The sequence below is a fragment of the Cavia porcellus genome, unplaced genomic scaffold (assembly GCF_034190915.1).
Source record: "Cavia porcellus strain 051 isolate PalLab524CR breed Dunkin Hartley unplaced genomic scaffold, mCavPor4.1 scaffold_38, whole genome shotgun sequence".
In the NCBI taxonomy this organism is placed as follows: domain Eukaryota; kingdom Metazoa; phylum Chordata; class Mammalia; order Rodentia; family Caviidae; genus Cavia; species Cavia porcellus.
This window is the reverse complement of record NW_026947521.1, coordinates 10840994-10960236: the sequence shown is the minus strand read 5'-3', so window position 1 is coordinate 10960236 and position 119243 is coordinate 10840994. Positions and strand designations below refer to the sequence as shown.

Genomic DNA, 119243 nt, shown 5'->3' with positions numbered 1-119243 from the left:
CCAATGTTCCCAGTTTGCATCCTTTTTTATTGACAATTTTAAGTTTTATTTTAAAGAGATAAGACAAAAGAAGACAGAACAAAGCAGGTCAGAGCAGAACAATGTAAGCAATACAGCACTTCACTACAAGACAACTGGATATTAACAGTAGCAACCAAAATTTGAAATAGTTGAGTATACCTTCACATATAATAGTATCAAACATAACAAAATAGTGTAAAACTATTCAGGAGAATAAAAGTATTATAGGGCATTCAGAACCAAAGAACAGAAAATTAATAATGGCTATCATATTAACTCTTTTTCTATAGCAAATTTGTTTATACTATCACATATATTAAAATCCAATAAGACGCAACATGATAGAACCAATGGAAACATAAGAACAAAAGCATAGTAGGGCTTCAAAACAAGATGATATTACATCAGTGCAATGGCTGCCATAATGTCTTGTTTTCTTCAAAATAGCTGTTCATACCATCACACACAATCAAATCAAACAAAACAGAATAAAACCATTCCAACTAATTAATGAAAACATTATAAGGCTTCAAAGCAATGTAATGGGGAATCAAGACTACCATAAATCCTTTTGTACTCTTACCATGTCTTACATTAGGGAGACTATATGGTATTTAAATATGAGTTTTTATTTTGCTTATGAGTATGGTCTCAAGTTGCATCCATTTATTTATAGATATCTCAATGTGATCCTTCTTTATAGCTGAGTAGTACTCCATTGTATAGAAATACCACATCTTTTTTATCCATTCCTCAGTTGATGGACACTTAGACTGTTTCCAAGATATGGCTATTACAAATTGTGCTATTATGAACATGGGTGCACATATATCACTGTGGAATGGTATTTTCGGTTCTTCTGGGAATATGCCCAGAAGTGAAATAGCTGGGTCAAATGGGACTTCCAATCTCAGCTGACCTCCCCAGTGGTGGCATCAGTGTACACTCCCACCAGCAGTGCAGGAGAGTTCCTTTTTCCCCACACTCTCTTCAGCATTTGTTGTTGGTGGTTTTCTTGATCCTGGTCATTCTTTCTGGAGTAAGATGGAATCTCAGTGTTGTTTTAATTTGAATTTCTCTAAAGACTGATGATGATGAATATTTTTTCATGTATTTATTTGCCATTTGCATTTCTTCTTCTGAGAATGTGTATTCATCTCAGATGCCCATTTTTTGATTGGGTCTTTGAATTTCAGGGGTCTCATTTTTAAAAAAAAAAATTCTTTATATGTTTTTGAAGTCCTTTGTCTGAGGGACAGTTTAGTGAGAATTTTTTTCCCAGTTTGTGGGTTTTATTTTCACTCTGCTGGAGACTTCTTTTGACATGCAGAAACTTTTTAATAGGACATCATCCCAGTTATTGATTCTGGGAAGTATTTCTTGTGTGGTTTGATTCCTGTTCATGAATTACCTACCTACCTTTATGTTTTCAAGATTTTTATCTAAGATTTTTATCTAAGATTCAAGATTTTTGTCTTCCAGCAGATTTAGTGTTTCTGTTTTAATATTCAGATCTTTGATCCATTTAGATTTTAGTTTAGTACATGGTGATAGGCATGAGTCTAGGTGTAGTTTTCGGCATATGAGGAGCCATTTTTCCAGCACCATTTATTAAAGAGACTGTCATTCTTCCAGTGAACATGTCTTTATCAAAGATAAGGTGGTTGAGTGTGTTTGCACTTATGGTTGTGTCTTCTAATAATCTATTCCATTGATCTTCAGATCCATATTTATTCCAGTACCATGCTGATTTTATTACAGAAACTCTGTAGTATAACTTCAAGTCAGGGATAGTGATGCCTCCTGTCTTGCCTTTGCTACTTCGAACTGCTTTGGTTACTCTAGGTCTCTTTTGGTTCCAGGTGAATTTTAGGCGTTATTTCTCTAGATCTGTAAGGTTTGTTAATGGTATTTTCATTGGGATTGCATTGCATCTGTATATAACACTTTTGGGCGAATGATCATTTTCACAATATTTATTCTTATCCATGAACAATGGATGTCTTCCCATTTTCTGATGTCTTCAATTTCTTCTTTCAGGGTATTATAATTTTCCCTGTAATTCTTTTACTTGTATTGTGAGATTAATTCCTAAATATTTCATATTTTTGGATGCCAGTGTGAAGGGTGTGGCTTCTCTTATTTCTCTGTCTGTGATTTTGTTGTTAGTGTATAGGAATGCAATTGATTTTTGAGTATTGACTTTGTATCCAGCTGCACTGCTGAACTTATTTATTATATCTAGAAGTCTTTCAATGGAGTTTTGGGGGTCTTCTGTGTAGAGTATCATGTCATCTGCAAATAATGATAATTTAACTTCCTCTTTTCCTATGTTTACTCCTTTTATTTCTCTCTCTTGTCTAATTGCTCTGGCTAGTATTTCCAGTACTATGTTAAATAGGAGCGGTGATGAGGGACATCCTTGTCTTGTACCTGATTTTAAGGTAAAGGCCTTCAGTTCTTTGCCATTTAATATGATTCTGGCTCTTGGTATGTCATTGATGTCTTTTATCATACTGATGTAAAGACCATCTTATTCCAATTTTCTGTAAGATTCTTATCATGGATAAGTGTTGGATCTTATCAAAAGCTTTTCTGCATCTATAGAAATGATCATGTGATTGTTACTTTTGGCTCTATTGATATGGAGGATTACATTTATTGATTTATGTTTGTTGAACCATCCCTGCATGGATGGGATGCATCCCACTTGGTCATGGTGTGTAATCTTCTTGATGATTTGCTGTATCCTGTTTGCCAATATCTTAATGAGGATTTTTGCATCTATGTTCTTTAGGAAGATCTTTTTTAGTTGGGTCCTTCTCAGATTTTGGTAGTAGGGTAACAGTTGCTTCCAGGAATGACTTGGGAAGAATTGCTTTCCTTTTGATTTCATTGAGGAGTTTGAGGAGTGTTGGCATTAAGTCTTCATTGTATTTCTTGTAGGATTCCACAGTGAATCCACGTGGGCCTGGGCTCTTCTTTGTAGGTAAGGACTTAATTATGTTTTCAATTTCATTAATTGAATTTGGGTTATTCAGCAGTTTGACATCTTCTTGACCCAGCTTTGGTAGTTTATATGTTTCTAGGAATCTGTCTATATCTTCTGTGTCATCGAACCTATGAAAGTAGAGGTTTTTGAAATAGGTGTTAATAATCTTTTGTGTTTCTGCAGTCTACAGTGACTTCACCTTTTTCATTCCTTATTGCATGAATTTGAGTTTTTTCTTTCCTTTTTTAAAAAAAGTTTGGTTAGTGGATTATCAATTTTATTTATTCTTTCAAAGAACCAACTCTTTGATTCATTGATTCTTTATATTGTTTTCTTAGTCTCTATTGCATTAATTTCTGCTCTGATTTTTATGATTTACTCCATTCTTATGGCTTTGAGCTTGACTTGCTCTTCTTTTTCTAGATGTTTGAGGTGTAGCATCAAGTTGCTTGTTTTTGTTCTATAGTCCCGATGTGGGAGCTCAGTGTAATTTTTCTCTGAGGGCTGCTTTCATTGCATCACACAGATTCTGGTAAGTTGTATTTATATTTTCATTTGCTTGTAGGTATTGTTTAATTTCTCTTTTAATTTCCTTTGTGACTCACTGAATGCTCAAGAGTGTATTATTCAATTTCCATGTGTTTGGGGGATTTTTGCCATTTCTTTTATCATTAATTTCTAGTTTCATTGTCCTATGATTTGATAAAATGCATGGGATAATTTCAACTCCTTTGCATTTACTTAGATATGTTCCATGGGCTAGTATATGGTCTCTTTTAAAGAATGCCCCATGTACGGCTGATAAGAATATGTGTTCTGATGTTGTTGAATGGAACACTGTATACGTTTATCAAATCCATTTGTTCACAGCTATGATTCAGTTCTGTTATTTGTTTGCTGATTTTCTGTCTGGTTGATCTCTCCCTTAGTGCCAAGGGTGTGTTAAGGTCTCCTGTCATAATTGTGTTATTACTTATTTGATTTTTCATTTCTGTTAATATTTGCTTTGTATAGCTAGGTGTTCTGGAATTTGGTGCATGTATATTTAAGATTGTTATCTCTTCCTCTTGAAGTTTTCCCCAAACTACTATGTAGTGACCTTCTTTATCTCTTTGGATTATTCTTGGTTTCAAGTTCACATTGTCTGCAAATAGAATAGTTACACCCAATTTTTTAAATTCCTGTTGCATGAAGTATTGTTTTCCATCCTTTGACTTTCAGTCTATGAGTTTCCTTTTGGGTTAGATGGGTTTCTTGTGGACAGAGTTTGGTTTGATGTTGTTTCTTAATCCATTCTGCCAGTCTGTTTCTTTCAATGGATGAATTGATTCCATTTACATTAATGGTTATAGCTGTTCTATACTGCTTTATTGTTGACATGTTTTCTTTCTGCTGTTGTATCTTTACCTTTCTATTCTGTTTAATTGGTATGTCATAGGTGTTCTTTATCATATCGAGGTAAATATTGCTTAGTAGTCTTTTCCTATGTGTATCTAGAATGTGTTTCAGTATTCTTTTCCAGGTTAGTTTGGTATTTATGAAGTTCTTCAGCTGTTCTTTGTCATGGAAGTATCTTATTTCTCCATCCATTTTGAAGGACAGCTTTTCAGGGTATATCAGTCTGGGTTAGAAGTCATTTTCTTTTAGGATCTGAAATACTTCGCTCCATGCTCTTCTTGACTTCACTGTTTGTGTTGAGAAGCCTTCTGTGATTCTTATATGTTTTCCTTTATAGGTGGTCTGTCTTTTCTCTTTAACAGCTTTTAATATTCTATTCTTATGTTTGATTTCTGGGTGGTGATTATTATATGTCTGGGTGGTTATGGCTATTTGGAGTTCTATATGTTTCACTAATCCATATGTCAGTTTCCATTTTCATGTTTGGGAAATTTTCAGCTACTACTTGTGTAAATAGCCTCTTCATATCATTTGTGTTGTCCCCTTCTTTTTCATTTATCCCTATCAATCTCTTATTTTTATTTGCATCATGTTGCATTGCTTGAATTGTTATCTCCTGATTCCTTGTTATTTTTAAAATATCTTTCCTGTTCACTAGCTGAAATCTTGTCTTTGAGGTCTGAAGTTCTATCTTCACTCCTTGTGACAGTTTTGACAACTTTCAATGAAATTTTTGTTTTCCTGTATATCTCTTTGAATCTGCTTCATGCATTCTGTTTGTTTCTTAAATTGTTCATCCATGAATTCTATGTTTTTACATTATTCCTCTAATTATTTAACTGTGTCTTCTTTAGATATGTTCAGCATTTCTTTTATTACCTTTATCATTTCTTCTTTTACTTGAGAGATTATTTCTAATTTGAATTCCTTTAAAACTTCTCAGAGTTGCTTCTTTAATTCATTTCATATTATTTCAGATATTTCAGGTATATGGCATATATTTTCTTCTATGTATATGGTTTCCAGGCTATCTTGGGATGGGCTGGAGGTTTGATATTGCATTTTGGTCTTCTGTCTTGTCATTTTCCTAGAATTCTGTGTTTCAAAAGATGTTCCAAAGCTTCCCCTGGGTGTGTTGGTAATTGTCTCCTGTGCCCTTGGCTCCTGGGACTGAATGGAGGTTGGAGATCATGGTCCAGTCATACCCACAGGAACTTTCATGCCATCTCCAGTGTTTCAGAAAGCTGGGTGAGCTCCTAACCAGGGTTAGGGATGGTCCAAAGGTCTCCCTAGGCTAGCACCAATGTGCTAGAACTAATCTCCAATGCATTCATCTCCACTGATTGAAGGAAGGTCACAGCGTATAGTCCATTTGAGTCTATGAAAGCTGCAGAGATCAGTATAGTGTGGCTGGAAGCTGGGCGGGCACTTAACCACTGGGAGCAATGATCTTAAACTCTCCCAATTTGGATTCTTATATTTCACAGGGATCCACAGATCTAACTATAATATTTGAAGATGGTTTGAAAGTTTGTGGATTCTTGGTGGAGTGCTGGGTCCTCTGGCACATCCCTGAGTCCCTATTAATTCAGGAAGTTGTGGTAAGAGGTTCACTGGTACCCAGGACCTTATCTCTCAGTTCAACATCACCAGCAAAAATGCCTCCAGTAATTCTGATTTGTACCTTGACTAAAGCTTTCCTTAATAACAAGCCAAATGCATTTCCATTCTATTTCATCTAATTATTAGAATATTCATGTTTGTAAGCAGACAGATGTTCACAAAAGCAGACTGTATGAATGTGTATATATGGTGTGTTACAGTTTGATTAGTAAGAATGGGGTCTCTAATCATTCCTTGGTGCCTGCTAGATAGAATTTTACAGACCAGTGATTGTGAAACTTAGGTCTGAATTCCTTGTATAGTAGTTAAGGTTCTTACAGATTCTACAGGACCTTTTATTTTTAAGCATGTTGAAATCTATTGACACTGTAGAAGAAACTGAATCTGAAAGAGGTAAAATATAGGGACCTGGGATTAAATTCAGCAGCATGAGTGTCTGCTTGCCAAATACAAGATGATGAGTTTGATCCAAGGTACAAAAAGAAAGAAAGAAACAAGCAAGAAAGCATTAAAATAGTGGCATGCATACATATGTTGACATTCATGAGAGCTGTGATTCAGAATCTTTTGAACTGTGACACATGACATATTACATCTCTGAAAACCCGCTGTGCTATGCCTGAACAAGAAATAGAATCAGCATGAAATGGAACATAACTTTTCATATGATTGGTCTTCTTAGAACCTAAGCCTCCAACAATTCTAATGCACTGTTAAACTACCATTCCAAAAACATGGGAAATCCACGAAAGCCATATGATAAAAAACTTCTTCACTGGGAAATGCCTTTTAAACTCTTATGTCTCCTGTTTGTTTTGACTTGTGTTAAAATTTGCAAATCTTCCAATGTGATTTATAAAGAAAAAAAGATATATTTTCATTATGCTTTCCTTTACTGTCTCCTGGTGCTCTGCATTCACTAATGTGAACCTAGGTCAGAGACAGCAAACTTCTAGGCCCTTTCAATGATGGCAAAGAGCCCACTGTGCAACATGTGCCAAAGGTTCACCACGATTCACCTGGAATAAACCAGTTTGTACATGGGCACATTTAGGTCACTGAAAGCTAACACTTTTCTTAGGAATTTATGATGTTATCAAAACCCGGAGAAGGGAATTCTCACAACACTGATGTATTGAAGAATGTATCTCATTGTAGTTCCCCATTTGAAAGTAGAATATTCATTCACATCCATGCCTTTGACTGGGGAAAAAATAGTGTGTTTATATTCAAGTGGATAATTTTCATATATTTTTTCAAATTGCTTTCATTGGTGCATTTTAGATATCCATAAGGATCACATTCATTAAAGGAAGTTTCTCCCTGTACCTGATAGTCTTATTTATTTTTCCCCTAGTCACTTCTTCTCCCTTCAACTCCTTATCTTACTGTCCTTATTTAAAAATTTTGTTTCCATTTTCTTCTGTTTGCTCCTTTTTTTCCCTTTACATCCTTTACTTCCTTACCCTCCCACCACTTTACCATTTCTATTTGAATATTTTCTATCTTTTGCACAGTTGGGCCATTACACTTTTCAGTTTCTCCCACTAGCAAACAATATGATATTGAAATTTGTGCTTGTGACTCATTTCACTTAACCAGTGGAGTCTTTGTCCCCATTCTTTCCATCCACCCTGCCTCTTCTTTGCTTCCCCTTTCTCTAGAAGAATTGCTCCCTATTTCACAATGCCTTTTACACACTTTGCTCATTCTTTACACACTTAACATCTCAAAGCAGTGAAATATAATTCATATCCCTAAAGTTTTAACAATCAAGAGTACTAAAAACTAAAGAGTGGAGCAGGGCATTTAGTTCAGTGGTATAAGTGCCTGCATGGGAAACACAAGGTCATGAGTTCGATCCATGGTATACCCCACCCAAAAAAAGAAAACCAAAAAAAAAAAAAATTAAAGAGATTGTTGGAAAATCACAATACTACTAAGTTAAAACAGAAGAAAGAGAGATGATGGTAACAATCAGACTTGGCTTAGTGAGTGTCAAGCACAGAAGCAGTGGAACAATTATTGGACTGTGGGGCAGAGAAATACATGAGAGTACTTCTGAGGAAAGGGTTGATATATTAATTATGTTTGTATTGTCATTACATCCTAATAAGTAAAACTTTTTGTTCTGATTCAGATTGGAGTTTCACTGAGTCTAATGAGACTCTGAAGAGATCTGAGAAATTGATGCTTGGCCATCAACATCCACTTCTGGCAGAATCCGTGATGAAGAGTCCACCAGCATTCCCAGAATCTGGTGAGTCAACCTTACTGGGTAAAAACTGATGAATATCAGACCTGTGTTTGTGTCAGGCAGTTTTCCTCACTGTGTTGCATGATTTGGGTTTCCAAAGCAAAGCATGAAGATTCAGCCAAAGCCTCACAGTACAAGAATGTGTCTTTGGATTTCCCATATTTCTTTATAAAGTTTATTTTTCCTTTTTCCTTTACAGAATCAGGTGACACACATCTTCATGGGAAGGTAATGACTGTATATTTGTGTTCTGAATTAACTGCATAGTTTGGAGCCGTGGAGTGTTTACTAACCATTTTACTTTAAAACCCATTCAGGCTGCCATGGAAGAAAAAGATTCTGTTGTGAAGAAAGCAGTAAGAATGAAAGTTATACAGCCATTCCAACTAGGTAAATGAAGCAATACAGATGACTCTGGAAAAATCACAGTACCTTAAAGTGTTTGATGTGCCCAGAATCATGTCAGTTTTTTTCTCCAAATCTTTGGAAGGCTTTGACATTAACAGTGCAGATGTAATTATTGCTGTCCATACTTGCAAATAGAGTGCTGATATGCATAAGAGAAAACAACTTTTAATGTGTTGTTTACTTATGTCTCAATACCCTATGTTACCAGCTTGGACCCGGGGTACTTCACAGGTATCCACAAAACTTACTATAAAATTCCGAGTTGTTTTCAAGTTTGTGGGTGCTTGCTGGAGAGTTGATCCTTCTGGCACCTTCCTGAGTCCCAGTTAACTCAGGAGGCTGTGGCAAGAGGTTCACTGGTCCCCACCATCACATCTCTCAGTTCACCACAGTGAGGAAAAGTGCTTCCAGTAAGTCTAATGTTTACCTAGACTAAGCTTTCCTTACGAACAAGCCCACTGTGTTTCCACTTTATTTCATCTCAGTATTGATATGTTCTTGATTGCAAGCAGATAGATTTTCTCAAAAGCAGACTCTTACAAGTATGTATGTATGGTGTCTCATATTTTGATTATTAAGAAGGTAGTCTACAATCATTCCTTAATGACTGGTAGATACAGTTATTCAAAACAGTGATTATGAATCTTAGGCCTGAATTCCTTGAGTAGTAGGAAGTTTTCTTACAGATTATACAGAAGCTTTTTTTATAAGTATGTTGACTCTATTGACACTAGTAGAAACTGGATCTTAGTGAGGCAAAATACAGTGAGCAGGGATTTAGCTCAGCAAGATACATATCTGCCTGGCAAGTGCAAGTTTAGGAGTTCAACCTTAGGTATCACAACAAAGAAACAAACAAGTGGCAAAATAGCAACATGCAGCACATATGCCAGCATCCATTAGAGCTGTGATTCATGAATCATTTGAACTGAGACATGTGATACATTATATACCTGAAAACCTCACTGTGCTATGCCCCAACAAGAAAGAAAAAGCGTGAAATGACAGATAACCTTTGGTATGATTGGTCCTCTTACAACGTTATACTCCATAGATTTTAATTCACTGTTAAACCACCATTCCTACAGTATGGGAAGTCCATGAAAGCCATATGACAAAGAGATTTTTCACAGTGAATTGTCTTTTAAACTCTTATGTCTCCTGTTTTCTTCCACTTATCTTCAAATTTTTAAATCCGATAATGTGGTTTCTAAAGAAAAAGGGTATATTTTCATTATGCTTTCTTTTCCTGTCTCCTAGCACTCTGCACTTGTTGGTACTTGTTTGTGTCTAGGTCTAGGTCAGAAATGGAGAAACTTCTAGGGCTTTCAGGGATAGCAAAGAGCTTGCTGTGGCACATAAAAATAATACTGACCCAACGTTTATGAGCTCTACCTCTGTGGAAATTTTGAGAGCACCTTACCTCCTGTTGATGAGGCCCTCAGTTTCCCATGCTGTCCCTTCACAGCTATCTGTGTCTCATAACCATTTTCAACAGTGAAAATACTAATTCACTGGCTGCATAGCTGAACAGCTTCAAGAACAATGGAAAATACCATACCAAAATGAAATGGCAATGAATATTAGTTCATGTGGATCTGAGGAAGCCTCAGAAGTAAGAACAGATACTCAAAAGAGAAATATAGACTAGGGGGGAAGATGGCAGATCAATAAGTAGCAAGATAGCGAGGCTCTCTGAGAGAAACAGCTAAGATGCTAGAATTTAATGCCATGGAGAAGACCAGAAAAAAGGAGAGGGATTCTCATGACTCAGGAAAAAGCCAAGGAAAAATGAAAGAAAAACATGGGTGGAACCCTGAATCCAGATGCACTTTCATTCAACAGAAGTGCTCCCACATTGCCCTAGGCACCCTGGAGTCCAACAACTCACAGTCCTGCTGAAGTTGGGGGTTTTTGAGCCTGAGTACCTTAGCAGGAGGGTGTGTAACAACAGAGAATGGAGCTGGCATGGAGATCTACACTAGCCTGTGGTGAGTGCTTGGAATTTGGTCCTCCTGCAGGAGGTGGTGATCAGCTGGGTGACATGCTGGAATCAGGCAGGATGGGCCTGAATCCGGAACTGTAGTTGCTTCATTTGGCCTCTCCTGATGCAGAGCAGATTGGTGGGAACTGCTTCAACTGGGTCATGCCCCTGGAACAGGACCCAATAGCCAGGGATGAAGTTGCCCCTGAAACAGTCCTGAGCCAGTTCCATCTGTGCAGTACAAACTAAGATGGTGAAGACTCACATGGTTGACTGGCTCAGAGGGGAGGGGCCAGCCTGCACTACCCCTGCTTGTACCTCACTGATCAACAGCAAATGGGAGAGGGCAGAAATCCCTCGCCATTGACTTCAAAGAAATCATAACCAATACAGAAAGGGCCTGGGACCCACACTATGCACTTGTCGGGAAGAAACCAGAAACATAACAAGAGAAAGAAAGAAAAATGTGTCTTCAGCTACCAATTCAAACAGTATGGGTCTAGGAGAAGTAATTACAGAAGAGATCAAGGATAGCAGACATGAAGTATTGGAAACAGCATCAGCTGACATAAAGAAATATCTTTGTGACATTATAGAAGACCTCAAAAGAGAAATAATAATACAAGTACAGCAAGATATAAGAAGACTAATAAAATAAATGCTAAGCATGTCTCAAGAAGACACAGATGGAAGAATAGAGGGTCACAGAAAAAGGAGATAAACCTTTGATGAAGAATATAAAAAAGTGTAGAATACATGAAACATATTGAAAGATACTACCAGGAAATTAAAAACTACATTGAAAGATTGCAAAACTGCCTGAAAGAAACTAAAGATAGACTATGAAAACTTGAAGACAGGCTTGCAATATGTGATCATGAAAGGAAAGGTCTCTTAAAAGTAACAAGGAAACAGGAAATAGCAATACAAAGGCTAGAAAATGACAACAGGATCTATAACTTAAGAATAAAAAATGTGGGGCTTCTGGGAGAACATGGCGGACAGATAGCAGCAGCTACAGAGGCTCTCTGAAAGACCCAGCTAAAAATTCATGAATGGTGCGGAGTAAGGACTCATAAACAAGTGGAGATATGCCCTGCTGACCCAAGAACGGGCTGAGAGAAACCAACTTGGAATGCAATCCTGGTGCTATAACAGGAACAGAAAAGCCTCAGTGTGGAAGCTGAAGCCTGCGCCATTGGAAGCTGCGATTTGGATTTCCCACCGCATGGCGGCTGTGTCTACATTGGCTCAGCAGGGAGAGAGACGCACGGAAGCTCTGAGAACAGGAATCAGCGAAGGGAGTTAAAAACAGCACGGGCGGGGAGCCATGCATCCAACTCTGGTGAGTGAGGGAAAACTGGGACTCTCCCACGGTCCAGGAGACTCCAACAGAGGACATTCTGGGACTGGGCAGACTTGCGGGAGCGGGGCGCTGCAGCGACTTCAGCCACCTATCCCCCTCTCAAGCGAGATTGGTGAGAAGTGCCTAGCCTACGTGACGCTGCTGGCCGAGACCCAGTAGGCTAGCACAACCCAGATCCCAGAGCCTGAGGGTGGCCTGGAGGGGTGGGCCCCGTGTAGGCTGCCTGGTCTGCAACTTCCTGGTGTGCTGCGGTGGGCGGGAACACCTAGCCGGCGCAATTCGATCAGGCTGTAGCTGACAGGGAGGGAAGATGGGCCTCCTATATACGCTTGCATATATAAGGAACAAAGAATATGAGAAGAGGGAGCAATAAGAAAGGCCCTTCGGCCTCCAATCCTGAGAAACAGGCAAGAGCGGACACTGCACCAATAGACATAAAGCGCCATCTAGAGAGCTTCATAGATGAATTCAGGAATGAAATTATTAATGGCCTGAAGCTAGACATAAGCAGAATAGTTAGAGAAATGCTAAGCACCACCCAAGAAAAAACGGATGGTGGAATGGAAGAACAGAAAAAGAGGGGAGAATTGTTTGATGGAGAAAAAAGAGAAAGCATAGAATACGTGAAGCAGGTTCAAAGAGACTACCAGGAAACTAAAAAGTCTATCGAAAACTGGCATAACAGCTTGAAAGAAACTAAGGACAGACTATCTGAACTGGAGGGCAGATTTGTAATATGGGAGAATGAAACGAAAAACTTCTTAAAAGTAACAAAGAAACAAACAGCAATAATACAAAGACTAGAAGATGATAAGATGATCCATAACTTAAGAATTAAGAACATAAAAGAAGAAGTAGGGACACAAACAAATGAACTACAAAAGCTACTCACAGAAATAATCCAGGAGAATTTTCCTAATTTACCAAAAGATACTCAGTTGTATGAAGCATACAGAACCCCAGCCACCTACAACCCAAACAGAGCAACACCCAGGCATATAATAATAACAATTCCAGAAATTCAATACAAGAACAGAATATTAAAAGCTGTCAGAGACAAGAAACAGACCACTTACAAGGGAACACCCATCAGAATTACAGCAGATTTCTCTGTACAAACCATCAAATCACGAAGAGTGTGGGGGGAAATAATTCAAGCTTTGAAAGATAATAATCTCCAGCCAAGATTGAGATATCCTGCACAACTGTCCCTGGAAATTGATGGAAAAACAAGGTGCTTCCAGGATAAAGAGGAACTAGGGGAATATGCAACCACCAATTCAACTCTACAGAGAACACTGCAAGATATTCTGAAAAGGAAAAATACAAAAAATCCAGAAGTAGCGGCAGAGAGGCCACAATGAATGGAGCAGAAAACAAAATGAAGAAGACAAACTGACAACTAATAACAGAAAAAGAGCTCAACAGAAATGAGGCAGAGAAGATTGGATGATAGGAACAGCTATTTTGGAGAAAATGATGTCTTAATAGGTAATACTGATTTAGTATCATCTTGTTTTGAAGTCTCATCAAGCTTTTGGTTCTTCTGTCTCCATTGGTCTAAACAGGTTGTATCTTATTGGATTTTATTATGTATGATAGTATAAGCAAAGACTTTTAAAGACAAGGAGATTATACAGAAACCATTGTTCATTTTCTGTTAGTTGATTCTAAATACCCTGCAATGCTGTCATTCTCTTAAATGGTTTTACATTGTTTTGATATATTTGATGCTACAGTATACAAAGTTATACTCAAAGATGTCAAGGAAAGAGACAATATGGTAACTACTTTTATGTCAGGATTATCTTGTGGTGAAACACTATTCTGCTTAAATGGTTATGTTTTGATCTGCGCTGTTTGGCTGTTATGCCCTCTTTTATCTCAATCTCCACTTCATTATTTACTTTTTTATTTTTATCCTTTTAATTAAGGGAAAATAAATAGAAAATAGCAGGATATATTATAGTAACCCACTTTGACTTTTCATTATCTTGATTTAAAGCCCTGTATTACTCTCACCATCTGGTTTTTGACTGATGTCCCCTATTCTGTTTTGCTTGATAGTACCAGGTTTGAAAGTTTAGGCAACAGCTTTGAAGATAGTGAGATTCATTATGACACCCATTTTCATTGACTATTATCTACTTTTGAACACCTGTAATGTCTCCAATGTTTTGGTTCTGTTGGTTTTATTCTTTACTGTTTTGTTCAATTTTATTATAACTGATGATATAGGCAATTCTACTAGAGATAGTGGGAGACATTATGGTAACCATAGTTGATCACCTTGTATTATGCTTTTACATTATCTATTATGTCCACCCTTTTGATTGACCGACTCTGCTGTTATGTCACATTTGGTTCTACTCCCTTCCAAAAAAAAGTAATAAGAACTGTGGGAGCAACAAAACCCAAAATGTGTAATTGTCATTGTACCAAAGAGAGGAAAAGAAAGTGCTCTAAATGATATAACTGCATGTATATTTAAAGGTATAAGATAGATAATGATATCACTAAGTTTTGTTGGATCATTGAACAGAACTGTTTGCAGTCTCAGTGTTGGAATGTCCACTTTACAAGCTTTAATTTTGTGACTTGAACAATTATTTCTAAGATGACAATATGTAATCTATTAACTAGTGATTTCCTACTGTTTATTTTTTTCTGTAAATCTGTATAACTTGTACCCTTTCTCTGCTTTTTTTCTCCCCAAATAAAATTTTAAAAAAATTTTAAAAAAAGAATAAAAAATGTGAATGAAGAAGCAGGGGTAAACACAAAGCAAATACAGACTATTCAAATAAATAATTAAGAAAAACTTCCCAAGCATAGGAAAAGGAAATGATATTCAGATGTATGAGGCATGCAGAACTCCAGCAATCTTTATGACTCAGAAGACTTTATGACTCAGAAGAAAGCTGTGTGGGCCGTGACCAACTACATGAACGATGGGGCAGTTGGCCAGGTTTATACTTTGTGCAGTCTAGTAAAATAGAACCATTGATAACTGTGAAAGATAGGAAAATTATTTTTGTCCTTCTGGATGCCATTTCAAATATTTTTCAGGCTTCTAGAATCTAGGCAAAACTGAGCAGCTTAGTGTAATGATCAAAGAATGTGGGCGTTTGGCAAGCTTGAAGGTCTACGAGACCGTGAGAATGAGTCTGTGAATAAGGTCTCATTAAACTTGATTGAGAAGTATGTAGAGCAAGATCAAAATGTTGTGCCAGAAACTACCTCTGAAGGCTGCACTTTCCGGATTTAGGATTTGGCTCCTGGTACCTTTATCTTCTATGCATGCAGCTGAGGGACGCATCAATTTTTCTTGTGTCCTATGTTTGGCACAAGTTTGTCTGCTTCTCTACTGAGAACTCTTTTTTAAAATGTGATTTGTGTTTGTAGCACTTTTTACAATGAAACTATACTTGAACAGTTGCAAACTGTAAATATTATATGAAGGTTATCCTCTGAAGGGTTTCTTAGCACTATGTGGAATCTCATATCTTGCATTTTCCTGTGAATAAAGATTAACTTCCATTCTTTGCTTTACCATTCTAAAAAATTAAATCACTAAATTCAATTAGTAGGACAATCTATTCATTGGTGTCACCTGATATGTATTCTACTTTATGTAGCAGCTAAATTAGTGCCCTTAATCATGTGATTACATTGATAAGAAATCTTGAAACATAATGTATATGTCCTTACCATATCTTATAGACTACTAGTTATCTCCTAAATTAATGGGTATAGGCTATAAACCCAAAATTATTTCCCCACAGATGTGACTTCTTTGCATCTCCTGCTCTCCTTGCCTTCTTCTCCCCAACCTTTTCGCTGGAGACTAATCTCAAATAAATTCAGATCCCTGCACATGCTAAGCACATACTCTACCTCTGAAATTCACCTTCAGCCCTTCTCTTATGTGTTGATGTACGTGGTAACCTCAAGAAGCAGGGCATTTTACACAAAACACTAAATGTGTTCCCTCCACATTGCAACAGGTGAAGTAAGAATTACAGAGTAGACTCAAGCAAGTTAAACAAATCTAAGTAGTTCATTTCACAACTCTTTTGTGAAATGATATCTTTTGAAAAATAATTAGTAGAGTGTTGTTCTCCAAGGACGCAGTTGTATACATTTATTTATTTAATAAAAATTCATTCTATAATGGGTACTCATGATTGCATATCTGAATATTTCTGGAAATAGAATTTATGAACTGTTTAAGAGGTTTAGGCCTGTATCAGCTTTACTTGACACTGGTTCCTTCTATGAATTCATCTCCCTCCCTTTATTCATTTGGCCATCATATTCATCCTCCTGACTATTGAGAGTGATTGATCTCTGGAACAGATGTGAACATGAGCCACTGTTCAAAGCACTGATGTGCAAACATCTCAAAGTTACCTTTAGGCTTGCATGATCTGACTTCTACTTCTGTATGTTCAGCCTTCTCATCTGTCTGCCCTCATTGATCTCAGGCATTCCTAAACAGCTAGTGATATTTTCCATTGTGATTCCTCTATTTTTAGATCAGTATCATTCCCATTTAATATTTTTTTCTCTTGCTGCTACCTTTCATACTCCCACAATTCCCTGCCTTGTGTCTGGCTAACCTCACTCTAATTCTAAGCTCATCATTACCTCTAGAAAAGCCATTCCCGATACCTTTTATTTATGCTCTCTAAACCCCAGTGCTTAGCACTTAGCAAGAATTCCATAAATAGTTTTTGAGTAAGATGAAGGAAGACTTGTATACAAAGAAGATTTAAAAGATTGTCCCATGCAATACAGGATCAAAAAGTTTAATAAGGAAGTAAGTTTGTTGTTTGTGTGGTAAAGATACAGTGGAAACATTGATGAAAGGGAGCCCCAAAGAAAGAAGCAGTTGTTTTATGTGGAGAAGGTAAACATAATCAAGAAATAATTCACATTATAAACTGAGTCTTAAAAGAGTTTTTAAAATGTTGCCAGAAGAGTGGATGACATAAAGAAAAGGGTGTTCACTGATAAACATGTAAAGGTAATAGTAATTTAGAGACCTTTAATAATAACATGCTGAGCTGTTTAAAAGTAGCCAAGATGTGTGGGAGAATAATGCATAGAGTGGATTTATATGTTTCTGTTGTATTTGAAATATTTCTGACATTCCATCTATGCTTAGGGAGTAAATTCATGATGAAGCTCTAAGAGGTCCCTATATCTTCAATATAGTGATATCTAATATCTTTCCAAATAATTTGTTAATTTGTGGATAATTACAAGTATTTCTATGTAAATATCCAAAAATTAGGATTAATTCAATTATTTAATTCTTAACTGGAAAATAAAAATAAATTTGTATTAGTTTTTCTATTTCATAAAAACTCACTTTTTATCTGTTCTAAGTAGTTTATTTTACATAAATATATAAATTTTTCAGAAGAACTGAACATAGAAGTGACATCAAAGGAAGATATGAAAAGACGTGATGACAGTGAAAACAGCCAGGACCAGGTAAGTAAAAATGTAAATTTATATGCCTACTTTAACATTGTTTTGTTTTCTTTAATAATATAGTATAAGCCAAATGAAATGACTTTTCTGACTCACATGTTAGAATCAGTAGTTTATGATTTAATATTTACTTTTGAAAATATTTCAGTCATGCCAAGGACGTGGCTCAGTGACACAAATGCTGGCCTGCATATACCCCTGAGTTTGATTCCTGAGACCCCCTCCAAAAGAAAAAACTTTTAACCAGTTATAAACAAGTTATTCTTAGAATCTATAGTAACTTATGGCTAAGTTTTAGATTTAAGGCAAAAGTGCTTCCATGTGTGCAATGTTCTTAAATGACGAAGAAAGGGAGTCTAGGTTCAAGCCCTTTTGTTAAGCAGCTCATGTTGGGGCCAGTGGAACAGTGATGACCACTGTTGGATGCACAACAAATGGTGATCATTCCCAGAGCCTCAGCAATGTAGTCCTAAGTCCTGTTAGAAAGGAAAGAGACAATATGGTAACTACTTTTAGGTCAGGATTATCTGGTGGTGAAACACTATTCTGCTTAAATGGTTATGTTTTGATCTGCGCTGTTTCATTGTTATGCCCTCTTTTATCTCAATCTCCACTCCATTATTTACTTTTTTATTTTTATCCTTTTAATTAAAGGAAAAAAATAGCAGGATATATTATAGTAACCCACTTTGACTTTCCATTACCTCAATTTAAAGCCCTGTATTACTCTCACCATCTGGTTTTTAACTGATGCTCCCCTATTCTGTTTTGCTGGATAGTGTCAGGTTCAAAAGTTTAGGCATCAGCTGTGAAGATAATGAGATTCATTATAACGCCTATTCTCTTTTATCTACTTTTGAAGACCTCCAATGTCTCCAATGTTTTGGTTTTGTCGGTTTTATTCTTTACTGTTTTGTTCAATTGTATTATAACTAACGATATAGGCAATTCTATTAGAGATAGCGGGAGGCATTATGGTAACCATTGTTGATCACCTTGTATTATGTTTTCACATTATCTATTATGTTCACCCTTTTGACTTGACCGATTCTGTTCTGCTATGTCACATTTGGTTTTACTCTCTTCCAAAAAAGTAATAAGAACCGTGGGAGCAATGAAACCCAAAATGTGTAATAGTCATTGTACAAAAGAGAGGAAAAGAAAGTGCTCTAAACTATATAACTGCATGTATATTTAAGTGTATAAGATAGAAAATGATATCACAGAGTTTTATTGGATCATTGAACAGATCTGTTTGCAGTATCATTGATGGAATGTCCACTTTACAAGCTTTAATTTTGTGACTTGAACAATTATTTCTAAGATGACAATATGTAATCCATTAACTAGTGATTTCCTACTGTTCATTTTTTTTCTGTAAATCTGTATAACTTGTGCCCTTTCTCTGCTTTTTTTTTCTCCTTAAATAAAATTTAAAAAAAAAGAATTGAATTGTACTTTCTAGTCTCTAGCTAATTCCATTGCCTACATTGAACGGTCATAAAGTCAACCCAGCTGCAAAGACTCATACCTTCCCAACTGAGACTTTGGTGTTAGGGTACAAACAATAATTTCTTACTTCAATGTAAGAAATCAGTAAGTACTTCATCCACTCTGTGTAGTAAACATTAGAATATATTAGAAGTGGATTTAACAAACGTAGTTCACATGGATGCGCAACACTTTTGTGGTATAAATTTGAATCACTCTGACTGGTGACCTTGTCTCTCAGTAATTTAAAGTCTACCTATACTCCAGTTAGTAAGCTTTAGAACAAAGGACTTTTTAATGAAGGATTCGCTGTTTAAAGGGTGACATTTTAGTTAAGTTTCTCATTGATAAGGCAAAATACCCAGCACCCAAAGTAAAATGAAGAAAGGTTTATTTAGCTCATGATTTGTAGAGATTTCAGTCAGTAATCTGTTGGGCCCAAGGTAGGGCTGCATGGCAGAGGGGCAAACATGCATGTTGCCAGAAGACATCAAATGCAGCAGAAGACCTGAATAGGGTCTTCACTTTTTATCTTATCCAGACTACTAGGATTAGGGTGATGCCAAACCAATCAGTGAATTGATGTAGCAGGCACACCCTTAATTCCAGTACCACAAACTACATTCAGTGACCTTGAAAAAGCTCTATGACTGCATGGGTCTTTGAGGGGACAGGTAGGCCCAAGCCATAACAAATGGTAAGATAAAATATCTTTATGTGGGAACAGATTTATAATATTAAAGATCACTTAGTACATATTTTTAAATTTAGAACATAAGTTTAGTCTACACACAGATAAAGTGAAGGTGTTGGTTCATGTTTTTCTCTTTGTTTTAAGGTAAGGTAGATTATTTTTCAACCTCTTTGTTGCAGTCCACTGAGGAAGAAGTAGCTATGTAAATTAAGTCATCAATGAGACAGGCTAAATTTTAATTTTCTACTTTCCCTTTTTCCAAACTTTGTGGTTTCTTAAGAAGAATATTATGTTAAAAATATGCTCCCCTGAAGAAAAGGCATCAGAGAATCAGACCAAGGAAACTAATCTTCCACTTCTACATTTGGAAAAAGTCTCTTAAGAATCAGAAACCATTATAGATTTTGATAGATTGGATATATCTTTACACTTGGGAACTCATTATGTGAAAAAGTATAAGAAAAATTGATCAAAAACCATATAACCATGTATCACTGTAATATATTTTCTTTAACTGTTTTGGGATGATGCCTGGAAAGAAAATAATTAGAACAAGTGGAATTTCTAACTTTAGTTTTTGAGGGATCCCCATACTGATTCCCATGGTGGTTATTCTAGTTTACATTCCACCAACCATGTAAAATGGTCTCTTTTTCCCACAACCTCTCCAGCATTTGCTGTTTTTGATTTCTTGATAACCATCCTTCCTGGAATAATCTGGAGTCTTACTGTTAATTTTTAATTTGGATTGCTTTAATGATCAGTGATTTTCAACAATTTTTCATGTACTTATTGACTACTTGTATTTCTTCTGAAAAGTAGACTCATTTCAGTTGCCCTTTTTAAAACTGAGTCTTTTATTGTGGGGGGCCTATTTTGCTGATTTTTTTAAAAGAGGGTAAAATTAAACATAACAAAACATCATAAGACAACAATATAAAAGACACAGATTGCAAAGCAAGACAACTGGATATCTTCACTGTCTATCATTTTTTCTCTTGTTTTCTTCCAAATAGTTGTCCATATTGCCACATACAATGAATGCATACAAAACATAATCGTATAGAACTGATCAGAACAGGATGATGAAGGCATTTTAGGTCTTTAAGACCAGACAATAGGGAAGTCAACAATGGCTGCCATAACGTCTCTTACTCTCTTCAAAATAGCTGTCCATACTTTCATGTATGTTGAAATTAAACAAAACAAAACAGGCTAAAATCACTCTGACCAAAGAATAATAGTATTGCTGAATTTCACATCATGATGCTATGGAATCAGCACTAGTAACCTTAGTGTCTATTTCTTCAGAGTAGCTGTTCATCTCGTCATGCATTATATTATCAACTCTCATGAACTTTTTAGAAGTTCTACACATGCATGAGTTTCTGCATGTATACCTGTCCTTTCTGTATTAGAGGGAAAAGCAAAACAAGACAAAACAAAACAAATTACTAGAAAAACCTGAAACAAAAAAGACATATAGACAACAATAGAAAGAGCCTAGAACACTGAAAATATAGGCCTTCAAAACAAGGTGGTAGGAGCATAACTAGGGTTGTTATTTTATGTAACGATCTTCAAGAGTTCCTCAGATAACTATACAATAATATTCACAATTGTTCCAATCCTATGTGAGTTTGATTTATTTCACTTGTGAGTATGGTCTCAAGTTGCATCCATTTACTTATAAATATCTCAATGTGATCATTTTTTATAGCATAGTAGTACTCCTTTGTAAAAAATATCACACCTTTTTTATCGATTCCTCAGTTGATGGGCATTTAAGTTTTTCCAAGATCTGACTATTTCAAATTGTGCCTATAAACATGGCTGCACATGTATCACTGTGGCATGATGATTTCAGTTCTTCTGGGAATATGCCCACAAGTGGGATAGCTGGGTCAAATGGGATGTCCAATCCCAGCTTTTTGAGGAATCTCCAGATTGACCTCCATAGTGGTTGCACATCCCCACCAACAGTGCAGAAGTGTTCCTTTTTCCCTTCAGCCTCTCCAGCTTTTGTTGTTGGTAGTTTTGTTTATCCTGGCCATTCTTTCTGGAGTGAGATGAAACCTCAGTGTTGTTTTAATGTGCATTTCTCTAATGATCAATGATGCTGAATTCTTTCATGTATTTATTTGCCACTTGTATTTCTTCATCTGAGAAGTTTGTGTTCATCTCAGATGCCCATTTTTGGAATGGGTCTTTGAATTTGGGCATCTGATTTTTTAAATTCTTTATATATTCTAGACAGAAGTTCTTTGTCTGAGGGACTGTTCACTAAGATTTTTTTTCCAATTTGTGGGTTTTCTTTTGGCTATGCTGGATATTTTTTTGACATGTAAAAATTCTTTAATAGGACGTGATCCCAGTTATTGATTCTGTGAAGCATTTCACATGCAGTTTGAGTCTTATTCATGAATTCTGTACCTACCCCTATGTATTCAAGATTTCTACCTACTTTGTTTTCTAACAAACTTACTGTTTCTGTCTTAAGATTTTTTAGATCTTTCATGCATTTAGTTAGTTTAGTACACTGTGACAGGCATGGTTCTAGTTTTAGTTTTTGGCCTATGGAGAGCCAATTTTTCCAGCGCTATTCATTAAAGAAACTATCTTTCTTCCAGTGGACATGTTTGGCCCCCTTATCAAAGAAAAAGTGGCTGAGTGTGTTTGTTATTGTATTTTCTAATGTATTCCATTGATCTTTACATCTGTTTTTATTCCATACCATGCTGATTTTATTACAGTAGCTTTGTACTGTAACTTCAAGTCAGGGATTGTGGTTCCTCCTGCCTTGCCTTTGTTGCTTAGAACTGCCTTTGCTATTCTGGGTCTCTTCTGGTTTCAGATGAATTTTAGGGGTGATTTCTCTAGATCTGTGAGATATGCTAATGGTATTTTGATTGGGATTACATTAAAGTTATATAACACTTTTGGGAGAATGGCCATTTTCACAATGCTCGTTCTTCCTATCCATGAACAAGGGATGTCTTTCAATTTTCTGAGATTCCCTTCAATTTTTTTTTAAGGGTATCATAGTTTTCCCTGGACAGATCTTTTGTCTCTTTTTTCAGATTAGATCGTAAGTATTTCATTTTGTTGTTGATATATATTGTAAAGGGTATGGCTTCTCTTATTTCTCTCAGTGGTTTTGTTGTTAGTGTATAGGAATGCTATTGATTTTTGAGTGTTGAATTTGTATCCATCTACTTTACTGAATTTATTTATTATACCTAGGAGTGTTTCAATGGAGTTTTGGGGTCGTCTGTGTAGAGTATCATGTCACCTGCAAATAATGATAATTTAACTTCCTCTTATCCTGTCTTTACTCCTTTTATTTCTCTCTCTTGTCCAATTGCTCTGGCTAGTATTTCCAGTACTGTGTTGAATAGGAGTGGTGGTAAGGGACATCCTTGTCTTGTGCCTAATTTTAAGGTAGAGGCTTTCATTTTCTGGCCATTTAATATGATGCTGGCTGTTGGTTTGTCATAGATAGCCTTTATCATATTGAGGTAAAAACCATCTATTCCCATTTTCTGTAAGGTTTTTTTTTTATGATGAGTAAGTGTTGGACCTTATCAAAGTTTTTTCTGTATGTGTAGGAATGATCACGTGGTTCTTATTTTTGGCTCTATTGATATGGTGGATTAAATTTATTGATTTGTGTATGTTGAACATACGCATTGTTCCTTGCATTCCTGGAATGCATTCCTGGGATGAACCCCACTTGGTCATGGTGTATAATAATCTTGATGATTTGGTGCATTCCGTTTGCCTAAATTTTATTGAGAATTTTTGCATCTATGTTCATTGGGGAGATTGGCCTATAATTCTCTTTTTTGGTTGGGTGTTTGGTATAAGGTTTTGGTATTAGAGTAATGTTTGCTTCCAGGAATGAGTTAGGGAGAATTATTCCCCTTTCAATTTCATCAAAGAGTTTGAGGAATGTCAGCATTAAATCTTCTTTGAATTTCTTGTAGAATTACACAGTGAATCTGTCTAGACCTGGGGTCTTCTTTGTTGGTAGGGATTTAATTACATTTTCAATTTCATTAATTGAAATTGTGTTATTCAGAAGTTTTACATCTTATTGACCCAGTTTTGGTAATTCATGTATTTCTAGGAATCTCTCCATTTCTTCTGTGTAATCAAGCCTATGAGAGTAGAAGTTTTAAAAAGAGATTTTCTGTATTTTCACAGGGTCTGTTGTGATTTCATCTTTTTCATTCCTTATTACATGAATTTGAGTTTTTTCCTTACTTTTAATAAGGTTGGCTAGAGGCCTGTCAATTTTATTTATTCTTTCAAAGAACCAACTTTGTTATTCATTTATTCTTCATATTGTTTACTTAGTCTCTATTGCATTGTTTTCTGCTCTGACCTTTATAATTTCCTCCCTTCTTTGGGCTTTAGAAGTGATTTCTGAATTACTTGGTTGTTTACATTTACTGCCACCATTTCATTGCTTTTTACTGGGCTATCTTCTTAGCTCCATTTTGGTCATTCATATGTGCCTAGAAATCTATTTCTTCTATAGTCTGACAATTTATTAAATAGAGGTTTTCAAAGTTGTTACTTTGAATCTATGTTTTTTTCTTGCCAGTGTCCATGGTGATTTTGCAGGATAGAAAAGATTTAAGCATGAAATAGGCATGTTACAAGTAGATTTCTTGGCTTTGTAGAAAGGCACATTTAAGTAAACCTTGCTTGGTGGCACAAACCTGTTACCCAGCACTCTGGGAAGCCAAGGCAGGAAGATAGCAAGTTTGGGCCCAAAGGGAGCATCTTAACAGCTTAGAAAAACCCTGTCTCAGCATTGAAAATGTATATAACAGATACATCCCAGGGTTATACCCTCCTCACCCCTGCAAAATTTTGTGGTAACCATGGATGGTTATGGAATACACACTTGTATTCACAGCTCCTTAGGCTGAAGCAAGAGGACTCCCATTACAATCCCATCCTGGGCACCTTAGTAAGACCCTATCTCCTCTAGAAATAAAAAGGCCATCCTGGCTTATAGCTCAGTGGCAGAGCACTTGCAGAACATAGAAGAGTAGTTTACACAGTGCTAGTCGGTTTTGCTCTTTACTAGTTACATTCTGGTTTCCACTTGTGAAGAGTTCACATATAAAATGAGGTTATCTAAATATGAAAATATGTCCAGAAAGAGTTCATTTCTACTATCTAAATAGTGGGAATTTGGGAAACCATTCTTGTGATCCTTGTTCCTTCATCAGCGTTTTTCTGAGTCTCCCAAGTTGCATGTAACCTGGGACAGTATTAGTGCCCTTACCTTGTGACCTGAACCAAGATAAACACAGAGCAAGTTGCTTGCAAAAACTAACATCTGAAGTTTTATTTGTCTATTACTTTAGTGATAAATTGCATTTGCTATGTTTATACCATAAAAGAAGTTGAAATGCAACAGAAGCAATGAGTGAGAAGAGATTTAAAAGTTTATCTATGTTTGAGATTTGCTGTGAATCTTCCTAGTCAAATGAGTCCATTTTTCTACTGTCATGTGTGCAAATTTACCTTTTTACTCAAATCACTCATGGACTGTGTAATTCCAAGATGACCACCTATTTCCACATATTTATTATTACTGCTCTTAAATTTTATTTCTGAATAATCACACTTGTAATTTATTGGCTTGATTTTTTTGAGTTCACCTGGTAATCTGTCCGTTCCTGCATTATACAATTGTATTCTTTATTGGTGTCATGAGGTGCAGGAAATGCCACTGAGAAGCTTTGCAGGAATCATTTAATCTGAATTACTTCTGATTCCCTGTGTTTGTTGTGTTGGCTTAAGTATATATTTCAGTGAGTACCCACAACTGTCTTGAAATCCCAGTTAGAGTATCCAAATGGAAAAAGAATTGTGAAAAGCAAGGGAAAGAATACCTTGATCCTGAAATTGTAAGATTCTTTTGTTCCAGAAAGCCCTACAGTAACACATTCTCTAAACAAAAGACCCACTATGCCTTTGACTTTTTATTTCTACCAATAATACAGGGGATGAAAATGTTGGATAGCAAGGTGAATGAAAATAAAACCTAGTGCTTTTCAAAATTTGGAAAGTTCTGTTTCTTTCACTCAAACAAAAATGGAGCAGAATGTGCAAAAATTTCATTGACCTGTAATGATAAAGTAGACACAAAAATATTGTTTATGCCTCAGTGTGGTGGCACATTCCTGTACTCCCAATACCCTGGAAGGCTGAGGCAGGAAGATCACATGTTTGATTCCAGCCTTGGTGACATGATCCCAGTGATGTCCTGTCAGAAAATTTAATATAAAGGGTGGAGGATATAATTCAGGGTGAAGGTCCTGGCTTCAATCACCAGTGCTGCAGAAAAAAATACATGTCTTTCTGGACTGAAATTATGACAGCTGAACTGAGTCAAGTGATACAAAGAACAAAATATTTAATAAAGTCAGTGAGTGAAAAGTAAGTTTTCCTTTACATCAAACTTTCTTTAAAGGTTGAAGGAAAAAGAAAGAGTGGAAAAACTGACACCCAGCAGTTGCCTACTGAGAAGAAAGAAGAACATGATAGGTAAGACTATGGAAATATTTGACCATAAATAGTTACTGTTCTGTACAACAAAATCTAACGTGAGCCTGTATTTGTGATTAAGAAGTTATTTGCTTTTACTAGAGATACTCAGCTTTGAATGACTGTCAGAAAAATACAGACAATTTAGATATCATTTTTCCAATTGTCTTGAGAAATGTTTTTTAAACATTTGGATGAATTAGCCAGTCTGAGGAAACAGACATCATTATGTACTGTTAGTAAGTGAAATTATTAAGTGCATTTGAACAATTTAATAGCATTAATTAAATCTCAATGATTTCATTGTTTTAATCTAATGCCTTCTCTTATGAAACTGAATCCTCCTTGGAAAGGAATACAAGATCCATGATCACACACATGTACATAGCTATTAAAGACATTTAATGTACATATCCTCTAGGCTAAAATTGGTGAGTGTATATACTTCATATACATAATATGAGCATTAAACTGGTATAACAGGTTGATAATAATTATGTAAATGTGTTACCTATATACATTCATATGTTGAAGAATTAACTATTAACATTCTCATAAAGTGTGAGATAGTCTAGATGCTTAGCAGTAAGGAAATAATTGAATTGCTATATCCATAAAATAATATAGCATGGAGCCTTTAGATAATATTCATTGTGATTATTTCACAAAATATTTTTAAAGCATTGTTTAATAATACGTCTTCAGCAAATTTGCTGTAATACTTGTTATATGTGCTAAGTTGCCAAAGAAAGTTGCAGGCTGCACTGAAGATCTTATTACCAAGAAATTTGGTAGCTGTTAGACTTTTGCTTTTTCTCAGGATATAAGTACTATAATCTGGACCTTCATGTTCATCTGAATATTGCCAAAGGATTGCATGAGGATCCATGATTGATTAGTTTTCAGTATATTAGGTAAAAATCCTTTAAAATGTCACCAAAGGGTCTTTTAGTAGTAAATCAGGAATTAACTTTTTTCTGCAAAGATCAAGTAGTAGATATTTTAGGCTTCATGGCATGAAATCTCTTTTGTGGTCATCTAGAATCTGAGGTAGACAACAAATGAATGTCTGTGGCTACATTTCAGCAAAATTGATCTACAGAGCTGAGGGATAGTTCTGTATTAGAGCGCTTGCCTAACTCACAAGAGGCCTTGGGATTCGTCTCCAGCACTGCCAATAAAGAATTTATTTTAAAGTTAGATGATAGACTGGAATTGCTCCACTGACAATGATTCACTAAACCTTAATGCTAAACCCTAGTTTGCTGCTAATGTACTAAGCCAGTCTTTTAAAGTTTCCCACGTGTACATCATTGTCTCATTTTTACAGATAATGCACTCCACTGTATTTTTCAGCAGTGAATATAGAAAACTTACAAAATTCAATTTATAAATTAAAGTTACTTTATTTCCCTTCCTCAAACATATTTTATGTTTTTCCTGTCTTATTTGTTGTTGTGGAGTGTATACTTTACTGTCGTCCATAGAATTTGTGTGTATTTACTACAATATCACCAGTGCATACAAAAAGGTGTAGCACACAGTGAGTAGCTAGTCAGTATTTACTCAGTGTGAGTAGAGTTTACTCCTTGTGTATTATTTTAAACAGTAGGCTAATTTGTCACTTACAAAGGTTTGACTTAGGAAGCTGAGGCAGAAGGATTGCAAAAGCAAATCCTGCTTAAGAAGCTGAGCAGGTCCTTGCCTCAAAATAGAAAGGGACTGGGGGTAGCGCTCAGTGTTAGGACACTCTTGATTCAACCTCCTGTACTAGAAAAAAAAGGGTTCAGGAAGAAAATTCATTCTGAAAGTTTTAGTTTTTACTCTACATTAATATTTTTTTCATTTAGGAAGAAATTTTGAATATTGTGATTCTTCATTCTTTTAGGGTAGTTTCACTTACAGTACAGTGGATTAAAAGAATTGCAGGCTTCATTTGTAGTTTATTAAGAAAAATAAAACACAAAGATAGTAAATTTAATAGGCTTCAAAAAATATGATGTCCAAAGGACTAAAACTTTCTAAACTGAAATTAAAAGACAAAATTGGAATGTACTGTGTTGCTTCCTCTGGAAAGAGAGAGCTATGCTGGTTGGGCATGGTGTTGTTATAACACAGGTGCCTGAGTGCTACCTCAGTTCTTGATCTTGATTTTTTTCTGTGATTCTGGTTGCAAACTGAGTTGAGTCAGAACCAAATAAAAGTTAGTGGTTGAGCTGAGCAAGGTGGCACACACCTGCAATCCAGCAAGTTTGACTTGGGATGCTGAGACACGAGGGTTGCTGTGAGTTTGAGGCTTGTCTTGGCTACATAAATGAGTTCTAGGCCAGCCTGTACCTCATGGTAAGATGCTGTCTCTAAAATTTTTTTGTTCTGTGGGTAGGTTCAGTGTTGATCTTAATTGGTTTAGATTTGATTTAGTTCTTGTCCAGTTTGTTTTGCCATCAGGATTGTGGAGACAATTGAGTTTGTGAACCCAGGTACCATTGTATATGATTTTGCAAAGAGTAGAATTTAAAAACTGGCCAAACTTCAGAAGGAAAGTGATTTTCCATCTGTAGCTATATTAGTGTGCCTTGCAGGAAGCAAAGTATTAGCATTAAGTGGTTGTTTGGTTGGAGGCTTGGTTGTTTGGTGGGTGAAGCCAGTGACAGTTGACTGAATCAACACAGGGTTGCCACAACTCCAGTCAGTCCTTTCATAGGCTTGGACTAATTTCAACCCAATGCTTTGTTTAAAAATTATTTTTCATCTACTGCTTAAAATGAACAATTTCATACTCTAGAGTTGTAACCTTGTTTTTGAATTGAGTTGCTTAAATGACTTTTTATTTTTAAAGCAGTGGACCCAACGTGCCTTTGAGGAAAGTAAAGAATAAACATCAACAGCAGCACTCCACGGAATCTGTGACTTCCTTAGTGTCTAAAAAGGCCCTTTTCCTGTTTGCTAGTCTCCAACAAGTGATGTGTATTTAAAGATTACAAGACACTGTCAAAGATGGAGGAAGTTAAAACCTCTGTAAATGTTTTATTTTCCTTTAATGGAATGTTAGCAGGAATTGCTTTTCTAGAAATAAAACAGAACAGTGTAGTCTACAGGGAAAGCAAGAGGATACCCAGCCTCATCATTGCTGCAGAAAGATTGGCTAAGAGAAGCACGAATGAATTTGACAAAGAGCAGTTTCAACACTGGTCACACAGGAAGCTGACTACTGGGGATGATCGGACAACACTTCAGACACCTTTCACTGGCAAAGTTAGGGAAGCAGGTGTTCTGAGCAAGAATGCAGCATTTAAGAGTTATTTTCTTAAGATTTTAGAGTGTATTCATACACCACTAGAAACCATCAGTAGAGAAAGATATGTTTATTCATTTTAATTTTTAAGAATATTTGTAAAACTCAGAAATTATGTGATTATAACTGACAATGGATGCTGATATGGATTAACACAATCACAGTGGAGCCACACTTGCATGCCTTTCAGTGCTGCCCAGCAGGATAGTCATGCCTGTGCCATCAGTGTTTGAAGCTGTGGGAAATGTCAATGTGGTCTTAACATCACTTAACAACACTAAATGCTTAAAGGTAGTTATTTCATAACATAAGGCATACTCCCACGATGTCACAGTTCAGAGTTCTCAGCCTCACTCTTTCACTGATTTTTAGTTGGATCCTAACATTTTTTCACAGAGCCCCCCACAGTTTCATGGCAACCACAGGGATCCTCCACAAGGAGTTTCTGGCAGGAGGTTTGCGAGTAGTGCATTCACACGTTACTCAGTTCTTCTGGCTTTGGAGTGCTTGCTGCCTTGTAACCCATCTCTGCATTGTAACAGGTTGATGCACTGCATGTGTCTGTCTCCATTGTTGTCAGTTGTGTTCTTAAAAACCCTAAGATCCCAATGATGCTGCCAAAATGCCCCACACTAAAGTTTCATCAATACAATATTTTATTAAATTACGTAATTCCAGAAGTCATAGCATATTTATAGAGTTTAAACTATAAAAAAGGCATTGATAAGCATTTTTATGATCATATCTGAAATTTGCAGCCTTTTGCAATTGCAAGTGCTCTAGGACCAGTACTGTGCATTTAGGGGATCCACTGTACTGTGGAACATTCCTGGGTTTAAATTCTTACTGTCTGTACTTGCACCTGTGCAAGTTACTTGGCATATCTTCACCTACCTTAGTGATGTATAAAATAAGATGTTACCACTCAGAATTGTGTTTCACACACACACACACACACACACTCTTCAAGTAGGTGTGCCCTTTGGAAGAGATTAAATTGAAAGATATAAAATATGACAGATAGGAAGGAAAAATATTTGAAAGTATTTCATTAGGATACTAAATCAACATATACAGCCAGATCATAGCAAGAACTTTATATTTTCTAAAAAATGCATGTTATATTTTCTTCTATTTTGACATGAATAAAACAATAAATAAAACCAATCAAAACAAAACAGTGAAAGTGATACACAACTTTAAAACCAGACCATAAGAAATCAACAATGGCTACCATAACGCCTCTTGTTGTCTTCAAAATAGCCGGCCATACCATCAGACATTATAAAATGAAACAAAACAGAACAGAAACCAATAAAACAAAATAATGAAAGCAATGGAAGACTTCAAAAACAAGATAATAAGAAATCACCATCAGCTTCAATAGTATGTCTTGTTATCTTTGAAATAGCTGTCAATAAACAGAATAAAATGAAACAAAGTAAAACAGAATAAAACTAAAACAAGCCAAACAAAACCCTGAAAGTGATACAGAACTTTAAAACAAGATAATAGGGAATTAACAGTGGCTTTCACCTGTAGAAGGAACTCTCCCATAGCTGCTATACTGCATATTATTTTCCACCAAGTAAATGCTCAGAGCACTGGGCTAGGCCTGCAAAGTGAAATGCTAAACACTACAGGCTTAAGTTGTTTTTCTTCCTGCCTCAGTAGCTATTATCCCAGCCTGTATGTCTGTGATCAGCTGGTTGCTTGCAGGGGTTGGGAGGGCCTCAGCTCTTATCTCCCAGCCCAACTGCTGGCTCACAGGAAGCCATTGGCTTCATATTTCTACTTCCCTTGGCCTGTGACTGTCACTGACTCAGAGGAAGGGGTTGGCTTCTTTTTTTTTTTTTTTTTTGTCTTTTTCATTTTTATCAGTACCAGGGATCGAACTCACAACTGCCTACTTGCAAGGCAGGCGCTTAAGCGGCTGAGCTAAATCTCCAGCCCCAGGGGTTGGCTTCTTGATCTACTTAAAAAATACATTTTAAATAAGCAGGTTTCACTTCAGACTTGTCTTAAAAGAAGAAGACAAGAAAAAAAGTCTCAAGGAAAAATGTTCTCAAGAAGTTAAAGCAAAACAACAGCTTGAAATTTCTTATGCAACACTTGAAATGGAAGTGAAGGCTTGAAAAGTGAATCAGGTAAATTAATCTTTGATGAAAATTTTATATTGCTGTTGTATCGGCATTGTAGTATTTCTTTGATTGCATATTTACTCATGCATTGCTTACATTGAGAACATGATCCAAAGCATGTGTGGTTTGTTATTTTCATTATTATCCAAATGTAAGCAGGTGGCCACACACACTTACATCTCCCACATCACTGGGCAATATCGTTTCAAGGACCATAGTTGAGCATGCAGTCCAGTGTTGAACAAAACATTCTTATACATCACACGTCCCTATTATGTGGGTTGAAAACAAAATGTTAAATCACCCTCAGAAAACCTCACATATACAGCTAACTGTATTTATTATAAATGTTGACATCTAATAGCTCAGTTTGTTTACTGAATAAAGAAATGAAAGGAGTTTAATCATGAACACAAGTGTCAATTTGAGTATTCTTATGATTTAGCTAATTTTGAAGCTAGTGAAGTGTTTAATGAAATTTTATTTTATACCATTTGTGCCTATATTTAATAAATGCTTTCACTCTTTAACAAATTTTAGATTTCATTTATGCAATTTAATATTCACAGCCTTGCATGTTGGCACTCACCTGTAATCGCAGTCCTGGGAGGCTGAGACAGGGTGAGTGCTATGAGTGCTAGGCCAGGTGGCATGAAATAGCAAGACTGTGGCTCAAAAAACTATTAAGGACTTAATTATACTATAACCGATAATTTCTTTGAAACATTGACATAATAGCATTGACAATACTTTAAGAAATACAAAATTGAAAGTACGCAATCTAATGGAGAATTTCATGTCAATTGATCATATTTTCCTTACCATGAAAAAGTGGAGTTTTGCCTTCATCACATAGCTATGCGCAGGATTCACAGACCAGGCATTTGACCAACCTAAAAGCTCTTGTGAAGTACCATACCACACCGTTCATTTGAACATCAGACTGCTTTCTGAAGAGGCCTAGCAGTTGCTACAAATGAATTGATTTGAGGACCTTTATTTAGCAGCAGGGCCCAATAGTATCAGCTCAGTGGGTTAGCCTCCACTCATGGGCATGTTATGTACATACCGCTTAACCCAGGAAGCACTGTTTGCGTGATCATTGCCCACTGGGCACTGCTATGTGAGAATAAGCTGTGAGTTGTTACAAATGAAGTGCCACTGACTACTTGAGCTAACTGATGAGTCTCACTGGACTGCAGGGATGTCTTTTGGGCTGCATACTCTGCATTTATTGCCACCTTCATCATGAGTGACCAGTTCAGCTTGCACAAAAAGCCTGTCCCATTGTCCACCACCTGCCAAAAACATAACATTTTGCTTTCTCTCCCCTGAGGTCAGCTGAGGAGGTCCCTTGGAGCAGGAAAGTATCTCCCTTTTTCCTTCCTCCCATCCACCTGTGCCTTTCTCATTACAGCCCAGTACAGAGCCCTGGGCCATTCTGAAAACTCCATTATCTCCTCTTCACCTTCCAGACAGTTCTGGCACTGGTGACTGAACCCAGGGTCCTCCACAGAGCTTTATCCATGGGCAATTTTTGTTTCTTTCTGAACAGGGCCTCTCTAAGTTGCCCTGGGCTCAAATGAGCCAGCCTCATGCATGAGCCAACCCTATTGCTAGGACAATAGACATGTGCAACTATACCTGGATTAATTAATTTCTTTCTGGTTATTGGAGACAGGGTTTCGCTGCGTAACCCAGGCTGGCCTTGAATTTACTGTGCCTCTCCAAGGTGGTCTCATGGTTATAGTAACCCTGTTGACTCAGCCTCCTGAGTGACAGAATCACAGCTGTGTGACACGAAGCCCAGCTTCTGATTTAAATTTTGACAGCTCTTCTGAATAAATTATCAAGACTGCACTTGACCTCAGGAAACTTTTGCCTCAGCTTTCCTACAATATCAAACTTTATCAAAACAGAAAACACAATAATACCTAATAGGAAAGATTTTATAGAGCTCCCACTGCCATTGACTGGTGGAGTTGGAACTCTGGCCCAGGCATGCTGGTGTCTGTCTAGATACTGTTTGTCCAACAGTTCCTGGAGACATCTAGATGTTACTGCAGTGTCATTTCTGTATTATTATCATTGGCATTGCTCTTAGTCATATAAGCATTATTCATATCATAGTTGATAAATAGTACTTGGAATCCATAAAGTAGGATGTAATGCGTGGAATGTAAAAATACAACTAAAAGGACAGCACAAGTAAAGGGACTTCCTCTTTCTCTCCATTTTATCAAAATATTCACCTTTATTGTTTCCTGCACAATAGTAGTCTCCCCCTATTGCCCAGGCTGGTCTCAAGCATCAGCTTTCCAAGCATCCAGAAATGCAGGTCCATAGCACTGTGCTAACCTTCTAGTTTTGTCAGTTTGAGGACCTGCTAACAGTCTAAAATCAGGAACATAATATATTTCAGACCTAGAGCTGGGGTCAGTAACTTAAGTAGTGGGGAGAGGGTGTTATTTTGTAAGGTGTGGGCCATTGGATCCCTGCGTCAGCAGTTCAGCTAACGGTGTAGACACAGCACAGAGGTAACTATAAACCATATGGAAGTGGAGCATTATAGCTGTGTTCACTACAGTTATGAAACAAACACCAGGGATGGGCAGGTTGTTAATCAACTTTTTGTTAATTTTCAGTTGACAGAAGCCCAAGATCAAGGTAGAAGATCTGTGCAACATGATGAAAAAATGGAAGAACCCTTAGACAGGTATGGCTTAATGATATACAGATAACTTGAGCATCTATCAAGGAAATCAGCAGCACAATATGAGACATATTGCAGTTATATAAGTAGTAAATCTTCATTAGGCCAAGGGAAAAGTCTAGCTTTGATAAATGTACCTGAAAGGAGTAATTTAGGGGAGCAGATATAGTACAGTGAGGAGAGAGCATGTGCTTTCCATGTGGAGCCCTGTGTTCACCCCTAATAATGCAAAAGAAAAAGTGTCAACAAGCACAATGAGAAAAATCTTACTTGCCAAGTCATCTACTTTTTCTAACTTTTAAAATTATGAGTACTCTTTCAAAGATTATGTGACTTTTTAAACAGATCTGTGCAAACACTCAAATTGGAGAATTTGAGCCTGAAAAAGAAAATTCAAAAGCAAGGGGGTAAACTTGAACGAGCTCGGAAACACTTGTTGAGCAAGAGATTGGTAAGTGCATTTCTTTTTAATTTCTATTGTTCTAGAAAGCAGTTCCTCCTCTACTAGTATGTAGGAATATTTTAGGCACTATGAAAATCTTACTGATAAAAACACTTGTTGCAATCGTATTGATACCTCCTTACTAGCAGTAGTGACGTGCTCTTAACTTTAAGGAAGATAAATGGTTTCATGCAATTCATGACTTTGGCAGTGATATTTTAATACAAAAGATTTTTGTAGCCTAAAATCCCTATTTTACACATACCACATTTGTTTATCCATTATCCATTGAAGGATTTGAGAGTTATTCCCACACTTCTTTGGCAATAATGCTGATCTGGACATTGATATATTACTGTGTGTCATGAGTCTCAGCTAATATGATACAATAACTTTTAAAATTCCAGGAAATTGAATTGCTGAATCTAAGACTTTGAATATCTGTTGCAATGAAAGCTTTTCCATGATATTTTGAAATTTATATGGTCACCAAGAATGGATACTAGGGCGCTACACAAGCATTTTCCCCAGAGACACTATATTTCTCTTTGACTGTAAGCAAGGAAAAAGATGCCAGTAACAAAGTAGAAATGGATATTTCTCTTACTGAGGAACTAGTGGTCCTAGCTTGCAGTTTCATGATTTTTCCCCATTGATTAGTGTTTATCAGCCATTTAAACTTGTCCAGTCTAAGAGTAATGCATAAGACTGGGTGACAGTTTGTTGATGTGTAATGAAAACCATGTACCTCTTGACCAGGCAGAGCAGATTCTCCTGTGGCCCGTGTTCTCCTGTCTGGGAATTAGGACCACAGGGACACATTGTGTGCATGGAAGTGGAGATGTGAGGTGGCTCCTTCCACTGACTGATTTCTTAAAGTCACAGCAATTTAATCCATCGAGCTCCATTACACAGATGCTTGCTGCTATGTCTCCTGCCTACCTGTCCCCCAAACCCTCATGGAGTATAGATGAGGTTTTTTCATAGGTAGCTAGATCTCTAGAATATGATGTTGGGATTCAGGGTATGTGATTACCATGTTGGTCCACCGGTTGGTTTGGCATAGTTCTGGGATCAAGGATGTGATGTTAAGATTAAGGGTGTGAGTGCTACCTGCCCTAAAGGTGAGTACCTGGATAAGATGTAGGGCCAGAAAGAAGCTTGATGATGCTGCTGCTGCTGCTTCTGCTGCTGCTGCTGCTGCTGCGGCTCCTGCTTGTCTTCTGGTCCGTAATGCCCCTCTGCAATGCCTCCCTGTTCTGGAGCCACCCTACTATGAACTGAAACCTCTATAAACTGTGATTTATGAACCTTTCCTCTCTTAACTTGTGAGTCTGGTTATTTTGTCTCAACAACAAGAAAAGACTTGTTATAAGGGAGCTACAGAATTCTGCCTAGTGTTTTCTCTGATAAAATGTGGAGAAATAATTTTTTCTAGAATTCAAATAAATTAGTCCTGTTGTTGTACTATACTTTTCATACACATAACATGCTGACATGTTGATAAGGTGTCATTTGTGAATTAAAATGCCAGGGGCTATCATCTTACTTTAAGTGTCATATACAAAGGTATTGAGAGGTTGAAAAATTGGTAGTAGTACCATATATAACTGGAAAATATTTTTTTTTATTTAAGGAGAAAAGAAGAAAAAAAAAACCATGAAAGGGTACAAGTTATACAGATTTACAGAAGAAAAAAATGAACATTCAGAAATCACTAGTTAATGGATTACATATTGCCATCTTAGAAATAATTGTTCAAGTCACAAAATTAAAGCTTGTAGAGTGGACATTCCAACAATGATACTGCAAACAGTTCTGTTCCATGATCCAATAAAACTCTGTGATTTCACTTTCTATCTTATACACTTAAATATACATGCAATAACTGGAAAATATTTAAAAAAGCGATGTGAACCCATAGGAAAGCAACATTATAAAAGAAATACAAGGTGACTTATACTGGGTGGCATTCTAACAGTGAGGCCACCAGCCCCATGTTAGAGGATCACAAAATTCAGATTGAAACCCATGTGACTCACTATGCAAAGTGTAGGACTCAGTGCAGAAGGAATCCATACTAAACAATGGCTAATGAAGTTTTGTCCTGGGAGAAGTAAACTAAAAGGAAGAAGGGAAAGTGTAAATGACCCCTGTGCCGAGACATTTTGTGTACCCCAGCCTGGCCTTGAATTTACTGTGCCTCTCCAAGGTGGTCTCATGGTTACAGTAACCCTGTTGACTCAGCCTCCTGAGTGACAGAATCACAGCTGTGTGACATGAAGCCCAGCTTCTGATTTAAATTTTGAGAGCTCTTCTGACTAAATTATCAAGACTGCACTTGACCTCAGGAAACTTTTGCCTCAGCTTTCCTACAATACCAAACTTTATCAAAACAGAAAACACAATAATACCTAATAGGAAAGATTTTATAGAGCTCCCACTGCCATTGACTGATGGAGTTGGAACTCTGGCCCAGGCATGCTGGTGTCTGTCTAGATACTGTTTGTCCAACAGTTCCTGGAGACATCTAGATGTTACTGCAGTGTCATTTCTGTATTATTATCATTGGCATTGCTCTTAGTCATATAAGCATTATTCATATAGTTGATAAATATACTTGGAATCCATAAAGTAGGATGTGATGCGTGGAATGTAAAAATACAACTAAAAGGACAGCACAAGTAAAGGGACTTCCTCTTTCTCTCCATTTTACCAAAATTTTCACCTTTATTGTTTCCTGCACAATAGTAGTCTCCCCCTATTGCCCAGGCTGGTCTCAAGCATCAGCTTTCCAAGCATCCAGAAATGCAGGTCCATAGCACTGTGCTAACCTTCTAGTTTTGTCAGTTTGAGGACCTGCTAACAGTCTAAAATCAGGAACATAATATGTTTCAGACCTAGAGCTGGGGTCGGTAACTTAAGTAGTGGGGAGAGGGTGTTATTTTGTAAGGTGTGGGCCATTGGATCCCTGCGTCAGCAGTTCAGCTAATGGTGTAGACACAGCACAGAGGTAACTATAAACCATACGGAGGTGGAGCATTATAGCTGTGTCCACTACAGTTATGAAACAAACACCAGGGATGGGCAGGTTATTAATAAACACTTTTGCTAATTTTCAGTTGACAGAAGCACAAGATCAAGGTACAAGCTCTGTGCAACATGAAGAAAAAATGGAAGAACCCTTAGACAGGTATGGCTTAACCAAATGACTTGAGCATCTATCAAGGAAATCAGCAGCATGAGAAATATTGCAGTTATATAAGTACTAAATCTTCATTAGGCCAGGGGAAAATTCTAGCTTTGATAAATGTACCTGAAAGGAGTAATTTAGGGGAGCAGAAATAGTACAGTGAGGAGAGAGCATGTGCTTTCCACGTGGAGCCCTGTGTTCACTCCCAATAATGCCAAAGAAAAAGTGTCAACAAGCACAATGAGAAAAATCTTACCTACCAAATCATCTACTTTTTCTAACTTTTAAAATTGTGAGTACTCTTTCAAAGGTTATGTGACTTTTTTAACAGATCTGTGCAAATAATTATTTTGAAATCAATATTTTAGGATTGAATTGGAGTATTTACGCCTAAAAGAAAATGTGAAAAGCCTCGAAATGGAGATTTTGAGCCAGAAAAAGAAAATGAAGAAACGAGCAGGAAAACTTAAACATGCTCGGAAACACTTGTCAAATGACAGTTTGGTGAGTCCATTTGTTTTTAATTTCTATCGTACTTGAAAGGAGTTCTTATTTATCTGCTAGTACATAGGAATATTTTAGGCAGTATGAAAAGTTTCACTGATAAAAACACTTGTTGTAATCATATTGATACCTCCTTACTAGCAATAGTGACGTCCTCTTAACTTTATGGAAGATAAATGGTTTCATGCAATTCATGACTTTGGCAGTGATATTTTATTACAAAAGATTTTTGTAGCCTAAAATCCCTATTTTACACATACCACATTTGTTTATCCATTATCCATTGAAGGATTTGAGAGTTATCCCCACACTTCTTTGGGAATAATGCTGATCTGGACATAGATATATTACTGTGTGTCATGAGTCTCAGCTAATATGATACAATAACTTTTAAAATTCCAGGAAATTGAATTGCTGAATCTAAGGCTTTGAATATCTGTTGCAATGAAAGCTTTTCCATGATATTTTGAAATTTATATGGTCACCAAGAATGGATACTAGGGCGCTACACAAGCATTTTCCCCAGAGATACTGTATTTCTCTTTGACTGTAAGCAAGGAAAAAGATGCCAGTAACAAAGTAGAAATGGATATTTCTCTTACAGAGGAACTAGTGGTCCTAGCTTGCAGTTTCATGATTTTTCCCCATTGATTAGTGTTTATCAGCCATTTAAACTTGTCCAGTCTAAGAGTAACGCATAAGACTGGGTGACAGTTTGTTGATGTGTAATGAAAACCATGTACCTCTTGACCAGGCAGAGCAGATTCTCCTGTGGCCCGTGTTCTCCTGTCTGGGAAATAGGACCACAGGGACACATTGTGTGCATGGAAGTGGAGATGTGAGGTGGCTCCTTCCACTGACTGATTTCTTAAAGTCACAGCAATTTGATCCATCGAGCTACATTACACAGATGCTTGCTGCTATGTCTCCTGCCTACCTGTCCCCCAAACTCTCATGGAGCTATAGATGGGTTTTTTTCATAGGTGACTAGATCTGTAAAATATGATGTTGGGATTCAGGATATGTGATTACCAAGTTGGTCCACCGGTTGGTTTGGCATAGTTCTGGGATCAAGGATGTGATGTTAAGATTAAGGGTATGAGTGCTACCTGCCCTAAAGGTGAGTACCTGGATAAGATGTAGGGACAGAAAAAAGCTTGATTCTGCTGCTGCTGCTGCTGCTGCTGCTGCTGCTGCTGCTGCTGCTGCTCCTGCTTGTCTTCTGGTCCGTAATGCCCCTCTGCAATGCCTCCCTGTTCTGGAGCCAGCCTACTATGAACTGAAACCTCTATAAACTGTGAGTTCTGAACCTTTCCTCTCTTAACTTGTGAGTCTGGTTATTTTGTCTCAACAACAAGAAAAGACTTGTTATAAGGGAGCTACAGAATTCTGCCTAGTGTTTTCTATGATGAAATGTGGAGAAACAATTTTTTCTAGAATTCAAATAAATTAGTCCTGTTGTTGTACTATACTTTTCATACACATAACATGCTGACATGTTGATAAGGTATCATTTGTGAATTAAAATGCCAGGGGCCATCATCTTACTTTAAGTGTCATATACAAAGGTATTGAGATGTTGAAAAATTGGTAGTGGTACCATGTACAACTGGAAAATATTCAAAAAAGACAATGTGGTCCATTGGAAAGCAACATTAAAAAAGAAAAAAAAGGTGAATTATAACAGGTGGCATTCTAACAGTAAGGCCTCCAAACCTAGATTAGAAGATTGCAAAATTCAGATTGAAACCCATGTGAGTCACTATGCCATGTGAAGGACTCACTGCAGAAGGAATCCATACCAAATAATGGCTGATGAGGTTTTGTCCTGGGAGAAGTAAACTAAACAGAAGAAGGGAAAGTGTAAATGACCCCTGTGCCGAGACATTTTGTGTACCCCAGCCTGGCCTTGAATTTACTGTGCCTCTCCAAGGTGGTCTCATGGTTACAGTAACCCTGTTGACTCAGCCTCCTGAGTGACAGAATCACAGCTGTGTGACACGAAGCCCAGCTTCTGATTTAAATTTTGACAGCTCTTCTGACTAAATTATCAAGACTGCACTTGACTCAGGAAACTTTTGCCTCAGCCTTCCTACAATATCAAACTTTATCAAAACAGAAAACACAATAATACCTAATAGGAAAGATTTTATAGAGCTCCCACTGCCATTGACTGGTGGAGTTGGAACTCTGGCCCAGGCATGCTGGTGTCTGTCTAGATACTGTTTGTCCAACAGTTCCTGGAGACATCTAGATGTTACTGCAGTGTCATTTCTGTATTATTATCATTGGCATTGCTCTTAGTCATATAACCATTATTCATATCATACTTGATAAATAGTACTTGGAATCCAAAAAGTAGGATGTGATGCGTGGAATGTAAAAATACAACTAAAAGGACAGCACAAGTAAAGGGACTTCCTCTTTCTCTCCATTTTACCAAAACTTTCACTTTTATACTTTCCTGCAAGAGAGTTGTCTCCCCCAGTTGCCCAGGCTGGTCTCAAGCATCAGCTTACCAAGCAGCCAGGAATGCAGGTCCATAGCACTGTGCTAACCTTCTAGTTTTGTCAGTTTGAGGACCTGCTAACAGGTCTAAAATCAGGAATATAATATGTTTCAGACCTAGAGCTGGGGTCGGTAACTTAAGTAGTGGGGAGAGGGTGTTATTTTGTAAGGTGTGGGCCATTGGATCCCTGCGTCAGCAGTTCAGCTAATGGTGTAGACACAGCACAGAGGTAACTATAAACCATACGGAGGTGGAGCATTATAGCTGTGTCCACTACAGTTATGAAACAAACACCAGGGATGGGCAGGTTATTAATAAACACTTTTGTTAATTTTCAGTTGACAGAAGCACAAGATCAAGGTACAAGCTCTGTGCAACATGATGAAAAAATGGAAGAACCCTTAGACAGGTATGGCTTAACCAAATGACTTGAGCATCTATCAAGGAAATCAGCAGCATAATATGAGACATATTGCAGTTATATAAGTACTAAATCTTCATTAGGCCAGGGGAAAATTCTAGCTTTGATAAATGTACCTGAAAGGAGTAATTTAGGGGAGCAGAAATAGTACAGTGAGGAGAGAGCATGTGCTTTCCACGTGGAGCCCTGTGTTCACTCCCAATAATGCCAAAGAAAAAGTGTCAACAAGCACAATGAGAAAAATCTTACCTACCAAATCATCTACTTTTTCTAACTTTTAAAATTGTGAGTACTCTTTCAAAGGTTATGTGACTTTTTTAACAGATCTGTGCAAATAATTATTTTGAAATCAATATTTTAGGATTGAATTGGAGTATTTACGCCTAAAACAAAATGTGAAAAGCCTCGAAATGGAGATTTTGAGCCTGAAAAAGAAAATGAAGAAACCAGCAGGAAAACCTGAACGAGCTTGGAAACAGTTGTCAAATGACAGGGAAAGTGTAAATGACCCCTGTGCCGAGACATTTTGTGTACCCCAGCCTGGCCTTGAATTTACTGTGCCTCTCCAAGGTGGTCTCATGGTTACAGTAAGCCTGTTGACTCAGCCTCCTGAGTGACAGAATCACAGCTGTGTGACACGAAGCCCAGCTTCTGATTTAAATTTTGAGAGCTCTTCTGACTAAATTATCAAGACTGCACTTGACCTCAGGAAACTTTTGCCTCAGCTTTCCTACAATATCAAACTTTATCAAAACAGAAAACACAATAATACCTAATAGGAAAGATTTTATAGAGCTCCCACTGCCATTGACTGGTGGAGTTGGAACTCGGGCCCAGGCATGCTGGTGTCTGTCTAGATACTGTTTGTCCAACAGTTCCTGGAGACATCTAGATGTTACTGCAGTGTCATTTCTGTATTATTATCATTGGCATTGCTCTTAGTCATATAAGCATTATTCATATCATAGTTGATAAATAGTACTTGGAATCCATAAAGTAGGATGTGATGCGTGGAATGTAAAAATACAACTAAAAGGACAGCACAAGTAAAGGGACTTCCTCTTTCTCTCCATTTTACCAAAACTTTCAGTTTTATACTTTCCTGCAAAAGAGTTGTCTCCCCCAGTTGCCCAGGCTGGTCTCAAGCATCAGCTTACCAAGCAGCCAGGAATGCAGGTCCATAGCACTGTGCTAACCTTCTAGTTTTGTCAGTTTGAGGACCTGCTAACAGGTCTAAAATCAGGAATATAATATGTTTCAGACCTAGAGCTGGGGTCGGTAACTTAAGTAGTGGGGAGAGGGTGTTATTTTGTAAGGTGTGGGCCATTGGATCCCTGCGTCAGCAGTTCAGCTAACGGTGTAGACACAGCACAGAGGTAACTATAAACCATACGGAGGTGGAGCATTATAGCTGTGTCCACTACAGTTATGAAACAAACACCAGGGATGGGCAGGTTATTAATAAACACTTTTGTTAATTTTCAGTTGACAGAAGCACAAGATCAAGGTACAAGCTCTGTGCAACATGATGAAAAAATGGAAGAACCCTTAGACAGGTATGGCTTAACCAAATGACTTGAGCATCTATCAAGGAAATCAGCAGCATAATATGAGACATATTGCAGTTATATAAGTACTAAATCTTCATTAGGCCAGGGGAAAATTCTAGCTTTGATAAATGTACCTGAAAGGAGTAATTTAGGGGAGCAGAAATAGTACAGTGAGGAGAGAGCATGTGCTTTCCACGTGGAGCCCTGTGTTCACTCCCAATAATGCCAAAGAAAAAGTGTCAACAAGCACAATGAGAAAAATCTTACCTACCAAATCATCTACTTTTTCTAACTTTTAAAATTGTGAGTACTCTTTCAAAGGTTATGTGACTTTTTTAACAGATCTGTGCAAATAATTATTTTGAAATCAATATTTTAGGATTGAATTGGAGTATTTACGCCTAAAAGAAAATGTGAAAAGCCTCGAAATGGAGATTTTGAGCCTGAAAAAGAAAATGAAGAAACCAGCAGGAAAACCTGAACGAGCTTGGAAACACTTGTCAAATGACAGGGAAAGTGTAAATGACCCCTGTGCCGAGACATTTTGTGTACCCCAGCCTGGCTCTTGAATTTACTGTGCCTCTCCAAGGTGGTCTCATGGTTACAGTAACCCTGTTGACTCAGCCTCCTGAGTGACAGAATCACAGCTGTGTGACACGAAGCCCAGCTTCGGATTTAAATTTTGAGAGCTCTTCTGACTAAATTGTCAAGACTGCACTTGACCTCAGGAAACTTTTGCCTCAGCTTTCCTACAATATCAAACTTTATCAAAACAGAAAACACAATAATACCTAATAGGAAAGATTTTATAGAGCTCCCACTGCCATTGACTGGTGGAGTTGGAACTCTGGCCCAGGCATGCTGGTGTCTGTCTAGATACTGTTTGTCCAACAGTTCCTGGAGACATCTAGATGTTACTGCAGTGTCATTTCTGTATTATTATCATTGGCATTGCTCTTAGTCATATAAGCATTATTCATATCATAGTTGATAAATAGTACTTGGAATCCATAACGTAGGATGTGATGCGTGGAATGTAAAAATACAACTAAAAGGACAGCACAAGTAAAGGGACTTCCTCTTTCTCTCCATTTTACCAAAACTTTCACTTTTATACTTTCCTGCAAAAGAGTTGTCTCCCCCAGTTGCCCAGGCTGGTCTCAAGCATCAGCTTACCAAGCAGCCAGGAATGCAGGTCCATAGCACTGTGCTAACCTTCTAGTTTTGTCAGTTTGAGGACCTGCTAACAGGTCTAAAATCAGGAATATAATATGTTTCAGACCTAGAGCTGGGGTCGGTAACTTAAGTAGTGGGGAGAGGGTGTTATTTTGTAAGGTGTGGGCCATTGGATCCCTGCGTCAGCAGTTCAGCTAACGGTGTAGACACAGCACAGAGGTAACTATAAACCATACGGAGGTGGAGCATTATAGCTGTGTCCACTACAGTTATGAAACAAACACCAGGGATGGGCAGGTTATTAATAAGCACTTTTGTTAATTTTCAGTTGACAGAAGCACAAGATCAAGGTACAAGCTCTGTGCAACATGATGAAAAAATGGAAGAACCCTTAGACAGGTATGGCTTAACCAAATGACTTGAGCATTATCAAGGAAATCAGCAGCATAATATGAGACATATTGCAGTTATATAAGTACTAAATCTTCATTAGGCCAGGGGAAAATTCTAGCTTTGATAAATGTACCTGAAAGGAGTAATTTAGGGGAGCAGAAATAGTACAGTGAGGAGAGAGCATGTGCTTTCCACGTGGAGCCCTGTGTTCACTCCCAATAATGCCAAAGAAAAAGTGTCAACAAGCACAATGAGAAAAATCTTACCTACCAAATCATCTACTTTTTCTAACTTTTAAAATTGTGAGTACTCTTTCAAAGGTTATGTGACTTTTTTAACAGATCTGTGCAAATAATTATTTTGAAATCAATATTTTAAGATTGAATTGGAGTATTTACGCCTAAAAGAAAATGTGAAAAGCCTCGAAATGGATATTTTGAGCCTGAAAAAGAAAATAAAGAAACCAGCAGGAAAACTTGAACGAGCTTGGAAACACTTGTCAAATGACAGGGAAAGTGTAAATGACCCCTGTGCCGAGACATTTTGTGTACCCCAGCCTGGCCTTGAATTTACTGTGCCTCTCCAAGGTGGTCTCATGGTTACAGTAACCCTGTTGACTCAGCCTCCTGAGTGACAGAATCACAGCTGTGTGACACGAAGCCCAGCTTCGGATTTAAATTTTGAGAGCTCTTCTGACTAAATTGTCAAGACTGCACTTGACCTCAGGAAACTTTTGCCTCAGCTTTCCTACAATATCAAACTTTATCAAAACAGAAAACACAATAATACCTAATAGGGAAGATTTTATAGAGCTCCCACTGCCATTGACTGGTGGAGTTGGAACTCGGGCCCAGGCATGCTGGTGTCTGTCTAGATACTGTTTGTCCAACAGTTCCTGGAGACATCTAGATGTTACTGCAGTGTCATTTCTGTATTATTATCATTGGCATTGCTCTTAGTCATATAAGCATTATTCATATCATAGTTGATAAATAGTACTTGGAATCCATAAAGTAGGATGTGATGCGTGGAATGTAAAAATACAACTAAAAGGACAGCACAAGTAAAGGGACTTCCTCTTTCTCTCCATTTTACCAAAACTTTCACTTTTATACTTTCCTGCAAAAGAGTTGTCTCCCCCAGTTGCCCAGGCTGGTCTCAAGCATCAGCTTACCAAGCAGCCAGGAATGCAGGTCCATAGCACTGTGCTAACCTTCTAGTTTTGTCAGTTTGAGGACCTGCTAACAGGTCTAAAATCAGGAATATAATATGTTTCAGACCTAGAGCTGGGGTCGGTAACTTAAGTAGTGGGGAGAGGGTGTTATTTTGTAAGGTGTGGGCCATTGGATCCCTGCGTCAGCAGTTCAGCTAACGGTGTAGACACAGCACAGAGGTAACTATAAACCATACGGAGGTGGAGCATTATAGCTGTGTCCACTACAGTTATGAAACAAACACCAGGGATGGGCAGGTTATTAATAAACACTTTTGTTAATTTTCAGTTGACAGAAGCACAAGATCAAGGTACAAGCTCTGTGCAACATGATGAAAAAATGGAAGAACCCTTAGACAGGTATGGCTTAACCAAATGACTTGAGCATTATCAAGGAAATCAGCAGCATAATATGAGACATATTGCAGTTATATAAGTACTAAATCTTCATTAGGCCAGGGGAAAATTCTAGCTTTGATAAATGTACCTGAAAGGAGTAATTTAGGGGAGCAGAAATAGTACAGTGAGGAGAGAGCATGTGCTTTCCACGTGGAGCCCTGTGTTCACTCCCAATAATGCCAAAGAAAAAGTGTCAACAAGCACAATGAGAAAAATCTTACCTACCAAATCATCTACTTTTTCTAACTTTTAAAATTGTGAGTACTCTTTCAAAGGTTATGTGACTTTTTTAACAGATCTGTGCAAATAATTATTTTGAAATCAATATTTTAGGATTGAATTGGAGTATTTACGCCTAAAAGAAAATGTGAAAAGCCTCGAAATGGAGATTTTGAGCCTGAAAAAGAAAATGAAGAAACCAGCAGGAAAACTTGAACGAGCTTGGAAACACTTGTCAAATGACAGGGAAAGTGTAAATGACCCCTGTGCCGAGACATTTTGTGTACCCCAGCCTGGCCTTGAATTTACTGTGCCTCTCCAAGGTGGTCTCATGGTTACACTAACCCTGTTGACTCAGCCTCCTGAGTGACAGAATCACAGCTGTGTGACACGAAGCCCAGCTTCGGATTTAAATTTTGAGAGCTCTTCTGACTAAATTGTCAAGACTGCACTTGACCTCAGGAAACTTTTGCCTCAGCTTTCCTACAATATCAAACTTTATCAAAACAGAAAACACAATAATACCTAATAGGAAAGATTTTATAGAGCTCCCACTGCCATTGACTGGTGGAGTTGGAACTCGGGCCCAGGCATGCTGGTGTCTGTCTAGATACTGTTTGTCCAACAGTTCCTGGAGACATCTAGATGTTACTGCAGTGTCATTTCTGTATTATTATCATTGGCATTGCTCTTAGTCATATAAGCATTATTCATATCATAGTTGATAAATAGTACTTGGAATCCATAAAGTAGGATGTGATGCGTGGAATGTAAAAATACAACTAAAAGGACAGCACAAGTAAAGGGACTTCCTCTTTCTCTCCATTTTACCAAAACTTTCACTTTTATACTTTCCTGCAAAAGAGTTGTCTCCCCCAGTTGCCCAGGCTGGTCTCAAGCATCAGCTTACCAAGCAGCCAGGAATGCAGGTCCATAGCACTGTGCTAACCTTCTAGTTTTGTCAGTTTGAGGACCTGCTAACAGGTCTAAAATCAGGAATATAATATGTTTCAGACCTAGAGCTGGGGTCGGTAACTTAAGTAGTGGGGAGAGGGTGTTATTTTGTAAGGTGTGGGCCATTGGATCCCTGCGTCAGCAGTTCAGCTAACGGTGTAGACACAGCACAGAGGTAACTATAAACCATACGGAGGTGGAGCATTATAGCTGTGTCCACTACAGTTATGAAACAAACACCAGGGATGGGCAGGTTATTAATAAGCACTTTTGTTAATTTTCAGTTGACAGAAGCACAAGATCAAGGTACAAGCTCTGTGCAACATGATGAAAAAATGGAAGAACCCTTAGACAGGTATGGCTTAACCAAATGACTTGAGCATCTATCAAGGAAATCAGCAGCATAATATGAGACATATTGCAGTTATATAAGTACTAAATCTTCATTAGGCCAGGGGAAAATTCTAGCTTTGATAAATGTACCTGAAAGGAGTAATTTAGGGGAGCAGAAATAGTACAGTGAGGAGAGAGCATGTGCTTTCCACGTGGAGCCCTGTGTTCACTCCCAATAATGCCAAAGAAAAAGTGTCAACAAGCACAATGAGAAAAATCTTACCTACCAAATCATCTACTTTTTCTAACTTTTAAAATTGTGAGTACTCTTTCAAAGGTTATGTGACTTTTTTAACAGATCTGTGCAAATAATTATTTTGAAATCAATATTTTAGGATTGAATTGGAGTATTTACGCCTAAAAGAAAATGTGAAAAGCCTCGAAATGGAGATTTTGAGCCTGAAAAAGAAAATGAAGAAACCAGCAGGAAAACTTGAACGAGCTTGGAAACACTTGTCAAATGACAGGGAAAGTGTAAATGACCCCTGTGCCGAGACATTTTGTGTACCCCAGCCTGGCCTTGAATTTACTGTGCCTCTCCAAGGTGGTCTCATGGTTACACTAACCCTGTTGACTCAGCCTCCTGAGTGACAGAATCACAGCTGTGTGACACGAAGCCCAGCTTCGGATTTAAATTTTGAGAGCTCTTCTGACTAAATTGTCAAGACTGCACTTGACCTCAGGAAACTTTTGCCTCAGCTTTCCTACAATATCAAACTTTATCAAAACAGAAAACACAATAATACCTAATAGGAAAGATTTTATAGAGCTCCCACTGCCATTGACTGGTGGAGTTGGAACTCGGGCCCAGGCATGCTGGTGTCTGTCTAGATACTGTTTGTCCAACAGTTCCTGGAGACATCTAGATGTTACTGCAGTGTCATTTCTGTATTATTATCATTGGCATTGCTCTTAGTCATATAAGCATTATTCATATCATAGTTGATAAATAGTACTTGGAATCCATAAAGTAGGATGTGATGCGTGGAATGTAAAAATACAACTAAAAGGACAGCACAAGTAAAGGGACTTCCTCTTTCTCTCCATTTTACCAAAACTTTCACTTTTATACTTTCCTGCAAAAGAGTTGTCTCCCCCAGTTGCCCAGGCTGGTCTCAAGCATCAGCTTACCAAGCAGCCAGGAATGCAGGTCCATAGCACTGTGCTAACCTTCTAGTTTTGTCAGTTTGAGGACCTGCTAACAGGTCTAAAATCAGGAATATAATATGTTTCAGACCTAGAGCTGGGGTCGGTAACTTAAGTAGTGGGGAGAGGGTGTTATTTTGTAAGGTGTGGGCCATTGGATCCCTGCGTCAGCAGTTCAGCTAACGGTGTAGACACAGCACAGAGGTAACTATAAACCATACGGAGGTGGAGCATTATAGCTGTGTCCACTACAGTTATGAAACAAACACCAGGGATGGGCAGGTTATTAATAAGCACTTTTGTTAATTTTCAGTTGACAGAAGCACAAGATCAAGGTACAAGCTCTGTGCAACATGATGAAAAAATGGAAGAACCCTTAGACAGGTATGGCTTAACCAAATGACTTGAGCATCTATCAAGGAAATCAGCAGCATAATATGAGACATATTGCAGTTATATAAGTACTAAATCTTCATTAGGCCAGGGGAAAATTCTAGCTTTGATAAATGTACCTGAAAGGAGTAATTTAGGGGAGCAGAAATAGTACAGTGAGGAGAGAGCATGTGCTTTCCACGTGGAGCCCTGTGTTCACTCCCAATAATGCCAAAGAAAAAGTGTCAACAAGCACAATGAGAAAAATCTTACCTACCAAATCATCTACTTTTTCTAACTTTTAAAATTGTGAGTACTCTTTCAAAGGTTATGTGACTTTTTTAACAGATCTGTGCAAATAATTATTTTGAAATCAATATTTTAGGATTGAATTGGAGTATTTACGCCTAAAAGAAAATGTGAAAAGCCTCGAAATGGAGTTTTTGAGCCTGAAAAAGAAAATGAAGAAACCAGCAGGAAAACTTGAACGAGCTTGGAAACACTTGTCAAATGACAGGGAAAGTGTAAATGACCCCTGTGCCGAGACATTTTGTGTACCCCAGCCTGGCCTTGAATTTACTGTGTCTCTCCAAGGTGGTCTCATGGTTACAGTAACCCTGTTGACTCAGCCTCCTGAGTGACAGAATCACAGCTGTGTGACACGAAGCCCAGCTTCGGATTTAAATTTTGAGAGCTCTTCTGACTAAATTGTCAAGACTGCACTTGACCTCAGGAAACTTTTGCCTCAGCTTTCCTACAATATCAAACTTTATCAAAACAGAAAACACAATAATACCTAATAGGAAAGATTTTATAGAGCTCCCACTGCCATTGACTGGTGGAGTTGGAACTCGGGCCCAGGCATGCTGGTGTCTGTCTAGATACTGTTTGTCCAACAGTTCCTGGAGACATCTAGATGTTACTGCAGTGTCATTTCTGTATTATTATCATTGGCATTGCTCTTAGTCATATAAGCATTATTCATATCATAGTTGATAAATAGTACTTGGAATCCATAAAGTAGGATGTGATGCGTGGAATGTAAAAATACAACTAAAAGGACAGCACAAGTAAAGGGACTTCCTCTTTCTCTCCATTTTACCAAAACTTTCACTTTTATACTTTCCTGCAAAAGAGTTGTCTCCCCCAGTTGCCCAGGCTGGTCTCAAGCATCAGCTTACCAAGCAGCCAGGAATGCAGGTCCATAGCACTGTGGTAACCTTCTAGTTTTGTCAGTTTGAGGACCTGCTAACAGGTCTAAAATCAGGAATATAATATGTTTCAGACCTAGAGCTGGGGTCGGTAACTTAAGTAGTGGGGAGAGGGTGTTATTTTGTAAGGTGTGGGCCATTGGATCCCTGCGTCAGCAGTTCAGCTAACGGTGTAGACACAGCACAGAGGTAACTATAAACCATACGGAGGTGGAGCATTATAGCTGTGTCCACTGCAGTTATGAAACAAACACCAGGGATGGGCAGGTTATTAATAAACACTTTTGTTAATTTTCAGTTGACAGAAGCACAAGATCAAGGTACAAGCTCTGTGCAACATGATGAAAAAATGGAAGAACCCTTAGACAGGTATGGCTTAACCAAATGACTTGAGCATCTATCAAGGAAATCAGCAGCATAATATGAGACATATTGCAGTTATATAAGTACTAAATCTTCATTAGGCCAGGGGAAAATTCTAGCTTTGATAAATGTACCTGAAAGGAGTAATTTAGGGGAGCAGAAATAGTACAGTGAGGAGAGAGCATGTGCTTTCCACGTGGAGCCCTGTGTTCACTCCCAATAATGCCAAAGAAAAAGTGTCAACAAGCACAATGAGAAAAATCTTACCTACCAAATCATCTACTTTTTCTAACTTTTAAAATTGTGAGTACTCTTTCAAAGGTTATGTGACTTTTTTTAACAGATCTGTGCAAATAATTATTTTGAAATCAATATTTTAGGATTGAATTGGAGTATTTACGCCTAAAAGAAAATGTGAAAAGCCTCGAAATGGAGATTTTGAGCCTGAAAAAGAAAATGAAGAAACCAGCAGGAAAACTTGAACGAGCTTGGAAACACTTGTCAAATGACAGGGAAAGTGTAAATGACCCCTGTGCCGAGACATTTTGTGTACCCCAGCCTGGCCTTGAATTTACTGTGCCTCTCCAAGGTGGTCTCATGGTTACAGTAACCCTGTTGACTCAGCCTCCTGAGTGACAGAATCACAGCTGTGTGACACGAAGCCCAGCTTCGGATTTAAATTTTGAGAGCTCTTCTGACTAAATTGTCAAGACTGCACTTGACCTCAGGAAACTTTTGCCTCAGCTTTCCTACAATATCAAACTTTATCAAAACAGAAAACACAATAATACCTAATAGGAAAGATTTTATAGAGCTCCCACTGCCATTGACTGGTGGAGTTGGAACTCGGGCCCAGGCATGCTGGTGTCTGTCTAGATACTGTTTGTCCAACAGTTCCTGGAGACATCTAGATGTTACTGCAGTGTCATTTCTGTATTATTATCATTGGCATTGCTCTTAGTCATATAAGCATTATTCATATCATAGTTGATAAATAGTACTTGGAATCCATAAAGTAGGATGTGATGCGTGGAATGTAAAAATACAACTAAAAGGACAGCACAAGTAAAGGGACTTCCTCTTTCTCTCCATTTTACCAAAACTTTCACTTTTATACTTTCCTGCAAAAGAGTTGTCTCCCCCAGTTGCCCAGGCTGGTCTCAAGCATCAGCTTACCAAGCAGCCAGGAATGCAGGTCCATAGCACTGTGCTAACCTTCTAGTTTTGTCAGTTTGAGGACCTGCTAACAGGTCTAAAATCAGGAATATAATATGTTTCAGACCTAGAGCTGGGGTCGGTAACTTAAGTAGTGGGGAGAGGGTGTTATTTTGTAAGGTGTGGGCCATTGGATCCCTGCGTCAGCAGTTCAGCTAACGGTGTAGACACAGCACAGAGGTAACTATAAACCATACGGAGGTGGAGCATTATAGCTGTGTCCACTGCAGTTATGAAACAAACACCAGGGATGGGCAGGTTATTAATAAACACTTTTGTTAATTTTCAGTTGACAGAAGCACAAGATCAAGGTACAAGCTCTGTGCAACATGATGAAAAAATGGAAGAACCCTTAGACAGGTATGGCTTAACCAAATGACTTGAGCATCTATCAAGGAAATCAGCAGCATAATATGAGACATATTGCAGTTATATAAGTACTAAATCTTCATTAGGCCAGGGGAAAATTCTAGCTTTGATAAATGTACCTGAAAGGAGTAATTTAGGGGAGCAGAAATAGTACAGTGAGGAGAGAGCATGTGCTTTCCACGTGGAGCCCTGTGTTCACTCCCAATAATGCCAAAGAAAAAGTGTCAACAAGCACAATGAGAAAAATCTTACCTACCAAATCATCTACTTTTTCTACCTTTTAAAATTGTGAGTACTCTTTCAAAGGTTATGTGACTTTTTTTAACAGATCTGTGCAAATAATTATTTTGAAATCAATATTTTAGGATTGAATTGGAGTATTTACGCCTAAAAGAAAATGTGAAAAGCCTCGAAATGGAGATTTTGAGCCTGAAAAAGAAAATGAAGAAACCAGCAGGAAAACTTGAACGAGCTTGGAAACAGTTGTCAAATGACAGGGAAAGTGTAAATGACCCCTGTGCCGAGACATTTTGTGTACCCCAGCCTGGCCTTGAATTTACTGTGCCTCTCCAAGGTGGTCTCATGGTTACACTAACCCTGTTGACTCAGCCTCCTGAGTGACAGAATCACAGCTGTGTGACACGAAGCCCAGCTTCGGATTTAAATTTTGAGAGCTCTTCTGACTAAATTGTCAAGACTGCACTTGACCTCAGGAAACTTTTGCCTCAGCTTTCCTACAATATCAAACTTTATCAAAACAGAAAACACAATAATACCTAATAGGAAAGATTTTATAGAGCTCCCACTGCCATTGACTGGTGGAGTTGGAACTCGGGCCCAGGCATGCTGGTGTCTGTCTAGATACTGTTTGTCCAACAGTTCCTGGAGACATCTAGATGTTACTGCAGTGTCATTTCTGTATTATTATCATTGGCATTGCTCTTAGTCATATAAGCATTATTCATATCATAGTTGATAAATAGTACTTGGAATCCATAAAGTAGGATGTGATGCGTGGAATGTAAAAATACAACTAAAAGGACAGCACAAGTAAAGGGACTTCCTCTTTCTCTCCATTTTACCAAAACTTTCACTTTTATACTTTCCTGCAAAAGAGTTGTCTCCCCCAGTTGCCCAGGCTGGTCTCAAGCATCAGCTTACCAAGCAGCCAGGAATGCAGGTCCATAGCACTGTGCTAACCTTCTAGTTTTGTCAGTTTGAGGACCTGCTAACAGGTCTAAAATCAGGAATATAATATGTTTCAGACCTAGAGCTGGGGTCGGTAACTTAAGTAGTGGGGAGAGGGTGTTATTTTGTAAGGTGTGGGCCATTGGATCCCTGCGTCAGCAGTTCAGCTAACGGTGTAGACACAGCACAGAGGTAACTATAAACCATACGGAGGTGGAGCATTATAGCTGTGTCCACTACAGTTATGAAACAAACACCAGGGATGGGCAGGTTATTAATAAACACTTTTGTTAATTTTCAGTTGACAGAAGCACAAGATCAAGGTACAAGCTCTGTGCAACATGATGAAAAAATGGAAGAACCCTTAGACAGGTATGGCTTAACCAAATGACTTGAGCATCTATCAAGGAAATCAGCAGCATAATATGAGACATATTGCAGTTATATAAGTACTAAATCTTCATTAGGCCAGGGGAAAATTCTAGCTTTGATAAATGTACCTGAAAGGAGTAATTTAGGGGAGCAGAAATAGTACAGTGAGGAGAGAGCATGTGCTTTCCACGTGGAGCCCTGTGTTCACTCCCAATAATGCCAAAGAAAAAGTGTCAACAAGCACAATGAGAAAAATCTTACCTACCAAATCATCTACTTTTTCTACCTTTTAAAATTGTGAGTACTCTTTCAAAGGTTATGTGACTTTTTTAACAGATCTGTGCAAATAATTATTTTGAAATCAATATTTTAGGATTGAATTGGAGTATTTACGCCTAAAAGAAAATGTGAAAAGCCTCGAAATGGAGATTTTGAGCCTGAAAAAGAAAATGAAGAAACCAGCAGGAAAACTTGAACGAGCTTGGAAACACTTGTCAAATGACAGGGAAAGTGTAAATGACCCCTGTGCCGAGACATTTTGTGTACCCCAGCCTGGCCTTGAATTTACTGTGCCTCTCCAAGGTGGTCTCATGGTTACACTAACCCTGTTGACTCAGCCTCCTGAGTGACAGAATCACAGCTGTGTGACACGAAGCCCAGCTTCGGATTTAAATTTTGAGAGCTCTTCTGACTAAATTGTCAAGACTGCACTTGACCTCAGGAAACTTTTGCCTCAGCTTTCCTACAATATCAAACTTTATCAAAACAGAAAACACAATAATACCTAATAGGAAAGATTTTATAGAGCTCCCACTGCCATTGACTGGTGGAGTTGGAACTCGGGCCCAGGCATGCTGGTGTCTGTCTAGATACTGTTTGTCCAACAGTTCCTGGAGACATCTAGATGTTACTGCAGTGTCATTTCTGTATTATTATCATTGGCATTGCTCTTAGTCATATAAGCATTATTCATATCATAGTTGATAAATAGTACTTGGAATCCATAAAGTAGGATGTGATGCGTGGAATGTAAAAATACAACTAAAAGGACAGCACAAGTAAAGGGACTTCCTCTTTCTCTCCATTTTACCAAAACTTTCAGTTTTATACTTTCCTGCAAAAGAGTTGTCTCCCCCAGTTGCCCAGGCTGGTCTCAAGCATCAGCTTACCAAGCAGCCAGGAATGCAGGTCCATAGCACTGTGCTAACCTTCTAGTTTTGTCAGTTTGAGGACCTGCTAACAGGTCTAAAATCAGGAATATAATATGTTTCAGACCTAGAGCTGGCGTCGGTAACTTAAGTAGTGGGGAGAGGGTGTTATTTTGTAAGGTGTGGGCCATTGGATCCCTGCGTCAGCAGTTCAGCTAACGGTGTAGACACAGCACAGAGGTAACTATAAACCATACGGAGGTGGAGCATTATAGCTGTGTCCACTACAGTTATGAAACAAACACCAGGTATGGGCAGGTTATTAATAAACACTTTTGTTAATTTTCAGTTGACAGAAGCACAAGATCAAGGTACAAGCTCTGTGCAACATGATGAAAAAATGGAAGAACCCTTAGACAGGTATGGCTTAACCAAATGACTTGAGCATCTATCAAGGAAATCAGCAGCATAATATGAGACATATTGCAGTTATATAAGTACTAAATCTTCATTAGGCCACGGGAAAATTCTAGCTTTGATAAATGTACCTGAAAGGAGTAATTTAGGGGAGCAGAAATAGTACAGTGAGGAGAGAGCATGTGCTTTCCACGTGGAGCCCTGTGTTCACTCCCAATAATGCCAAAGAAAAAGTGTCAACAAGCACAATGAGAAAAATCTTACCTACCAAATCATCTACTTTTTCTAACTTTTAAAATTGTGAGTACTCTTTCAAAGGTTATGTGACTTTTTTAACAGATCTGTGCAAATAATTATTTTGAAATCAATATTTTAGGATTGAATTGGAGTATTTACGCCTAAAAGAAAATGTGAAAAGCCTCGAAATGGAGATTTTGAGCCTGAAAAAGAAAATGAAGAAACCAGCAGGAAAACTTGAACGAGCTTGGAAACACTTGTCAAATGACAGGGAAAGTGTAAATGACCCCTGTGCCGAGACATTTTGTGTACCCCAGCCTGGCCTTGAATTTACTGTGCCTCTCCAAGGTGGTCTCATGGTTACACTAACCCTGTTGACTCAGCCTCCTGAGTGACAGAATCACAGCTGTGTGACACGAAGCCCAGCTTCGGATTTAAATTTTGAGAGCTCTTCTGACTAAATTGTCAAGACTGCACTTGACCTCAGGAAACTTTTGCCTCAGCTTTCCTACAATATCAAACTTTATCAAAACAGAAAACACAATAATACCTAATAGGAAAGATTTTATAGAGCTCCCACTGCCATTGACTGGTGGAGTTGGAACTCGGGCCCAGGCATGCTGGTGTCTGTCTAGATACTGTTTGTCCAACAGTTCCTGGAGACATCTAGATGTTACTGCAGTGTCATTTCTGTATTATTATCATTGGCATTGCTCTTAGTCATATAAGCATTATTCATATCATAGTTGATAAATAGTACTTGGAATCCATAAAGTAGGATGTGATGCGTGGAATGTAAAAATACAACTAAAAGGACAGCACAAGTAAAGGGACTTCCTCTTTCTCTCCATTTTACCAAAACTTTCACTTTTATACTTTCCTGCAAGAGAGTTGTCTCCCCCAGTTGCCCAGGCTGGTCTCAAGCATCAGCTTACCAAGCAGCCAGGAATGCAGGTCCATAGCACTGTGCTAACCTTCTAGTTTTGTCAGTTTGAGGACCTGCTAACAGGTCTAAAATCAGGAATATAATATGTTTCAGACCTAGAGCTGGGGTCGGTAACTTAAGTAGTGGGGAGAGGGTGTTATTTTGTAAGGTGTGGGCCATTGGATCCCTGCGTCAGCAGTTCAGCTAATGGTGTAGACACAGCACAGAGGTAACTATAAACCATACGGAGGTGGAGCATTATAGCTGTGTCCACTACAGTTATGAAACAAACACCAGGGATGGGCAGGTTATTAATAAACACTTTTGTTAATTTTCAGTTGACAGAAGCACAAGATCAAGGTACAAGCTCTGTGCAACATGATGAAAAAATGGAAGAACCCTTAGACAGGTATGGCTTAACCAAATGACTTGAGCATCTATCAAGGAAATCAGCAGCATAATATGAGACATATTGCAGTTATATAAGTACTAAATCTTCATTAGGCCAGGGGAAAATTCTAGCTTTGATAAATGTACCTGAAAGGAGTAATTTAGGGGAGCAGAAATAGTACAGTGAGGAGAGAGCATGTGCTTTCCACGTGGAGCCCTGTGTTCACTCCCAATAATGCCAAAGAAAAAGTGTCAACAAGCACAATGAGAAAAATCTTACCTACCAAATCATCTACTTTTTCTAACTTTTAAAATTGTGAGTACTCTTTCAAAGGTTATGTGACTTTTTTAACAGATCTGTGCAAATAATTATTTTGAAATCAATATTTTAGGATTGAATTGGAGTATTTACGCCTAAAAGAAAATGTGAAAAGCCTCGAAATGGAGATTTTGAGCCTGAAAAAGAAAATGAAGAAACCAGCAGGAAAACTTGAACGAGCTTGGAAACACTTGTCAAATGACAGGGAAAGTGTAAATGACCCCTGTGCCGAGACATTTTGTGTACCCCAGCCTGGCCTTGAATTTACTGTGTCTCTCCAAGGTGGTCTCATGGTTACACTAACCCTGTTGACTCAGCCTCCTGAGTGACAGAATCACAGCTGTGTGACACGAAGCCCAGCTTCTGATTTAAATTTTGAGAGCTCTTCTGACTAAAATGTCAAGACTGCACTTGACCTCAGGAAACTTTTGCCTCAGCTTTCCTACAATATCAAACTTTATCAAAACAGAAAACACAATAATACCTAATAGGAAAGATTTTATAGAGCTCCCACTGCCATTGACTGGTGGAGTTGGCACTCTGGCCCAGGCATGCTGGTGTCTGTCTAGATACTGTTTGTCCAACAGTTCCTAGAGACATCTAGATGTTACTGCAGTGTCATTTCTGTATTATTATCATTGGCATTGCTCTTAGTCATATAAGCATTATTCATATCATAGTTGATAAATAGTACTTGGAATCCATAAAGTAGGATGTGATGCGTGGAATGTAAAAATACAACTAAAAGGACAGCACAAGTAAAGGGACTTCCTCTTTCCCTCCATTTTACCAAAACTTTCACTTTTATACTTTCCTGCAAAAGAGTTGTCTCCCCCAGTTGCCCTGGCTGGTCTCAAGCATCAGCTTACCAAGCAGCCAGGAATGCAGGTCCATAGCACTGTGCTAACCTTCTAGTTTTATCAGTTTGAGGACCTGCTAACAGGTCTAAAATCAGGAATATAATATGTTTCAGACCTAGAGCTGGGGTCGGTAACTTAAGTAGTGGGGAGAGGGTGTTATTTTGTAAGGTGTGGGCCATTGGATCCCTGCGTCAGCAGTTCAGCTAACGGTGTAGACACAGCACAGAGGTAACTATAAACCATACGGAGGTGGAGCATTATAGCTGTGTCCACTACAGTTATGAAACAAACACCAGGGATGGGCAGGTTATTAATAAACACTTTTGTTAATTTTCAGTTGACAGAAGCACAAGATCAAGGTACAAGCTCTGTGCAACATGATGAAAAAATGGAAGAACCCTTAGACAGGTATGGCTTAACCAAATGACTTGAGCATCTATCAAGGAAATCAGCAGCATAATATGAGACATATTGCAGTTATATAAGTACTAAATCTTCATTAGGCCAGGGGAAAATTCTAGCTTTGATAAATGTACCTGAAAGGAGTAATTTAGGGGAGCAGAAATAGTACAGTGAGGAGAGAGCATGTGCTTTCCACGTGGAGCCCTGTGTTCACTCCCAATAATGCCAAAGAAAAAGTGTCAACAAGCACAATGAGAAAAATCTTACCTACCAAATCATCTACTTTTTCTAACTTTTAAAATTGTGAGTACTCTTTCAAAGGTTATGTGACTTTTTTAACAGATCTGTGCAAATAATTATTTTGAAATCAATATTTTAGGATTGAATTGGAGTATTTACGCCTAAAAGAAAATGTGAAAAGCCTCGAAATGGAGATTTTGAGCCTGAAAAAGAAAATGAAGAAACCAGCAGGAAAACTTGAACGAGCTTGGAAACACTTGTCAAATGACAGGGAAAGTGTAAATGACCCCTGTGCCGAGACATTTTGTGTACCCCAGCCTGGCCTTGAATTTACTGTGTCTCTCCAAGGTGGTCTCATGGTTACACTAACCCTGTTGACTCAGCCTCCTGAGTGACAGAATCACAGCTGTGTGACACGAAGCCCAGCTTCTGATTTAAATTTTGAGAGCTCTTCTGACTAAAATGTCAAGACTGCACTTGACCTCAGGAAACTTTTGCCTCAGCTTTCCTACAATATCAAACTTTATCAAAACAGAAAACACAATAATACCTAATAGGAAAGATTTTATAGAGCTCCCACTGCCATTGACTGGTGGAGTTGGAACTCGGGCCCAGGCATGCTGGTGTCTGTCTAGATACTGTTTGTCCAACAGTTCCTGGAGACATCTAGATGTTACTGCAGTGTCATTTCTGTATTATTACCATTGGCATTGCTCTTAGTCATATAAGCATTATTCATATCATAGTTGATAAATAGTACTTGGAATCCATAAAGTAGGATGTGATGCGTGGAATGTAAAAATACAACTAAAAGGACAGCACAAGTAAAGGGACTTCCTCTTTCTCTCCATTTTACCAAAACTTTCACTTTTATACTTTCCTGCAAAAGAGTTGTCTCCCCCAGTTGCCCAGGCTGGTCTCAAGCATCAGCTTACCAAGCAGCCAGGAATGCAGGTCCATAGCACTGTGCTAACCTTCTAGTTTTGTCAGTTTGAGGACCTGCTAACAGGTCTAAAATCAGGAATATAATATGTTTCAGACCTAGAGCTGGGGTCGGTAACTTAAGTAGTGGGGAGAGGGTGTTATTTTGTAAGGTGTGGGCCATTGGATCCCTGCGTCAGCAGTTCAGCTAACGGTGTAGACACAGCACAGAGGTAACTATAAACCATACGGAGGTGGAGCATTATAGCTGTGTCCACTACAGTTATGAAACAAACACCAGGGATGGGCAGGTTATTAATAAACACTTTTGTTAATTTTCAGTTGACAGAAGCACAAGATCAAGGTACAAGCTCTGTGCAACATGATGAAAAAATGGAAGAACCCTTAGACTGGTATGGCTTAACCAAATGACTTGAGCATCTATCAAGGAAATCAGCAGCATAATATGAGACATATTGCAGTTATATAAGTACTAAATCTTCATTAGGCCAGGGGAAAATTCTAGCTTTGATAAATGTACCTGAAAGGAGTAATTTAGGAGAGCAGAAATAGTACAGTGAGGAGAGAGCATGTGCTTTCCACGTGGAGCCCTGTGTTCACTCCCAATAATGCCAAAGAAAAAGTGTCAACAAGCACAATGAGAAAAATCTTACCTACCAAATCATCTACTTTTTCTAACTTTTAAAATTGTGAGTACTCTTTCAAAGGTTATGTGACTTTTTTAACAGATCTGTGCAAATAATTATTTTGAAATCAATATTTTAGGATTCAATTGGAGTATTTACGCCTAAAAGAAAATGTGAAAAGCCTCGAAATGGAGATTTTGAGCCTGAAAAAGAAAATGAAGAAACCAGCAGGAAATCTTGAATGAGCTAAGTATATATTTTTCTTCATTTTGGTTTCTGATCTCTGGGCTTTAGCTAAGATGAATAAGTTAGTGTATTATGTTAACATACCAAAGAGGATAGTAACCTTGCTTTATCCTTCAATAAACATGGTGTTTACTTTTCTCTTATTTCTGAGACAAAATACTCAACCCTAATAATTCAGGGAGGAAAGATTCATTTATCTCAGAGTTTGTGGAGGGTTCAGTCCATAATCATCTGGCTCAAGGGCAGAGTGACATGGCAAAGGGGCAAGAGTTCCACTTGACAGGAGACAGCAAGAGCTTCATTGAGCCAAAGAATAAAGAGTAAGCCTGTTTCCCTCCCTTGTATTGTAATCAGACTACCACTCCCGAGAGTGGGTATAGCATTCACACCATCTCCGTGCCCTCTTGTACAGGATGAGCATGTTTACACAGTGAGGACATGGAGCTTCTGTTGAGTCACTTCCTTAAATGTCTGAATTTCTCAAGTTAAAACAGAGTATCAGCCACTGCAACCATTATCAGTCATTACAGGGCTCATGGATTAAACAGTTCAGCCCAAGAATAATTTTTCAAGAGTATAGTTCATAAAAATCAAGCAGTGTTCAGGCAGTTTGACAAAGACAGATAGTACTCAAAGTAGTGATATGAATTTAAAATTCCAAAGCCTATTTGTATCCCGTGGGGAAATGTTGTTATATGGTCTTCTGCATGTGAACACACTTGAACAGGTTAAAGAAAAGCTGTATTTCTTTTCTTCCCTTTCTAAGGACACTACATTTGTTGTACTTCTGAGATTAAAAATTAAAAATTGCTTCACAGTGTTCCTTTTTCCTCATTAAAGAAAGGAAAATAAAGTTTTAATACCAAATTACTAAGCATACAGAAGTACCTGTTTTAGAACCCAGTAGTTGAAATCTTTATATCTGATTTTGAGTATTAAACCAAATAATTTTGTTGCTTTTCAACTATTATTTTTCATGTGCTTTCCATTCTTTCATGTCTCCTAACTGATCAGAAAGTCCAAAGAAACCAGTTTTCCTCCTAGTAATAACCTACAACTGAAAGGAACTTTAGAAAGCCTTCTTCCTCAGTCGTCTCAACATTTATCTTCTATTCAAGCTGATCATCTTAGCACTGTTATTGATAAATGAGCCTCATTATTTGTGAGAACCTACTAGGGGGCTAATTTCTGATTAATTTTTTTTCTTCTTGTCTGTTTTTTTTTTTTTTTTTCTTTTTCTTTTCCTTTTTATCGGTACCGGGAATTGAACTCATGACTGCCTGCTTGCAAGGCAGGCACTTATGCCGCTGAGCTAAATCCCCAGCCCTCTTCTTGTCTGTTTTTAAAAACTTCTTTTTTTCCCTCCTTGTACATGAAACTTATGCTGGATTGTAGTAAATTACCCCCAATTTAGTAGTTTAAGACAGTACTTATCTTCTGCCCAACGCTAGGGCTTGAGAGCAGCTTGGTGAGGACAACATGTCTCTGCTCCCCTAAGCTCATTGGTGCAAGCTGGAGGCTGCAGATCTGGAATATCGAGGGCTGGTTCACTGATGGGTGTGAGTGTGGTGGCCATGGGCTGGAACCATATCCGAGACAGGCAGGTGCTCTAAGTGTCTTCCTCCGCATCTGGTCAACAGTGTGAGACAGCATTCTTCGCCTAGTTTGGGAAGCCACAAGACATCACTTTTAGCACACACTAGTCAGTAGAAACAAGACAAAGGTTGACTTACATGTTATCTAATAGAATATTGTAAAAAACATGTCCTAAAACCAGTACACTTTACAAACCAGCTATAATGTTTTTTTTTATTTAAAGAGAAAAAAGAAAGGAAACAAACAAACAAACAAACAAAAAAACAAAGCAGTAACAGGGTACAAATAATACAGAATTTCTAGAAAAAAATATACAGTAAGAAATCACTAGTTAATAGGTTATACATTGTCATCTTAGAAACAGTTGTCCAAATTATAAAATTAAAGCACATAAGTGGACATTCATACAGTGAGATTGCAGACAGTTCCATTCAATGATCCAACAAAAGCTTAGTAATATGGTTTTCCATTCTACACCTCAAACATACATGCAGTTATATCCCTTAGACCACCTTCCTTTCCTCTCTTTTTTACAATAACAATTGCACTTTTTGGGGTTTTTTTACTCCCACAGTTCTTATTACTTTTTTTGAAGAGAATAAAACCTAATGTAACTAAACAAAACAGAGTCGGTTAGAACAAGAGGATGGGCATAGTACATGATGCAAAAATAGAATATCAGGTGATCAAAAATGGTTACCATTGTGCCTCTTGCTATTTTTAAAAAGATACTAAAATCGAACAACCCAGGTTAAAACCTTTGCAATTAACGAATGAAAATATCATATGGCTTCAAACCAATATGGTTGGGAATCATAATTACCGCATACTTTTATGTATTCTTATCATTTCTTATACTAGGGAAACTATTTGGTATTAATACATGCGAGTTTGATTTATTTCATTTATGAGTATGGTCTCAAGCTGCGTCCATTTATTTATAAATATCTCAATGTGATCATTCGTTATAGCTGAGTAGTACTCCATTGCATAAAAACACCACAATTTTTTATCCATTCCTCAGTTGATGGACACTTTGGTTATTTCCAAGATCTGGCTATTACAAATTGTGCAGCTATAAACATGGGTTGACATATATCACTGTGGTATGATGCCTTCAGTTCTTCTGGGAATATGCCTAGAAGTGGAATAGCTGAGTCAAATGAGGCTTCCAGTCCCAGATTTCTGAGAAATCTCCAGACTGACCTCCACAATGGTTGTACTAGTCTACACTCCCACCAAGAGTGCAGGAGAGTTCCTTTTTCCCCACAGCCTCTCCAGCATTTGTTGTTGGTGGTTTTCTTGATCTTGGCCATTCTTTCAGGAGTGAGATGAAACATCAGTGTTGTTTTAATCTGCGTTTCTCTAATGACCAGTGATGGTGAACATTTTTTCATCTATTTATTTGCCATTTGCATTTCTTCATCTTAAAATTGTTCATTCATCTCAGATGCCCATTTTTTGATTGGATCTTTGAATTTTGGGGGTCTGATTCTTTCTAATTCTTTATATGTTTTAGACAGAAGTCCTTTGCCTGAGGGGCAGTTCACTAAGATTTTTTTCCCAGTTTGTGGGTTTTCTTTTCACTATGCTGGAGATTTCTTTTGACGTGCAGAAACTTTTTAATAAGAGGCAATCCCAATTATTGACTCTGGGAAGTATTTCCCGTGCGGTTTGAGTCCTGTTTGTGAATTCTCTACCTACTCCTATGTCTTCAAGGTTTTTACCCAATTTGTCTTCCAATAGATTCAGTGTTTCTGTTTTAATATTTAGATCTTTGATCCATTTAGATTTTATTTTAGTGCATGGTGATAGACATGGGTCTAGTTTTAGTTTTCAACATATGGAGAGCCAGTTTTTCCAATACCATTTATTAAATAAAGAGGCTGTTGTCCTTCCAGTCAACATGTTTGGCCCCTTTATCAAAGATAAGGTGTTTGAGTGTTTGTAGTTGTGGTTGTATCTTCTAATCTATTCTACTGATCTTCGGCTCTGTTTTGGTTCCAGTACCTTGTTGATTTTACTAGTTGCTTTGTAGTATAACTTCAAGTCAGGGATTGAGATACCTCCTGCCTTGCTTTTGCTCCTTAGAACTGTCCTTGCTATTCTAGGTCTCTTCTCGCTTCAGATCAATTTTAGGAGGGATTTCTCTAGATTTATGAAGTATGTTGATGGTATTTTTATTGGGATTGCATTGAATCTGTATAACAGTTTTGGGAGAATGGCCATTTTCACAATATTTATTCTTCCTATCCATGAGCAAGGGATGTCTTTCCATTTTCTGACATCATCTTCAATTTCATCTTTCAGTGTATTATAATTTTCCCTGTATAGGTCTTTCACTTCTTTTGTGAGAGTAATTCATAAGTATCTCATTTTTTGGTTGCTAGTGTGAAGGGTGTGGCCTCCCTTATTTCTCTGTCTGTGATTTTATTGTTAGTGTATAGGAATGCTATTCATTTTTGAGTATTGATTCTGTATCCAGCTACATTACTGAATTTATTTATTATATCTAGGAGTCTTTCAATGGAGTTTTGGGGATCTTCTATATAGAGTATCATGTCATCTGCAAATAATGATAATTTAACTTCTTTTCCTATCTTAACGCCTTTTATTTCTCTCTGTCTAATTGCTCTGGCCAATATTTCCAGTACTATATTAAATAGGAGCGGTGATAAGGGACATCCTTGTCTTGTGCCTGATTTTAAAGTAAAGGCCTTCAATTTCTGGCCATTTAATATGATATTGCCTGTTGGTTTGTCATAGATGCCCAAATTATATTGAGGTAAAGATCATCTATTCCAATTTTCTGCAAGGTTCTTATCATAAATGAATGTTGGACCTTATCAAAAGCTTTTTCTGCATCTACAGAAATGATGTGATTCTTACTTTTGACTCTACTAATATGGTGTATTACATTTATTGACTTACATATATTGGACAATCCCTGCATACCTGGGATGCATCCCACTTGGTCATGGTTTATGATTTTCTTGATGATTTACTGCATCCTATTTGTCAATATTTTATTAAGGATTTTTGCCTCTGTGTTCATGAGGGAGATTGGTCTGTAGTTTACTTTTTCAGTTGGGTCCTTCTCTGGTTTTGGTACTAGAGTAATATTTGCTTCTAGGAACGATTTAGGAAGGATTGCTTCCCTTTCAATTTCATTGAAGAGTTTGAGGAGTGTTGGCATTAGGTCTTCTTTGTATTTCTTGTAGAATTCTGCAGTGAATCCGTCTGGGCCTGGGCTCTTCTTTGTAGGTAAAGATTTAGTTACGTTTTCAATTTCATTAATATAAATTGGGTTACTCAGTAGTTTTACATCTTCATGACCTAGCTTTGGGACTTTGTATGCTTCTCGGAATCTTTCTATTTCCTCTGTGTTATCAAACCTTTAAGAGTAGAGGTTTTTGAAATAAGTGTTGACGATCTTTTGTATTTCTATAGCGTCTGTAGTAATTTCGCCTCTTTCATTCCTTATTGCATGAATTTGAGCTTTTTCTTCCCTTTTTTAAAATAAGGTTGGCTAGGGGCTTATCGATTTTATTTATTCTTTCAAAGAACCAACTCTTTGATTCATTGATTTTTTTTTGGATTGCTTTTTTAGTCTCTATTGCATTGATTTCTGCTGATTTTAATAATGTCTTCTCTTTTGGCTTTGGGCTTGACTTGCTGTTCTTTTTCTAGATGTTTGAGGTGTAACATAAGGTTATTTATTTGTATTTGTTCTGTTTTTCTGATGTGGGAACTCAGTGCAATAAACTTTCCTCTGAGGACAGCTTTCATTGCATCCCACAGATTCCAGTAAGTTGTATTTGTGTTTTCATTTGTTTGCAGGTATTGTATAATTTCTCCTTTAATTTCCTCTGTGACCCACTGATTACTCAAGAGTGTGTTATTCAGTTTCCATGTGTTTGTGGGATTTTTGCAGTATCTTTTATCATTAATTTCTAATTTCATAGTGCTATGGTCCGATAGCATGCAAGGGATAATTTCAACCCTTTTGCATTTATTTAAATTTGTTCTCAATGATGGGGCAGATAGTGGAATGAAGGGGAAAAGTAGAGAACCAATGGCAGAAAAACAGCATAGCAGAAATGAGGCAGAGAAGGTTGGCTGTAATCTCTAAAATAGATAGCATTGATACACTAATGAAAAGAAACACAGGCAGAATAGATCAGGAGATAGGGTCCATCAAGATGCTCTGTGTATTTTGGTGAGAGTGTAGACTGGTACAACCTTTGTGGAGGTCAGTCTAAGATTTCTCAAAAAGCTGGGATTGGAAGTCCCAATTGTTCCAGCTATTCCACTTCTAGGCATATTCCCAGAAGAACTGAAAGCATCATACCACAGTGATATATGTGCACCTATGTTTATAGCAGCATAATTTGTAATCGCCAGATTTGGAAACAACCCAAGTGCCCATCAACTGAGGGATTGATAAAAAAGTTGTGGTACTCCACAACACTTCTATATAAGGAGTACTACTCATCTATAAAGAGGGATCACATTGAGATATTTATCAATAAATGGGCGCAGCTTGAGACCATACTCATAAGTGAAATAAATCAATCTCACATGTGTGAATAATATAAGAAATGATTCAAATATATAAAAGTATGTGGTAATCATAATTCCTCATTGTGTGGCCTTGAAGCCTTATAAAACTTTCACTCATTAACTGGAATGGCTTTATTCTGGGCTGCTTGATATTATTGCCTGTGATGAAATGAACAGCTATTTTGAAAATAAGATATCATAATAACTAGTGCTGATTTAATATCATCTTGTTTTGATGTCCCACCAAACTGTTGCTCTTCTGTCTCCATTGGTTTTATCATGTTGTATCTTACTGGATTTTATTATATGTGATAGTATAAACAAAAATTTTTATAGGCAAAGAGATAATATAGAAACCATTGTTCATTTTCTGTTAGCTGGTTCTAAATACCCTGTAATACTTTCATTCACTTGAATGGTTTCACACTGTTTTGATATGTCTGATGCTATAGTATACGAAGTTATATTCAAATATTTCAAGGAAAAAGACACTATGGTAACTACTATTAAGTCAGATTATTTGGTGGTGAAGCAGTAGGTTGCTTTGACCTGTATTGTTATTTTGCTATGTCCTCTTTTACCTCAATCTCCCCCTCATTCATTAAAAAATTATTTATTTATTTTTATTGTTTTATTTTTTTTAATTAAGGGGAAAATAAAAAATTAGTAGGATGTATTATAGCAACTTTTTTGATTTCCTATTAACTTGATTTAAAGTCCTGTATTACTCCCACTATCTTGTTTTGACTCATCAGACTCTGTTCCCCTCTGTTTGATAGTAACAGGTTTGAGAGTATAGGCAACTACTTTGAAGGCAATAAAATTCACTATGATGCCCATTCTGGTTTGACTATTATTTTTTTTAAAGTCCTGTAATGTTTACAATGTTTAGGTTTTATTAGTCTTGTTCTCTACTGTTTTGTTCAAATTAATTATACCTAATGATATAGGCAATTCTTTTTAGGGAAGCAGGTGACATTATGGTAACCATTGTTGATAACCTTGTAGTCTGTTTTTACATCATGTACTATGTCTATCCTTGGTTTTGACTGACTGCTTTGTTTTGTCATATTTGGTTTTGTTTTCTTCCAAAAGGAGAGTAATAAGAACTGTGGGAGTAATAAAACCCAAAACGTGTAAAATGTTGTAAAAAAAGAGAGAAAAAAAAGTGCTCTAAAGGATACAACTGCAAGTGTATTTATGTGTGTTAGATAGATGACCATATTACTGACGTTGGACCATGGAACACAACTGTTTGCAGTCTCACTGTTTGAATGTCCACTTTGTATGCTTTAATCCTGTGACTTGAGCAACTGTTTCTAAGATGACAATGTGTAATCTATTAACTGGTGATTTCTTACTGTTTTGTTTTTTTTTTTTGTTTTGTTTTTTTTTTTTTGTAGTCCTGTATTACTTGTACTCTTACACTGTTTTGTCTTGTTTTTTTTTCCTTTTAAACAAATTTTAAAAAATAAAAATAAAGAAGAGCCTGGAGCAAAATATTCCAAGCCCTGAAAGAAAATAACCTCCATCCCAGATTGATGTACCCTGCTAAACTCTCTCTAGAAATTAATGGAAAAACAAGATGCTTCCAAAACAAAGAGGAACTTGGAAAATTTGCAACCACCAATCCAATTCTACAGAGAATACTGCAGGGCATTCTAGAGACAGAAAAAAGTACTCGGATTCCAGGAACAGTGGCAGAGAGGCCTCAATGCATGGAGCAGAAAACAGAATAAAGAAATAAGCAGATAACTGATGGCAAAAAAAAAAGCATAACAGAAATGAGGCAGAGAAGGTTTTACTCAAAACTGATCCAATTGATAGTATCAAGTCTGAGAGTATAGGCAACTACACTGAAGATAACAAGACTCTACAATGCACATTCTGGTTTGATAACTGCCGGTTTCTGAAGTTCTATACTATATACAATGTTGTGTTTTTATTATATGCTTATATATTCAATTATACTATGTGTGATGATATAGCCAATTCTATTGGATATAACAAGAGACAACACAGGAACTATAGTAGAACTCATTGTACAACGGTCTTATGTCTTTTTCTTTCCATGTGTTTATAGGAATATGTTTTGTTTTGCTTTGTTTTGTTTCTCCCTCTAATATAGAAAGGATAGAAATACATGTTTAGACTCATGCATGTGTAGAATCTATAAACAGTTTACGAGAACTGGTCTTATGACACATAATGAAATGAACAGATACTTTGAAGAAAAACAGACCCTAAAATACCCAGTGCTGATCCCGGAGTGTCATAATGTGACACCCAGCAATAGTACTATTCTTTGTTCAGAGTGATATTAGCCTGCTTGGGTTTATTCAATCTCAACATAATTGAAGATATGGATACCTGCATGTATGTTTAAGTGTATAGGATTGATAACCATATTTCTAAGTTTTTGTTGGATAGTTGAACAGAACTGGTTGCAATCTCACTGTTTGAATCCCCATTTTATATGATCCACTTTAATATCTTGAATAACTATTTGTAAGAAGACAATCTGTAATCAATTAGTGATTTCTGGTTTTTTTCTTTGACATTATGTATTATTTCTATGCATTTTCTGTTTTGTTCAGTCTTTCTTTAAATTAAATTAAAAAAAAAAAGACACTACAGTACCCAGTGCTGATCCCGGAGTGTCATGATGTGAAATCCAGCAATTCTATTATTCTTTGTTCAGAATGATTTTAATCTGCTTTAGTTTAATCTAAACATAAATGAAGATATGGATGTTTAAGTGTATAGGACTGACAACAGTGTTACTAAGTTTTTGTTGGACAGTTGAACAGAACTGTTTGCAGTCTTGCTGTTTGAATTCCTACTTTACATGTTCCATTTTTATATCTTGAACAACTATTTGTAAAACAACAATATGTAAACATCAACTAGTGATTTCTTACTGGTTCTTTTCTCTCTGAACATATGTAGTATTTCTACCTATTTTCTGTTTTGTTTAGTCTTTCTTTAAAATTTTTAAAAAGTTGAGTGCACTAATATTTGATGCATATATGTTTATCTGTTTATGTTTTATTATTTCCTTAACCAATATGTAGTGAGCTTCTTGGTCTTTCGATCAGTTTTGCCTTGAAATCCACTTTATCTGAAATTAGAATAGCTTCTCCTGATTTTTTCTGGGTTCCTACTGAATAAAATATTTTTCCATTACAAAAAAACATGCCACTGAAAAGGTGGGAAAGTCTTCTGCTGTTCTTAGCAATGATTCAGCTGTGCCTGATACTGTCCTTGAAAAAGAGCAGTGATTGACAGGAAAGAGCAACCACAGGTGGGACAGATTGTATATTGATAAGGTGATTATTAAATTGTCATCCATCAGCTGGGTGACATGCACATGCCACAGTCCTGCTCTTTCCACATAAGCTGCAGCTCTGTATGGCAGGAGCAGTGTCCATAAAGAGACATGCTGGCTGCTGTGCCCCCTCTCCACATAGACCTCTCCACTACCAGGTCAGGTTCAGCACGCATGGGCCTCTCCCAGGTCACTCTCTGTGTTCTCAGAGGCCAGCGGTATCCTGACGCCAACTGCTTCCCATCCTCAGGATTGAGATTACAGCAGACTCACGATGAAGTCTTGGAAGCCTCAAAGGCCTCAAAGGTGCCTCTTGTCACACAACCTGAGGCACAAGGAAACCAGTAGCATTCTTCAATTCACAGTGTGAATATAGCCCCAACTTCATGGGGACACCACCTGCAAAGCAGGGCAAGTCTCACGTGGCAGACAGGAGATGTTGGTAGCATCATCACCCTCAGTCCAATACAGGTGCCTCCTCTGCAGTGGCCCCTGCAAGTGACTGCACACAGAGGGAAACTTTCTTGCAGCAGAGAGCTTTCCAGGTCACAGGGAAAGCTAGCACCTCCCTGTTTGTAACATATGCCCTACCCTGTACTGCTGGGTGTGACCTCTGTACTACTGTGTGTGACCTCACTACTTCTTAATGTTTATTCAAGACCTTCAAGCTGTTCTAAAAAATAAAAATCCAAGCCATGCAATTAGGTTTTCCTTTATTTTCAGTTAATGAATATAATAGCATACCACTGACTTCAAAGGGAAAGATTTCCAAATAAACAGCCACTGTCAGTAAGTTCTAGCAGAGGGGGCAACTCATGGGCACATTGGGCCTGGATTAATGACAAAGGAGTTTAATCAGATGCCCAGGAACATTCAGAAATCAGATTTTCACTGCATCCCTAGAAGCACATCTGGTACACATTTTTGTCTTCAGAAATAGCAAGCAAATAACAGCAATAGAGAGAGAGAAAGAGATGAGTGCTGTGGAGCTGTCAGTGAAGGGCAGCACAGCACCACAGGACACAACCCATCTCTGAGTCCCAACAAGAAGGGCATCGAGGACCCTCACCCTGCACCTGCCACATTAAAGCTAGTCCCTTGTCTAGAGCATGCCCAGCCCTCACTGCAGAGACAGTGGTTATGCAGAACTGTGGGCCTCTTGGAAAGGACACGGCTCTCTCCTGAGGGTGAGCCCTGAGCAGCAACAGCAGCAGGCACCATTCAGTGTGGAACATGTGCAGCTTTTCTGTGTAAGAGGAGCAGGGGCTTTATACACGGGGGGACCTCTGAACCTCACATCCCATTGTGAAACTCCCAGGGTTACTGTAATCCTTTCCCAACTATTAGAAACAACTCCAACAGCTGTATATTAAATCATGAGACTTTGTCATGCTTTGTTTCACCATTTTCCCACTGCACATTTGGGCTTTTTTGCATGATAAACCAACAAAAGCATTTTTTGAGACAGGGTGTCACCATGGAGTCAAGGCTGACCTGAAACTCAGTAGGGGACCAGGCTGGCCTCAAACTCATGTTGATCCTGCCATCTCTGCCTCCAGTGTGTGGGGATTGTAGACTTATAATGGTCATATGACTGTGTGATGAGGAGTTTTCTGCCTCACTAGATTGTGAGCCCTCAGCTTTGTTTCCAGCTGTGTATTTCTGTTCTGAGGGAGGATGTAATGCAGTGGGGAGACTTCAGCATTTGTCAAGTCACTGAAGGAAAGAGCCTCTGATTTGCACTCAGGCTTCATCCACACAATGTTCCTGAGCTTCCCATCAGCTGTGCATAGTCACTTCCCTTATCTAAGGTTTTTCTGTAGTTCTTTTAATAAATCCCAGGCAGAGAAAAGAAAAAAAGCACTATGTGAGGAGCACTACATCCTGGGCACATTCCACCCCAGAGGGCTGCGTGACCAAGGGTGTGGCCAGAAACAAATGCCACAGTATGCACCAGGGACTTCCCAGAGCTCCTCAGTGACCTCAGAAAACAGAGCTGCTCTGAGAAAGGCTGGAGTCCCCACCCACAACCCACAAGGACACTGTCCCTGCCCAGGAAACTGGAGCTTATGGGACCCTCTGCAGCCACTGACCCCAATGTGGGATGGAAAGTCTCCAGCTCATGCTGGAGGAAGGTAAAGAGTTCAAAGACTCCGAGCCACTGAGGGGCAGGTCACAAGCCTGACAGCTGTGTGTGTGTTTCCCCAGGACAGGGAGTCTTCATCTCCCTCCCCTTACAGGATACTTAGGAAACTAGTAAGGTCTTCAGAGCTGGGAGACACAAAGCCACTATGTGCCCACAGAATCCACTGGAAACAATGCCAGGCACTGACCACCTTCAGACTAAGTGTGGTGTGTAGCTCTATATGCTGTGCTGTAACCCATGATTGAAGAGCAAGCCAGCTCCTTGTCTTCACCAGTAACTGCACTGGGCTTGGCTTCCTGCGGCTGTGGCTGCATGGGCAGCATTTAGAGGGTGAGGGAGAGAAGGTGGTCTGGGTGTTCTGGCCTTTGACAATATTCAGCATGCTCTGACATCACAGCTCAACAGAAATCCAGTAAAGAAGTGGCAGATTTCTCTGGGCATGAACAGTTATATGAGCACAAGCTAAGCACAGAAGACACCAGCTGAGAGGAAGGTACAACAAGCCTGTGCAAGATCTCTCTTTGTCCTCTTCCCCGACACTGTCACCTGCTCTGCCTGTCCAACCCCTCTTCATGTTGTGTTTGGGAAGGAGTGGTTGGCGTGCTTGAAACTGAGGAAAGATTCATATGCACAGGAGTCCCTGCTTCACACAAATCCCAAGTCAGCGCTGCCTCTGCCCACTGTCCTTGCTGGATGGAGACTTCTGCATAAAGCATAAGAGCCCATCAGCCTCATGGCTCCTACAGGATCCTAAAGCCAGTTTCACCTAAAACCTTTCAAAGCCTGTGGCACCATCAAAACCTTAGATCTCGTGCTTACTGCATTGAGCACTGAGACACCCTGGCACACTCCAGGCAGAGAAGGGGGAGAAGTGCATCCCTTTTGCATCCCCAGTATGTCTGAGTAGGTCAGCACTGTCTGCTTGAGCAGTTCACCAGGAACCACAGCATGTTCTGCAGAGAGAATGGTGACTCCTGTTGTTGCCTTGCACTCTCAAAACCAGGATTCCTGGCATGCTTTTCTCAATGATCTATGGGCCAAACTAGATCATTTTTTCCCCAAACAATCTATCCAATCCTTATCAAATATTGTAATTTCTTTTGTAATACATTTGCTGCCTCTTGTCTTGTGAAAAAACAAAATTTAATAGTAATTACAATATTTAATATGTTTTCATCACTAATTTCTTTCAGTTGACTGATAATAAATTTTGTGCTAATATTTGCTTATGCCTTTGTGACAATCTTTTTTTATGTCTTATACATTTCATAGTTTCTTCCTGGCAATGATATTGTAACTATATGTGTAGCTGTCACTTTGAGATGCATGCATGTCAGGATGCAGAGAAGTGAAAGAAGGGAAGAAGTGCTTTTCAGGCACAGTGGACAGCTGGCTTTGGGAGAGGGGATCAGGGTAGAGGGCACAGGCCACATGAGCTGTGCTGTGACACAAAGTCCCTCTTTCCTCATCCCTCATCTCTCCAGCCCCTTCTCCTCAGTGCAGGGCAGTAGCAGGGAGCTCTGTGGCAACAGGGTGGACTCAATGAACAGCTGCTCAGACTTTCTGGGACACCAGAGCCGCCTCCTCTAGATCAGAGCAGACATCTCCACCTTCTGCATGAATCAGACCTTGGGTTATCAGCTGGCCTACAGCTCGGGTCCTATGGAGCATCTGCCTCACACTATGTCTGCCTCTGAAATCTCCATTCAGTGCCCCAGGCAGCTGATTGAAGGGGGTGATGCACACTGCCTGCCTTGCTTGCCCTCCAGTGGCCATAACTTCCTACTGCTCTGTGGGAAAGAGTCACTGTCCCCACACATGTGGTGATGGCAAAAATGTCCCTTCTGCTGTGATCTCCATGTCTTCTTTTTGTCAGCCAATGCCCACTACCCATGATTCAGCTGTCACCTCCTGAGAACACCTTGCCCTCCTCCCACCAGCTGTTCCTTGCTGGTTCATCTCAGCTCTTCCACAAACAGTGAGAAACAGTCTTCACCATGTGCTTGGTGCCATCATCTAAAGTTGACCCTCTAGCTGTGTCACACAGGTGCAGTGACACAGCTCAATTTTGTATACATAGTCACTAATTTTAAGCACCTGAGTTCTCTATTCCCAAAATTGACCACCAAATTTGAGGATATAAGAAGGAACTTACAAGAGTGTTTATTGAATAAGAAAAGAGCTCTTAATGGTTACCAAGAATGGAAAGGAGTCCACCATATTTTAGTTACAGCACCCTTCTGTGGATGGAGGGGTGGAGTTTTGCATGTCAGGGGTGAGCTCAAAGAGAAACTGCTTTTCTTGCATTTATTGATCTCTACAGATCAGGATGGCAGAGTGGAGAACAATGGAGAAATGGCTGCTTTGATTTTTGGGTGTCCAGATGCTTCAGTATAGCACTGAGTGAATGAGAAGGAAGCAAGTCTGTCCCCAGCATGGGCAAGGATCTGGAATGAGACCTGAAGCCCAAGAGAAGAAAGAAAAGCATAAACAACATCGTAACCCCTCTGACCAGGTAGACCTAGTGCATATCAGACATCACCCATGAAATGCCTCATACATTGCTGAAGCATGAGCATTGTTTAATTGTGGGGAAAAAAAAGACCAAAGGAGATTTGGGCCAATTCTGTGTCATTTATCATTGTATTATCCCTAATCCCAAGTGAGTGCAAGTTGCCATCACATCCATCATTCAGAACTGTACACAATATTCAGTCAAATTCATGAACCAAAATCTAAAAACAGTGACAGGTCAAACAGTTGTCCCACACAGGAGCTCCTACAGCAACATTAGTCACAGATTACAAGTTCTTTGGCTCAGGAGGTCCCACTGTACTCACATTTCCACAGTGAGGATCCCACAAGTCTCTTGATCCAGTGAAGGAAAAGTATGCCAAGAGTACTGTTAGTATCAAAGCAATGCCACTGCCCAATTCATGTTTGGTGTCAAAGAACCAACTAAAGGAGAGCTTCAAGTCACTTTCAGGGGCATGAGACTTATGGAAGTGATGGGGGACAGATTGTTTTCTGCTTGTTTCTTCTAGGGAGAGAATTAATTTCTGTGTGCTGTGTGGCATGTGCATGGTGACATATAATGGCATGTAGACTGTTGTGTCATCTCTGAAGACAGTGTAGATTCCAAATCACTCCAGTTTATAAGTAATTTTCATTGGGTTTGAAGCCAAAAAGTCCCAACTCTCCAGAGTCAGGTGGAAACTGGACATTTGTGGAATTTTCAAAACTTAAAACAGGAAACCATTTTTCTAGTTACCTCACCTTGTCCCAGTTTGTCTCAATGGTGACCCGCAGGTACCTATTCTAATCTGAAAATCATTGAGACCAATCAGCGTGCAGCAAAAGTAATCCTCTAGGTGGTCTGAACATTAGTTCCCACACCAGAACCAAGTTTCATCTGGAGAAAGTTTCCCATTCTCATTATGGCCTGATGAACCCAACCCAAAACCTCAGACTCCCCCTTTGATTCTAGAACAAACTCATGTCTGAGCAGTTCTGAGCTCTAGATCAGATCTCTAGGCACCCCACAATATATGAGCTCTACATCAGTCTCAGAATTGTTTGTAATGAGATGCATTTCTTCAGATGGAATTTAAATCTGAAACCAGGCCCATGACATAGAACCATCAGCTTACAAATGCAGTATTACCTTAGATGCTTAGATGCTAAGATGGTAAGGGTCAAGATCTTAGAGTCTTTGCCTCAACAAATTACTCTCAACTATTAAAATACTGCATGTAGCTTTCAAGGCACTGTTTAAGATTTGTGGGAGCTAATCCCACCCTCTGAGAAAAAGCTAATCCCTTTGATTCAAAGTAAACAGCTGAATGTGAACACATTCACAGAGAAATGTATCACACAGAATTTCTCATAAGGAACCTCAACTGCCACTTTCTACTGCTTTTGACTTCTGCTATACTAACATAGAATGCTGGTAAAATTAACACCCTCCACAGAATTGTAGAGAATGAGGAGGTATTGGAGGTAGTAACCAGGATCAGATCTCTGAAACTACTTGGGAAAATCTCTAGGCCTCCTCGAAGGCCCACATTTATTGAAGAACTCACCCCAGTGTTCATCCTACTACACACACAGCGCTACCTTAGCTGTGCACCACAGCACTCAATTTGTGCTAATTAACCATTACTCCACACAGTACTTTGTCAGTCATGCCCCAGAAGAGGACACTGAGCTTCTCAGAGAAATGCATGGTGTCTACTACATACAGGAAGTTTTTCTTGACTATTCTGTCTCAGGCATACATAGCTGAAGATGAGGTCCTCTATTGAAAGCCCGATAAGTACTTTTGGCCCCTAATATTTGCCAGTGCCATACTTCACATGGCCCTGTGGAGAAATCATGTTGTAGTCAAAGAATTTTCTCAAGGAAATTCAATTTTAATGTAGAATATAGAACTTCCATCCTCAAAGGACTCTATCCACAGCCTGCAGCTGCTCACACCAGTTTCCACTGTAAGGAACACAGTGCTCACTGCTGTGAAGGCAAAATGTTATTTAGTTGTAAGCTTCAACCTCTGAGTCCCATCTCTGGAAATCTGTATTCCACAGCTACAGACTCATTGTCAGCCCATCTTATCACACACACATGCATGTTCAGCTAATGCTACTGATCATGGAAATCATTTGTTAACACTGAACCTGACACTGAAAAACTAATCCCAGTTGTATGGCTGAACCAACCTTGAGATGCCCCCAGGGTGTTCATCAGTGCCTCCATATTGAAGTTTCTATTCGACTGGTTCAGGACCACCTATCTAGAGACACTGAAGAAAGTATCTTGCATTTCCTTGAGTGACAGCTACAAACAGTAAATGTTCCCATGGGAGCTCTAGCTGTGTTTTGCACAATTGAAGTCATACAGCCTCATTTCCTCATCATCCATTTGCAAAAGGAACCTTTTGCAAAAGGGCAACATCCGATTCTGGGCCAACACAATTGTTCTGATTCATTCTCAACATGATCCCTGCAGAACAGGGGTGCATCCCCTAAATTAAGAGGTTCTTATTGTAAAAGTTAAGTTTCTTGTGTTTAATTCTATAGTTGTGCTGCAGAGACCAGAGATGTGAGCTATTTATGTGAGAATGACCTGCTGGCCAGTGTTCACAACTCAGGGTTCTCGGAGTTATTTTAGCTTGTTTGTGTCTACTTCTGTCAGCAGATGTTTGGCCTAGGAATTAGGCAAAATTCTGATGAGTGCAACTCACACAATGTTGCAAACATCTTAGTGAGGGGATGTGCCTACCAATTTTCTGTACCACTTAAGGAAGGAGCAGGGAAAATAACAGTTTACTGGAGCCTTGCATCCTGCCACATTTCAATGTTATCTCTGGCTTCCATTTTTTCTCCTTCTAAAATTCAAGGTTGCAACATGGCAACTGTCAGATGCTTTTCTGTCAGGCAAAAATACCTTTTACTGTGTTAGTCAGTGAAAAATGTCATTTATACAGACTTCTAGGTTTGAGTTTCTCCCATTGTTGTGAAGAGTTGGCACTTCTCATCTAGGTACCTGTGATGCTCTGATGGGAGCTCTGCCCTGCAAGTCTCCCATATCATGCCCCAGTGGTCACCTTGTGTCTGACTGAATGGAACACCTTGGGATTTTACACCAAAAAATGATCTGGGACCCTCAAAGTCTGGGTAGATTGGGCCTACTTCTCTCTGTAGTCTGTGGGGTCTGAGACTCAGCTGTTGTGCTTTGGCATCTTAGGCTGCCATAAACTCTGCTCTTTTAAGCCTTCAGCCTCCCCATGCTCAGATGTCTTCTGCTAAACCTCACCAGCCTCTATATTAACATTGCTCAATAGGTGAGGTAAAAAAGAAATCAGCAAGGAACAAATAAGTACAATGAGAGGTAAAATGAAGATTTATACATGTTCACATATAGATTGAGAAGCTTTACTGACAGCTCCTGGTACATTATTTTTTTGGTACAACTTTAATTGGCCAGGTAAAGTTCATTCTGGGTGGCCCGGGCTACCCATGGAGCAAAGGGAAGAGGAAAAGTCACAGGTACTCTGTCTCTCCCTGAGGATACACAGTACCCAAGACAGCCTGAAGATCTAGAGATTGATAAGAAGGAAAATAGCCATCAGACTATATTATTAAGGGCTGTGATCAGGTAACAATGTCACCAAACTAAGTTGGAGTGACACAGGCACTTCTAGCCCACTGAAATGAACTGGGCTGATGGGAAATGTAACCCTGCCATGGAGGATAGCAGCAATAGCTGGAGTCTTGAAGAGACTCTGAGAAGTATCTTTTTTAACCCAAGATGCACCATATGTGGCCCACCAATATGGTCACCTGCATCATTGTTGGCTCCAAGCAAGTAGATATTCTGCAGAAAAGATTTCAACAAAATCCCCTAATGCTGAAAAGAGTGTCACTCATTTCCTGGAAAATAACGTGATTCCATCTACAAGAGGCTGGTCTCAAGTTTGAGAGCCTGAATGCACTCTCAAGTATCAACATGAGAAGCTGTGTCTCAGTTCCACCATGGGGAATATTCTAGGTTCTATCAACTTGTGTCTCATCTATATTGTTTATATACTCCAGTTTTTTCTGTGACATTACCACCCATGTAGTTACAAAGTAATCTCCAGAATAGATGATTACCTTGTCCTTCTTGTTAATGAGGGTTGAGATACCACCAAGAAAGCCTCACTGCTCCTCCAATGCCTGCTTCTTTACCAGGCAGCTGCTCCTGTAGCCTTGGAACTGTACCAAATTTCCTCACCAGCATAGCAATGCAAAATTTCATGTTACAGTGAATTCATGGGGTGCACACACTACTTTGTCATAGCAGTCAAGGGTCCCCTGGCCCAGAATCACCTGTCATGTATTTGGCCTCAACCAGTTCACAAAGATTCCATGATTTCATTTTTCCACACACATGACCAGGAAGCAGAAACAGCTTTGAGATTCCTTTTCAGAGTCTATGAATCTCGTTGTGCATCACACTCATTGTATCATATTTCCTAAGAAATAAACACCTAGGGACTGAACTATACTGCTCTGAATTTTCTGACCACAGATTCATCATTTAGAACCTAGATGCCAATCTTGTGTATAGGACTCAAGGACTTGGGTGAACCATCAAGCCATTCCACTCCTGGATAAAAAGATCTCATTGCTTTGGAAGCTGAAGAACTCAGAGAAGTTGTCATGAAAACTCACATTAAATATTTCAAATGTTCTCACTTCCTAAGTTTCCTAAGAGAAATCTAAAGCTATGAGGAGAATATCCCTAATGCAATCTGTGGCATTTGGAGTCTCCCTCCCATCCTATCGACCCTTGACATGTGAGATGATTGAGACCAGTCAGGGTATAGCAGGACCATTGAAATAACTCCAGCAGGGGCACACTGACCTTTCCTATGGAACAGAACTAGGATTTCCAACCAAGAGTGTTTGCCATCTCAGCATTCTCCTGATGGCCCCAGCTCAAAATCCAGGCTCTTTCCTCAAATTCTAGAACTTCTGCCTCAACAATTCCCATCAGCCATGTTTTGGATCTCTACAAAATGTATTTAGGTACATTACATAATTTTGTATGGTGTTTTAAGTTTTCCTTGACCTCTTAAACTGCAGGAAGGAAAATGAAACCTTTGATAGTGAGTTTTTAAGTCTAAAGTGGGGCCCAATAATTGGGCCTCCCACATAACAGGTAGTATTGCTGCAATATCACTTTAGATTTGGTAATGAGCCAGGGTAAGTTCCTGGTCCCTTTGCCCCAGAAAGGTATCTTTGCAGGCATTGTGTGCACTGTAACAGCTTACAGCATCAATAGCTTAAGAGCTAAGCTGGCTGATGATGAGCTCTAAGAGTCACTCCAGTGCCTCAGGGAAAACATTGGGATGTCAATTGTATTGTGCAGGAGAATAAGACATATAGTAATGACTACTGGGAACTTCAGCCATAATTTTCTCTGCTTCCTCTTAGACTACTTCATAGTTCAGGTAAAGTTAACAATCCACAGAAAGGATAAGAAAAAAGTTATGGCCACAGTGTCTAGCACCATCCCAGCTCTGAAACAAAGTAAGGAGTCTTCTAGTTGCACATTAAGCAATGAATCTGTGGGTCTTTGCCTGCCAGTTTCTTGGCTGTACACCAAAGCTGCTTCCATTTCCCTCCATTAAAATAGACTCAACACAATATTCTGTGTTTAGGGTTACTGTTGCAGAAGAATGTCACTCTGAATTTGTAGCAAAGAGTACACAACATTCACTAGACACAGGTAGTGTTTCTTGAGATGTCTGAGGCAAGATCAGTTTAAGATTCGTGTTGGGAACCTCAGCTTAAATAGGACACTAGAAGCACTGATGCTATACATCACCTTGCCCCATATGGAGAAGCAAAGTTATACTCAAAATCTTGCAGTCCACACCTAACTGGCACTCTTGAGACAAATTTTGAGTGCCCAGGATTCACACCCCCATGGCATAATCCTGCTCACAAAATTCCACACTCAGGGGCCCATGCCACTGAGAAAACAAAACTAATCAGTTTCAGACCAGCACTAGTGACCCAGTCACAGAATGCTCTACGTTCAGCTTAACCATCCCTCACAGTCCCTGTCAATTGCACTCACATTTAATAAAGTTAAAGATCAAGGATATTCTTCCAGGGGGAGACCCAGCAGTGTCTCCTGAGATCCACTGAAGATGCTGTGAAAACAAATGACCATTCTGCCTCCCTGCTTAGCAATAGTGAACCTACTGCTACATGGCCTAGCGTCAAATATCCCACTTCCCCTATTCTCCTTCTCCCCCCCCCCATTAGCAAATGGGAGCCAGAAATCTGAGCATCTCCTGGGGGGTTGACCATAGCAAATAAGGGGGACTTCCTTCCACCATTTCTTTGAAGGCAAGTATTTTTATTACTGTTTTGCTTTTTTCTGATTAATGGTACTGCTCTATTCAGTATTCTGTTTTGATAAGTTCTATAGTGTTCTATATTTCATCTCATTTTGATATAAGGGATTGAAAGAACAACTATTATAAAGATAACAAATATACTGTGATACCTATCACTGTTATTCTGGTAACCTGCTGTGAAGTTCTGTACCAATTTCACTGTACGATCTTAGTTGGCTTTATTCTGACTTGTTCTGTTGTATACTTTCAAAATAAAAATTAAAAAAAAAACATCAAGGCTATTAGGGAGATTTTCACTCCAGGTTGTTTTGTCTAACAGTGCTGCTATCAGGGACAAGCTGAAGAATCCTCCAGACTGCTCACAAAGGCCACAGCAATGGACGCCAATATATTCCATGGCTGCCATACCAGGGAGAGGCCTCTCAGAAGAGGATATCTTCCATTTATTTCAATGACAATTTAACATTTATGTAAATTGGGTAGGCAGAGAATTCATGAACAGGAATCAAACCACATGGGAAATCCTTTCCAGAATCAATAACTGAGATCACAACATATTAAAAAGTTTCTGCATGTCAAAAGAAATCTCCCACATAGTGAAAAGAAAACCCACAAACTGGGAAAAAAATCTTCATGAACTGTCCCTCAGACAAAGGACTTCTGTCTAAAACATGTAAAGAATTAAAAAAATCAGATGCCCAAAACTCAACGCCCCAGTCCAAAAATGGGCAACTGAGATGAATACACAGTTCTCAGATGAAGAAATACAAATGGCAAATAAATACATGGAAAAATGGTCATCATCATTAGTCCTTAGATAAATGCAAATTGAAACACTGAGATTCCATCTCACTCCAGAAAGAATGGCCAGGATCAAGAAAACTACCAACAACAAATGCTGGAGAGGCTGTGGGGAAAAGGAACTCTTCTGCACTGTTGGTGGGAGTATAGACTGGTGTAACCACTCTTAAGGTCAGTCTGGAGATTTCTCAAAAACCTAGGATTGCAAGTCCCATTTGACACAGCTATTTCATTTCTAGGCATATTCTCAGAAGAACTGAAAACATCATACTACAGTGATATATGTGCACCTATGTTTATAGCAGCACAATTTGTAATAGCCAGACCTTGGAAACAACCTAAGTGCCTATCAACTGAGTACTACTCAGCCATAAAGAATCACATTGAGATATTTATAAATGGATGCAACTTGAGACCATACTCATAAGTGAAAAATTAAACTCACATGTATAAATACCATATACTCTCCCTAGTGTAAGAAATGGTAAGCGTACATAAGATTTTATGGTAATCATGATTCCCCATAACATTATAAGGCTTCAAAGCAATGTATTCATTCATTAGTTGCAATGATTTTGTATTGGTTTGTCTGATTTTATTATCTGTGATGGCATGAACAGCTATTTTGAAGAAAACAAGACATCATAATAGCCAGTGCTGATTTAGTATCATCTTGCTTTGAAATCATACCATGCTTTTGATTTTCTGTTTTCATTGGTTGTATCATGTTGTATCTTATTGGATTTTATAATGTGTAATAGTATAAACAAATTTTCTATGGGAAATCTGATAATATAGTAGCCATTGTTCATTATCTGTTATTTGTTTCTGAATGCCCTCTAATACTTTCATTCTCTTGAATGGTTTTATACTATTTTGTTATATTTGATACTACTGTATATGAAGTTATACTCAACTATTTCAAAGAAAGAGACATTATGTTAGCTACTGTTAATATCGGATTGGTCTTGTGGTGAAGTACTGTGCTGCTTACATTGTTCTGTTCTGATCTGCTCTCTTATGTCCTCTTTTGTCTTAATCTCAAAATAAAAAAGTTTAAAAAACAGTACTGGCTGTCTTCAGACACCTTAATCACACATCACAAATGTACTCAGCCTTATGACTCTCTCTTTAAATTCAACCTGCCCTTTTTAAAAACTATATTTACGATGGTTTTTTATCACATCACATACGTCACTCTTCTCTACTTTGAGACTCACCGGCACCCTCTCTGCATTCATAATCTCACCTGACTGAGTGAAAAAAGGAGGACTAGCAGTAGAAATCAAAAACATTCCCGACATGGGCAGGATTTCATTTTTGCAAATACCTGCCACAATGGTTCCAGCAGAATTCTCCTCATTCCACCATGGTCCTAATGACCTCAGCTCCAATGTTGGTTTCTTTCTGGGTCTAGGAGTCATTCTCACTTTTATTTTGAGAAATTCACCATGTAATATTTTAGTTCCTGTAGATAATATGGCCTGGTTACAAAACACCCAGTCATCTGAGTTCATACAATAACAGCTGAGGCCCTAAACTTGGCTAAGATGAAATTTCTGGTAGTCCTAAGGAGTCACAGCACATCTTTTTAGACACTATATATTGAAGTAGTATCTTTAAGGACATTGATCCAGATATTTGCAGAATGACCATGAGTTCTGAGAGAAATACTTTGGCCTCAAGGAAGACAGCTCAGTGTCAACAGTATCTTGCAGAACATTTGTATCATGTCAGCATCTCTTATTGACAACCTGGGCCACAACTTTCTACTTAATTAGGTCAATGTACATTTAGGCAAATTTAGAGGCTTTACAAGGTTTAGAGTGAGAATGTGTGAATATCAGCCAGGATCAGAGCTAGGAGATGTTTTTAAGAAACTTCTAGCATGATTTGAATTTATCAAATTAAATTCAAAACAGGAATTCCTATGGGTTGCCTCAAAGTCCTTCTTATTAGCTGGTACACCAAGTGCTATTTTTGTCCATTAAGAACTGGCTCAAAATATTCTTTGCTTCCCTGGTCCCAAGAGCTTCTAATGTTAATTCCTAGTATTAAGGACACACTGTCTTCTCTCCCAGCCACTCGTTGCCCCAAACAAGGTCCATAAAGATCCACAATAAATTTGAGCACTAGAAAAGGACAACACCATACTCAACATGGTCCCGTGGGACAGGACAGTGCATTTGAAGTATTTAAGAAATGTCAGTCCAAACTGACTTACAGAAGAAGAAACCCCAAAGGGATCTTACATAGTCAAAGACTGGTCCTGGTCAAATTTCCATTGTCTGGATCCCATGTACTTACTGAGGCCAGAACTCAATCCAGATACAGTCTTCAGAGTCTGTGGCCACTGGATTTTAGTCCCAGCCTAACTGTCTCTGTCAGGTTGCACATCAACAATGATAGTCACCATAGCATGTTAGCAAGAGCTATAGATCAAGCTTATCATTTTAGGCAGCAACGAACCTGGCACTAAAAATTAACCCAACTGATGTTTGACACAATCTGGAAAAATGCCTAAGCTGCACACACAGGCCTCTATAAAAGTTCACAATTCTGGCCAAGTGGCCCCGGACAAGTGAGGGCTACTACCAAGAGGTAGCATCCATTTCCTTGAATGGCATCTTAACTCTTATAACAGAGTAAAAGCTCCAAGACGAGATAAATTTGTTTTTGTGAGATTGAAGCACAGCATTGAGTAAGCCAAATTTCTTTCACAGGGGTTGCAAACAAATTGTAGATTAGGGATTCAAACACAAAGTCTTACCTTGAGCATCAGTAGCAAGATATCAAATCCCTGGCTTACTCTTGTATTTTCTGTCCCTTTGGGTGCCTCCATTTACCTACCAACCCAACTTTCTGCTTCCACTCAAACAGGACTGTTATTACCAGGCCAATGACATCACAATTTCAGAAGAGCTGTCACCTGAAGACCCTCAAATCCATGTGTGTTGGTTGATGGGCAGCCCAGTTCCCTGGGTGGCCATCTTCAGTGAGCTAATGCCCTTAAGACTATTTTTTGATCACAATTTTGTTAACATCCCAAAGCAGTGAATAGGAAAATTTTCAAGCTATTTTGTTACCCAAATCACATTTTCCTGAATGAATACTTAAGAGTGGAGAATGAACATGTTTCCCAAAAATGAACAGGCAGCCACACTATTGGAAAATGTGAGATCTGACCTGTGAATATGTCACTGTTTCCCACAACCTCAGGGAGAAGACTCAAGACCTTGGATAGAAGGCTTTGATTTTTTGGAACTGTCAAGGAGAAGTGAGTTTAGTGCATTCAGATCGTAACTTAGGTTGCTCAGGTTATACGCCTCACCACTGCAGCACTGGTGAACTCTTGGATGGGCACTGGATTGCAATGCTCAGGTGTTCCCTGCCCAAATGCTAGCAAGTCTTGGGTGTGATGTTCCATTCAAGTGCAGATAGGAACTGTAGGATAGTATTCTTGAAGAGAAATATGAATCATGGGTCTTCTTGGAGGCTAGAGGTTACTGGCCTGACCATGAAGCTGGAATACCATATGTGGTTTGGGGGCACTGAGGCACAACACTCAGTAGGGAAGTCCATTTTCCTCCCCACCTAGCTTTCTAGGCCAGGACAGTATACTACTGCACACTAGGGTCTCTGGGCCTCTGAGTGCCTCCTGCCCAAATGCAATCATTGCACATTTGGATGCAAACACTAAGAGGCACACATTTGCCGAGCCCTTCTGGGTACACTTGTGGTGAACTGACAGCATGACTATTGCCCTTGTCTTGGAAATTCAGGCTTGGTCATGAGAAAACCACAGAGAACCTAGTCTTCCCAGAATAATGGAAGAGTGCGTTCTGGCTGTCCCTGCAGCTCATAAAAGTCTGATCCTAGTATAAACTCCATCCTGTACTGAGGTCAGGATGGGATGTGGGTGCCTGAGCCTCCTGCAGGGCTCCCAACCTGGGAGCCAGAAAGGCAGTGAGGCCAGAGAGAGGGCCAGGGAAGGTACCTGCAGCATGCTGTGGTGACAGAGGTTGCCACTCATCCCACAGGAAAGACCTCCGTATAGAAGCACACATGGATCAACCTCACGTTAGTCCTGTGTGAGCCTGAGTTCCTGAGGGTAAGTGGGTAGCACCATTCTTTCTGTTGACAGAGTTCCATCCCACCACTGGAGAGCAGTGCTGTGCACAGAGCAATGAGGTCTTACCTGACCATCCTAGATGGCCCAACTTGACTTGAGGTGACTTAGTTGGGTGTCTATTCCATATGGTGACTTCTGGTGACTCCTAGTGGTGTCTGTCATTATCTCTACTTCTTGACTGCATCCCTTGAAGAATGGTGAATTGTGACTCAGATACCTCTGTCACAAAGGGAACATTGCTAATGCCCCTGGCTTCTGTGAATTAGCAGGCACATCAAATGCAGCATCTTTACCTAAGGCACTGTGAAAACCCATGAAAATTCTCCCTAGACTGGCACTGACAGTCTCCTTGCTTTAGAATCTGCACTCCACATTCTGCTCTAAGAGAATCCTTATTACTGGACTTCTGTCCTGGTTTCCAGCCTTCTGTGTTTTCCCGTCACTCCCTCACCTGTACCTACTGCTTTCTGCCAAAAAAGGTGATCAGGCACATCTTTGAGATGCTGTCCCAGGACTTCAGTCTGGATCTTACTGCTGAACAAGCTTACTCTCTTGACTCTGGAAAGCTGTGTCAGAGAGGACCACCATAACTGAGCTTGAGATCCATGTTCTCTACTCTGCACTGCTCTGGCCTCTTTCCCTCCAGCAGGTCCAAGAGTGGTTACAGGAGAAGTCTGAGAAGATCAGGGATTAGCTGAGGATTCAGGGAGCCATGCATGGCTCAGAGGCCCCCAAACTCCTTCCTGCAGTGGGTATCACTAGATATCTGTGCCCTCCCAGGAACCACATTAAGGAGCTTAGGCTCATGTAACATATTAAACTGTCCTTAGGTCTTATCCCTTACTTTACTCCCTAGAGCCCAGAGTAGCCATTCATGGCAATTTGAAACACAGAGTGGTAAGGCTACCACAGATGTTCTTGGGTCTCACATTTCAGGCATATGCTAGAAATGTCTCTTCAGGCGTATGCTAGAAATGTCTCAATACCTAGGCCAAAGGCCATACTTAAACATCAGTCATGGTCTCCTGTCCTATCTTCATGGGATTCAGAAAAACATACAGAGCAAGAATCTCCAGACTTGCACAGGTTGCAGGTCCATGAGTCATGTGGGAGGTATTTGCCAAGACTGTCTCATTCAACAAGTTGAGATGATAATAACTGAGTGGCCAAGCCAGAACCACTGGCCAGACAGCTAACTAGTATCTGACTGACACTGTGTGGAGCCTGAGATAGATGAGAAAATTCCTACTCGGGTAGGCAGAGGTACACACAGCATGAGTGCCAGCTCTTGGCCCTGGCTCCAGACTTCACAGGGGAGCATTCCTATGAGTCACCTTCCATGTATAACAGTATGTCAGGCCACTCCTATTCCCAGTAGAGGTGAGCCCCCCTTCTTCCTACTTACTTGTTGAGAATAGAGAGCACAGGAGGCATGAGTAAAACTGCACAGGAAAGAAACTGGGAATCCCCATGAGTGTTACCAGAAGGCAGATGGACCATAACCCTTCTAATGTATGAACAGCAAGCTAGGCCGTATTTTACAGAGCTATCTCACTGTGCCTAGAAATCCATGCAATGATGGATCAAAACCTGGAGACTCGACACAAATGCCCCATTTCACTCTGATCCTGCCTGCAAGACTGAATAGATGACTCTGCCTTTATCCAGGCAAAGATAGGTAAAAGCCACACCATTGCATTGTGTCAGTCATTGAAGGACAACATTAGGGGTGGCTATGAGTAAATTCTCTTCATCAGAAAGAGTCACCTACAGCAAGCATGCCACACCCAGCAAAATGATAACCAAGGAGAATGCACTTTCTGCAGACAGAGACTGTCCCTGGTGCTATGATTTATTCTGTGTCACCTGTTACCACTTCCAGCTTCATGTTTCCTAAGGATTTCTGAGGTCCCACCCAAGTCTATGTGTGTTCAGAAACCAAAGCCTGCAGAGGTTGCGATTCAGTCACCTAACAATCTCTCTTCTCTTATAGACACCAACTACGCTCAGCTTATGAAAAACAGGGAAAGTCATGGATCCTAAGGTGCATTATGCCCTAATGTCACAGTCACCATACATCATGCTCCAAATGTGTGTTCCTGATTGGGGACACTGAAGCCTAGAAACACTGCTGGGGAGGCCCAGGCTCCAGCAGGCTGCACCTTGGTCAGACACCAGTCTGCTCAACCTGCCTCCTCTCCATTTTCGCAAGCATTGATCTCTAACACACTTATCACCTATCACAAAGCTTGACCTCCCTATTCAGGGCCTCACAGAGGAGCAAGTGTTCCAAAAGCATGGAGAGGCCTCATATGCAAGCCCCTCATTGCAACAGGTTTTCCTGACCCTCACCTGTGCAGAGAATAAGTGTGCAGTTCACTGTTAGCTCCTGCAGGTCCTACACAAAAGCCATGGTGACCCAGAGGCTGGGCGCTGATCAGGCCCGAACTCATCTCCAATAGCCTCTCAGGAGCCACCACCAAAGAGGAATCTGTCCCTTCCTGACATGGCATAGGACCTGGCACACATCAAATGGGAACTCGACTCTGACTGGCCATAGCTGCATAGTTTTGGGTTTGAAAGACAGATGCCTTTGCCAATAAATACTAAAAACTATCAAAAGAAATGCTCAGAAGGATTATTTCCATTTATCCAGCTTCTATGGAGAGTAGTATTTTAATACACCTATTTCTATAACTACTTAGCTTTCTTAGGGTAAACCCTACTCCAGAGGATTTCATACTGTCAAGGCTTGAATGACATTTGTATATAGGTGCATACTCAGTTCTAAATTGCCTCAGATTTGATTTCCAGAGAAATCATGTGGGTTTCCACACTGATTAATGGGTACATTCATGAATACTCAAAAGAGCTGAGCAATGGTGCCCTGTGGCCTCAATATAAGCCTCAGAGCTGTGACCTCTCCTGAGCTTGATTCCCTCAACTATAGTAAAATTTATTTGTTTGAAGAATGAAAGGATTTCTTCTGCATAGCTGAACAGCTCATATTATCTACTGATGACTTCATTGTTGAGCTTCATAAAGTGAGGACATTAGGTGGTTTGTCTCACGGAAGTTCGAGTGCACCTGTGTCCATAGCACTGTGATGTGTCCATTCAACTGCCTCATGAAAGAGAGGACTGTATTCAGAAATGGGATGGTTTCAGCCATGGTTATACCAGTAAAGGCTCTCTGAAGGGATACAAGATGATTGTAACTTACCTAGAACATGAGGAATTAGAATGCTATGAGGGAAAGGTCACTAAGCAGGCCTCATGTCCTTGAAAGTCAAGCTAAAGAAACTGAATCTATTGCCAGCCCAAATGTTTACTGTACAACCCAGTAGAGAAAAGCCAGGTCTTTTTATTAAGATTTGACTCTGTTCAATACAATAACTCTTATGGAGCAGATGGACATTAAAATCTGACTCACAAAGACATAGAATGGCATCTGCATAGGGCAGGTTTTAACACAATTAGCACCCTGACTTGATGTCCCAGCACTGGTTCCTTTGTGAAACATCTTCTCTTTGCATTCTCTTGTCTCTATCTTGGCGTCACAAATCAAATAAAAATGTGGAACACAAGAGAATTGGAAATTTTCAATGACCCACAACTTTTTTAGTTGTCCATTTCTTTTCCCTCACTTCCAGTCAACTCTGAACCACTTGCAAATAGAGATGAAGGGCTCAAACTTTAAACTTCTCTAACACTTTGACTTCTGCAGTGATACTCCTGAGATACAGTTATGAAAATTTTTGTATCTACAATGGTCCAAAGTGACTGAGAGCATTAATCGCTGGGAAGTGATCAGAGGTTCTATCTAAGCTCCACTCATATCAGCATTTTGGCTATACCATGTCAGACACCTCAATGCCACTGTTTTAAATGCTGACCACTCTGGTTTCTGCAGTGGTTGAAGCAGTAGATCCACAATCTCTGCTGGTAGAGTTTAATATGCAGAATGCTGGTTCCTAGCTTCTTGATGTAAGGACATCAAGTAATGGGTCATTCCAGTGAAGTGAATGTGGAGGTTAAGGAAGCCATGTGTCACTCCTGATTCTTCCATGTATGCAATGTGATATTTGTCTGGATACTAAGGCTGGACCTACAATTCTGCTACAGTCCACAGGCTTCTTCCACATTGGCCATATTCCAGTGGAAGTAACAACTTACAAGGATCTCAGATGGATCCAGAGTGCCTCATGCATTAGGTCATAATGGAAGAGTTATTACTTCTAAGATTCCCCAGACTTTATAGTGAGAATGTGACTGTATGGATTTGCCAGTGGCTCCAGGATGCCATTAAGTGAACTACACCTGTGTGCAGGTTTTCATCTCAGCAATAGTTAAGTGAGTCCAACTAATTTGATACTGTCTAGCAAAATACCATTGCAACCCACCATGGGAAGAAGCAGTACCAGCATGGAGCCAAGATTTACTTGGGCCTGAGGAAGTTTGTCCTAAAGAGTACAGATGTGCAACCTGATGATATTATTTACTCAGCTTCATCAAGTACTGGTTAAAAGGGTGCAGTGGATAAGAACTAAATCCTTTTGTCATCAATTTAGACTTTAAAGTCATTGCAACATTGACACTGACTGCAGCTCCAGAGGATTCTTTTTCTGATACCCATCAACTTACTGAGTTGGGCTGAACCTATTTAGTATGCCGAATGTTGCTGTTGCTCCATGCCTACAGGAAGCTTGATAAAAGCACCAAGAACCAACAAGCTGGTATAAGCTGCAACAGGGTGATTTCACTGACTGTAGGGATGCAGCAGAAACTTCAGAGCATCATGACAATCTGTAGTTAACTCCTGGTATCTGAGGAGTTATTGTATGGAGAAGTTCTGAGTCAAGGTGGCAGATACTCTTCCTAATAATTATTGTTCATGAACATCTAGACTTAGGAGCTGCCCGGTCATCAGACAGCCATGCTGCTGATGGCTCTTCAGTGCTTGATCAATTGAGAAAGTGCAGTACCAACATTGCTTTCTGCCAGTCCATGAATTTAAGAACCATCATGAAAGCAGGCTGCTTAAACACAGTACTATACAGAAAATACAAGCACTGAGTAAAATACAGTTCGTATATTGGACCAGGACTCACATGGAATTTGGATTGGTACCAAATGAGCAGTGATATTTGGAGGAAGACTCTAGGATGGCTAACAATGCCTTTCATTGTTGAACAGATTCAATGAGCTTCAAAACTATCAATGGCAGAACTACAGACAGTGGTTATTCTTTTCTCTATAACTTCCTCCAGTGTGTTTCTGGGTTGACCATGGCCAGTAGTATCTTTGATGTCATCAGCAAGCTACATTAAGATTCACAGAGGGATGATTTTTGGAAAATGGCAGAGGCACCTCAGTACTGGAGGATTTGCAAATCCCTTTGATCCACTAGCTTTCATGTGCATCTGATGACTGCATAGAATATTCTGTGTCCTTCAAGATCTCAAATCATCCAGCCTTTACTTCCAGCTTCATGTCAGGCTATACTAACACACAGCTTGAGTATACCTTACATTTCCAAGCATACTTTATTCACGCTTGTGATTGCCAAGGGTAGCACTCTGGATTTCTCAAGCATGGTACATTTTACATAAAAGTGTTCCTAGCTGGACACCAGGCACACTGAACTCTTCCTAGATTTCAAGAGTACAGTTAAAATATCCACAGATTGAAGGCCTGGACATCATTATGGAGTCCTGTGCAAGTCCCATGCCATTGTGATTCATGTCAGGTAAGCTGCTTCACTGTGGCATGGGGACTGGCAAGGCTTGAGGCCTTTGAACTCAGTACCCAGTTGCTCAACTCATTGAGTCCAAAAGCAAGAGAACTTTCTTCCATCTTAAACTGACCAACCACTGATTTATGGAGAGCTATTATCTTGCAGTAATTTCTTCCCACTGCCTGGGATACTGGTTGCCCCTCCTGGTATGCAGGTTGGAAGAGGAGAAGTACAGCATCAGGAGGGTCATATCATCAAAGAGCAGTCTCATGTTCTTGGAGCATCCCTGAGTGTCAAGTGGTCTACTTGAACCATGATTAGACTTTGTGACCTTGACCAGACACTTGATCTCACTTATAATGTTCATATTTAAACTTTTGTACTAGTACCAGGTAATCAGTGAGAGAGGTGACCCTTGAAAGACTCCAAAGACCTGGCTTGGAGTCTGCTGATCATGTTCCTAACTCAGGGAGTGAGTGGCTTCTGCTCAGATACAATTGACAGGCATTAGGTCATCATCTGCCTTGGTTCAAACAAGCTACTCAACAGACTTTAACCGCTGCCAACATTCTTGGGAAGGCTTCAGCTGCTACTTGATCACGCTTTCCATCACCAAGTTAAGAACATGTGTTTCTTTAAGTGAGACCCATGCAAGCATCAACTATTTAATCTTTCATGATCTGAAAGCTCACACTGAGATCTTGGCCTGTTACGAAAGGCATTTTACAGGTGGCAGTGTTTCTTATGTTCAAGGATATCCCACTGGAACAGATACTAGACCTATTCCTTATAAATGAAGTCATGATCTATGTTTACTCAAGCCCATGATCATTCATGATCTATATATGGTGCTCTTCAGGCAAACCTACACTGTGTGTTATCACCTGAGTGCCATAGTTTTAGTATCTGCACCATGGAGAGCAACTGAAAGGTTCTCAAATATGAAGCAATAATAAATACATGCAGTGGAACACCACGTAGATTAGGATATGCTATGGCCCTTACCAGGGGACAGGCAGGTAAGTGACTGATGATCATCCTGCCAGTCTTGAACCTTTCACTTCCATGTGTCTGAGATCATGATATGTTGGTGGAGGTTTTAGAGACTGATGAATTGCTTGATACCACACAAAACTATTCTCATTTCTCCTCTTTGACACAGTCGGGACCTAGGGCTATGGTTTCCTTCTGCCTAGACATTAGGAATCAAGCATATAGTGAGTGCATTGTATAATAAATAAATTAGAGCTGATTCAACTCTGTCATGAAGGGATGAATGGACTTAACTTTGCCCCCTACCAACTTGAAATACATTCTTTCCTTAAAACTAAAAGGACAACTTGAAAGACTTTCAAAGAGACATTTGGGTCAAAGGGCTGATGAAAGCTGTGAGAGACACCATGCTTTCTGCATATTTCTATCGAGGGCAGAGAACTTCTCCAGGATGTGCCACACAGCGGAGTGAGGATGCTTACTGCATATTTCAATGACATTGCATTGATGACAGTATAGATTTAGTTATTACTCAGAATGCATTTTTCACATTGTTTCATGGTTTTGGTGACAGTCTCCATTAGGGCAGTGAGGGTGTTGCTCAGGATGGAGTCCAGTTACAGCACGGAGTTTGGGGCAAACCAAAGGTGGACACCGCAGCAACTTGAACCATTAGGTCCCTGTGCACCAATGACCACCTCAACTCTGCCTGCAACAACCCAGGATGGAGATGACCCTGCACTGCACAGCTAGAAGTGCTACCTTGTATGCACACAGGGTAGATTCCTGTGTCAGGAGCAGATACAACTAGTGGTACCAAGAGGAGAACCTGGAATGATTCAAATGGGAGTCCTGGCCTTGAGGCTCCCACCTTACTGCTCTAATGACCATACCATCCCTCCCCTGAGCACAGCTCAGTGTTCTGCAGAAAGAAATGGCGCAGGCCTTTCAGCAGGCAAAGACTGAACCCACTTTGTACAATGTGGTCCAATTTTCAGATTTCATCTTTGGCTTCAGAGCAGACACTTAAGTAGCTTCATTATTTTTGAAAATTGCTTATTTTGGTTTTGCCTCAACAGAACCTCATGAAATACTTTGTTTTCCTTCCTGGAGTGAGAAAGGAAGCCCATAAGATGGAACTCCTAGTCAACAACTAGAATCACTGCCATCTCATTTGGAACCCTGAGCCTGGCTGGGGTAATGCAAGGCCCTGTACCACTGAGATCAACTCCTCCTCTGCCAGGCAGCAGTCCCCTTGCCTTGTAGCCCTACCTCACTTCCTTACCAGTACAGCACTGCTGAATTCACAGCACAGCATGAGAGTGAGTGCCTGATGCTTACCCACTCCCTCTTCCCTATCAGTCAAGATTCTCTGGCCCTGAATCACCTCCAGTCATGTGCTTGGTCTGAACCAATACATGACTTCATGATGTCACTTTTCCTCATATATGACCAGGAAGCAGCAGCAGCTTTCAGATTCCTTTTCAGAGTCTAGGAATCTCATGTATCAATGTGATTGTATTTCCTATTAAAAAAAATCACATAGGGACAGTGTCGAGCGATACTGCTCAGACTTCTGACCATGGATTCACCATCATAAAATGCCAGATGCCACATTGTGAAAGATAAGGACTTTGTGCAGACCATAGATCCATTTCAGGATGGAAGGATTTCATTGCATTGGAAACTGTAGTGCTCAGAGTTGTTGTTGGCCAAACTCCTCACACAGTATCTTTCAAATGTTCTCATTTCCTAAGGTTCCTGGGGGAAACATGAAGCTATGAGCAGAACACATTCCCACCCTACCCTATTCCATTTTAAGTCTCCAGGCCACCATCTCTTGTCTCAGTAATCTCAGATAAGACAATCAGGGTATAACAGGATCACTGAAATAAGTCAGGCAAGGGAAAAATGTCATTTCCTACGGAACAGAGCCAGGGTATCCATCCAAGAATGCTTCACAACTCAGTATTCTTCTGATGGCCCCAGCTCAAACTCCAGGCTCTTTCTCAATGATCTAGAAAGGCCTGCTGCTGCAACAATTCCCATCAGCTGTGGTTCAGATCTTTACAAGATGTGTTTAGCTAGCTTAGGTATTTTTAAGAGTATTTAAAATTTTCTTTTACCTCTTGAAAATGCAGTGTCAAAGATTTCATTTTCCTTCATGCCATTTATGTCTAAAAGAGGGCCCAATAATTGGGTCCCTGGGTTACAGATAGTGTTGCAGCAATCTCACTGTAGACTTGAAAATAGGTTAGGCCAAAGTGTTTGGATCCTTCGCCCCCAAAAGTTCTTTTTGTAATCATTGTGTCTCTTTGCAGACATTGTGACATGGAGCTTAAGGCATCCATTCAGAGCTTTGCTGGCTGACAATGAGCTCTGAGAAGCATCATACCAATGCCTCAAGGAAAATATCTGGATGTCAATATTATTTTGCAAGAGACACACAGAAGTGCTTCCTTGGACCCTCAGTCATAGTTTTCTCTGCTTTCTCTTAGACCAGGGTAGAACTCAGGTAAAGTTAACAATGCACACAAAGATGAGAATGAGAAGCTATAATGACAGTTTGGTGCAGCCTCCCAGATCTGAAACAATCTAGTGAGTCTTCTAGCTCAACATTAAGAAATGGACCTGCAGGGCTTTCTCTTCAGATATCTCAGCAGGTCACCATAGCTGCTGCCACTCCCCTCCGTCAAAATTTACTCAACATCATATTCTGTGTTTAGTGGTATTGCTGAGTATATCAATCTGTATTTGTAGAAATAATTTCAGAGCATTCACTAGATACTGGTAGTGTTTAAATTGTCTCAAGCAAGATTGGTTTCCAAAACTTGTGTTGAAGGGCCTACAGCTAACTTTGGGCTCTAGGAACATTAATGCCATTCCTTCTACTACTATGCAGAGAATTAAAATTTTAGGCAGAGAATTGTCTCAAGACTGACAATTAGATATTGATTTCAAGATTTTGAGTATCCAAGAACCACACCCAGCGTAGGCTGGTCCTGCTCACAATGCCCACACTTTGAAATACCCATGTACTGAATTTGCCATTGAGAAAGCAAAACTAATCAGTTTCAGACTTGGCTAAAAAGACCTTACTTACAGCATGTTCCAGGTACAGCTTAATTGTCCCCCAGGGTCCACATCAATTACACTCACATTAAATTAAAGATGAAGACAATTACATTAGTTTTCACTCCAGGTTCAGTGTTACCTAACTGCTGCCATGACTGACAAGCTGGAAAAGCCTCCAAAATTCTCACGAAGGCTGCCATATTGGACCCCATTCTTTAACATGGTTTCAGAAGTGGGAGGCCTTCAATTTGTGTTAGTAACAAAAAATGTTAGTAGCTAGACACATTATAGTAATGTTCCTCTAAAATAAGCTCATCTTCTTTCCAGAGGATCTTATGAATTCTACAAATGGCAAGAAAACACACCAATAACCTTGCTGTGATGATGATACCTATAGTTTCCCTTTTAATTTGGTCTTGTGTGTCACCTTTGCATTGCTTCAACCTGCCAACTGCAGGCCTCTTCTCTCCAAACTAGATCAGTTATTGCCAAGAGTAATTGCAAACCACCATCTCTACAGGGTCTAGGTGATCAGACTAGTCACACAACCACACAAGCTAGTGATGGAAAGCCCAGTGACAACAAAGATCATCCATGAAAATCAGTAGAAACCTTTCAGAGTCAGATCTCAATGTGTACTGCTCTGGGAAATTGTCTGCTCTACAGTGCAAATATTTCTATTTGACAATTTCATTGAGAAAATATTTGCCTCATGGAAAACAAAGGAATTGGAGATATTTCATATTCCCCAAAATGACAGCTTGAACCAACGAAGGTATCTATGACTACATTTGAGAGCTGATATGGGAATGTGTCATATCCTCTTTGACTCATTTCTCATGATTGACAATGGTAGGTTAGAGGAATCAGATCTACATGGTAATAGCAAGAAACAATTTAGGATCATGATGGTACACGACCTCGCCGTACTTTGCTTCTTCATGACTAGGAAGATCTCATAATCGAGATCATCAATAACCTTGGACACTGGGGCAGTTTCTGTGCTGGTACAGACACCAAGTGAGAGCATATAAGACATGCAGGACACGATACTTGCATTTCTGCTTCCAAAATCATGGGACTGCTGGGGGATCAAAGGTTGCAGACCTAACTTCAGGGATTTCAACCTCCACATCTGCTCCTTTTCTGCCAGGAAGACAGAAACAAGAAGGCTCACAGGCTCATGGCCATACCCTCTGAGGATGCATGGCTTCTCCATGGAACCAGGGAATCAGCATTGCCATGCAGTGGAAAGGCAGGCTAATAAAAATAGTGCTGGTTGTCTTCAGCCATCTTAATCTCACATCACTTATATCTTGAGGCTTCTGATCCTTCAAAGTCAACCTATCATTTTCAAAAAAAAATTCAAGATGGTTCTTGATCACCTCATATGGTCCCTCTATTCTACCTGCAGACTCACTGACACCCCCACTGCATTCATAATCTGACCTGACCGGATGGGGAAATGGGAACCAGAGGTGGAAATCAAAACCATTCCCAGCACAGACAGGATATCATTTAGCACACACTTTCAAGCACGACTCCAGCAGCATGCTCCTCATTTCACTATGTTCCTGATGAACTTAGCTCAAGAGCTGGATTCTTTCAGCGCCTAGGAGTCATTCTCATTTTTATTTTGTCTTAGAAAGTCACCATACAATATTTGTATTCCTAATATGGCCTGTGTTATAGACCACTCAGTCATCCAAATTGCTACAGTAACACATGTGGCCACATAATCTTGGCTAGGATGAAATTATTGCTAGCCCCAAGGACTTTCAGCTCATCTTTTCAGACAATGTATTGAAATAGCATCTTTAGAGACACTGATACAGATATTTGCTGCAGGACCATGAGTTTTAAGAAAAATCTGGGCCTCCAGGAAGGCAGCTACATGTCAACAGTAACTTGCAAGAGATTTGCAACCCTTCAGCACCTCTTTTTGACAATCTCAGCCACATATTTGTAATTAATTAAGCTCAATGTACTTTTAGGTATATTTAGAGGCTGTTACATGACTTAGATTGTCAGTGTGTAAGAATAGGACCCAGGATAAGAGCTGGGAGATATTCTGGAGAAATTTCCTGCCTCATTTGAAGATATCAAATTCAATTGAAGACAGGGATTTCTATGACTTGCCTCAAAATCCTGATACTAGCTAGTACACAAACTGCTTTTTCTGTCCATTAAAAATTTACTCAAAATATTCTTTGCTTACTTTGTCTCAGAAGCTTCTAATATAAATCCCCAGCACTAAGGACATAGTATGATCTATGAAAGTCACACTGGGATTGTGTGCTGGGATTGTCTCCCTGCTGCACAGGTCCCCATATAATACCTGTGAAGCTTCACAACTACATGGGGGCAGTAGAAAGTGACACAACCATAACTGATGTGGCCCAATAGATCAGGACAGTACATTCAATATATTTAAGAAATCCCACTGTGAAGTGACTTAGAGAGGAACAATTCCCCAATGGGGTGTTATATATATTCATTATCTAGTCACACTCAAATTCCCACTGCTTGGAACCCAGCTACTTACAGAGGCCAAAACAGTTCAGACACTGGATGCAGAGCCTGTGGTCACAGGATCTTGGAGTCTTAAGCAACTACACTAAATGGTCCGTCTGGACTTAAGGAAAGTTGCCCAGGATGTGGACCTCAAGTTGCATCTCTATTCCTCACAGTCACCTGTATGGTGACTATGAGAGTTGTCTTCTCCTTTATCTCCATTTATTGCCTGAAGCCCTTGAAGAATCGGGATCAAGCTTTTTGAATTGTCACTCAAAGACCTCTGCTAGAATGGAACATTGTCAGGGCCCTGGCTTCTGCTCAGTATCATGTATGTAAAACACGGCGCCTCTGCCTAATGCACTGAGAAAACCCAGGAGAAAATTCCTCGGACAGGCAGTGACACTGTCCTTGCTTCTGAATCTTTGCTCCATGCTCTCCTGTAAGAGAAACCCGCTACTGGACAACACTCCTGGTTTCCAGCCTTCCATGTGCTGCTGATGCTCCCTGGCTTGCTCCTCCTGCCTACTGACAAAATACTCCTCTGATGTCTCTTGCAGATGGAGTTCCAAGACTCCTGTCAGGATCTTTTTCATGATTAACCCTCACTCTCCTGATTTTGGCAGGCTGTGTCAGGGAGGACCTCTGTATCTAAGCTTGAGCTACTGAGACTCAACTCTGTACTCACCTGGCTTCCTGCCTTCAGGCAGGTGACAAAGTGGGTTGCACAAGATGTCCAGGCAGATTAGGGAGTAGCTATGGGGTCAGGGAACTGTGTATGGCCTGAAGGCACCCAAATTCCTTCCTGCAGTTGTTGTTGCTAGAGATCAGTGTCCTCACAGAAAAGGAGCTCTCTTCCAGTGGTACCAAGTTCCTGTGGGACATTAAATTGTGCATGGCCAGATCATTTGCTTTCTGGACTCCCTAATACAAGAGTAGCCATTCAAGACAATGGAAAGCACAGCGCTTGTGGGGCTAGTACAGATGCTCTAGGATCACACACTACATTGCGAGCATACTACATGTGTGTGCTAGAAATGCTTGTGGGTCACTGTCAAATGCTGTTACTTAAATGTCAGATAGTTTGTCCTGTTCCAATTCCATGTGATACAGGGAAACATATGGAGCAAGAGTTCCCAGACTTTTATACACAATGCTATTCCATGAGGCAGGTGGGAGGTGTCTACCAAAACAGGCTTGATCACTTCCTGGTGATGACATCTGAAACAGTGAATGAGACAGATGGCTAATAAGCATCTGGCTGTGGTGTCTGAGGCAAATGTGCAAATTTCTTCTCGGGTAGCCTGAGGTGTACACAGCATGACTGTCTCTGGCCTGACTCCATGCTTCATAGGGGAGCATCCATATGAGACACCTTGCACATATAGTGGCATAGCAGGCCATTCCTATATCCAACAAGGGTGAGCCACCCTGTTTCCCACTTACCTCTTATGAATACAGAGGCACAAGAGGTTTGAATAAATCTCCACAGGGAATAAACTGGGAATCCCTCATTCCCATGAGTGTCACAGGAAGGTGAATGGACCATGATCCTTCTAGTCTATGATCAGAAAACTAAACTTTATTTTTAGAGAGATGTCTCACTGTGGTTACACACTAGAAATCCATGCAATGATAGCTCAAAACCTGGGGACTAGAGTCAAGTGTCCCATTTTATTCTGATCCTGCCTGCAGGACTCAATGGACAACTTCACCTTCACCCTAGGCAAAGATGGGAAGAAACCTCACCACTGGATTACACTGGGCCCAGCAGGACCACAATGTGTGTGACTACCATTCAAAGACCCTCTGTCTTATGATGAAATGTGCCACCACCAACTAGATGGCAACCAAGGGAAATGAAATTTGTGCAGAAAGACACCATTCCTGGTGCCATGACTGCTTCTGTGTCACCTGTGACCATATTCAGCTTCACTTTTCCTGAGAGATTCCCTAGGTCTTGTCCAAGTCAAGCTGTGTTCAGAAGCTGCAGGATTCAGAGGTTGCAATTCAGCCACCTAACAACACCTGTTCTCTTATGGACACAGACCAGGCATAGCCTGTGAAGAACAGCAGGGAAAGTCATGGATCCTAAGCAGAATAATGTGTGGGCTGACTATGACTTTGGAGCATAATGCTCTAAATGTATGGGCATGATAGGGACACTAAAGCCTTGCGACTCACTGAGGGGGAGGCCAGTCTCCAGGAGACAATTACATGGCCAGACACCACTGTCTCCCTCATCTACCTCTTCACCATTTTCACAGGTGTTGATCCCCAACACACATGGGATCTTAGCACCTATCGCAAAACTTGACCTCCTTATTCAAGGCCTTGTAGGGGAGCAAGTGGTTTAAGAACATCCAGCGGTCCCACTTGGAAGCCCTTCCCCTTCAAGCAGTTGTTCCTAAACCCTTAACCTTCAGAGAATGACTGTGTAGTCCTCATCAATTCCTGCAGCCCTGGACATAGGCCATACAGACCCAGAGGGTGGGTTTGGATCCAACCCAGGCCCATCTCCAACAGGCCCTCAGAAGTGAGCACCAGGAAAGGAGGACTGGAAGCTCTTCCTGACACGGCATGAGACCTGGGACTCAGTGAATGAGAACCCCACTCTGCCTGGCTAGAGCCACAGTCTTCGATTTGGAAGAAATAGACATCTCTGCCAAGCCAAAGATTAAAACCTTTCAAAAGAAATACTAAACAAGATTATTTCCCTCTATCCACCTTCTACTTATAGAGGTATTTTTGAATACATTTATTTCTAGAAATCAGACTTCCTTTAGGTAATTTCTCCTCAAGATTTCATATTGTCAAGGTTTGGGAAATGTTTACACACATGTTCATTCTTGTTCCACAACTGTCTCAGAGATTTAATTTCCTTAAAATCCACCCAGATTTCCACTATGGTTAATGATCACTCTCATGAGTGCCAAACAGGCCTGAGTATACTATGCCATGTGGCTCCCAGATAAGCCTGAAAGGTGTCAGCTGTCCTGAACTGATTCTTGATTCACTCAGCCACACTATAATTTGTTTATTGAAGACTGAAATGAAGATTTCTGCTCCACAACTGAGCAGCTTATAGACCAAGTCATAATTTAACTTAACTGTTGAGCCTCAGAAGTGAGGGCACATCAGGAAGACTAAATGCAGATGTCTTATGGCCTGGATGATTCATTTGGGAATGCCAACGTATGATGTATGTACCATTGTTGCCCCTGATTGATGGGTCTTGGCATTTTGCTGTAGTTTGTCAGTTTAATCCTTGAACAAAATGGATTTTAAAAAATGGTGCTAGGTTCACTTGAACCTTCATGAGACAAACGACCTATGTCCCTAGCACTGTGATATATCCTACATTTCCTTCATGTCCTCCAAATCACCTCTGGAGAGACAGGGCCCTGTTCAGAAATGGCAGGCTTTGAGCCCCACTTATACCAGCCAACCCTCTCTCAGGGGATGTGGGATGAGTGTAACACATCTAGCACATGAAGAATTAGAAAACTATGAGGAAAAGGTCACTAAAGAAGCCTCATGTCCTGGAGAGTCAAACTAAAGAAACTGCATCTATTACCAGCTCAGACACTTAGCAGCCCAGTAGAGAAAAGCAGGACTTAGTATGATTTTACTCCGCTCAGTACAGTAATTCTATGGGGAAGATGGAGATCAAAAATCTACTGACTCACAAAGACAAAGAATGGTACAGGGTAGCTTTTAACATGATCAGTACCATGACTCACGTCGTGGCACTAGTTTCTTTGTGAAACATCTTCTCACCCTTCTATTCCTTTGTCTGCATCCTGGAGGTAATGATCAAATAAAAGGCTGGAACAGAAGAGAGTGGAAAGTGGAAATCTTTCAGTGATCCTCAACATTTTTAGTTCCATCATTTCTTTCCCATCACCTCCAGTTAACTCTGAACTGCTAGGAAATAGGGCGGTTGGATGTCAGGTGTAAGTTTCCCTACCACTTGGATTTCCGCAGTTACACAAAGTTTCAGTCTGTAACTCAGGGGTGCATCTGGTTTATTGTGTCTGAGCATTCCCTGCAGATGGCTTGGGAAGGATCAGAGGTTCTTTCTAAGCTGCCCCCATTTCAGCCTTTTGACTATGCCATGTCACACAACTCGAATATCATTTTTCCAATGCTGATCACTTTGGTTTCTGCAGTGGTTGAACCAGGAGTAGATCCACTGTTCCTTCTGGCAGAGTTTAGTATACACAATGCTGGTTCTCAGTTTCCTGTTGTCCTTTAAGCAGTGGGTCATGTCAGTCCAGAGAATGTGGAGGCTGATGAAGCCATGTGTTGAGCTCGATTCTTCCATGTGTGTGATGTGATAATTGTCCAGGTCCTAAGCCTCAGACTTACGCTTCTGCGAAAGAATGTGGAAGCTCAGGAGAGGAATTCTTTATTCCCTTTTGCATCCACAGCACACCAGGGCTCACAAGCTCCTTGTCTTAAGCACTGACAAAGAGCAGAAATCAGGAGCCTGGCTGTGCTTAATCTATTCCCATGGAGACCTTGATTCCAAGCATTCCATGAGTCTTCCTGTTTTTTTATTTTGCACTGCAGATGTAATAACATTGTGCATTTCCTATCGCAAGGGGAAAAAGTACTCTTGGGAAATATCAAATTTTGGGTCCACAGCGTCATTCTGATTCCTACTTCCCAGGGCCTCTTCAGAAAATAAATCCATAGCATTTGGCATTGAGAATCAAAGGCCTCTTTAATCCTACCCCTGGGTACAGACCAACAACACAGGAGCATTTACATCAGAATGAACAGCTTGTTCATGATTCCAGCATTATCTGTGTCATTTCAGTATTTATTTCATCTTATCATGTTAGATAATGTGAGTGGGAATTAGCAAATGAATGTGCCTTCAGTGGTTGTATTCAACTTTGTGAGACACAAGCTAGAGAAACTTCTGTACCCTTCCTGGAAGGGGCAAGGAGGTAACAGCTTCCTACTCCCTCCCAACTCCCAGTGCTTTCCTAAATGCTAAGCTGGCACCGTCTCTAAATCAGATGTTCACTGTCAGCTGGGGGGCCTGTCCAACAACTTTAGACATAAAAATAATTTACACCAAGGCTTCTGGTTACATGTGTTCCTCATTCTGTGTAAGAATTTTTATTAGACTAGGGAAATGTGACTATATTAATGAGCATTCAAAAAAGATTCTGATTTCTACAGCAATATCACTCTCCCACCTCTACACACTAAAGCAACAAGAATATCCTGAATACATGGAGCACAAGGTAAATAAAGTCTTTGAAAAACAGAACTGCTTAGGACCAGCCTTGTTCTGGATGATCCAGTGATTCTTCATTCAGCCCTCTTGTCTTATCAATGTCTCTTTCCAAGTGTCACCAGTGGCTCTCACCTTGCAGCTCTACTCAGTCACCACACCAGAACATTGCAGTGGAATTTTCATACTCTATGAACCTGAATCCAAGTGGCTGAGTCAGAATCACCCACTGTTCCAGAAACCTTGTTTCATGCATTAAGTACATGAAGAAATAGACACACAGGCCCCCAAAAAGAAGGAAGCTCAATTCTTGTGCTTATTTGACATGAGTGGAAAAGTCCAAGCATGCAAGCCCGATGAACTGGTGCAGGCCCAAACGCCTGACTGTATGTTATTACCTAGAACATCAACACCTCTCACAGTATTGTTTAGATTTTTTTAATCCATGAATCATACTTAGGCTATTACAATGATAAGACTGAAGGAGTTAAGACTACTGCCACAAGAAGCTCTAGGTTAAGCTTGTTTTTGAGACTAAAGAGCCCAGATGTCCAATTACAATGTCAATGTGGGGGACACTCACATTTCTTCACTTTCCATGGGTCCTGTGTGAAATTTAAGATAAGGTGACCATTTCCCTATTTTTTCATGCCACATTTGGAGTTTCACTGGCCCTCTGCCCTTATAATCTGAAATAATTTATGCCAAGCAGAGTGCAATAAGAGAAGCTAGAACAAAGTTCTCAGTATGTTGGGAGTATCATTTCCCACACATTGTTGTCCTATACCTAATGCATAAGACACAGATTCATTAAATGAAAATGTTAGGCACAATTTTGCACCAACACTAAGTTCCCTTGAGCCACCCTAGATTTGACATAACTTGAATAGGTGAGGGTAAGGTTTACAGTGAGAAGTGAGGGAGATGGCAGCCAGGGTCAGAAGTCTGAAACAATTGTAGAGAAACTGTAGCTCCAGTTGAGGACACTCATCTATAGTTAAGAACCCAGGTAGTTTTCTGTATGACTTTACATTTAATCAGCAACATTGCTGCCATTTATGCACTCACTCAACCAAATATTTTTCCATATTTCCAATGAAATCCAATGATCTGAATTGCTAGCATAAAATGAACAGCATCTACTCAGTATCATGGTGAATTCTAGAATGAATTTTAGGCAAATACAGATCAAGAGACCTGCTGTATTTATCCCTAACCCAGTTCCACATAATTTCTCTCAGAAACACCTGTCTACACTTGAGAATGCAAAACTGAGTTCTAGACATGGGTTACAAGGCTATATCACAGGAGTCTTCATTTCCAGGTAAACCACTCCTTCTCCGAGTCCACATTATCAATTAAACTCACCATATACCTATCACAATCAATAGTCCAAGTTAATATTTTAGCTTATATATATAACCTGGGTCTGAGAAACTGAAAGCTGACAACTTGGAAAGCCCCCATCTGCTCATCTAGTTTGCCATAATGGAGCCCATTCCCCTCCATATTTTCTAGGCCAGCTACACATTTCAAAGTAGTTATCTTCTTGTTCTGGGAATGATTCATTCCCTTTTGCAGAAGTGAAGTTGTGTGATTAGCCGGACTTGGTTTTATAGGGTCATTATCCAACAGTTCATAAACCTAGCTTTTCTGAAGAGGTCAACATGTATATTTCAAAGACTGTGTCAATACATGTATCAATATTTTGTCCATAAGCAATGAGACAATAGTATCAGTGCCTCTTTCTTGTACTTGTTTCTGCCTTTGTGCATTGTCATTAACCTTGGATCCACCCTAAGTCAAATATAGTAAGTTAGAAAAAGTAGATCAAAGCAAATTTCAAAAAAGTCTCAGATCCATGCCAAAAAACAAGGATTGTAACTAATAGTTTTCTTGTAATAGAATTCCAAGGTAATACAATATCGATAGACATAACATTAATTAAATATTATAACATGGTCTTGATATTTAAGTTATGAAATGTTAAAAGCAAGCATCACCAAAATAAAACTTGCCTTCGATCCGGGGGGGGGAAGAATTAGTGCATTTTCACTTGTGGTGATAACATGTCAGGTATAACCATGGACTTGGTTTTATACTAGAAGACTATGGTTTAAAGAAATATGCTTGGTTGTGAAGTGGACAAGGGATGAATTGTGATGCTTGGGTGCCCATGTAAATTGACTCAGCATAATTCTGTGTGGAGAAAATTCACCCTAGTGAGGAGCACCATCAGGATTCTATAAAAAGGAAATGAAGATAAGGATTGGTCTGTTTTCCATCAAGGGAGCTCCAGACTGTTTGCACATTAGACATCATCTCCTGGCATTCAGTGCACTCCTCAGTCCCTGGCATTGACCTTTCAGCCTCCTGACATGGACTCACATGGGCCACCACATTGAGCTGTGTGTGTTTGGCTGATCTTTCAAGATCCCAAGTGTTGCAGACAGCCTTTTGTACTCTCCCTTCCCTGGCTATCTGGGCAGCTATTGGAAGTCAATCTTTTAAGTTTTATAGATTTGTTTACCTCATAGTACATATGTTTCTCTAGGAAGTACTGACAGATACAAGGAGAAAGGATCATCTCCCAAACCATAGAAGGAACAAGGGAGAGAACTGAACTAATAAGCAGATGCTTTATTTGCCTCACAGCCTCTATGGATGACTGCACACAGTCTCGAGCTACTTTTTACTGAACACAGTGGTCCTAAGCATGAGGGCTTCCAAGAACAGCAGGGACCTGTCAGCCCAGAGCTCTGGCCACAGTCTTAGAACTGGTAGATCAGGAATTGAAAGCAGATCCTCTCTGCTACTCTGAGAGTGAGCACAACCCCAGCCTGGTTTGACTGCACACTCTCTGCAAAAGAGTCAGCCCAGCAAGGCATGGGGAACTGCAGGCAGAGCTCCTCGGATGTAAAAGGCAGATCAGAAAACAGGAAATAGCCCATGAGGAGCATTTAAATTTCACCTACCCTCCAATGGCACTTACATTTTTATACATGCATAGTCGAAGTTTGACAATTTTGGAAAGTAAAATCATCTCATGCTCAATATTCTTTTGGAAAGAAACATTTTATCAACCTTTTTGACAGTGAAGATTGCAGGACACAAAGAGAAGAACTTGAAGGAAGTGCGGGGGGGAAAACACATGGAAATCACCATTTGCTACATAGAGCTGAACATTTTTTTTTTTATAGATTTCTATACTATGATGCATGCTGTGTAAAGAATTGACTTCCTGTACCAGTGAAAGTTCCTTCCTTGGCCTAGAATGCTGAATGAATTTTGATACACTTTTATATTTTTCTGGCAGTTTCCATCATGTCCTTACAAGGCTCTATGGCTCTTCTGCACCTGTCTATTTGCGTCAGTGAGCCTGAGAGGGGAAAAAGGCAGCCACAGCAATTCCTATCATTAGGTCCATGTGATACCTATGGCCCCACTCTTTTTCCCTAATGGATAAATAAGGCTGTGACCAAGGACAGTGCTCACTTTAGCAGGGGCCCACCATGTGTGGGCAGCAAGCACCACTGGGTCTAAACACAGGAAGTTTACAGAATAATGGGGAGGACGGTTCACCCTGCAATATAGTGCCCAGAAAGCCACTCAACGCTTCACTGTTGGAATCCTTGCCCTTATGTCTCCTGCATCGGTCCCATGGTGAACACATTAATTCACCTGATAGCACAGCTCAGAACTCAAAGAACTAATTGGATTAGGCCCGTACGGGGATTGATCAACCCCGAGACGCGGCGGTGGACTGCATTCTCCAATACAGTGCTGCAGGACAGGTGAGTAGAGGATAAGCCTGGGCCCTGGGTGGCGCGCACCTACAGGGTTTTTAGACTCCTCTCAACCTCACGCGTAAGTGGCGGGTTTCTTGGGCCTCACGCGGTGAGTATGAAACATAACACCAGAACTTAAGGTAATAAAAGAGTGTAAAACATAAACATAGAAGTAAAAATAACAGAAGATATATTAAAAATGGGAAACATGCCAAGTAAAGATACCACAAAATAATAGTTATGACGTCAACGTCGGGGTACTGACGGCCGACTGTGACCCCTTACATAATATAAGTGAAGCCTCATTGCCGCTATGTGCGCCCACTGACAGAGTATTCGTTTGTGGTAATGGTCTTGCTTATACCAGCCTGCCCAGTAATTGGACTGGCCAGTGCGGCCTGGCTTATTTGTTACCAGACATAGGTGTTATCTCTGGGGACCAGCCTATGCCCATCCCGGCTGTGGACACCTTTACAAAAAGACATAAAAGAGATGCAGTGGTTATGCCTCTCTTGGTTGGCCTGGGGGTCTCGGGAACCCTAGCGGCTGGGACTGCAGGTGGGAGTTTCACTAACTAAATATACCCAATTATCTCAGCAATTGGTGAAAGACATGTCTCTTGTCGGGGCCACCCTTCAAGAGATACAAGATCAAATTGATTCCCTCGCAGAAGTTGTTCTGCAAAATAGAAGGGGCCTAGACCTACTCACTGTAGAAAAGGGAGGTATCTGTGTTGCCTTGCAGGAAAGATGCTGCTTCTACGCCAACAAATCCGGGATCGTACGTGACCGATTGAAGAAGTTACAGGAAGACCTGGAAAAAAGAAGAAAAGAGTTACAGGATAATCCCTTCTGGGGGGCCTGGAATGGCCTGCTCCCCTATGTTTTACCACTATTGGGCCCCCTGTGTTCTTTGCTTCTGCTCTTGCTTATAGGGCCATTCTTGCTCCGGTGGGTTACATCTTTTATCAACGGACGCCTTACGGCGGCCCGACGTCAAGTCTGTATGGTTGCCCACGCGGCTCTGGCGGCGGTCCAGAACGGACAAAATGACCCCCAGGCATACGCGTGGCTTGCTCGGTTGGCCTATGACAGAGTTTAAATGCTGTGGGTTTCCCACATTCTCCTCTCTGGGTGACATCATAAAGCTGGGTAGGTGAGTCAATGACGGGTAAGAGCATGCCTCCCAGGCACGACTCGACCTAAGACAGGCCCTACCCCACACCGCACGTAAGCCGCTGGATTGTTAGATGCCGCCTGGATCTAAGTGTCTCTCCGAGGGGATTACACGAAGTGACATAAGTGCATGCTTATGTGCATCCAGGTTCCGTCCAGATTCATTCCTGGCCCTGGAAAAAAGGACGAGGGCCTCAAGGCCTTGGTGGACCCGGGGACGGCCGACCGGGGTCTAAGCCAAGGGCCTGTGGTGGGCCTCCATCTAGGGCATAAGCCTCTGCACTCAATCCAGGACGGGCTACGATGCGCACTCTTCATTTTAAATAAAGTAGGGGGAGATGTTGGAAGCCACAGCAGTGCTAGGTCACCTTGCATGACGGTCATACGGCCTGTAGGAAAGAGCAAAGCCTGAGCTAGATTACCCCTCCCATCGAGTGTGCTAAAATGGCGCTTGTCTCCTGCTTCCTGCTTGGTAAACAACCCGCTCTGTAAGATAGTCTGCCTAGCAACAACTGATGTTAGCCAATCAGCCCGCATTGCGCGCTTTGAACTGATTGGCCACTGTAACCTTATAAAAGCGAGTGCCTCTCCCGCTCGAGGGGAGAAGCACGGAAGGAGCCGCGGAGAGCGGACCGGTAGAGGCTTCGGGGCAGACTGTATAAGGAGAGAATAAAGAAAAGCCTGACCACCGCCAGATATTGTTGCATGTTCTTCCTGCCGGCCGGGAGCGACACCGACACTCAGTGACCAGGTAGCTTGGGCCTGCCTCTCCATCTGTACTGTGGGTGTGGGAGGCTAAGGTTCTACTGTTGGCATCTCAGGCTGACACTGACTCTGCACTGGTATTCTAAAGAGAGGCCAAGGTCTACCTGGGCAGTTTCTCATGAGCTTCCATATTGATGACAGCTTGATTTCTAAGACTGGAAACAAGGATCATGAGAAGCCAAAGGTAGAAGTTTACTATTTTATATAACTAAATTGAGAGCCTCTCCCAACACAGAAGTCCTGTACTTTACCTGAAAGTGAAAATGAGAGAGGTCAGAAAGATCACAAGCTCATCATCCCAAGCTCCCTAGGTTTTTTGGGTTCCTCATGGAGCCAGGAAATCTGGCAAAAAGAGGAGATGCCAAGATGTACAAAGCAGGATAAGCAGCTCTCTGGAAAAAGACCAGAAACATGTACTTCCCCATGTCTTGACATTTGATGTCCTGTACCTGTCAGGAGTTCTTCAATCTTGGTGCTCCAGATCTGACTTTTCTTGGGTAAACTGTCCAGTGCTAACACTTTTTTCTTGTTGTAAACTGGATATTCTAGGAGAGAAGAAGCAACAGAGGCAAGAATCTGAATCAGCAAGGGTTGTCAGCTGTGGTAGCTTTAAGTTGAAAACTTGCAATGACACTGGTGTATTTACCCTGAAGAGTAACTGAAATAACCTGAATCCAAGTGTCATCTCTTTGAAGATTGATTTACATCAATAGTAAGAGCTATGAAGAGACCCAAGTTCAGTACTGCATCCTTTAGCCCAATATGCACAATTGATGGGCTACTTGCAACATGTTCAGGGTCCAAAGGCACACAGAAAGGCTTCCTGAGGAACTGATGGGCCATTCTGCACTCAGACCTTGCAATACAGAAACAACCTGTGATGCCTTAAGAGCAATGCCAGGGCAATTAGAGGGAAGCAGTGATGCTGGAAAGGGAAGAGGAAGAATGTGATGGGGGAAAATAAAAGAAAAAAAAGTACAGAAGAACTAAAAAGAAAACAGAAACCAGGGAAAGGTTTCTCAAGAACAGAGTAGCAACAAATCCCTCATGAACTCTTTGGGCAAATATTAAACTAAGCAATTTCACTTAACACCAGTCTCAAGAGCTTATTGTCCAAGATTTATTGTTTAGTGGTTCTCTAAAAAGAACAAGAAATATGATTTAAAACCTAAGTGTTGAAGTGGGAACCTAATGAGATAGAAGAGCAGAACACCACACACCAGTTCTCAGCCCCAGGGGAGCAGAGCACTGAGCACTGGGTACCTGTCCCAAGGAGAGGAGACTGCAACTTAGGGAAGTCATCACTATGCCAGTCACTGGGAGCAGACTTCCTTATACTTGCACACACTGGACCTTGGTGTTAGACTCTCACAGATCAATCACTGGCAGTGGATAGAACAATACTTTCCCAGGAAAGGGTGACAAGGTAAGCTTCTATAGTGAACACTTGCCCCTCACACCCAGCAAGGTGCTTCTAGGAAAATGTAGTAATTCAGGACAATTACCTACATGCACCCAAGTGGGTAATTCAGAACCCTGTGCCTCCCCCTTGGAGGTCAGACATACCAATAATGTGGCCAGGTACCACATGACACACCTCAGTAAAGCAAAGAAGCAGGTGCCAGGCAAAATGTTCCTGCCCAAAGTGATAAGCCCAGGAATGCTGAGTGTGACCTGCATCTTTTGGGCTGGTCTTCAGTGAAGACAGGCCATCTGGCATGGTCATACTTCACATGACACTCAACTATTCGTATTAGCTGAGACCCAACTCTGCTAACCTTCCCACATGCAGCCCCAGGTGAAAGGGATCAACCCAGAACCACAACACTGCCACCTGCCTTGGAGGTAATCATGGGGATTCTTGTTTGAAGATGACAGCTGCAAGAAGCGAGTGTTTAGTCCAGGAGATGACAATTCTTTTGTACTATACTAAGTGCCTCCTCAAGTCTAAAGGCTTCCTGTGCTCTTCAGCAGGGAATTATTCTCCTGAACAGAATGTCATACAAAGAGTGAAGCAGCAGTTTTTACCAATGAGGAATAACTTGCAGAGGATCGAGTTATGCAGCCACCCCATCCCTATTTTTAGCATCAATGCCATGTAAATTGAGGCAAGGCCAGCTGTTATTTCTCCTCTTGCTCCAACACAGGATTGGTGTACACAACATGTGGTTCCTGAACTGGAGACTTCTGTGTTTCTGAACTGAAACCCACAGGTTGTTTTTTGTTTGTTTGTTTGTTTGTTTGTTTTACAATTACATCAATTTTCCCACTTATGCTTTTTTGTCTGAGTGAGGGTTTTGGAGTAGGAGGTGACATGTATCACACAGATGACATCCCAGCTGTTTCAGGGCATGGGACACTCAGTCCTAACACAGAGCCAGATATTTATGACCCTCAGGGCTCCTTTTTTCTGAGTACTGTGGTGTTTTTCAGAGTTGGAAGTTGAGAATCTTTCCTTTTCATACCTGGAGTCAGTCAACACCACAAAGCAGGGCTACAAATTGAAAGGACCCTCAAGACCATACAACGAGGAGGGATACTCATGGGTCACTGTCTCACAAATGCTATTCCTTGTATGTCCAGGGGAGATGCTAAAGTGGATGGAAATTTTACCTAGGAAGAATGCTCCTTGGTACCACCTAGGCAATCTCTGTACTCACCATATGGGCACTCCACCTACACAGGATGGGATAGGAAACTAGAACCCCTTTGGGGTTCTTGCTGTATATTCAAGTATATCCTGATTAGAAGGAAGCCACAGTCTTTCAAATGCTCCAGGTCGTTAGTATTGCAGAAGTTCCCACATACTGGTTTAGCCCTTCATGTCTGTTTAAAAGACATGGACTCAGTGTTTACAGGTGTTATTAGGTCCCACTTTTCTTGAAATGCTAACAATGCTTACAAATGCAAAAGTCTTGAAACCACACCATATGCAGACTCCCAAGACACAGGTAGCTGTGTCTGTGAGCCCAGATAACTCCATTAGAGATGGTGACCAAGACACGACAGAGCCAGGGTCTGCCTGGTCCTCATCAGCTACCCGACGAAGGACACAGTGATGTACATATCCGCAAACTCCTCTCAGTGCTGTTTAAGGGGCACTTGAGACTAGACATAAAGTCCTTTTTGGACTCCAGATTTCATTCAGGGAAGGGAGGGAGGCCCAGATCCTTACAGGATTTCATAGTCAAGAAAGGACAGATCTGTCCTTCCTGCAGCTAGCAGAGGTGAGACTCATCCAAACCCGTACTGCCCTGTGCTCTAGGCATGAAATAAACACAGCTTGAAAGTGAGATCAACAAGTGATCTTCCTGGAAGACAAGATTCTGGTAGTGACTCCAAAAGAATGGCGTAAATCTACTCACACTGTCTACCTCACATGCCTGAAAAATTGCATACTATAGTTTTGATTTTGGTGAAAATTTCAAGTTTCTATAGCAGTAACAAATTTATTGTCCTGGGGACCAGAGCCAACATGGCAGGATAGGAATCCCAGTTCCCACAGGACAGTCCACACCGGCCAAAGCTTCCACTCTACATGAAGCTTGGCACATTGTTGGACATGAAACTGCCACATTTATGGAAGGTGCCAGGCAGCATCAGTTAAAATCTTCTGGTCACTTCTGCACATACTTGCAGGTGTGGATTTAAGACCCCACCTTCCCCAGAAGCAAATGATTGCAAGAAGCCAAAAATCTCCCAAGGCACAGGCAAAAGTTAGGGCTGTTCTTCCCTGACCCTCCATTCCTCAAGTGGTCCTGACTTCCAGTGACAGTAAGTGGCCACTCCAAGGTGGTGACCAAGGTGGAGTTGCTCAAAGACACACATGTTCTTGGTGCCCTCTCCTCTGTGTACCTTAGAACACCTCACTGCATTCACATTCCATGGAATTCCTCTCATCTTTTTCAGTCTGTTATCTCAGAGGCTCGAGAAAGCAGAGATTGTGAATTATTCACCCAATTTTGCAACAGAGCAGGCTCACATGAAATGCACCTGTGTCTGTCTGTAACAAGGGGAGGTTTATTCTGAGCAGCACTCCTCGTTCTAGGACTGAGATAAGAACATGGAGACCCTGACTGCATTGAAAACACAGGAGGAAAACTCAGAACTCAGTGGTGATCAACAGGTGTTGGTGTAACCTATCACAAATCTTGGGCTATTCAATGTCTTGTACATTAGCAAGTGTGCAAGAGAATGGAGAGGCCTCAGGTGCAGGACACCCTGCTGCAGACAGGTGCTCCTGGACTTCAGGAAATGAGAGTCTGCAATCCCACTGGCTCCCACAGGTCCTTTAAAGCTCTGGATTGCTCTGCATATATAGACCCACGGCAAGGTTGCTGATGCAGCACAAGCCCATTCTCCAGCAATCTCTCGGATGTCAGGACTGGCAAAAGTAACCTGGGCCCACCTACCAGCTCATCAGCCCTGAATATTTCACTCTGCCTGTCTGGCCAATGCCCACTTTCCTACAGGTTTTAAGAGATACAACTCTATGTGCCCAGTCTGAAGACATTGTACTTCTCCTTGTCATGAAACAGTAGCAGAAGTGGAAACAGACTTTTGAGGCATCATTGCCCTTTTTATACCTCTCTAGGATATGCAGGACTTATCAGTGTCTTCAGTGAATTTCTATTCCACTGCAATTTTACATCCTCAGGGAGGAGGAAGTTATTTTGATACTTCACCATCAGTCTCATAACTGGATTCCTAGAAGACAGTTGTGTTCCCACTTCGATTAATGAGTAGTTCATAAGTACCAAAGAATCAAGAGCTTATGTTGGTATGAAGCTTCAAATAAGCCAACAGTGTCACCTTTCCTGAATTTTGCAGTGTAACACACTTAAACAGGAATCCTTTGACTCCGCTTTCCTCTCTGGGTGCAGGATTACAGTACCCACAGTACTCAGTTCTTGATAGAAGCACTCATGTGATGCTCTTTGGTTTAACCTAAACCTCCCTGAATAATTTGCACAGAGGCCTCTTTAAGTCTCCCATTTTCTTCACATACAGATTCAGGGGAATTGAGGTGAATTGAGGTGAAGAGGTCCCTATTCAGGATAGAGGATACTTTGTTAGCAACTTGGCTAAAACTCAGGCCACAGGCACATTTTAATTTCTCCATAACATGAAGAGTTAGAACTGATGAGGAAAAATTCACTAAGCCTGAATCTCAATTCTGGAAACATCTCTATAGTTTATGGTGTGACTCCCTTGGGGACAAAATAACTATCATTTTGGGCCAAGCTTGATGTGTGAGCACCACGTTGGAGCAACTCAGATTTCTCCTACATTTTCAGTCTGTCTTCTCAGATGGGGCATAAATGGTTAAGCAGCCTAAGAAGGGACAGTGACTTTCCACTGGCAACTTGGAAGGAGAGCCCTTTTCATGAGGGTCCTGCTAAGCACAGTGTTGGTAGTGTCCAGGGATTCTTTCAGGCTCAGAGGATTATTAAGAACTGGCCACTTCCCAGGAAGCTGCTCTAGAATTTCAGCAACACTGACAGCTGGGTTCTGCTGAATGTGGGCTCTAGTGGTCCCCAGACCTCTTCTTTAGGTACTAAGTACCTTACGACTGATAATGAAGTTAGAGATGCACAGAGCTATGCACATCCCTTCTTCAGTAGTAACTGATATTGGATCTTAATGGAATGTCACCCGTGGCCCCATTTCTAGGCCTCACATTAGGTAACCCCATCTGCACTGCAGTGAACCGGGAGTAAAGGGTGGAAAGTATGGGTTGAACTTTGGATTTGGAACAGGGAGGACCCTTCTAATGGAGACCATGGATCCTGGAATTTTGCAATAATGCTAAAAGTAATGCTTTGCTTTATTTTTTCTCACAACTGTTTTCTTTAAAGTTCAGGATATGTCAGACTCAGAGCTAACACACTCATTGCAACTCATTCTTAGCCTGATCCTTTCAGCACAGGGACTTTTCCAAAGAAACCAGTGTGTGCTAGTTGCTTGTCAGCTTCAGTAGGAGCATACAACTGAATCAAATCAGCATGCTTCTGGGTGAAGACTCACTTTGAGGATTGTGGAAACAGCATAAAAGCAGAGAGAGAGGTAATGACTTTGACAGATTTTCCTTGAGGTTCATTGCTACTGCTTTTCTTCAAAGGAACTTCAGTTGTTTTTCTTCTGAAGAATTTTGGCAGTTTTTATTTGAGAGCACTACAATGCTATTCTTCATCTTGGAAGTCATCTCCTGGCTCCAAGTGCAGATCCCTCAGCCTTCCAACAGATACTTCAGCTTCATCACTGGACCTTGGGCCTTTCTGACATAGATCCCCCTTTTGATCTCTCTCATCAAGGATTTTTTGGCCTCCTAATAAGGAGACATGACCGGACATTGTCATGGATTCCAGGCCTTTGACCGGATCCTATGCATCTATCTCCAGCCCAGAGACAGCTCTTTTGCACTTTCATAGCTGACTCTAGTAAACATTGACTAACACACCATGGAACTGACATTGAGAAAGATCTCTTTATTCCATACGGGATACAGAGAAGTGAATAAGGAGATTTAGGTAGATGTAAACAAGTGTTTGTTAGTTTTGTCCAGGATTTACTGAAATTTTGTCATCTAATTACACTGGGTGTTGCCTAGGGCAGGAATTAAGAGCAAAGACACTGGTCAGGCATTATTTGAGGTCCATGACACTGTGATGCAAAATTAGTCAGCTCTCTGAACCACCCAGAAAGGATCAGCAAAGTTCACTGAGCTTTCCCTTCTTATCAAGGTTCCCATGAAAGTATCATTCAGCCAAATCTCCAGGGTTTAGGTTTCCTTTCATTGTGTGGGTACTGCCAGGTATTTTTCCATTAGCCAGAAACACCTGATACTATACTAGAAATGCAAAGTATAAAATTTAAAGCAACTTGATACAAACATTTCTATCATTTCTCATCTAGGTAGCTATGACATAATTTATATTTCGAAGTTAGAGTTCTGAAAGCCACTCCAGCATATACTAAACGCAGCTAATTTTGGAGGAGTGGAATACAATGCAAATAAAATTTTGGGAAATTTATGGGAAAACAAATGGACAATCAGAAACATCTTTAGAAGGCATAGTAACTGGTTTGAATGTGTTCGTTGTGACCAATAATGGCCTAACCTGAGGGACATGGACAAATCCAGGCCACCATTACCTTCAAAATCTAGAAAAGACCAATCTTCAACAGGAAGATTGTCTAGATGTCAGATGAGGTCCATGGGATGAGAAAACTGGATGCTCATGTCACTTGTCTTAATTGACAACTAATTCAAACTATTCAAATAATATTTCACCTTGACTTCCCTCCAATGATTTTTATCTCCCAGACTTAAGTGGAAGTTTCTCTCTTGGGTGCACTAATGAGCAGCTGTCCATAAAGCTCCCTGTGAGTCTCGCATGATGCAAAGATTCTTGCCCCCCACTAACTTATTATGCCTTTCACTGAGCACCACTCTCCACATCAGCACTTGTAAGTACAGTGAGGATAGGGACACTCAGGCTGTGTCCTTATGTCTTGGAGCTGGTGGATCAAGAATGAAGAAATGCAGAGCCTACTGCTAGGTGGAGGTGGCTGGGCACAGTCCCAGCCTGGTTTGACTGTCCACTCAGGGGTACACATTGAAGCCAGGGGCCCTGAGGGGAGTTCTCCTTTATGTGAGCAAAGGTAGGGACACAAAAAAGTACAAGGGACTCTGAGAAGGATTACTTAAAACCAAACTTTTCTCCTAGACAGCTCAGTTGTACAAATGCATGGTCATATTTGGAATTTGAGAAGTAGGACTTCAGCTTCATGGATACTTTGCAGTTCCTCCCCATGATGGCTTTTCCCTCCATTCTCAGAGGCTTAAGGCTGATAAGAAAAAATTCCTTAGCAGAGAAGTCCAGGGAAGAACACAAACCCTAGTTCATACCAGTGTCAGTGGAAGCTCAAGGGCACATAGGGCATCTGGCCAATCAAACTGCTTTTGTCATATCCTCTGTGATAAGGATCAACTGAAAAATACACAGAAAAGATAACACAGCCTTCTGTCCAAGGCCCTGTAGGGCCTCTGCATTCCTCCAAGGCCTCTGCACCTGTGGCATGGGGAGATCCTGTGGACCTGGTGTCCAACCTAGCTGAGCTCCATGGCCAGGCCTCAGGCCCAATAAAGGGATCTGCATGTGTTGATATAAACAGATGCTCCTGTCCAAATAAATGAACATGCTAATAGTGCCATTTGTATCAAGGTGATACAGGAAGAAAAGTTTCTTTCCTGTCAAGACAACAATTGAAATGATAAATTCAGGGACTCTCAGAAATATCTGGAGCAGGCTGCTTGAAAAAGCTCTGTCGAATGCAGTTTCTCTAGATTATAAAATGTTGTAGGGTGCTGAGACATGGGAGGAAGAGGTACAGGCTATACAATGCAGTGAAGTTATTTAGCCCATGTTGCAGACAAATTTCCTTTTCTCATCCCACTAGTCCTTCAGGTAGAACTCTGAACACGTTTTAGCATTGTCTTGCCTCCCTGGCAACAACAGTGTCCTCTAAGGTAAGAATTCTATTGCTCACCTTGGAATCTTATTACAGAAGGGAATCCAAAGACAAAAAAGTCACTACATCAAGTTCTAGCATTGGGGTCACCCCATACCAAAAGCCCAGCATCTGTCTCCACAGATACAGTGGGTGACATCCTGGGTCACAAGCTTGTGTATCAGGGGCTGCTCTGCACAGCCAGGAGGTGCACACACAGGGGAACTCTCTGGATGTGGAGAGGGAGAACTCCCCCAGGAGCAGCAGCACTCAGAGGGCCACCCAAAGCAAGCCCAGGGAGTACTTTTCCCTCAAGTCTCCCACATTCATGGCCTTCTGGATACAGCATCTCACCTGAGAGCACAGCTCAGGATTCTGCAGAAAATAAGACAGAGAGCCTCAGGAGGCAGGGTGGATTGATCCCACTTCTCCCTCTACACTGAGGTTCAATTTTTGTTTTCAGCATCTCAGGCTCATACTTTACCCTTGTAGCCCTCAGACCCCCTGAGCCAAGTGCAGCTCCTCATCAGGCTCTGCACTGTGGACAGTGCTATAGTTTGGTCTCCAATTATGTTAGAAAAAAATTGAGGCAACGAATGAGAATGATTAATAACTAAAAAATTCATTTGTAACTCTTATAACTGGACAGATTCACCCATCTTGACCCATCTTCCCAACATGGCACAAATTTGATCAGGCTGGTAATGCTCATGGTGGCCTAGTATGGTTGTCCTATGCAGCCCAATACAAGAAATGTAGTAGGAAAAGACAAGAAAGTTCACAACACACTGTGCTCCCGAGTTTCCAAATGTCATAGCTTTTCCATGGAGCAGAGGAGTTGGGGAAAGGGAGAAGCCAAAGTACTCACAAGGCAGTGTTAGCAATTTCTTCAATAAAGAGGGGTGGAGACCAGCAGACCACATACACACATCCCTGTGTCTTGCCATTTATGCCCAGCAACCAGATTGTCCTGATGTAAATCCACCTTTGACTTCTTTTCTTATGAGAGGTTTACATGAATAGTTTGAACTTTGCAGAAATCCTCATTTTGGTACTAAACACTTTTGGCTGATGACACGCTAGACACGGGCCACATGCAACAGATGAAAAGACACATGAAACTGTCTAATCATTCACATGCCATTC

At 40.0% G+C, this 119243-nt stretch overlaps 2 protein-coding genes across 3 annotated transcripts; both read left to right on the top strand.

The window, feature by feature from the left end:
- Nucleotides 1-17488: 17488 nt before the first annotated feature.
- On the top strand, nt 17489-53573 carry LOC134474785 (protein Hook homolog 3-like). Its single transcript, XM_063243459.1, has 21 exons — nt 17489-17551; nt 26233-26306; nt 34388-34458; nt 34801-34906; nt 38020-38090; nt 38459-38594; nt 41442-41512; nt 41886-42024; nt 43010-43080; nt 43454-43551; nt 45120-45160; nt 46146-46216; nt 46589-46727; nt 47713-47783; nt 48157-48295; nt 49281-49351; nt 49725-49863; nt 50849-50919; nt 51294-51432; nt 52418-52488; nt 52863-53573. Exons 3-21 carry the CDS (start codon nt 34439-34441, stop codon nt 53116-53118), a joined length of 1920 nt encoding a protein of 639 aa, XP_063099529.1. The 5' UTR covers nt 17489-17551; nt 26233-26306; nt 34388-34438; the 3' UTR covers nt 53119-53573.
- A 356-nt stretch (nt 53574-53929) lies between these two features.
- On the top strand, nt 53930-73671 carry LOC134474787 (uncharacterized). Of its 2 annotated transcripts, XM_063243478.1 has the most exons (11): nt 53930-54057; nt 54431-54569; nt 55555-55625; nt 55999-56137; nt 57123-57193; nt 57567-57705; nt 58691-58761; nt 59135-59273; nt 60259-60329; nt 60703-60813; nt 68452-73671. In XM_063243478.1, the coding sequence occupies exons 1-10, from the start codon at nt 53930-53932 to the stop codon at nt 60806-60808; spliced, it is 1074 nt and encodes a 357-aa protein (XP_063099548.1). In that variant the 3' UTR covers nt 60809-60813; nt 68452-73671. The 2 variants fall into 2 exon arrangements, with proteins under 2 accessions (XP_063099548.1, XP_063099547.1); XM_063243477.1 differs by having other exon boundaries at nt 60703-73671.
- Nucleotides 73672-119243: the final 45572 nt, after the last annotated feature.

Excerpts from the sequence above, each read along its gene's own strand:
- LOC134474785 (XM_063243459.1), top strand. The coding sequence starts at position 34,439 with ATGGAAGAACCCTTAGACAG. Across the intron at positions 42,025-43,009 it reads TGTCAAATGACAGGGAAAGT|TTGACAGAAGCACAAGATCA; the intron begins GTAAATGACCCC and ends GTTAATTTTCAG. Across the intron at positions 43,081-43,453 it reads ATGGAAGAACCCTTAGACAG|GATTGAATTGGAGTATTTAC; the intron begins GTATGGCTTAAC and ends TCAATATTTTAG.
- LOC134474787 (XM_063243478.1), top strand. The coding sequence starts at position 53,930 with ATGAAACAAACACCAGGGATGGGCAGGTTATTAATAAACACTTTTGTT. Across the intron at positions 56,138-57,122 it reads TGTCAAATGACAGGGAAAGT|TTGACAGAAGCACAAGATCA; the intron begins GTAAATGACCCC and ends GTTAATTTTCAG. Across the intron at positions 60,330-60,702 it reads ATGGAAGAACCCTTAGACTG|GATTCAATTGGAGTATTTAC; the intron begins GTATGGCTTAAC and ends TCAATATTTTAG.